Source organism: Sebastes fasciatus, chromosome 19, assembly GCF_043250625.1.
Source record: "Sebastes fasciatus isolate fSebFas1 chromosome 19, fSebFas1.pri, whole genome shotgun sequence".
In the NCBI taxonomy this organism is placed as follows: domain Eukaryota; kingdom Metazoa; phylum Chordata; class Actinopteri; order Perciformes; family Sebastidae; genus Sebastes; species Sebastes fasciatus.
In genome coordinates, this window is record NC_133813.1 from 13,111,394 (window position 1) to 13,250,558 (window position 139,165).

The 139,165-nt window shown below is 38.8% G+C and overlaps 13 protein-coding genes and 11 non-coding genes across 32 annotated transcripts; 19 read left to right on the top strand and 5 right to left on the bottom strand.

Moving 5' to 3' along the window:
* Positions 1–966: 966 nt before the first annotated feature.
* ptges (prostaglandin E synthase) lies at positions 967–4,560 on the bottom strand. The gene is made up of 3 exons (XM_074617898.1): positions 4,331–4,560; positions 4,099–4,181; positions 967–2,045 (listed from the first exon to the last, which is right to left on the bottom strand). The coding sequence occupies exons 1-3, from the start codon at positions 4,445–4,447 to the stop codon at positions 1,796–1,798; spliced, it is 450 nt and encodes a 149-aa protein (XP_074473999.1). The 5' UTR covers positions 4,448–4,560; the 3' UTR covers positions 967–1,795.
* A 13,060-nt stretch (positions 4,561–17,620) lies between these two features.
* Positions 17,621–30,905, bottom strand: usp20 (ubiquitin specific peptidase 20). Of its 4 annotated transcripts, none has more exons than XM_074617087.1 (25): positions 30,711–30,850; positions 30,322–30,419; positions 29,487–29,540; positions 29,058–29,120; positions 28,832–28,975; positions 28,615–28,717; positions 27,980–28,049; positions 27,746–27,859; positions 27,541–27,640; positions 26,248–26,755; positions 25,958–26,143; positions 25,215–25,327; positions 24,629–24,801; positions 22,590–22,684; positions 21,948–21,981; positions 21,764–21,809; positions 21,455–21,635; positions 21,198–21,324; positions 20,953–21,122; positions 19,942–20,023; positions 19,288–19,396; positions 19,100–19,202; positions 18,936–19,004; positions 18,688–18,856; positions 17,621–18,366 (listed from the first exon to the last, which is right to left on the bottom strand). In XM_074617087.1, the coding sequence occupies exons 2-24, from the start codon at positions 30,397–30,399 to the stop codon at positions 18,699–18,701; spliced, it is 2,880 nt and encodes a 959-aa protein (XP_074473188.1). In that variant the 5' UTR covers positions 30,400–30,419; positions 30,711–30,850; the 3' UTR covers positions 17,621–18,366; positions 18,688–18,698. The 4 variants fall into 4 exon arrangements, with proteins under 4 accessions (XP_074473188.1, XP_074473187.1, XP_074473189.1 ...); XM_074617086.1 differs by having other exon boundaries at positions 30,322–30,422; XM_074617088.1 differs by having other exon boundaries at positions 27,562–27,640; positions 30,322–30,905.
* On the top strand, positions 30,823–36,368 carry LOC141757837 (large ribosomal subunit protein eL8). Its single transcript, XM_074618693.1, has 8 exons — positions 30,823–30,942; positions 33,961–34,099; positions 34,285–34,434; positions 34,652–34,792; positions 35,123–35,202; positions 35,510–35,640; positions 36,050–36,119; positions 36,232–36,368. The coding sequence occupies exons 1-8, from the start codon at positions 30,823–30,825 to the stop codon at positions 36,334–36,336; spliced, it is 936 nt and encodes a 311-aa protein (XP_074474794.1). The 3' UTR covers positions 36,337–36,368.
* Positions 34,139–34,213, top strand: LOC141757935 (small nucleolar RNA SNORD24). Its single transcript, XR_012591786.1, has one exon. It is a non-coding gene; the product is annotated as a small nucleolar RNA SNORD24 (small nucleolar RNA).
* Positions 34,494–34,562, top strand: LOC141757939 (small nucleolar RNA SNORD24). Its single transcript, XR_012591790.1, has one exon. It is a non-coding gene; the product is annotated as a small nucleolar RNA SNORD24 (small nucleolar RNA).
* LOC141757950 (small nucleolar RNA SNORD36) lies at positions 34,976–35,047 on the top strand. Its single transcript, XR_012591800.1, has one exon. It is a non-coding gene; the product is annotated as a small nucleolar RNA SNORD36 (small nucleolar RNA).
* Positions 35,278–35,352, top strand: LOC141757944 (small nucleolar RNA SNORD36). The gene has a single exon (XR_012591795.1). It is a non-coding gene; the product is annotated as a small nucleolar RNA SNORD36 (small nucleolar RNA).
* A 3,101-nt stretch (positions 36,369–39,469) lies between the features above and the next one.
* On the top strand, positions 39,470–39,544 carry LOC141757937 (small nucleolar RNA SNORD24). Its single transcript, XR_012591788.1, has one exon. It is a non-coding gene; the product is annotated as a small nucleolar RNA SNORD24 (small nucleolar RNA).
* Positions 39,545–39,820: 276 nt separating this feature from the next.
* LOC141757334 (large ribosomal subunit protein eL8-like) lies at positions 39,821–42,369 on the top strand. Its single transcript, XM_074617761.1, has 7 exons — positions 39,821–39,839; positions 40,154–40,233; positions 40,542–40,789; positions 40,973–41,122; positions 41,335–41,475; positions 41,800–41,879; positions 42,184–42,369. The coding sequence occupies exons 2-7, from the start codon at positions 40,217–40,219 to the stop codon at positions 42,316–42,318; spliced, it is 771 nt and encodes a 256-aa protein (XP_074473862.1). The 5' UTR covers positions 39,821–39,839; positions 40,154–40,216; the 3' UTR covers positions 42,319–42,369.
* Positions 40,007–40,078, top strand: LOC141757934 (small nucleolar RNA SNORD36). Its single transcript, XR_012591785.1, has one exon. It is a non-coding gene; the product is annotated as a small nucleolar RNA SNORD36 (small nucleolar RNA).
* LOC141757948 (small nucleolar RNA SNORD36) lies at positions 40,309–40,383 on the top strand. Its single transcript, XR_012591798.1, has one exon. It is a non-coding gene; the product is annotated as a small nucleolar RNA SNORD36 (small nucleolar RNA).
* Positions 40,829–40,903, top strand: LOC141757936 (small nucleolar RNA SNORD24). The gene has a single exon (XR_012591787.1). It is a non-coding gene; the product is annotated as a small nucleolar RNA SNORD24 (small nucleolar RNA).
* On the top strand, positions 41,177–41,245 carry LOC141757938 (small nucleolar RNA SNORD24). Its single transcript, XR_012591789.1, has one exon. It is a non-coding gene; the product is annotated as a small nucleolar RNA SNORD24 (small nucleolar RNA).
* Positions 41,653–41,724, top strand: LOC141757933 (small nucleolar RNA SNORD36). Its single transcript, XR_012591784.1, has one exon. It is a non-coding gene; the product is annotated as a small nucleolar RNA SNORD36 (small nucleolar RNA).
* LOC141757949 (small nucleolar RNA SNORD36) lies at positions 41,955–42,029 on the top strand. The gene has a single exon (XR_012591799.1). It is a non-coding gene; the product is annotated as a small nucleolar RNA SNORD36 (small nucleolar RNA).
* A 1,113-nt stretch (positions 42,370–43,482) lies between the features above and the next one.
* surf1 (SURF1 cytochrome c oxidase assembly factor) lies at positions 43,483–47,589 on the bottom strand. The gene is made up of 9 exons (XM_074617760.1): positions 47,381–47,589; positions 47,211–47,280; positions 45,842–45,969; positions 45,671–45,753; positions 44,477–44,668; positions 44,311–44,383; positions 44,057–44,219; positions 43,818–43,899; positions 43,483–43,713 (listed from the first exon to the last, which is right to left on the bottom strand). The coding sequence occupies exons 1-9, from the start codon at positions 47,441–47,443 to the stop codon at positions 43,647–43,649; spliced, it is 921 nt and encodes a 306-aa protein (XP_074473861.1). The 5' UTR covers positions 47,444–47,589; the 3' UTR covers positions 43,483–43,646.
* Positions 47,590–47,609: 20 nt separating this feature from the next.
* surf6 (surfeit 6) lies at positions 47,610–50,638 on the top strand. Its single transcript, XM_074617755.1, has 4 exons — positions 47,610–47,750; positions 49,114–49,332; positions 49,421–49,503; positions 49,758–50,638. The coding sequence occupies exons 1-4, from the start codon at positions 47,660–47,662 to the stop codon at positions 50,445–50,447; spliced, it is 1,083 nt and encodes a 360-aa protein (XP_074473856.1). The 5' UTR covers positions 47,610–47,659; the 3' UTR covers positions 50,448–50,638.
* Positions 50,639–53,099: 2,461 nt separating this feature from the next.
* On the top strand, positions 53,100–60,220 carry LOC141757329 (kynurenine--oxoglutarate transaminase 1-like). Its single transcript, XM_074617753.1, has 13 exons — positions 53,100–53,270; positions 53,353–53,411; positions 56,337–56,484; positions 56,615–56,764; positions 56,903–56,989; positions 57,125–57,250; positions 57,351–57,471; positions 57,564–57,640; positions 57,725–57,814; positions 59,179–59,365; positions 59,483–59,559; positions 59,801–59,887; positions 59,980–60,220. The coding sequence occupies exons 2-13, from the start codon at positions 53,359–53,361 to the stop codon at positions 60,037–60,039; spliced, it is 1,263 nt and encodes a 420-aa protein (XP_074473854.1). The 5' UTR covers positions 53,100–53,270; positions 53,353–53,358; the 3' UTR covers positions 60,040–60,220.
* Positions 60,221–61,431: 1,211 nt separating this feature from the next.
* On the top strand, positions 61,432–67,429 carry LOC141757328 (kynurenine--oxoglutarate transaminase 1-like). Of its 3 annotated transcripts, XM_074617750.1 has the most exons (12): positions 61,439–61,599; positions 63,130–63,277; positions 63,479–63,628; positions 63,856–63,942; positions 64,036–64,161; positions 64,734–64,854; positions 64,947–65,023; positions 65,110–65,199; positions 66,346–66,532; positions 66,907–66,986; positions 67,080–67,166; positions 67,288–67,429. In XM_074617750.1, exons 1-12 carry the CDS (start codon positions 61,547–61,549, stop codon positions 67,351–67,353), a joined length of 1,272 nt encoding a protein of 423 aa, XP_074473851.1. In that variant the 5' UTR covers positions 61,439–61,546; the 3' UTR covers positions 67,354–67,429. The 3 variants fall into 3 exon arrangements, with proteins under 3 accessions (XP_074473852.1, XP_074473853.1, XP_074473851.1); XM_074617752.1 differs by lacking the exon at positions 66,907–66,986 and having other exon boundaries at positions 61,435–61,599; positions 67,288–67,427; XM_074617751.1 differs by lacking the exons at positions 66,907–66,986; positions 67,080–67,166; positions 67,288–67,429 and adding an exon at positions 66,767–66,894 and having other exon boundaries at positions 61,432–61,599.
* A 931-nt stretch (positions 67,430–68,360) lies between these two features.
* On the top strand, positions 68,361–72,784 carry spout1 (SPOUT domain containing methyltransferase 1). The gene is made up of 12 exons (XM_074617754.1): positions 68,361–68,494; positions 68,579–68,618; positions 69,851–69,964; positions 70,047–70,206; positions 70,297–70,386; positions 70,475–70,524; positions 70,664–70,794; positions 71,126–71,198; positions 71,326–71,424; positions 71,569–71,671; positions 72,153–72,300; positions 72,448–72,784. The coding sequence occupies exons 1-12, from the start codon at positions 68,399–68,401 to the stop codon at positions 72,532–72,534; spliced, it is 1,191 nt and encodes a 396-aa protein (XP_074473855.1). The 5' UTR covers positions 68,361–68,398; the 3' UTR covers positions 72,535–72,784.
* Positions 72,780–80,999, bottom strand: st6galnac6 (ST6 (alpha-N-acetyl-neuraminyl-2,3-beta-galactosyl-1,3)-N-acetylgalactosaminide alpha-2,6-sialyltransferase 6). 3 transcript variants are annotated; one of them, XM_074617756.1, is made up of 6 exons: positions 80,850–80,998; positions 80,337–80,415; positions 78,698–78,892; positions 75,947–76,359; positions 75,744–75,851; positions 72,780–74,227 (listed from the first exon to the last, which is right to left on the bottom strand). In XM_074617756.1, exons 2-6 carry the CDS (start codon positions 80,358–80,360, stop codon positions 74,035–74,037), a joined length of 933 nt encoding a protein of 310 aa, XP_074473857.1. In that variant the 5' UTR covers positions 80,361–80,415; positions 80,850–80,998; the 3' UTR covers positions 72,780–74,034. The 3 variants fall into 3 exon arrangements, with proteins under 3 accessions (XP_074473857.1, XP_074473858.1, XP_074473860.1); XM_074617757.1 differs by lacking the exon at positions 80,850–80,998 and adding an exon at positions 80,625–80,828; XM_074617759.1 differs by lacking the exon at positions 78,698–78,892 and having other exon boundaries at positions 80,850–80,999.
* Positions 81,000–82,803: 1,804 nt separating this feature from the next.
* Positions 82,804–88,141, bottom strand: st6galnac4 (ST6 (alpha-N-acetyl-neuraminyl-2,3-beta-galactosyl-1,3)-N-acetylgalactosaminide alpha-2,6-sialyltransferase 4). The gene is made up of 5 exons (XM_074618369.1): positions 87,833–88,141; positions 87,576–87,737; positions 86,226–86,635; positions 85,068–85,175; positions 82,804–84,863 (listed from the first exon to the last, which is right to left on the bottom strand). Exons 1-5 carry the CDS (start codon positions 87,842–87,844, stop codon positions 84,677–84,679), a joined length of 879 nt encoding a protein of 292 aa, XP_074474470.1. The 5' UTR covers positions 87,845–88,141; the 3' UTR covers positions 82,804–84,676.
* Positions 88,142–91,360: 3,219 nt separating this feature from the next.
* Positions 91,361–101,173, top strand: miga2 (mitoguardin 2). 2 transcript variants are annotated; one of them, XM_074618366.1, is made up of 16 exons: positions 91,361–91,435; positions 92,626–92,904; positions 93,049–93,259; positions 93,361–93,476; positions 93,589–93,709; positions 94,927–95,054; positions 95,279–95,396; positions 96,180–96,313; positions 96,480–96,592; positions 97,106–97,178; positions 97,888–97,974; positions 98,072–98,170; positions 99,343–99,477; positions 99,569–99,622; positions 99,719–99,835; positions 100,215–101,173. In XM_074618366.1, the coding sequence occupies exons 2-16, from the start codon at positions 92,809–92,811 to the stop codon at positions 100,413–100,415; spliced, it is 1,803 nt and encodes a 600-aa protein (XP_074474467.1). In that variant the 5' UTR covers positions 91,361–91,435; positions 92,626–92,808; the 3' UTR covers positions 100,416–101,173. The 2 variants fall into 2 exon arrangements, with proteins under 2 accessions (XP_074474467.1, XP_074474468.1); XM_074618367.1 differs by having other exon boundaries at positions 96,207–96,313.
* Positions 101,174–107,517: 6,344 nt separating this feature from the next.
* Positions 107,518–114,965, top strand: dolpp1 (dolichyldiphosphatase 1). Its single transcript, XM_074618370.1, has 8 exons — positions 107,518–107,669; positions 108,864–108,964; positions 109,110–109,194; positions 110,452–110,551; positions 110,957–111,055; positions 111,676–111,804; positions 111,941–112,030; positions 113,576–114,965. The coding sequence occupies exons 1-8, from the start codon at positions 107,594–107,596 to the stop codon at positions 113,610–113,612; spliced, it is 717 nt and encodes a 238-aa protein (XP_074474471.1). The 5' UTR covers positions 107,518–107,593; the 3' UTR covers positions 113,613–114,965.
* The last annotated feature ends 24,200 nt before the right edge of the window (positions 114,966–139,165 follow it).

Sequence of the window (139,165 nt, forward strand, 5' to 3'; positions counted from 1 at the left end):
TCTTTTGTTTGGAATAAAAACTCCATAATCACAAAACATTACACCTGTCATCACTGGAAATGGGATTCATGTTAGGGCTGGGAAAATTTAGTTTTGAGCCAAAGTCACGCGAGCCACACATTTCACTCATGATGCAACAGGTGCTTTGAGGACGTTGACATGCAGACCACACATGCTGTAATTATGTTCATTATGAGTGCACGACTAGGCGCTCTTGCTGTCTGTCAGTACATCTAAGGCCTCCTAGCACCCTCCCGGCCCCTCAGGATATGACAGTGAACACAGCACAGCCGACGGTCTTGCATAATAGGTGGAGGAATGCTGGAGCTTTGCCGCGCACGTCTAGATCATCTCACTCTCACACAACAACACACACAAAAAATGGGCCCAGTTCCCTTAACACTAGCACACACTACAGTCTCTGCACGACCAGGCCAAGTCAACCCAATGATCTCTCTATCAAAAGACAATTAAAGGAACAGTGTGTAACATTTTGGCCATCAGTTTTCTTTCTCTGCAGGTTGGTTGCAACCAACTGAGTACCCCTCCTCTCACTCTTCCCTTTTCAAGACTGCGGTAACGTGAGCTGCCGAGTGCAAAACCGTGGTAACGCCGTTCGCCTCGCTCAGAGGTCATCCATACCATAATAACACTACTTTAGGAGAAGTCAGACGGCGGCTGGCGGTACCGCGGTTTTGCGCTTTGTGGCTCACGTTATCGCAGTTTCACAAGCGTGTCGGAGAACTACGGTGGCCCGTAAAAACACGCAAAAGACAAATGACTCTCTAGGTCAGTGTTTGGTTTGTCCGTTCTGTACTGTAGAAACATGGAGGAGCAACATGACGGACTCCTTGAAGAGGACCCGCTCCCTATGTAGATATGAAGGGCTCAAAATGAAAACACAACTATTCTGGTGGTTATACACTGATAAAAACATCCCCTGAAAGAACACACATTCAAGTAAACTTGGTTGCATATGCAAATTGTTTTATTGTCAACAAAAATACATCTAGGGGTTAGAAAAAATAACTGTATACATTAAATTGAATAATAAATTATTAAGACAATAAAAAATAGCATTGAAATATGTTTTCACAGATAAAATTCTTTTGTCATTTTCTTTCTCTTCAGGTTGCGAGATTTATTCTCAGTCCAAACTCTTTTCTTCTTCCTTAAAATTGACTTAACTTGAGAGACAGTTTCGCTCAAACAGTAATCAAACTGTGTTTCACTGAGTGGTACTTTCAGTCACCATGTCAGGATCCATTATGCTTTTGCTGAACATAGTACGCAAAGAAATGTTAACTCAACAGATGGAATATCCACACAGGAAACAGATGAAGCCACGGTAGACACAACGCCACATGAATGGTGGTGTGTAAACACAAAAGGGGGGCAGGTAGGAACATAGAGTGATAGAAATTCTTCCAACGTGGCTTAACCTACATGTCTATAGCTGTCTGTCAGTGAGTTTTAAATTCCGACAGGTCGTTTTAACGACAATAATTAACTTCATTTGTATTTTAAATAGTACAGTACAGGATGTCAACTTCAAATAACTTTAAAGGCATTCTCACATTTCAACGTTGTAAATAAAATACTGACGAAAATCTCACAAAACCAGCTGTGGTGTCCCACACCTTATATTGCACTCTCACTGACATTCTTGTCTTGTTCTCCCTCCTTGGAGGCCTCTCTGGTCTCCTCCTCCTGCTGCTTTTTCTGACACAGGTCAAAGGTCGACATCTTTCCAGCCAGAACATCATCTCTAGTTCAGTTCCTCGTTTCTGGATATTTAGGCATACGCTGCGACTGCCATCAGGATCTGCACAGCCATAGAGATAGAAGGTATCTGTGCGACGATGTAGGCCACAGAGCGGGTCGGCGCTTGCAGGGCACACAGGTAGGCAACGCTGTGCAGCACACGACCCATGAAGAAGACCAGGAAGTGAAGGCGGGCCACAGCCAACGAGGGTCCAGTCATGGAGTAGATAGCACCCAGGAAGAGGAAGGGGAGGATGTTCTCAATGTCGTTAATATGAGCCCTGCAGCAGAGAAAAAGTGATTTAGTCACACGTGTTTCCTGTAATGTTGTGACTCAGCTACCGGTGACGTAGAGTGAAGTGATGATATAGTAGAAAGTACTGTGATTCAGTCAAATTGTGTATTACTTTGTGCTTTCTTCTGTAATTGGTAATCTGGATTGTGGAAAATCCTTGCTCATCACTGTGGGTCTGTAATGTCTCATTAAGGTGACGCTTCAGTCTGGACAAGACCATGCATCACAGCAGCAGACGTCTGTGACTTTCTCCTTCTGGCAGCCAAAGTCGGACCAGCTACTTATCAGCCACACTATTTCCCTGCTTCCCCTCCACCAACTGGGATCAACTTTTGAATAATATTATTCTAGGAAACCTGCCATGTTCACAGTTCTTGCAGAAACAACACGTAAAAAAAAGAAAAAGATGATGAGCTTCGCAGATTATTTGAAAGCATCAACTAAGCCAGATTTTGTCTGGTTTTCCCGTCACAAGTGCATGGGTGTTTCAGAGAAAACAGAAGGGAAAGCTTTTAGTAGTAGGAAAAAATGTGCTGCTCTCACTGCTGTCACGGTTCATTTTCTGACAAGTTAAAACAAAGTAGTAAAGCATGTCTCCTACAGGCTGCCAGCTCTTATTGAAAATGAAAGGAGGAAAAAAAAGCTTTTCTTAAAGGGCCAATGTGTAGGATTTTGGGGGATCTAATTAGCAGAAATGTAATATAGTATTCATAACTATGTTTCCATTAGTGTATAATCTCCTGAAACTAAGAATCACTGTGTTTTCGTTAGCTTAGAATGAGTCCTTCATATCTACATAGGGAGCGGGTCCTCTTCACGGAGTCCGCCATGTTTCTAAAGTAGCCCAGAGCAAAAGAAAAAAAACTCTGGCTCTAGAGAGAGCCTTTTGCGTTTTACGTTATCTGAAGACCACCGTAGTTCTCCAACACGCTTGTGAAACTGCAGTAACGTGAGCAGCAGAGTGTAAAACCGTGGTACCGCCTGCCGCCCTCTGACTTCCGTTGCTCCTAAAGTAGTGTTATTATGGTAAGGATGACCTCTGAGCGAGGTGAACGGCGTTACCACGGTTTTGCACTGGGCGGCTCACGTTATCGCAGTCTTGGAACGGGAGGAGTGAGCAGAGCAGTTGGTTGCAATTTGCAACCACACCACTAGATGCCACTAAATCCTACACACTGTCCCTTTAAATAATTATTGGAAAATTAACAAAATTTTGCATCTGATTATTTGGCGTATGCGGGTACACACAATGACTGAGTAACAATTATGCAACAGCCTCATGATGTTATCAGTTGAACACTTGTAGGTCATTTCCTGTGTTGGGTAGCTATACATTATAGTCTACATTTTGCTGACGCACTTATAATACCTTTTACTGGTAACACTTTACAATAAGGGTACATTAATTAACATTAGTTAATGCATTAATAAGCCTTAATTAACACTTAATTAACAGTAACTAAAGTGTCTAGTAAGCATTTACTAATGGTGTTCATGTTAACTAAGGTATTAATTTATACATTATTTAAAGTTTTAAAAGACGTTATTAACATCAGTTAATACAGTAATAAGAATTAACTAACAGCAGCTAAGCCATTTCATTGAGAGAAAACTGTTTTTATAAATGTTTATTTACAATAATGGTATATTAATTAACATGAATTAATCATAAATAAGCCTTAATTTTAACAGTTAATTAACAGTAACTAACGTGTATAATAAGCATTTACTAATGGTCATGGTAACCAAGGTATTAATGTATACATTATTTACTGTTTAAAAGGACATTATTAGCTTTAGTTAATACACTAGTAAGCATTAACTAATGTTAATTAATGTACCCTTATTGTAAAATGTTACCCTTTTACTTGTAATGGAGTATTTTTACATTGTGGTATTACTACTTTTCACTTAAGTAAAGGATGTGAATACTCCCTCCTGGATTCTACAATAATAATCTAGTCAAAAAAAAAGAACTTTAAAAGTAAACATTTCTACAATTTAAAAGCATGTCTTGGCCAAACATTGTGCTCTCTTACCTCCGGCATCTTTCCACATATAGATCCTCTCTGTGAAACTGTAAACCTCCATGTCTCAGCGAGTCCTCGGGGTTGGCAAAAGCCTTTTCAGAGAAGAAGAAGAAAAAAACACTTTGCATCAGTGAAAGTTTCCTGACATTATGTTGCTTTTTTGGAACTTTCATTCGTTCTAAATCATAGTCATGTTGCTTTTTTGGAACCTTATCGTTCTAAAAATCATATAGTCACTCACCTTTTTGCGCAGCCTCACTTGTCCCGTTATTATCGCTATAATGTACATTTTGATCACCAGAAGCACGCCGTAGAAAACAAAACAGGAGAAAACTTCATTTTTGATCATGACTGCCATGGTTTTTGTTTGAATTATCCAAACTGAGCTGTGGAAGAAGAAGAAGAAGAAGAAGAAGCTCTCTGAGGTCGGTGCGTCCGTGCGTAAAGCTGCTAGAAAGTGAGAGTGAGCCAGAAGGAGTGAGCAGCCTGTTTTGTACTTGAAGCCCCCACCCACTTACCAAAGTTATGATGCAAGTAACATGGAAGAAATGGAATGTTTCATTCATAATTCTGTGAATCCCAGAGTGAGTAAAATACACAAAGTGCGCTAAATTTGTTCCCTGAGGCTATACATATAAAAGTCACAGGGGCAGTAATGGAAGAAGTATTCAGATCGTGTACTTGGAAGTAGCCTAGCCCTACTACTATTGGGTGATAGTGGACAATATCCTTTTAATTGTAATCTGATTTTAGAGGGAAAATAGCCCATTTATGAGATTGTTTTAAGGGCTTTAATTTTGAAATTCTACATCAGAATGTCCTGATACTGTCTGAGTGATACTTTAAGGTGGTGTACTTTTATTCTGAAGTGAAATTAGTCTTTGATAGTGGACTGTTTCCTTTTTTCAATTCTATCTATCCTAAGTGAAATTAGGTACTTAGTAGAAACAGGGAGGTGCCGAGTGTGAGGTGGTATATACTGTAATTTAGAAGTTAGATCAGTCTTTGGAAATGTATTCTTTAATATTAAGTGTGACGAAGTATTTACACAATTGGAATAATATTTTTCTCTGAACTACATTTTGGAGGCGGTTGTTTTTCTTTTAAATTATCATTCATTTAATTTAGTATTTCATATGTATTGATTTTATATGTTTAATTATTCATTCACTGACCTCTTGAATGAATCTGAATGGCCCATCACGTTCATCAGAATGGTGCTTTTATTTTGAAGGCCTATCACGTTCATCAGAACCGTGCTTTTATTTTTAAGTCAGTTGTTTTGTTGTGTAGACCTAACGTTACTTAGTAGACTGTTTTTAAAAGTGGTACTTTTTCTGAAATCATTTTAGGGTTAATATGGTTAACATTATTGTGTAAAAAAAAAAAAAAGAAAAAAAAAAAAGGTTACATAGGCTATATGTTAATTGTTAATTAGCTAATTGTTAATTAGCGTTAATTAGCTAGTCGTTAATGAGCTAATCGTTGATTGTTGATTTGCACGCTCTGACATGCTAATTGCTAAATTGCTCTTCAGTGAGGTGTGTGACGTCTTTCTGACGTTTGTGGCTGTTTATATTGAACAGAGATGACCTTCAGACAGGTGAGTACAACAACAACAAACTCAGTCATTGTTGTAAAACAAGTGTGTCCACACTCGCCAGCTCTCTTTTTACTCCCTTAATGTGTGTGTGTTTGTGGCTACAGGCAGTCAACATGGAGTTAATATTGTTTAAATACATCTCTGTGCTGCCTGCTTTGATGATGTTTTAGCTGCTATGTGGCTTAATAATGCTTGTTCCATGGTGTCCATAGACTTTTTATTCATTGGCTGTCTTTGTGTGTAATTGTCTGCCTCTTTTCTGGTTAATTCTTGTGTAATTGATAATCAGTTATGTATCATATATAGAAAAAATATATATATTGTTGGTTTGGACACAAGGTCCTCTGTGATGTGTATACATAGGCCAGTGGTTCCTAAACCTTTTCCCATCAAGGACCCCTAAACTGACAAAAAGAGACCGTGGACTCACCCAGGGTATAAATTGAAAAGTAATATGGTAATATTGTAAATTATATTGAAAAAGTATTAAAGAGTAATGTTGCACATGACTTTCTGTCATTGTGTTACTTATGGATGGAATTATAGTGAAAATACATTCTTAACCTTTTTGCTGGGTACCCCCTCAATGACCCCTGGGGGTCCGAAAACCACCGATAGGCTACTTTTCTTTTTTCTTTACCCCCTTGAAGATTGAAATACAGAAGAAATGTACACTCTGAACTGTATTTTGAACAAATTTGAAACACTTTGAATACTTTAGGGTAGCTATTTCTTAATACATCATTTAAAAATTAAGTGTAAAATCTGAAAAGTAACTAGTAAATATAGCTGGCAAATAAATGTAGTGGAGTAAAAAGGTACAATATTTCCTGCTGAAATAGATAGAACCTGTCTGTCTGTCTGTCTGTCTTATTTTTGTATCCTAGCAGGAAATTTCACAGTCATAGTGGAGTTTAAGTATGAAGTAGCATAACATGCAAATACATAAGTAAAGCACAGGTATTTCCTGTAAAGGAGTGGAACTGCACAGTTGAGGATCAATTATGTTTCTTCAATAGAGAAACTGATCATGAACTGACTCATATGTCTGTGAGCCAGCATAGCCGTCATGTCTTTCCTTTGTATTGCTGTGGTAATGCTCAGAAAAAGATTTCATGTTGCAGCTGCTGGCTAAATATGGGTTGAGCGGTTGGTTGCAAAACAAGGAAAATTACAACTGTAATTTAGATTGCAGTGGATCCGGTATTTTGGTTGCGCAACGTCATAATATGTCATCATTTTACGTAGTACAGTATTACGAAAGTATTTTATTGATGACAGCAGTGGTGGAAAATAACTAAGTATATTTACTTAAGTACAATTTTGAGGTATTTGTCCTTGAGTATTTCTATTTTATGCTGCTTCTGTAGTTTAACTCCATTACATTTCAGAGAGAAATGTACTTTTTACTCAACATTTCAAACAATAGTAACCATGGAGATTAAGATTTTACATACAAAACACATAATCGTATAATCATACATGAAGTAATGTAATCATACATTAGATAAATAGATTCAGCATAAGAAGTACTTTTGATGCTTTGAGTAAATTCTGCTGATAAAACTTCAAGTAACATTTTTAAGTCGGGACTTTTACTTTTAATGGAGTATTTTTTAGACCATGGTATTTCTACTTTTACTTAAGGTACTTTAGGTACAGTGTGTAGGATTTAGTGGTATCTAGTGGTGAGTACCCCTACGCTCACTCCTCCCTTTCCAAGACTGTGGTAACGTGAGCCGCACAGTCCAAAACCATGGTAACGCCGTTTGCCTCGCTCAGAGGCCATCTTTACCATAATAACACTACTTTAAGAGCAACGGAAGTCAGACGGCGGCCGGCGGTACCACAGTTTTGCACTCTGCGGCTCACGTTACCGCAGTTTCACAAGCGCCTCGAAGACGGTGGCCTTCAGGTAACGTAAAAACACAAAAGGCTCTCTCTAGAGCCAGTGTTTGGTTTGTCCATTCTGGGCTACTGTAGAAACATGGGGGACTCCGTGAAGAGGACCCGCTCCCTATGTAGATATGAAGGACTCATTCTAAGGTAACGGAAACACCACAATTCTTAGTTTCAGGTGATTATACACTAATGAAAACATAGTTATGAAAATGATATTCCATTTCTGCTAATTAGATCCCCCAAAATGTTACCCACTGTTCCTTTAAGTAAAGGATCTGAGTACTTCTTCCACCACTGGATGACAGGATATCACGGTAATAAAATATGCAACAAAAATCATCGGAAAAATCAAAAAGATGAATCTAATATAGTGGATATTGTCAACAAACAACTCTCACATCCTATTCCTCTTCAAATCCAGTCATCACGTTTATTGCAAATACGCCACGTCCTGTGTATTTTCTCATGTTTGTTTACATCTCGGTTGTAGGTGGAGTGTCAGCCATCGGTGCCCTGTGTCTGCCAGTCCAAGGTGAGAGAGCTGCCTGAGCTGCTGTCATCACAGCAGTCCTCAGCGTCAGAGAAGGAGGACATGTAGTGGAGGCCCGTCACCCTGTGGTAGCCTCCCTGGAGCATCTGTGGGTAGGCGGTGAGCTCCATGGCCCTGCGGCTGGTCCTGCTCACCCTCACAGTCCACATGTCAACCAGCTGGGAACACATGGCACAGCCCATGGTGTGTGTGTGTGTGTGCAAACAGGTCAGGAGACAGATTATACAGGTATAAACAGTTCCTCTACACACAGGCGTCAGTATGCTTGCTCATCCTCACTACTTCACCAGCTTCTCTGATATATATTTTGCACGTGAGAAATACATTATTTATAATATATTTACATATACTGAGATACTAATATTTAACAATCCAGTGTATTTGCAATTAGGGGTGATGCGATATACCCCGTATTGGCGATAACCGTGACATCTAAAAAATGTAATATTGATATCATGTTAATAATACACATATGATAACATTGTGTAAATAATCCAGCCCCTCTTAAATCATTTTATATATATACAGTTATGGTTACAGACTTTCTCTCCACCTCTTAACACTTGTATTTTGAGTGTAATTCATGTGCCAAAAAAGACACAAAACCCACAATAAACAAAGTTAACGATGAATATAACTGATATTGTTATTATTATTTTAAAACTTTCTATAGATATTACGATAATATCCTTATCAATAATCAATAATATACCTGCAAATTACTGCAATATGGGTAAATTGTTAAAGTTTCAAACATTGTAAAAACATGACCACATATTTTCCATATATTTCTCAGATAAATATAAGAACAAGAGGACATGTATGATCATTATATTTTGCAAACATTCAGATAAATAGCAATATATTGGCATGTATAGCAAAATAGATGCGGGGTGCTTCCCTGGAATGTGTGTATCTGGATTTCTTTCCATAAAAGGCTTGCAGTGAAAAAAACATATAGACAAGCAGAGAATGGGAGGCGCAGCACAAAGTACCGCAAAACAAGAAGTGCAGGTACTGATCGAGTTCTCTCTTGTTGTCAGCAACCAGAAAAACTCAAGTTTCACATCCAGCCCTGCCTGCAGGGCCCGACAAGGGTTATGAGTTGTAAGGTCACAGAGTCATATCATCTCAGGGTGTTCTTCGTCTCTAAGAGCTGCCAGACACGGCATGTAAATATTTACAGCGGTCGCTTTTGCAGAAAACCACAGAGAGAGTTCCCAGAGAGAGGAGCTGAATCAGTGTGCTACAGTCTCCTCTCAGGATTTCTTTCCGGTGACTCGCTCCTCTGACGATACTGCAGCACTTTGATTTTTGCTTTAGCTGGGTGCAGGATCACCAAAGGGCCTGCTCATACCGGAGCTTTGATAAATGAATTGCTTCCTGTGTCGTGTTGGTTATCCTCTCTTCAGCTTGATGAAACATGACCGTCAAATGAGATGTAACATATACCTGCGGAAAGAAAAGGATGGATGGTTAGTTATCGACAGATTAATACAGACATTCCACTGTCACTTTTCATGCTTAGACTGTTGTCTGTTAAATAGGCGTTATCGGTCGCTATAAGCACCATAGATGTGGGTCAGTAGGGACCATAATAATTATGGCAGGAGCAGAAGCGGGTGATGTAGTATTACTAGTATAGACAGCACGAACCTCCATATTGGGTAGTTGTTTTTGTGTTCACAAGAGCTTTTGTTGCCTAAACCTACAGAGGCCTTTTTGTTTGTGTTCAAAACGTTAGAACATGTTGCTTTTAAGTTTCACTTTCACTTTTACAATGTATAAGGCCCCTAATAATCCACATCTGTGGTGCTTATGGCGACCTATAACAACTATTTAATGGCCATAACAGTCGAACTGGGAGCACTTTTCAAGGCAAGTTAAAGGACAAAATGTTGCCCCAATCTGATAATAAGACAGTACAAATGTAAACGGCATGCGCACAAGAAATAGAAAATGTAATAATAAAACCCCCAAAAAATTATTAAACTAGATTCACAAAGAATACAATAGATATAAGAAACATTTTATAATATGAATACAAAACAAATACATGATTAAACTATAAATAATGGTGATAGAATATTCTAATGAAAAGCCAGTGGGCAACCTCCAGGTCTGAAAAGTGAAGCCAATGTGGAAGTGCCTCTTAAACCTGCATTCTTTCTAATAGCCAGCAGGGGGCGACTCCTCTGGTTGCAAAAAGATGTCAGATTGTATAGAAGTCTATGAGAAAATGAGCCTACTTCTCACTTGATTTATTACCTCAGTAAACATTGTACAAATGAGTTAATGGTCTCAGTTGCTAGTTTCAAGTCTTCTTCAATACAGCATGATGTTCATTTAGTAAATTATGGTTCCATTTAGAGTCAAATAGACCATAAAGTAGGGGATGCTTTAGGGCGGGGCTACCTTGTGATTGACAGGTCGCTGTGTGGTCTGGTGTGTTTTCGTTTTAGAACTTTAACCTACGAACAGCAGTCCACAAACAAATGGGTGACATCGCGGTGACTACGTCCACTACATCTGTGTGAAAAGCAAGGCTCAAGACTTGGGTTGAAAGTTTAAGGATATCAACACGTTAAGCTGCTCTCAGATCCTCGGAGCAGAAAGCTGCCTCACTCAAAATGTCTGTCCTACACTTTGAAACAACCAAGTATAATGTGCACTCTCCTTCTAGTCCTAGTGAGCACTTATTCATGACTCTTGTAGCAAACATCCAGGAGTGCTGTGAGCACAGTAGGAGAGGGGTACCCAGTGCACACTCTGAGGTAAAATGGGGGAACCACTCAAGTGTTCATAATCTGGAATATTAAAAAAATGTATATACAATCCTGGCAGAATCCAGTTTGTTTTGACAGCTGCAGCAACAAACCAATCACTTCCACAAGAGCTATCTTAGCTACTAACATTACACATCGTGTATACTGTGTGTACTTCATACAATTAGGGAACATATTCAAAACAGTTCAAGATTCAAGATTCAAGATGTTTATTGTCACGCCGGTTGTACAGGTACAAACGTGTGAAATACTAGTTACACAGCTAGAGGGGAATTCATGCAGGCTCCCTTTCCATTTCACATCGGCACAGATATCTCCATGCATAATTGGTCATTATTCCACTTCATTAATGCAGATTTCAAACCTGCCCTCCTAAATCTATCATCTGACCTTCATCATGCACCAGACAGCCGTTAGCAAGTGTGTAAATGACATGAATGATGAGGATGGAAAGGAGAAGTGGTCTGCTGCTACTCGCCACACCCTTCCCGTCCTGGTGAATAGTCACAGCAGGGGCAACCCTCTTAAAGCCTCTGACTGTATTGTGATCTGCTGATGTAATATCTAATGGCCTGTACTACTCCTATGGGATGTTTAATTATTCATCAATATATCTGGTGTGTATCGAAATGCATCCCTTACAGCGTACAAGTTAGTATCCCATCACGCAGTGCAGGAAACATGCCAATGTTTAAGGGACTGTGATGTGTACGGATGCTGCAGATGCATTTGTGTCCTCTAAGCCAGTTTTTGTTTTTTTGTCTCTTACCTGAACAGCGTGTCAGCTCTGCTGTCTTCAAGAATGCTCTCAGTTTGTGATCATCATATCGTCTCATCAGCCCGGTGTGTTTTCCTCTCGGTCTGCCTCCGTCTGGGCTAGATACGGCTCAGCATGCCGTATGGGACTTGAGATGACATCACAGCTGCTCACTTGAGAGTCGCCCCCTCTTTCTCAAATCAAAACAGGTAAACCCTCCCATCCTGTCTCTTACACTAATATTCTGTCTGTAGACAACACAAGTTACATTAAAAGAAGCATTTTAACTCTAGATGAGTAGTGATGAAGCCAAAATGGACATAATCCAAGTCGTTTTGTCAAGGGAAGTACTGTAGTAATGCATTTAAATATGCATATGCTGATTTGTCTTGACATATTTATGTATTTCAAAGAGGTAGTATTGCACCTGTCAAAGAGTCGCATCAAGTTGGAGACAGATTTTTAGAACATTTGTCGAAATCTTTGCAGCAGAGGACGAGATATCCTGTAATTCCCTATAATGCAATCAATAGCGTCTTTTACATAGACCCGGCCTCCTTGCTAAGGTAAATGGCCATGTCTTTTTAAGGAATAGTTAAGATAATTTTGGGAAGTTCGCTTATTCACTTTCTTGCCAAGAGTTAGATGAGAAGATTGATGCCACACTCAATATATGAGAGTGGTATCGATCTTCTCATCTGACTCTCTGCAAGAAAGCGAATAAGCACATTTCCCAAAATGTCAAACTATTCCTCCAACTGAACCCCATGCCCCTGGGTTGTAATGCATGCTTTTAAAGAGTCTTAAAACCTGGAAACGAGTTAGCATTTTAGCACTTCCAGTCCCCTCATCTGGAGGTCAGTGGGTTTTTAGTAAGATGCCTGAAATAAGGTCTGTGGTTAACAAGCTGAAGAGAATTTAACGTTTTGTTCTACGAAATAAAATACATCAATAAATATCCCACACCTGAATTTTGAAGCTTTTACAAGTCTTAAAAAAGGGTGGTTTCTAAAGTGGCTAAATGAGACTGCTAAACGTCATCACGCCGACTCGTCCTCCTTTACAGCCTCATTGTGTATACTCTCGTTCATGCGACCGTGATGTAGTTCCTTTATAGCCTAACGCTAGCTTTTTACTTCTGGCGATCGCATTTACGCTTCAAATAATAAAAGTGGTGTTCGTTTATTATCTCGCTGGACAAGGCGTGAAAGTATCATAGAGATTTGTTTGCCACGTAGCTTATTTTATGCAATAATCCAAAATCCAATAGAAAAATCCAATTGGTTTTTAGTCGAGGGAACCAGGGCGATGCTAACTTTCAGGATGGCCTAAAAAATACGTCATCCCTGCAGCACTCTATAAATGTGCAATCTCTAAGCCAAGGTAACCCTAATGACATCACTATGACATCACCAGGGTAATGTTCTCAGGCTTCACGAAGCTCCTTCGAAAGCCACAAAAAGACCTTATACGTCAGTTTAGGCTGAGAAGTGAAGCATGAAAAGTAAACTTCTTACACGTATAAATCACCCGGATCGGTGTCCCATGCGTGCTCGCATATGCGATTATGCGCGAAGTGACTGGGCTCCGCAGCGAGAACCGTTATCGTCTCCGACCGGGTGCCGGTGTCTCCCTACGAACGCGGTCGGGAGGCTGAAGCAGGAAAAGCCAACACTAGGATCAGCAGTGATTCATGGAGAGACCTTCGTCTGGTCAGCTAACATTGTGTTAGTGTGTCGCCTCACTGTTTTGAGCGATGCTCGTTGTTATCTATTTAGAGCGAGCCCGACGCTGACTTTCGTTGACTTAACGGCCACAGGTGTCGCTGTTAACAAGCATTTCGGATTCTTACAAACAGTCCCTTTTAAAAACAAAAAAAAATATTGTTTCTGTTTTCTTCCATTTTCAGTGCTGCTCGTTTTTTTGTTTTTTTCATATCACAGCAAAGAAAAAACACAAATCAAATCAAAGACCAGGCAATTTTAATCATTTTACCAGTCATGAGTAATTACATCAGTTATACAGACATTAAGACATCCCATTGAATTGAGGTCAACCACTTAAGTCCCATTTTTATCAAAGCATCACCATTATCATGACCACAACAGCCACACACTGTGAAATGTAAGGGAAAACATGAGTCAGTGAAATCCCGTTGTGCTGCCTCCAGGCTGTCATGATATTACTGATGTCCAACCACAGCAATGCATGTATGTTCCTGTGAAATGTGAAAATGGAAATCTCACACGCATAGCTACAGCACATGCCGTAACACAAGCAAACAAACATGGGTGGGGATAATTAAATAATTACCACTCTACGTTTCTCAACACCGCAATATTATAAGCTGCACTGCCGTTACTGTCGGCTGTTCAACCTGCTCTGTGTTTAACTGTCCAGTGTCTCTTTGATGATAAGATTGCACAAAGATTCATCTTTTTTTTTCATTGCACTTACTCCCCCTAAAGTATGTAAACATAGCACGCACACACACACACACATCCCCATAGTATCAATATCATCTCTGGTAGACTGGACTGGTCATGTGTAAAAAAGAAAAACACGTTTCTTAAGACAAATGGACAAATCAGTGTCCTCTCTTATATTAAAATTGGTGAATTGCTCTTTGGGCAACATTAACGGACAAAACAGCAAGACATTACTTTAGGCCGTGGTCTGGAATAAAAAATAAATAGCTGACGTTTGATGTGTCATAGCGGGAAAATTTCAAGTGTTTAGTAGTTAATGGTTTGGGTCACAGGATATTCAGGAGGGTGACGGAGACTCCGAGCCTCTAACGCAGATTTAGGTTCGGCAAAATCTCCATGTATTGAATGTCCTCGTCTGAGAGGGAAGGTGAAACTATAAGAAGGTTCACTGCTTGCTGTGTTAACGTTAAATGACATACAGTGACGATTTCTAGGCTGTAACGCAACCTTTAGTTATTATATTATATTAGACTTCATCATTCATCAGGTGACCAGACACATGACTCCTAAGGAATGACAATATTGCTCCGTAACTTCTGAACGTGTAAATAAGCGACTGTTTGCTAACAAGTTCGCCACATCAATTTAAAATGTGATGATGTGTCAACTTGTTACGGATGCCCCCAAGTGGCCAAAAAAAACAGTTATTTCAGATTTGACTGAAAAAAACAAAAAAAATAGACACCAAAAACTGGCAGAATAAGAAACGTTGACATCATTAAAACACAAAAGTCGATTTGCAGTATTGTCAAAAAACGCTGCCACCCAATCGACGCGCACTCTGTCATCTTGAAACTCCCTGGCTGACTTCCATTTAGGTGCACCTGTACTTTTCCTGCTATCAAAGTAGTCAAAGTATTTGGGTTACTGTCTGCTTGCCTTGTTAGATATATTGCTCAAGGGAATGTTAAAGCTGCTCTTCTGATAATTATATCTGCTGAGCTTGTTGAACTTGTCGGAATTTATCAGATTAAGTATGTTTCACAAGTCTGTCTCGCTCGTCTTGGAATCTCAAAGTTTTCCTAATTATAGCAAACTAACATTGTAGGACAGCAACAAACTATGATTCTTCCTTTTTGAGGCTGAGCTTCTTTATGTTGACGACTTCTTTTACATCTTTAAAAGGACTAGTTTGACATTTTGGAAGAAATTCAATACCCCTCTAATAATGTCTGAAACTAATTATGAAGCTGGAAGCAGGAGAAAAAGCTAGCCACAACATGTTGCTTTTAAACTTCTGTTTTGTACAGATTAAACAAACAAGAACATTTAATTGGTGAGCCTTAGAGGTACTAGTAGGCAGATGTTTTAATACCTTTAGAGCCAGGGTGTTTCCCTGCTTCCAGTCTTCGGCCGTTTAGACTGGTAAGTAGCGTTTTTTATCGGAGTGGATCTCCGACTTCTGGAGGTTTTTCTGTGCATGTCTAATAAGTATTGGTATTGGTATGGTATTTTACCATCAAACAGTAAATGAAAATTCTGAATTTTTTGTTTAATACTATCTTGGAATTTTAAAAAACAGTTTAAATGAATTGTGCTATTTAAACATAAAAATTCAATTTAACAGAAAAATAAATAATTCAATTTGGTTATACTAATTCAAAATTTTTATTTATTAATAATATAACAGAACAGCACAGTTACAATCGACATTCTTCTTATCTTGTGTTTCCCGTGTGTTGCTCACGCTACCGCAATGAGGCTTTAACTGCTTAAAATGTGGAGGCTATCTTTGAGACTATGCATCTGTACAGTAAAAAAAAGGCAAGCATGTGATTTATCTACAATGAGATAGAGGAGGGCATGGTTTGCTCGGACTGACTCGCTGACATTTCTCATAGATTTTAATCTGGCATGTTAATCTTGCATTGGTTATGCTGTAAAGGAAAAATCTACACAATAATATGTAATGTTACTATTAATATTTCAGATCAATTATCAAATAAAAAATGCTCTGAGCAACTCTGCATGTTGGCTGCTTCAAATGGAAGCCAGAGGTTAATATTGGGAGCAGGTTGAACCGTCTCAAATGTTGTTGTTATATTGCACGACACTCTTGTTTACCGGTCTGATCATATAAATAAGATAAGAGAAGCACAAGATCTGAATCACTTCTTCTAAACACCGAGCCTTTTTTCATTTACCGCTTCCTGTGTGGGTGGAGGTGTTCAAACCTCACGGCAGAATAGAATTGGAGTAAACAAGCTATGGTGTCTCAATTAGTGAAGAAGTGTATATTTACATAATAATTTAAAATGCGTCTTCAACAAAAATGCAATTTGCAGATGCACAAATATTTTTACAAGCAAATGGCTCATAGTGTACAGAGGAAAGAACCTGCCAAAATAAATAAATAAATGTCATTAAATGTAGCAAAAATATTATTAAAAATAAATCTATCCATTAATTAATTGATCAAATGTGACAAAAAATTATATTTTTGTTTTAATTTGCTTATTTATTTATTTATATTTGTATTCATTCCCTTATGTATTGTTTTTTTAATTAATTTATTTATTTTTGCATTTATTTTTAAATGTATTTATTTATTTATGCATGATTTTCCCCTATAAAAAATGTATGCAAAAATAAATACATAAATTTAAAAATTTGTAAAAATAATACATAAATGAATAAAAGGGAAAATTTCACAGAAGTGTAAATAAATAAGGGAATTAATACAAAGATAAATAAATAAAGAAGTAAATTAAAATATCAATTTATGTCACATTTTATCGATTAATTAATGGCTACATTTATTTTTAATATTATATTTGCTACATTTAATGACATATTTATTTATTTTTGTCGGGGTTCCGTCCTCTATACTAGTGTGACATCCCTACCCCAGTGTGCAGCCTCCTTTTTCTGATGACGAAACATGCACAATTAAGATATTATGCAGAAATAAGAAAATATACTCGATCGATCAAATAGTAATCATAAATGACCGTACTGTTGTCTGGATTTGTGCATGTTGTGCTAATTATTTGTGATGTTGTCAGATAATTTCTTTCTTTCTGTATGACTACGTGGTAAAAATACAGCCCTCTCTTTGTTTAAACAGGTACTGCATTTATCTGTCTTTTTGGATTCATCTCTTCTGAAATGAGGTAATTCACACTGTTGTGTTTCAGAAGAATTAAAAACTTTCTTTGTAAGATATACCAGGGAAGCCAGTTGCACAAGATATTATTATTATTACCCCTTTGGCAAATTTACTGCTAATGCACCAAATATGTTCTCCTCTTCCTACTTAACTCCTGCACTCTTGCCATATATGATTTAAATTAGTTTGTCTTTTCATAAATTTGCTATTTCTCTACTCTGTTTAAAAATTATAGCCATATAACTATATGCCCCTTTTTATGGATAGTGCTGTACAGGAGCGACTCAATATTCCCATCATTTGGAGCACAGGAAAGATGTCATTGTTTTGTTTGAGCAATCAAACTCGACATCTCATCCCGTCAGTGAACCGTCCTCACAGGTCCCAATAAAGGAGCAGCAGTTACATGCAGCTTTGAAGCTTCTCACCCTGAAAATGGTCTTTTGGAACACATGCATGTTTTGTGGTTTGACACAAACCTGCTGTGGTATTTTTCTTGATCATTTCACTAGCTTAACCAGACAAAAGACTTCCATTCCTGAGGGCTCAGTTATACTGTGTATTTAAGGTTGTAAGGTGCAAGAGTATGATTTATGCAATATCTCTCACTTGATGTCTGAACTTGTTGCTATGTAACTAGTAAACAGGCAAACAACAGAAAGCTTGTCTCTTGGTTTGTCGCTTCCCATGAAGAAGAAAAGTCCTCAAACCAAACATCACACTGTAGTTCTGTTCTCCTCCTCAGCAGACCGGTTCACGACACCAGCAGCTGTCTGCCAGTTGAGCAGTATCTGACACCTAGTCACTACAGCAGCCACTGAAACACCATAGCTACCAAAAACAGCTCCAGAGATGTGACACAACGTCTTATTTTTTTTTTTTTACACCTTAACATCGAGGATCAGTTAGCCAATAAATAAACTACGTGATATTTTAAGTACCGTTTCACCCTCTTGCTACACGGCTTCAGAATAATGCGTTGCTACATTTACAAAGTGCTCGCGTCGAGGCTTCTTCGCCAAGGTGCAAATTCCTCAGCTTCCTGTGAAGGGCAGGAGTGAAAAGGGGGGAATCAGAAGATCTGTGGAAAATGAAAAACAAGTTGAGAACAAATCGACCCTTAACTCAAACCAGCTGTTTATTCTCTGGATTTTACTGCCTCCATTATTCTTGGCTCACATCTTACTCTCTCTGCTGACCAGAAGGAATTTATGAGCTCATGTGGTTGACGGTAAGCAAAGTGAGTGGACCAGCTCCATGACCAAAGCTTCCAGTAAAGTGTTACACAATACCCAAAAGTATATTTAAACACGTGATTGTATGGAAGTGTGTGTATATGTAGGGGAATGTGATGAGGGAATACAGTGATTTACAGTGTTTCCCAATAAGTAAACATTCCAACCTTTTTATATCTCAAAGTGCTCTGGTTTCTGCCTCGATCTTCCTCTCTCCATGAAGGCTGTCGGGGTCCGCCGGGGCCACGGTCTGCCTCACTGCAATCTCAGGGCCTCCGCCATAAATACCCAACAAGTACTGCCATGTCTCCTCTGAGATCTGACCATAGTCTGCGCCTGAGGGGACACATACATAAAACTGGTTTATTGCCTGTTTTTTCTCATTTCCACATTTACAACCAGTGCTGAGGTTTACCTTGCTTGAGTTGTATGTGCCCTCCTTTCATAACACCAATTTTACTGTTGTCGATGGGACCAGGTGGCTCTGAGAAAACAAATCATAAAAAAAATATTTTTGTAAAGACAGACAGATGAAGATCTTTAATGCACTACTGTGTTTGTCTTCCTGTTAGGACATACCGTTGTCTTTGCCCTTCACAAAGCCCTCCCACTCTCTGAACCACTGCATGCTGATGCACAGGATCACCGTCGGAGCCTCTTCAGCCTGGAACTCTTTGTTCAGCTACAAACAAGAGAAACCTGCTCGTTCAACAAGTTCAAAGAGATATTTACGCACAGGTAAACCCCTGCAGAATACAGGCTTTTACCTTGATGAAGGTGTCTATTTCCATTTTTCTGCGTTTAGCCAGAGCTTCAATCTCCACCTGACAGATGGCACACATATACAGGTGGTTCACTGCTGGGCCGCCTCCAAAACTGAGGACAGAAACACCAACATTTAGCAGAAAGGCATGTAAAAGATATATTGAGAGATTGACACAAAACAAATGTGAACATGTGCATCCAAACAGAGCTGCAACTAACTATTATTTTCATTGTCGATTTAAATCTGTCGATTATTTTCTCGATTAATTGATTTGTTGTTTGGTAATATATGTCAGTAAAGGGTGAAAAATGTCGATCTGTGTTTCCCAAAGCCCAAAATGACGTCCTCAAATGTCTTGTTTTGTCCACAACTCAAAGATATTCAGTTTACTGTCATAGAGGAGTAAAGAAACCAGAAAATATTCACATTTAAGAAGCTGGAATCTGAGAACTTTGACATTTTTCTAAAAAAAAATTACCTGAATTAGCTAAAAAACACTACAACTTTGTAGAGCTGCAGAGTTGGGGATAATTCTCTGTAGGTTTGTCACTACGAGTGACTCCTTTCACATTACATGTAGCCATTTGATCCATATAATATAGAAATATTGATTAAACACACACATTCAAAATTGAAATGTTGCATATTGACTTACCTGTTGTAAAGGTACTCCCACACATTCTGGGGAACAATCACAACCAGGTCATCTATGTACTGGTATTTATTAGGAGGGATCCCTGTGCAGAGATAAAATATGTTTAAGTTAAAGGAGAAATCTAGGACTTGTGTGGCCTGTGCTGGAGACCAGTGCAAACTATGGAGGAATTTTTCCTCCTCCTACACAAAATCCCCACCCTCATCCCTCTTGAACAATGATGGCCTGCAACTCACAAAAGCAGTAAAGTTACACGTTTTTCCAATTGAGACATGTAAACCAGCCAACTATCATAAAAATCTAAAAGAAACACCCAGTTTAACAAGAACAAGAATTATTTGTTTTAAGAGCTGAAATGACTCGAGGGGCCAGAATCCTCCTCACAGCGCCATCCTCTATTTAACAGCTGAATAATACAGCAGAATAAAACAACATGAACAACTTCCAACGGATAATATACTCACTTATTTTGCTATGAGGTTATTTGCTAGTGTCTATTTGTTTTTAAAGGGACAGTGTGTAGGATTTAGCGGCATCTAGTGGTGTGGTTGCAGATTGCAACCAACAGAGTACCCCCTCTGCTCACTCCTCTCTTTCCAAGACTGCGATAACGTGAGCCGCCAAGTGCAAAACCGTGGTAACAATGTTCACCTTGCTCAGACGCCATTCATACCATAATAACACTACTTTAGGAGAAACGGAAGTCAGACGGCTGCTGGCGGTACCACGGTTTTTGCACTTTGCGGATCACGTTACCAGAGTTTCACAAGCGTGTCGGAGAACTACGGTGGCTTTCACTTACATAACATTAGAGGACTCACAAGAAACTTTATTTTAAATAGTCAAAATTGAACCAGCAGAATCCTAAATCATGTGACTTTTAGTCCCTAATCTTAGTCAAACTTCAAAAACACTGGATCTACATTTCCCACAATGCAACTCAACAGCATTGCTTCATTTTTCTCAGAGTGATAAGGCAGGATTTTGGCGTCAACAGATTTTGGCACACACCTCCGTGCTGACAGAGAAATGTGTGGTTGCTGATGGGCCCCGGTTCGGCGAAGGTGTTGAACTTGTTCAGCCATTCTCTGGAGATGTAAAACTGCAGCAGGCTTGGCTCCTTCATATTGGCCAAAGCCACCACCTTCTGCCTCTCTCTCACCGACTCCTCGCTACTTTTCCTGCAGAAAAAAAAATAACATTTTGTAAAAAAATAGATTCAGTATGACATTACGATGCCTTCACATGCTGCTTACCTGTAGAACAACACATAGGCTTCTGCATTCTGCACCACCGTCTCATGGACCTCTGTGACATACTGGTCGTCAAACTCATACCACTGGCCATTGATCACATTCTGACAGTAAGCTATGTAGTGTCCACCTGCAGCACCAGACAAAGGGTAAGAGGATGAATAGATAACATAGATTAGATAGAACGTGCACCTTCGCTTATTCTCTGAAATATGTTAACCGTGTTGAAATAATCTCTAGTAGATTAAGTTATCTCATACTTCCTGCAGTGCCATGGTGACAAATGACTGACAGCAGATCATAAGTGGTGACTTGGGACGGACTCTCTTTGGCCAGGAAAGGCCGCATTTCGAGGCCCTCCAACGGGAAGGAAACGTGGCTGCCAATCTTGAACGAATACATGACCTCGTGCCGGAAGCGTTTCAGGTGAATGCACAGAATCTACACAAACGAACAAAAACACACGTTATGAAGCCAACCACAAGCAAAACTACACTGTTGTTTACTACTTGTTATTTGCAGCAAGAAGGAGCTCAGATTTATAAAAAAATTTTTTTAAAAATGTGTACCTCTGGAAGTTTAAGTACTTTGCAATATTTGACACCATTTCTCAACCTGTAGAAAACAAAAAAAAAAACTGTGTAAAAAATCTAAATATCCTTGTTTAAATTAATTATATGTTTTAAGCATTACAAATGAGCGTTTCTCCAGTTGTAATTAATGTCTCCACCTGGATTTACTATACATACTCACTTTTTACATCGCTCACAACTGTACATGTTGTCCCCTGTGAAAAGGATGACAGTAAATGTTAATTCTGACACGTTTTCTCATCTACATCCATCTAGGGTTATTATAGTAAATAAAACTGAAACAAAAACGAAAAAAAGCAGTGAAAAATATATTTAGCAAACTGAAAATAAATTAAAAATATATCCTTTGAGAAAAACTAAACTGAAACGATATTGCCTGGGTAAAAAGAAAAGAAAAAAAGAACTTAAATTCATTTCAGTTTTAGTTTTTTTAGCTATAATGTGTCACTACTGATAAAAGGAGACTGTATGAATTTCTGTCAGCTCTCGTGATGTTGAACCACAGAAACTGAAGGGACTTGACATTCCAGGAGATGGCACTGTGCCACAATTGCTTCAACAAAGCAGTGAAGATTAAACATTAAACAAACTAAAACTATAAAACTAAATATACAAAAACTAAAACTAAAATCTTCTGAAAAGCTGAAACTAAACTAAAGTAAAATTAAATTAAATCGAAAAGTCAAAACTAAAATAAAATAAAAACTAATTGAAAATTCAAAACTATTATAACTTTGATCTACACTTAAAAACTTAAAAACTAGAGTATTATACTAGAGTAGCACAGTGTGGTCTTGTTTACCTTTGAGTTCATCTGCAGCAAAGAAGGCAGCGAGGCAGTCCTCTAGGGTCACCATGGGCCCCCAGAACCAAGTGGGGATACACGAGACTACGAACCTGTTCAGAGGCATAACACAAAGAGACGTAATGATTACAGCCACAGAGCCTTTTAGTCCGTCCCCTCACCGTGATCATACTGACAAAAACTGACCTTCATGTGGGTCAGCAACTCATAATGATTAAATAACCCCAAAAGAAATGCTGTCTGGAGCGATATTAGCTCCTGAATATGGAGGACGGAACATGCCAAAAATTAATGAATAAATAAATGTGACTTGATAAATAAATGTCATTAAATGCAGCAAAAATAATATTAAAATAAATGTAGCCATTAATTAATCAATAAAATGTGACATGAATTGATATTTCTGTTTTCATTTGCTTCTTTATTTTATTTATCTTTGTATTAATTCCCTTATATATTTATGCCCTTATATATAATAAATGGCTACATTTATTTTTTTTATATTATTTTTGCTACATTTAATGACATATTTATTTATTTATTGAATCATTTATTTATTTATTTTTTATTTTGGCAGGTTCCGCCCTCCATACCTGAAAGGAATTGGAAGGGCAGCTTTAATGAACCTGATCTCACAGTCTCCTGAAAGGCTTGCACTTCCGGCCGTTGAGGCAGGAATTGTGTCTTCAACTTAAATCTGCTCAGCACCCTGGCTCTCTGACAGAACCGGGGAGCATGGAGAAGATATGTGTGGTCTTACAGGGAGGAAGCAGGATTTGCATGATGTGTTATTGTTGAGTTGGAACATGGATTTAACACCTCCAGAATACTCCATCTATATTTCCTCAGAAACCATTAGATTCACCAAACGACGTCACAATCACTGTAAAAACTGTTCTTTTGACATCTGGGAAATGCCGGTAGACGAGCAAATAGCATGCCAAGGCCTGTCTCTGCACCTCTGTGCCAATATGTAAGATGATAAATACAGGTAACATAGTCCAGGTACAGTATGTGCAAATGCCCCATGGCAAAGGAAGTGATTCTACTTTTATGTTGGAAAAAAAGCAGCATACAACCCTCCCTCTATCAGTAGAAAGCAGTTATCTTATTTCGAGTATCTCAGTCAACCCACTGCTTTGCTGACGTAGACAAGAACTACTCTTCCTACTACACCGTTAAAGCTGTAACAGTCAGTAACTTTGAGCAAAGAAGATGAGTTATTTTTTTATAAAACTGTCACTTTATCCTGACAGTATTGCATGAGACGGATAATTGTTTTCAGATACATATTGTAATGTACTGTTTAGCTGTAAGATGAGGAAGTTTGTGACCCGGTCGCCATGTTCGAAACAGTCGACACAACCAAAACAAAGCTCCGCCCACCCCGGCCAGAGCAAACTCTCTCATTTTACAGCTAAACAGTACACTACAAGATGTTTCTGAAAACATTTGAGGTGAGAAATAAGCATTACAGTACAGTAAGTAGAATATTAATTAATATATGATCACAACCGTCAAGATATAGTGAGCGTTTTTTAAAAAACTGCTCCAAGTTACGGACTCTAGCTTTAAAAACCCTCACCAGTCCGAAACAAGGACACAAACACTGCCATGACAGATGTAGAAACGTCCTGTGATGCCTACATAACCTCACCTTCGTCATCTGTAAACAGACTTCACTGGAACCAACACTTTTCTTTGAAGCCTCATTGTGATTCATTTCGATTTTGATTTTCAGAGATAATGTGGATTTGCATAAGGAATCAAATGACTAAAAAGAAAACAACTCATGATTCCACTTGCCTTCTTTCTCTTTGAGGAACTCGCTCAGTAAGTCATAGCGTGTTAAACTTATCTTGAATTTCATCTGAGCACAAAGTCAAAATGAAACCTCCAACCAAGAAACATGCGGCACTAAATCATTTCAATAACCTCAGCATATTAATGCATCGCTGCAGGAAGTTGTATTAGTGTGCAATCAGATAGATTAGATTCCACTGTATTCATGTGACAGTTAAACGTGGTCCACTGACCGGCGTATGGAGTCCATGATGAAGGTGATCCAGCCCTGTGAGTTGTAATTGTCGGGACACACGCCCGTCTTGACCGGAAGGTTCTGATGGATGGACGAGTGGAGCTTGGCCAAGTCCTCTTTACCAGGAATAGGGAGGGACAAGTCTTGGAAGGTTTCTACTGTAGTAGAGACCTGTAGCACAGCAGAGAGACATAGTTTACACAGCATGCCTCCATCACTGAGAGTAGAACTTACAATGTCAATAAATGCTTATCTAAACAAATCAGCGTGTGATGGATGAGAGATTTTAGATTAAAATGAATAATTTAACATCCATGTTTTAAAAAAAAAAAAATGCATATGTGAACGATAATGCTAATGTAAGTTTAAAAAGTGAATTGTTCAATTACAATTTTCACATTTTAATTTTTTTTAATTCTAATCATGCAAAAATATTCTTTATAATGAGGACATACTTCCATCTAAGTTTCACTTAAAACAAAAAAATATATAAAATATAATTAATTTTTTCAAGTAAATGTACTGTGGTTTCTGACTAAACATGTAGCTCCCCCTGGTGTTTAAACACGTGAAGCACAGCTCACCCTGTCACAAGTCAAACACTGGACCAGACTGAGGATGGAGCCGTCGAAGATGTCAGAGATCACGCTGCGATAGTGAGACTGTTTCTTCTTCCTGGCGCTGAGCAGCAGCTGAGCTGAAAGATTCACGACGGCGAGGAGGATATTAAAAGGACAAACTTATCACTGTTAATGTTGTTTGACCTGATCGACACTGTGAGCTGCATTAACACCAGAAAATAGAATCAAATTCACCCATATGTTGCTGGTGATTCTGAAAATGAAGAGAGAATTAGACTTTAACGCAGCGATGCTTTGCTAAATCTGAAGGAAACTCTAGAAACCCTTACTGGATTCATCAGATTCAAAATCAAAAGGCACCTCACTTTTGGTGCTTAGACTTCTTAATTCACGTGGCTCTAACAAGTCTCTCATGGCTCCCAATGTGACCATAAGGTACTGTATGTAAGTACAAGTATAAACATTTTTTAATCGTTCTTTATTGCCAGTGATGGGGTAGTGCAGGCAGAAGCGCGAGCAACAGGACGCTGACTGTAGTTAACTTAACGGCCACAGGTGTCACTGTTAACAAGCACATTTCTGATTCTTACAGAGTCCCTTTAACTACTCTTATATGACTGTGGTGCAAATGCACATGTCGGAGGCAGAGGTTTGAATAACTTGAACTTCCCAGGAGTCGGTAGAAATAATGAAGCGCCTTGAATGAGCAGATTTGAATCTGTTTGAACTCGGAGGCGTTTCCTTACCTTTTTTTAAGGAGTAGGCAGGTCCTGCAGAGCGGAGGGGGCTGGAGCGAGGTGGACTGGAGGACAGTTTGGGATGCAGCTCCTGAATGGTTCGCACAGGACTGCAGGGAGTGGACTGGGGCTGGGGCTGTGGCTGTGGCTGGGGCTGAGGCTGGGGCTGGGTCATTGACGCTTCATTGTCTGGCTCTAGAAAACGGCATGTTGGATGCACAGAATTGACAGTTTAGAGACAAATGATTCACATGCTGGAAGAAGAAGAATCCACTTTCATAATCCTGCTGGTCTAATACCTGAGGAGTTGCTGCTCTGGCTTTGCCCAGTATCAGATAGCTGGTTGTTCTCTTGGCTTTGGTCCTCAGTGTTTGGGGTTGCTGTTAACTCCTCTTCCTCTGCCCTCTCAGGAACGCCCTCCTCAGCTGCGGTATCCACATCGGCGTCCTCATCCATCTCTTGTGAGCCTCCACGGAGGGGTGAGCCAGACACCCTCCTTTCCTTCAGCCTCTCCTTCTCCGAGATCACCCCACCGGTGCCGACGCCCACTATCCCTCCTGCCGGCGACCTGACCCCGTCGCACTCATCCTGCAGGAGCAGCTCGCCGTCCCCCGCTCCTCCCCCCTCCCCCCGGTCACTGCTGGAGCCAGAGTCGCAGGATAGGAATTCATCCTCAGACGGAGAGCGCTCACCGTCTCTTATCTCCTCGCCATCACTTCCATCCCGGCTCATGCTGCACTCTGTCAGAGGCTCCTTCAGCTCTTCGTGTAGCTGGTCCATCAGACAGCGCAGGAACTCCTGAGTGTCCTGTAGCGAGAAAAGCACATTGCATTCACTCAAAAGGAGGACGCATGAGGGCGTCATACACAGAGAGACAGGGGGTTTTGCAGAGAAGTTGACTGACTATTTTCAAAACAAGAAGACGGACAGAGAAATGTGTGAGTCATGGTGTGTGTCTTGTTTGCAGCAAGAAAGCATTTTGTATATTGGTAAGAGAAGTGGTACAAGGAGAACCTAATCATCCCCGCTACAGACAGGCAAACTCATTATTTAGAAACACGTTTCCATGGCAATCACAATCCAACAAAACCAGACACTTCACGCAATCAAACATGCACTAAGCCTGAATCAAACATGAACACATTTTTTAAACTGGATTACATCGACAGTTTAGTGTCTTGCAAAGAATCAGAAAACGCAAAGGTTTGATTTGAGTTGTGTGTATTTCAAGAAAGCACAGATGCTTTTTTTAATGTTTCTTCATGCAGTTTGAAGGTATGTTGAGATATTTTAGTTTAGCCTCTTTATTTTTTTGTCAAATTTCGTTATTGGTTTTTGCACAGAAATTAATAACATACACAACTGGAAATAGTGTTACCAGTGTCCTGTGGTTAAGTTTAGCCTATTTTAATTACCCCCAAAAAAACTGAAGTAGAAGTAAACAACTCAAGTTAAGCCTTTGGGTTATTAATAACAAATGTAGTTGTCAATAGCGAGTCATTTTTAGGGAATGTGTGAGGAAAATACACAGGGGTTCACAGGTAAAAAACAAAGACTGTGTCAAGCTGTTGAGTGATGCCAGGTGTAGTTACCTGCTGGGTGCTTGCCCCTACCTGCTGAGCGTAACCACGAAACATGGGGTTTACTAGTTTGATGCCATGAGACAGACTGGTAGGCACGACATAGCTGGGCCTGGGAGGGTAGCCGCCATGAGAGTTAGTTTAATATACCATAAATGATTCATTAGTACATAATAGTCCCAAGTAGTTTTTATGTCACTTTTTATGTGTTATTTACCGTTTTTTATGCCAGAGTTCTGAGATGAGTTTCTGGTAGCTCTTACAGAGGGCAGGCTTCTTATCGGTCCGGACCAATCCACTGCAGTCCAGGAAGAACTGAGTGAGAGGAGGACTGGTGAGGAAAGGGAGGAAAAAACTGTTTAACTAAAAGATAAAATGAATTAACAAACATAGTAAAGGAGACACATTACCCCGGTAGTGGACCAAATGTAATGAGAGGAAGTGACCTCACCAGTTGGACAGAGCTTGAAGAGCTGCATTCATGTAGCAGGAGTTTCCAATATTTTTCATTCCTGTCAAGCCTACAAATAGGAAAAAACAAGAGCCATACAGATTTATGTATTCCCAGAGAATGCAAAAGTGTGCAAACTAAGCAATTTCGATGTATATTTTTAGGGCCGTCAGTCGATTCAAATATTTAATCGCGATTAATTGCAAATTAATCACACATTTTTTATCTGTTCAAAATGTACCTTAAAGGGAGATTTGTCAAGTATTTAATACTCTTAGCAACATGGGAGTGGACAAATATGCTGCTTTGTGCAAATGTATGTATATATTTATTATTGGAAATCAATTAACAACACAAAACAATGACAAATATTAATATATAAGGCCTTATTATTGCGTTAACTTTGGCAGCCCTAATATTTTTACAAAAGAACAAAGAGGACACCACCGAGGTAATTCTCAATGCTAGTCTGGATTAAAAGAAACAGGTCTAGTAACTATTCTTAGGACTCATAGCAATTCTATCTATTAAATATAGCAGCTATGACCTAATGCCATGAGCACTTAGAAAAATCCAACAATGTTCAACTGCACTGATGTTTGGGAGAAGAAATGTTGACAGTAAACTTGTTGTACCTCTGGGTTTAAGCTCGTCCTCCTCTGACTCTGAACCTTCTTCTTCTGCCACAGCAATTGGTACTGCTTTTAGTGGGTGACCTACTGGCTTAGGAGCTGCTTCCTAAGAAAAAGATGAATGGATACTATAAATAAGAAGGTGAGTAAGGAACAGCTTGTGTGGGTTTGAAATAGCATCAGTAGCATTTGTAGTTCTTCCATTTCAATCCAGTTGTACCTGCTCTGTGGCTTTACAGTGGTGGTGGGGAGCAGCGGGTAAAGGCACCAGCGCAGGCCTGTGCTCCAAAAACACTTCCCGCTCACATACATAACACCAGATCCGAAACGTCGTCAGGTTCACGGTCAGGTTGTGCTTCTTAGCCTGAAGGAAACACACTCGCAATCATTCACTCTGTTTTGCATGTTTCCTAACGAACTGTATCTTTAGTGTGAGAGGGTTTTACCTGTGCATGCAGGGTGCTGTGATCAGAGAAGGACTCTCCACAACCAACGTATGGGCAGTCACTCTACAGAGCGGAGACACTGTGTTACACAATCCTGTCTTCTATCTTGCAAAGACATTACATCACAATAACGTCCTGTCTATCCATCTGAATTGGCTTAATGTCAATCGAGTATAAAATAATAGCTGTCAATGCACGTGTTGTGTACTTGGCTCGCCTGCCTGAGTTTGAGAGCTACTGCATTTATAATTACATTTATGACCAACATCATCATTAATTATTAAGCATTCACTTGGCCGCCTTATCTGAAACGCAGCGGTAGTTGTGCTTGCAGTAGTTATTGTTTATGTGACAAGGTGCACAAGCTAAAGCAGCAATTACCCCTTGAAAAGACAAAGATTCAAAAAAAGGATTTTAAAGGGACTTTACCTGCAGACAGGCCCACAGGTTTGGGCCCCCTGCTCCACAAGACTGGCAAGTTCCCTGTAGCATGAATAGAAGAAAGGAACATCATACAATATTACAAACACATAGAGCATATATTCCAGCTCGTGTAGTTATTACAGTGGTAAAAGGCTGCTGCTACAACAACCTTAAGGGGACGTGCAGGTCATCACACACATCACATGACCTGGACTGGGCATCTTCTTTTTTTTTTTAACAGAGTTTATTTCTGAATTTTGTTAATACAACTCTGACAATCCACTGCACAAACATGTTTGGACTGATAGATGCTATGCCAATATGACAATGCCCTCGGGGTATTACTCAAAAAAAAACAAGTGTACAAAAATAAATGTAAATAAATAAATAAGTACACTCAAATATACAATTAAAATAAAATAATCATAGTAAAAAAAAAAAAAAAAAGATAGAAAAAATAGATAAAAAAATTAGATAAATAAATAAACATAAACAAAGATAAATTATTAGAGGTTGGACTGGGCATCTTTTTTCTTTTTTTTTTAAACAGAGTTTATTTCTGAATTTTGTTAATATAACTCTGACAATCCACTGCACAAACATGTTTGGACTGATAGATATCCCCCCCACCCATGACAATACCCCAAGGGCACTCAAAAAAAAATAAGTTTACAAAAATAAATATAAATAAATAAGTACACACAAATATACTATTAAAATAAAAATAATCATAGTAAAAACATTTTTTTTAAATAGATAAATAAATAAAATAAAAATAAATAAACATAAATTGTTAGAGGTTGAACTCTTTGACATTTCCAGTAAATGAATGAAAGCCCACCTTGGATTTCTGCAGGAGGTCCTCCTTGGTCACCTCTCCAATGGAGTCCAGGTGAGGACAAATGTCTTGTTCAGCCATAACTACTCACTGTCTTCAGTCTGCTAATTTGACAGGGCAGTAATAATAACAAAAGTGTAGTGATGCAGATGACAAGCTGTTGTTGCTATTTAGCTAGCTTTATCATCTCCACACCAAACAGCTAGAAATCACAGCTGGCCTCTGATATCACAGGTATCTATAGTGTTGTTTTTAAACCATCTTGTCACAATTAACCCACAGATTGTAACAAGTGAAAGGCCTTGTGTTTACCAAACGAGAGCTCAGAAATCATCTCTCCTCACTGCAGCTATGACAACAACAGCAGCATTGACTGAATGACTCGTATTTACCAACAGAAGCTGCTGCTGCCACGATGATAAGCGCTTATTTTGTCATTCTTCTTGTAAACTAATCCATACTGGATGCGGGCAGGCGACAGTTTGGTTTGTATGCTAGCAAGATATGGAGAAGCCGAGGCGAGAGACGCGATACCCCCGGCCCACCATCCCTAAACAACTCCCCCTCCTGCTCCCATCCACGGCACGACTCAGCGCTGGAGGAGGAGGAGGAGGACGCAACGTGGTGACGTCAAACCTTTGCGTTAAAAGGAGGACGCAACGTGGTGACGTCAAAACCTTTGCGTCTTCTTATTTGTATGAAGTTTGAATTTAATTGAATTGAATACATACAGGGTACATGATATTCGTAATAAATGCGTTTGAAGATTATTTTAAAACATTTAAATAAATCGTTTTTATAATATTGTTATTTATTTGAATAGGTGAAGGGAAATTGTATCACTGTATCATTGAGTATGACATACAAAGACTGTTTATTGTAACATTGATCCAGAGTCAGAGTCCTATTTAAGCTGTAGCAGGCCCCCAGATTTTATAAAATGGAAAAGTGTAATTCAAGAAGTAAAAGTTATGGAAAAGGGAACTCACAAAGTAAGGAATATGGAGGATGTTTTTGAGAAGAGATGGAGTCAAACAGAAGGAAAAATATAGCAACAATGGTTAACACGCATGCACATATACATATGCTTGGAGGTGACCTGACATGTGAAGGAGGATACATGTGTGTGCCCATGTAAATTATATTACTATATATTTGCGCTCCCCCTCACCCCCTTTTATTTTCTATTAACTTATTTGTTTATTTAATTTATTATTATTACTCTCTTATTTTTGTATTATTGAGGGTTTTTTTTGTTTATTATTAAATTTTTTCTTTTTATTATTATTATTATTATTATTATTATTATTTATTTTCTTAATTGTTGTTTTCTCTAGTGTACTCAATGAGTTTGTCTATAAGCTCAACTACTTAAAAAATGGTTTATAAACTATTGTAATTACGAACTGTAAATTGCATTATGAAAGCAACCTCGAAAAAAGTATAAAAAAACAAAAAAAGCTGTAGCAGGCAAGCAGCTGTTATATCTTTTTTTATTTTTATATTATTTTAAAATTACAGTTTACATAGTAACAGCAGAAAACATTAAAAACGTTTACATACAAAAGAAGCATAGCGAAAACATAAACAAAGAGCCGTGCCAAACATAAAAGGACAACAGAAATGAAACAAAACCAACATAAAATAATAAAAAAACACAATAAAAATAAAAAAATTAATTAATAATAATACAAAAAAGACCACGCTAGAGTATGACAATAATTTCACTTAAAAACTTCAAAGATATTGCATACATTCATTGTTTTCATTGCTTTTTTGTTTCGTGAGGAAGACATTGTTGACAGATATAGATCCATTTCTTTCATAAATACAAAGAAATTAGGCTTTTTTTTTGTAAATTTACACTTGTGAATGTGAAACTTTGCGAGAATTAAAATTATTAAGAAGAAATGCATTACTGTCTTTGTCACTGTAATCATAGACATCTATATTCAGTTTTAACAGTTTTCTTCATCTCCTTGTATTTTTATATCTGTTTTGTTTTTTTGTACTTTGCACTACTAACTAACTACTTGCACTAAGCCTTTTTACTAACATGTTTTGCACTATGGAACTGTGATGCTGGAAACTTGAATTTCCCTCGGGATCAATAAAGTTACTATCTATCTATCTATCTATCCATCCATCCATCCATCCATCCATCTGACTCCAGATCAGTGCGTAAGAATGACGTAACCACGTAACCACGGTGCAAGCCTCGCGGTATTTAGCCTACCCAGAATGCCTCGGTCTTCCTTTTTGCCTCAACCGACATGGTGGGTACATATCAGAATCTCCTGAGGAATCACTAACGCTCTTATTATCTGTCGACATCTCTTTATGTATGCCTATTCTTGTATTGAAAAATGTACCTATGACTTCTGTGAAGCCTTACCGTTCATATAATGTCGATATTACGCGTCGATATTTTGCTGTTTGGGGGTAAAACTTGGTTTTAAGTTGACTGTCCGTAGCCGGTACGAGTAGCCTGTCAGAAGCTAAAGCTAACGTGGGTGAACACGCTGGATTTCAGGAGCACTTTTGCTCCATTATTCTGCGTTTTCACGCTTAAATGAGAGCCGCCTAGTACTTGCGTTGTAATGTATGTGTCTATTGTGACTAATTGAAGTTTAACTTGACTTAATGTAGTGGGATATAAGTGTGTATCCGGGTGGTTTAACCGGTAGAGTTTATGGGCCCTTGCATGGCTTCTGTTTGCTTAAATGTTAATGTAACTGTTGGCAGCCATAGCTCAAATCTACTCCACGTTTTAGTGGCTTTGGTAGTTATCTAATGTGAGAATGTCTTACTTTGTGATTTATAATAAGTCGGTGTAGCAGCTGAGCTTGTAGCATCAGCTATAACTGGGTTTGTATGGCATACTAACAGGAGACTTGGCAACATGGGGACTTGGTTAGCTCCATTCACTGTGCTGCTACTCACATTTTTGACAACTACTGGTCTTCAATCTCTGTTAAAGTGTATTTTTGCCCAACTTGAATGCTGAGCAATAGATGCTAAAAGCCCATTGCATGCTGGTTAACTTTGAGCAGTTGAAGTAAGGTTTTATTTAGATGAAAACCCCAAGAACCTGATAAGTTTAGCTTATACCTGAGGATCTAAAGGATGTTTTGCTTTATAGGCATATCACAATTCGAAACAAGAACTAGGAGATGCAAGTGTAATATTTTTTGCCCAATGAGAAGCAAAATAAACAAGTGGAGTTGAGTGGCGATGACTAGTGAAAGGCCAGTGTTTTTATAGGAAGCTAATGAGCTTAAGATAATAAGCATGGCTTGGATTGAGGCTCAATTTCAGAAATGACAACCAAATATAAATGTACTCATTTTAATTGGAATGGATGGAAAAGATGCATGGACTACCTTCATTAGCACCTTCAAGACAAATGATGCCGCAGCAAACACCCTCTTAATTAGAAACAAACCACTTGTGCTCTGAAATATGAGATTTATACGCACAATCTTGACTTGAAATACTTTTAAAAAGCTTACTTGGGCGACACTTTAAATGCGTATTGGCTGTGCACTTTAACTTGAGTCACAGCTGTAGATAAACATTGATTAAGGCATTCAACTTTATTGTTACAAAGTAGTTTGTTTATAATGTGTATCCTCATTAACACGGTTTTCTTCTTTACAGCCTAAGGGAAAGAAGGCTAAGGGGAAGAAGGTGGCACCTGCCCCTTCTGTGGCCAAGAAACATGAGGCCAAAAAAGTAGTCAACCCTCTGTTCGAGAAGAGGCCAAAGAACTTCGGCATTGGTAAGTAGCCTCATTTGGGAGAACTATGGACCGTAACAGTGCAGATGATGTAAAGAATATTTGCTATCTTAACAACATTGAAGACAAACTTTCATCACCAAGATCGCTGATGCACTTAAGATTTAGAAATAAAAGACTTTTCCTCAGTTGATTTAAAATACTAAACATTCGGTCTTTTCCCACAGGACAGGATATCCAGCCCAAGCGTGATTTGACACGCTTTGTGAAATGGCCGCGTTACATCCGCCTGCAGAGGCAGCGCTCCATCCTCTACAAGCGTCTGAAGGTTCCCCCTGCAATCAACCAGTTCACCCAGGCTCTGGACCGCCAGACCGGTACGTTGCTCCTAAGTGAAGAAAGCTGTATTTCAAGGCTTTATGGGTCCTTGTGATTTTGCAAATGATGTGAAGAATATTTGCTAACTGAACAGCTGTGCTGACATCCCACCAAGATCACTGATGTGCTTATTTGAAATATATTGTCTACATCTCATGCTGTAGAACAAACCATGCATGTAGCCACTGTTTAAATGTGTCACATGTTCCTCCTCAGCCACACAGCTGTTCAAGCTGGCCCACAAGTACAGGCCAGAGACCAAGCAGGAGAAGAAGCAGAGGCTGCTGGCCCGTGCTGAGCAGAAGGCAGCTGGAAAGGGAGATACTCCTACCAAGAGGCCTCCCGTCCTCCGTGCAGGTGAGCTACACAAGACCAGAGTGTAGAAAGTCTAATTGATGGGTAACATTTTTAGTATAACTTTAGAACTAAAATGAATATGGATGTAAATAGGGAAAGCCTTGTTGGGCTGTGTTGAACATCCAATATTGACTTATTAGTTAGTGTGACCCCTCTGAGGAAGTCTTCTCTAACTTGGCCTTGATGCAATGATGACTCGAATTTCTTCAACTGAAACAAACCATGTTGCTTTTGAGCTTTTTAACCCTGAGCATTGGCCAAAATATTAAGATATTGTCAGGGAAGTGTTTTCTGAGTAGAACCTAATTTCCCTTTTCCATTTCTCTACAGGTGTGAACACTGTCACCTCTCTGGTGGAGAGCAAGAAGGCCCAGCTGGTCATCATTGCCCACGATGTGGATCCTATTGAGGTAAGCCTGTCGTGCGTTATTTCGGCAGCAGTGGAACTTGCCATATTTGAACTGTTGAGTCTAGGAAGTGGTCTCTGGCAATGATGAATGAATTTCTTCACCTGAATCCTTATGTGGATCAAACTTTTGAGCTTTTTAACCCTGAGCAGAGACCGCAAACAGAATACATAATTTGACTACAATATTTATTGTGGACTTTACTGTGTTTTTTTTTACCAGATTCAACATTGTTTTTGTCTCTAACATAAGTTAATAATTTGTTCCTGAAATACTAATATGTCCTCCGGTGGTTCCTCTGCTTTTCTAGCTCGTCGTCTTCCTGCCAGCTTTGTGCCGCAAGATGGGCGTTCCATACTGCATCGTCAAGGGCAAGGCTAGACTGGGCAGACTGGTGCACAGAAAGACATGCACTTCAGTTGCCTTCACAACGACTAACCCGTAAGTATGCGCACAAACTGAGCTGTGTTCAAGTGTGTCACAATATAAGATGTTGCCAGTTTAGTAACACGGCTGACTAAAACTGCGGCAGTTTAGTAACCTTTTAAATGTTAGTTCACAGCCTGAAGTTCTCTCGTCTTTTCAGGAAGGTTTATGGGGCATTTTCTGCAGCAGTAGTTCCCAATAATTATCCATCTGTTGTCTTTGTGTTGATTTACATACTAGACGTAGAGGGAAATTGTACTAAATTTTCAAAGACGGATTGTGGGTTTTGGGCTGTGTGGAAATGAGTATTGAAACCATTTCAAATATTCAGTATCAATACTTGTATACTATTATATACAATATCTTTCACAATGCTGCTCTAAATAGTTTCAGCACTGTATTAACTAGCTTTGTTCTTTCCTAGTGAGGATAAAGGTGCACTTGCCAAGCTTGTGGAAGCCATCAAGACCAACTACAATGACAGATATGAGGAGGTGAGCATTTATTTGAGTTAAACTATGACGCATCTCCACATGAGTAAAATTGGATGTTAATATGAAAGAGTAAAATACACCATTTTTAACTGTTTTCAAACTTGTTTTCCAGATCCGTCGTCACTGGGGAGGTGGTATCATGGGCCCCAAATCAACAGCCCGCATCACAAAGTTGGAGAAGGCAAAGGCCAAGGAACTGGCAACCAAGCTTGGTTAAATTGTTTGGAATAAAAAATGTATGTCCTGAAAGGAGACTTGTTTTGTTATTGTTACGAAATACATAGTATTTTGGAAGCAAAATGCAACTGTAGATTAATTTACAACACAGTAATGTCTGGGAAATGTTTGAATTTGGCAGTCCGATAAGCTCAATACAGTGTTAATTCTTCTGTAAGGTAAATATATTGCAGATGTGCTATGGGCTAAACCCTTGCGCTCACGGATAAACTTTTCTGCCTCACTGTAGATGGAGATGTCCTCCGTAGGCTTTACAAGTGAATAAACAAAAGCCTCACTTGTAAATATGCAAAAAACTTGATCTTTAGGGAGATAATATTTGTCTTGAAGCTGCTGAAAGGACATCAAGATGTATCCTTAAACATATTGATCAGATAAAACTGACAATATTTGAAATGTTGGCAGGGTAGAGTGCACGGTGATCAATTTCACAGAGAAGCAAAGGCAGTAACAACTTGACTGATGGGTTTAAAATGTTTATTTGTTAAGGACTACATGCACAAAACCTGGCAAGAATACTAGGACCTAAGTGACACAGGGAGACATCTGTGCAGTATTTAGACACATGTAGGAGCTGGTGGAATACGGAGCGGGAGCACAAGCGAAGAGATGGTCATTACCCGTCTGAAAATAGGACAAACGGGATTAAACCAAACACTCCATAGAAAAGGCAAGCAGCACCCAACTGGACTATGCAAAGCACTGTAATAAAGCAGAAACTGTCAAGCATGTTCTTATAGAGTGCAACAAATAGGACAAAAGAAGGGAATTGCTATCGGGAGTAGATGATGGAAATATTACAATGGGAAATCTGCTAGGAAAGACATCTAAGAAAGTACACAATCTTCTAAATAATTACTTAAGGGCAACAGGAATAATTGAGCGTTTAATTATTATTAATTTTAATTTTTTTGTTTATTTATTTTTTTCCTGCCAATATACTGCTCCACACTCCAGTCCAGCAGGTTGCGGTAATGCACCTATAAGATGGTTTGCCAACCTCCAATAAACACTGAAAAAGAAGGAGAAGGTGGTCGGTGCAGTGGAATGGAGTGATGATATTGATTTGACAGTTATAGCTTCAGCAAAACAGAAATGAAGAGCATTATTAAACAGACTGAGGGAAAGGTGGCAGAAGCAATGGGAGGAAGAGAGGAAAGGATGGTGGTTCTACAGAGTTCAGAGGAAAGTGGGAGAAGTGAGATGTGCAGGAAGGAACAGGAGAGATGAGACAATCATATTGAGACTTAGATTTGGACACACTGGACTAAACAGCACACTGTTTTAAAATAGGTAAACATGACACAGGTAGATGTAATTACTGTGGACAAGAGGAAACAGGTGGAGCATGTCATAATGCATTGTGAGAGATATGAGGAAGAAAGGAATTTGAGTCAATGCCTCAGAGATTCATTTAATTTCAAAATGTATTTCGAACATGTAAAATACAAAAAAATAAAATAAATAAAGATAATGATCATACCAACAAGTGGACAGTCAGAAACAAGTAGTATTTACATACAATGAAAAGCGTAAGAAAAACACATTTTCAACACTTGATGCCTTGATTTACTTATTCGAAAAAGGAGTGAGAAGAACTTATTTAATCCCACCCCTTCTCCATAAATCAATTATTAATTATTAACCAGCTTCCTTATTGAGCCATACATATATTCTAATTAAATTTTACTAAATTTGTATAACTATAATTATTATTATTTATAATTATTCTAACTATAAAGTATAAAGTTCACTTTGATTTAACAGATATTCTACAAAAGAAAATACTAAATGAGTGTTATAGAACATTATTTCAGTATTTTAGACAAATTAATATGATTGGAAAAATATGAGGTTGTTTGTTTTCTTTTTCTGTTTCTTTTTCTTTTATTAATTTTTTGGGGATATAGTAATTATTAGCCAGAATGATCCACACTCCACCAGCTGGTGGCGGTAATACACCTATAAAATGGTTTGCCAACCGACAATAAACAGCAAAGAAGAAGAAGGAGGAGGATGATGATGACTAAGATCCAGGGAGACACATGGCAAGCAAATCTGCACATTAACAGGTAAAATACAGTAGATTATATTGAGATTTTAAGGGGTATAAAAGGACAAGTTATTGAAGTGCATTTGATAAAGGAGAGAACACAAATCAATGCTGTTTACAGCTTCACTCCTGGAGAGGATTGAATCTCCTGAGGAATCACTCTCTCTGTTGTTATCTGCTGACATCTCTTTATGTATGCCTGTTTTTATATTGTGAAATGTACCAATGACTTCTGTGAAGCCTGTCCTATTATATAATGTCGATATTACGCGTTGATGTTTTGCTGTTTTGGGGTAAAACTTGGTTGAAGTTGACCGTTTTGTAGCCTGTCAGCAGCTAAAGCCAACGTGGGTGAACATGCTGGATTTCAGGAGCACTTTTCCTCCATTATTTGCTTTGTAGTTATAAAGTGTCAGTGTAGCAGCTAAACTACTAGTATCAGCTATAACAGTAACCTGATATTTTCAGGTGTAATTTAATTTCATTCTCACTGTGCAATATCATTTTCCACTTGTGCAATTTTGTTAATAGTCTGTTTACTGTCAATACTGTATATACTGCTCCTACTTTTATACTTCTATTTAAATGGTTCATATTTTGTTACACTTTGATGCATCTTGTTTTTTTGCACTATCCCCTTTGCTGCTGTACATTGCCAATTTCCCCACTGCGGGACTAATAAAGGAATATCTTACCTTAAATTTGAGCAGTTCAAGTAATGTTTTATTTAGATGAAAACACCAAGAGCCTCATAAGTCTAGCTTACTTGGGCGACACTTTAAATGTAGGCTGTGCACTTTTACCTGAGTCACAGCTGTAGATAAACATTGATTTAGGCATTAAACTGTTTATAGTGTGTATCTTCATTAATGCATCCTAACACGGTTTTCTTCTTTACAGCCTAAGGGAAAGAAGGCTAAGGGGAAGAAGGTGGCACCTGCCCCTTCTGTGGCCAAGAAACATGAGGCCAAAAAAGTAGTCAACCCTCTGTTTGAGAAGAGGCCAAAGAACTTCGGCATCGGTAAGTAGCCTCATTTGGGAGAACTATGGACCGTAACAGTGCAGATGATGTGAAGAATATTTGCTATCTTAACAACATTGAAGACAAACTTTCATCACCAAGATCGCTGATGCACTTAAGATTTAGAAATAAAAAAGACCTTTTCCTCAGTTGATTTAAAATACTAAACATTCTGTCTTTTCCCACAGGACAGGATATCCAGCCCAAGCGTGATTTGACACGCTTTGTGAAATGGCCTCGTTACATCCGCCTGCAGAGGCAGCGCTCCATCCTCTACAAGCGTCTGAAGGTTCCCCCTGCAATCAACCAGTTCACCCAGGCTCTGGACCGCCAGACCGGTATGTTGCTCCTGAGTGAGGATCTGGAAAGGGAGATATTCCTACCAAGAGGCCTCCTGTCCTCCGTGCAGGTGAGCTACACAAGACCAGAGTGTAGAAAGTCTAATTGATGGGTAACATTTTTAGTATAACTTTAAAATGAATATGGATGTAAATATGGAAAGCCTTGTTGGACATCCAATATTGACTTATTAGTTAGTGTGACCCCTCTGAGGAAGTCTTCTCTAACTTGGCTTTGATGCAATGATGACTCGAATTTCTTCAACTGAAACAAACCATGTTGCTTTTGAGCTTTTTAACCCTGAGCATTGGCCAAAATATTAAGATATTGTCAGGGAAGTGTTTTCTGAGTAGAACCTAATTTCCCTTTCCCATTTCTCTACAGGTGTGAACACTGTCACCTCTCTGGTGGGGAGCAAGAAGGCCCAGCTGGTCATCATTGCCCACGATGTGGATCCTATTGAGGTAAGCCTGTCGTGCGTTATTTGGGCAGCAGTGGAACTTGCCATATTTGAACTGTTGAGTCTAGGAAGTGGTCTCTGGCAATGATGAATGAATTTCTTCACCTGAATCCTTATGTGGATCAAACCTTTGAGCTTTTTAACCCTGAGCAGAGACCGCAAACAGAATACATAATTTGACTACAATATTTATTGTGGACTTTACTGTTTTTGTTTTTTACCAGATTCAACATTGTTTTTGTCTCTAACATAAGTTAATAATTTGTTCCTGAAATACTAATATGTCCTCCGGTGGTTCCTCTGCTTTTCTAGCTCGTCGTCTTCCTGCCAGCTCTGTGCCGCAAGATGGGCGTCCCATACTGCATCGTCAAGGGCAAGGCTAGACTGGGCAGACTGGTGCACAGAAAGACATGCACTTCAGTTGCCTTCACTTCAGTTGGCTAAGGGAAAGGAGGCTAAGGGGAAGAAGGTGGCACCTGCCCCTTCTGTGGCCAAGAAACATGAGGCCAAAAAAGTAGTCAACCCTCTGTTCGAGAAGAGGCCAAAGAACTTCGGCATTGGTAAGTAGCCTCATTTGGGAGAACTATGGACCGTAACAGTGCAGATGATGTAAAGAATATTTGCTATCTTAACAACATTGAAGACAAACTTTCATCACCAAGATCGCTGATGCACTTAAGATTTAGAAATAAAAGACTTCCTCAGTTGATTTAAAATACTAAACATTCGGTCTTTTCCCACAGGACAGGATATCCAGCCCAAGCGTGATTTGACACGCTTTGTGAAATGGCCTCGTTACATCCGCCTGCAGAGGCAGCGCTCCATCCTCTACAAGCGTCTGAAGGTTCCCCCTGCAATCAACCAGTTCACGCAGGCTCTGGACCGCCAGACCGGTATGTTGCGCCTAAGTGAAGAAAGCTGTATTTCAAGGCTTTATGGGTCCTTTTTGCAAATGATGTGAAGAATATTTGCTAACTGAACAGCTGTGCTGACATCCCACCAAGATCACTGATGCACTTATTTGAAATATATTGTCTACATCTCATGCTGTAGAACAAACCATGCATGTAGCCACTGTTTAAATGTGTCACATGTTCCTCCTCAGCCACACAGCTGTTCAAGCTGGCCCACAAGTACAGGCCAGAGACCAAGCAGGAGAAGAAGCAGAGGCTGCTGGCCCGCGCTGAGCAGAAGGCAGCTGGAAAGGGAGATACTCCTACCAAGAGGCCTCCCGTCCTCCGTGCAGGTGAGCTACACAAGACCAGAGTGTAGAAAGTCTAATTGATGGGTAACATTTTTAGTATAACTTTAAAATGAATATGGATGTAAATAGGGAAAGCCTTGTTGGGCTGTGTTGAACATCCAATATTGACTTATTAGTTAGTGTGACCCCTCTGAGGAAGTCTTCTCTAACTTGGCCTTGATGCAATGATGAATAGAATTTCTTCACCTGAAACAAACCATGTTGCTTTTGAGCTTTTTAACCCTGAGCATTGGCTGAAATATTAAGATATTGTCAGGGAAGTGTTTTCTGAGTAGAACCTAATTTCCCTTTCCCATTTCTCTACAGGTGTGAACACTGTCACCTCTCTGGTGGAGAGCAAGAAGGCCCAGCTGGTCATCATTGCCCACGATGTGGATCCTATTGAGGTAAGCATGTCGTGCGTTATTTCGGCAGTAGTGGAACTTGCCATATTTGAACTGTTGAGTCTAGGAAGTGGTCTCTGGCAATGATGAATGAATTTCTTCACCTGAATCCTTATGTGGATCAAACCTTTGAGCTTTTTAACCCTGAGCAGAGACCGCAAACAGAATACATAATTTAACTACAATATTTATTGTGGACTTTACTGTTTTTTTTACCAGATTCAACATTGTTTTTGTCTCTAACATAAGTTAATAATTTGTTCCTGAAATACTAATATGTCCTCCGGTGGTTCCTCTGCTTTTCTAGCTCGTCGTCTTCCTGCCAGCTCTGTGCCGCAAGATGGGCGTTCCATACTGCATCGTCAAGGGCAAGGCTAGACTGGGCAGACTGGTGCACAGAAAGACATGCACTTCAGTTGCCTTCACAACGACTAACCCGTAAGTATGCGCACAAACTGAGCTGTGTTCAAGTGTGACACAATATAAGACTGTGGTTACTAAACTGCTGCAGTTTAGTGCCTTTTCAACTTTAGTTCACAGCCTGAAATTCTCTCGTCTCTTCAGAAAGGTTTATAGAAAACTATGAAGCATCTCCACATGAGTAAAATTGGATGTTAATATGAAAGAGTAAAATACACCATTTTTAACTGTTTTCAAACTTGTTTTCCAGATCCGTCGTCACTGGGGAGGTGGTATCATGGGCCCCAAATCAACAGCCCGCATCACAAAGTTGGAGAAGGCAAAGGCCAAGGAACTGGCAACCAAGCTTGGTTAAATTGTTTGGAATAAAAAATGTATGTCCTAAAAGGAGACTTGTTTTATTATTGTTACGAAATACATAGTATTTTGGAAGCAAAATGCATCTTTGGATTCATTTACAACACAGTAATGTTTGAATTTGTCAGTCCGATGAGCTCAATACAGTGTTAATTCTTCTGTAAGGTAAATATATTGCAGATGTGCTATGGGCTAAACCCTTGTGCTCACGGATAAACTTTTCTGCCTCACTGTAGATGGAGACGTCCTCCGTAGGCTTTACAAGTGAATAAACAAACGACCTCACCTGTAAATATGAAAAAAAGTGATCTTTAGGGAGATTAAATTTGTCTTGAAGCTGCTGAAAGGACATCAAGATGTATCCTTAAACATATCGATCAGATAAAACTGACAATATTTGAAATGTTGGCAGGGTAGAGTGCACGGTGATCAATTTCACAGAGAAGCAACTCGGCAAAGGCAGTAACAACTTGACTGATGGGTTTAAAATGTTTATTCGAAAGGAAAACACTGTTTTTAATATTGTGAAATGTAAATCTATAAACCCTTTTCTGATGTCGTACATCTTAAATAGTTTTATTGAATTTGGGGCTTCCAGCTGTGTCATAAGTAATCTAATAATTAACGTCCCTGCAGCTCATCTCTCTTCTGTTCACTTTTAAAAAGAACTTGCTCAAATGTGTAAATTCACATTTAAATGCACAATACTGCAGAACATTTTAAGGAGTATTTTACCTTCAGTTTATGGAACACTAGTTGGCAACATGTCATGTATGTAAAAAAATACAGAAAGAATGCAAAAGCTCAATGAATTTCCATAATTTTATTCTCTCATACATGTTTCAGGAGAATAATAATCCACAACTATTTACATACTTTAGGTCTGTGACTCTATGCTGCAGGCTGGAGCTGATACAGCACACATCAAGTACATCAGAAGTTTACTTTGCAGTATTTCAAAGTAACACAATAAGTTCACTGCATTTAATCACGTCACAATTTAATCCTCTTGATGAACTTTGCATACCACATGTAGGAGGTTGCTGCACACAAGCCATACCTAAGAGGAGAAAGAGATGATTAGTAACAGGACAGCGTGTGGTTATTTACAGTAGAACAGCATCCAGGCAGCTCTAGAGATTAACTTTTTTCCCCACTACGTACCATGTTGTTATGTACTGCATGTGTTCGTTCCTCAGTGTGACTCTGGTCTGTCCACCTATTGGTCCACCAGGGATTGTGCTCCCTGCATTAAATACAAGACGCTTCCATTTAATTGTGCAACATAATTAACATCTTTTATTTATGCAAGCAGGTCGAACCGTTCTTTTCTGCACACTTGTAGTCATATTTATTCTGATATAGCTCAGTCAAAGAGCATCATGGACTTTGTGAGATCTTACCAAAGTCTGCATCAATGAAGATGGGCTCAGCTCCAGTGACACCGCCCATGGCCTCCAGGTCCCGGAAATGCCAGCGGTTTCTCTCCACATCGTTGTTCGGTATGAAGGGTTTGCGGATCTCTGTGAGCCTAACGACCCCAACCAGCTCCACTTCACCCTCCACCTGCACAGCAGCATTATTACAGTTGAGTTATTAGGATCCCCATCATCTTAATAAAAAGGCACCGACGTGTCACATCATCTGAAATACTGACCTGTCCCTTCACCCTCGTCTCTGGTCTTATCCTCTGCCTCGGGACGTATCCTCTGTTCACCAGGATGGTGATGCTGCAGGAGAACGTAGCAAAGATCAGAGAGTGTCGTGATGTAAAAAACGACTATGCAGTTTTAACTACACACGTGTTTTATCTGTCGGCTTACCCGAGGTCAGTGCAGCGGAATGGAGTGATGACGTTTGCGCCGGTCTCCCCGCTTGAGGACAGCCTGCCGGCCTCTCTGGCCTCTTTCTCTGGGTCGACCGGCGAGCGGGGCAGGATGTACAGCTCCTGCGAGTGGTCGTACTGTCCACGCACTTTCACCCTCCTGTACTCGAGGCTGTTCAGCTCATGAGGACTAAGATCCAGGGAGACAAATGGCAAGCAAATCTGAACATTAACAGATGAAATACAGTAGATTATATAAGAGATTTTAGGGGTATAAGGATTATTGAAGTGCATTCGATAACGGAAAGAACACAAATCAATGCTGTTTACAGCTTCACAACTGGAGAGGATTGTTTTCATTGTTTTTGCTAATTGCAACGGTTAAAATGAGAAAAAATTGTATCATTTGCTCCAGTTAAGCTGGGCAATACTGTAGGTCATTTGATATCTCGATAACAATATATATCATGATATAACATGTTTTCTGGTAATCCAATAAATAAATATTTTGTTTATAATTTTGTATACTCCTGTGTGAATTACAGAGTATTTCTTCATTTTAAGAACTTGAGTGCACGTTGAACAAAACAGTTTTAAGTGATGTCATCGAGAAAGAAGAAATATAGGCCTAGCCTACGTACATTGTGATAGAAACGATATAGAAAAATATAGACGCTAGACATTTTTATATCGTTTTGACGATATTTATCGTCATATTGCCCAGCCCTAGCTCCAGTGTGCTTTAATATTACCATTGTATTGATTGTTATTTTCTAAAGTCAAGTCTATTTTACACACCTAGGTGCCATTTTTAATTAGTATATGAACTATTGTGCTCTCTTTCTAAAGCCCCTTACATATTGCTCTTAACAAAGTTAATGTCAAAAATCCTTATTTATATACTTTTACAGTCTGAGTGGTTTATTTTTCTGACTTTTAAAGGGTATTTGTCATAGTTATTTGCAGTTTACAGACAAAAAAAAAAAGATTTTAAAACAAATTGTTGTCTTCAGCCTTGCTTCTGGATTTCTCATAAAGCAACTAAAATCCTCTGCTTTTTAGGCAGGAGGAGATATAGCTGCATTTAGTGGACTGCTATGAACAACCTGTCTTTGTGTGACCTGCTGTTCAATCATAAGTGTGTGTGTAGTAGTAATAGTAATAATAGTAGATGTATCTGACATGTACTTACTCAAGAGGAAGAGGAATGGGTTCTGCAGTAGTGAGTCTTGTCAGCTCATTGATCAGCTGCAACTTCCACTCACGTCGTTTCACCTTCACACAAACAAAAGCGTCTTGAGTCCATCCAACAAGAACTTTTTTTTTTTTTTAAATGTGATAATACAAAGTAAATCAGCTTTACCTGCCATGTACCAAGGCCAAAGGTGGTGGCAGGGATGAGCAGCAGGAGCCATTTGAGGAAGGAGTCTTCTCCTCTCTCCGCTCCGGCTGCTGTGGAGCTCGACTGTCGCCCGAAGGTGACGAACCTGCCTGGAAATTCACAATACACAAGACAGGAAGTGAAGACATCACGGAGGACGTGTAAAACATTTACACTGGAAGAAAATACGGATGTTACCCAATAAATGTTTGATCATGAATATGATTAAAGAAGTACCACGTAAAATTATTCACAAATGTTATTCAGCCGTCCGAACCAATTGCGAGCCGAGCACGTTCGCAGCTTGTCAGCAAGAGACTCAGCTGTCAATCATGACGTCTCACCCCCTTTTTATAGCATCGAGTATCTAATTTAAACCAAACTTATCAGAAAAAGTAACACTTGAACATACATCAGCGTGATAAGAACTACCTAAAATAACAGAAACATTCTTTGGGAAAAATGTATTTGACGTGTTCTTTGACTTTTTAGTTTGGCCCATGTCCCATCCGCTAACATAGAGGGGGCGGGTTTTATGATATATACTGCAGCCAGCCACCAGGGGGCGATCCAGATGTTTTTGATTCACTTTTGGGGAACTGTCATGTCGTCCATCTTTATATACAGTCTATGGTTCAGTCTCAGTCTGAAACAGTGTGACATTTATAAAACTGTATATATGTGCTGTTTTTTCCCATTATCTGTACAAATCTAAAGATAATTTGACCTTGGAAAAACTAATTAAATTGTTAGTCAAATACCAAATGAACATATTACGAACCTTTAATTTCTGCTTTATGAAAGGAATTTATTTATTATAATTTTTTTTGTGTTCCGTCTTATTATTATTTTTTTATACTTTATTTTTTCCCCTTTTTTCGAGTTTTTTTTCATATATGCAATTTACAGTTCGTAATTACAATAGTTTATAAACCAATTTTTAAGTAATTGAGCTTAGAAAACAAACAATAAGTACACAAGAGAAAACAACATCGGCATTAAAATATATATATACATATATATATATAATTATTATTATTATTATTAATAATAATAATAACAATAATAACAACAATAATAATAATAATACAAAGCGAAAAAAAGAAAATAATAATAATAATAATAAAAATAAATAAGTTAATTAAAAAAAAGGAATTTAAAACTTAATTTGTGTAACTAATAATACATTCTTTTATTTGTCTAAATCAACAATTGTTGTTTAAGTAGTATAATAAATTGCTATGGACTATTATTTAATATATACTTTCTGTGCAGTTTTGAGCCAATAAAAAAATCAAAAGTACAACAGTAAGTGTAAACTGGAGTCCAGCATCCTCATAATGTTATTTACCTTCTGCACGTTTGAAGAAGGGAGTCAGTCTGGTCAGGAGGAGAGTCCTCTTGATGTAGATGACATGAGTCTGCAACAACAACAGAAAACCAGCTCAGAAACAGCTGCAACCATCTGAAAAGTGACATTGACATGTATGTAAAAACACATACATGAAACACATAACTAACCTGTCTTTTTAGTGTCGTTAGCACCCTGGTGGAATAAGCCAGCGCTGATTTCAATGATGCCATGGTCAGTCACAACATGAGATACATAACCGACTGCATAACAGCTGAACAACTGATCAGCGGGGGGACTTCTTTTGGTGTTACTCCTTCCAGGTTTCGGTGTTACTACGTCCGGTTTGGTATCGTTATGTTACCCACGTGTGTACTAGAAATGTGTTGATATTTCCTCTCAGTAAACTCCTGTCTTTCTTTTAACGTGTCCGGTTCTTTTCTGTCGACATGGATCTCGTCTCCCGGGACTCGTACATCCAGAAGTTCGCCAGTAAAGTGTTAACTCAACGAGACCAGGAGCCCAAGAAGAGACCGTTTGGTAATGATAGCTTCACTGTTTTAAGCTTATTATTTACACCCTGTTTTTCTGTGCTGCTGTAGCTGTAAAACACTGTGTACTTTTTTCAATATTATATTTATAATTTTTTTGTTGGAGAATAATTTAGTGCATTCATTCAGCTGTGCAATCATCTGGTTTACTCCGGCATTAACACTGCATGTATTTTACAGAACATTTAAAACTAATATTCTTATTTTACACTATTCTTGCATTTTTTTTTAATTAATGCATGCATTTATGTTATTTGCATATATCGTTATATATATTTCTTATATATATTTTCTTATGATTTCTCTATTTTTATATAGATTTTATATAGATCCCCCCTGGGATCAATAAAGTATTTATTTTTTTCAATATTATATTTATTGTATTTTTGTTCATTTTGAAACAACAGAACAAAACATTCACAAACGTCCCCAATAATAACATTCTCGGTACAAAGAAGCATAACAAACCTAATATTAATATAAAATAAGCCAGTATAGATAGAGGAAAAAAACACATTATATATAAAAAAAAAATAGATGTATAAGTAAAAAATATATACACAAGTAAAAAGAAAAGAAAATTAAATAAAATTTCAAACAGTAAAATAACATCTATTTATATATATATATATATATATATATATATATATATATACTGTATAGTATACATATATACATACATACACATATACGCACACACAGTAAATACAGAAACTATGTGTACTTTTATAGTTTATATGTTAGTGGTTGTAGTAAATCTGTAAAATTCAATAGGTACTGCTGTTAACCAAAAGGAGGCGCTGCAATGTTTAGTGATGCAGAGTGTCCTCAAGCTGTTTAGATTCACATTTCAACAGCAGGTAAAGGTCAATACTGTAGTACACAGAAACAGGATATGTACATTTGGGTTTAAACTGTTTGTAAGAATCAGAAATGTTTGTTAACAGAGACACCTGTGGCCGTTAAGTCAACGAAAGTCAGCGTCGCTCTTCATAGACATGAACGAGCATCGCTCAAAACAGTGAGGCGACACACGCTCGCCGTCCGCGATGAGAAAGAAAAAGGCGGCCGAGGTCGATAACATTACTCGCTGCCATCCCTGCAGCTCTCTCTCTCTTACTTCACCACTCTACTCACTGGCCCTGCTCCAAATGACCTGCACTTTACAACTACTGGCTCTGGAGAGAGCCATTGGCGTTAGTTCTTCTAGATACCGCCAGATCCTACACGCTGCTCCTTTTAAATTCTTAGTCCTTTAACTGTAATAACAATTACAGAACCATAGCAGTTTAATTGACATTAAAATGTTGACTATATGTGATCGTTAACACATGTGTGTTATCCGTGTGTAGCTTATTTCAAGGGTAAAAGTGACGCTGGTCCTCCAAAGAAGAAGAAAAAGTGTAAAAAGAAACATTTTAAAGAAAAGGAAACCGATGAGAAGACGCCTACTCCTAAATCCCAACAGAAGCCTTCACCCTCTGCTGCAGCACAGAAAGGCCCGGCCACAGCAAAACTGAATGGGTCCAAAACTCCGAGCCCAAGTGCATCTACAACACCGGCACCTAAAGGTACAGCAAATGTATCCATTACTCTGTCTGTTATTAAAAATTGTTAGTGTTTCCTACTATAACATTTTATTATTTTTTTTTCTTAAAGGAGGAAAAGTAGAGTCCAACTTCTCCACAGTAGATGTACTACGCAAGAGACTTCATGAAAAGATTGAAGAGTCCAGAGGGCAGGTATGCATTACATATTTATATATATATACTGTATATATATGCACTACTGTTACGCCATGTAAACAAACAGGTAGGTATGTACATTGTTACAGTTGAATATTCGATTCGAACAATGAAACAAACTCGACAGAGCCAGACTTTCTTTCAACACGACATTAAAAACTCGGACATGTTCCTGTTTTTGTTTATTTCTTCCGTAGTTTATATTTGACAATACGAAGACGACTAACATGTTACATTAATCTTTTTCTCAGGGAGCCCCAAAGAATGCAGCATCAGAGGCAGTCCAGGCAAAGCGAGCAAAAAGAAAGCTAGAAAGGGAGCGAAAGAAGAGGAAGCGGAAAGAGTTTCGATTGAAGAAACTGGCCGAAGAAAGTGGCCAAGAACAACAGCCGGAGGTAAAACAGGAAGCGAAACCTGCCCCGGTCGTGAGCAAAAGAAACGAAACCGCCATCGTCTTCAACAAGGTGGAGATGGTGGAAGAGGGATATGTAGACAAAATGCAGAAAAAGAAGAACAAGAAGCAGAGTATGAAGGGCCAGTTAACTCCACTGACGGGGAGGAACTACAAGCAGCTGCTCGGTCGCGTGGAGGCTCGCAAGGCAAAGCTGGAAGAGCTGAGGGAGAAAGACGAGGGCAAGGCCCGCGAGATGGAGGAGAAGATGAAGTGGACCAACGTGCTCTATAAGGCAGAGGGCATCAAAATCAAAGACGACGAGAACATGCTGCGCTCGTCGTTGAACAAGAAGGAGAAGAGGCGCACTCAGAGGAAGACGCAGTGGAACACGCGTAGCGAGAACACCGTCGAGAAGATGCAGCATCGTCAGGACAAGAGACGAAAGAACCTCCAGAAACGCAAGCAAGCCAACGCGGAGCACAAGAAGGATAAGGCACGGAAGAGAGGCAGAGTGCTGCCTGAGGACTTGAAAAGAGCATCAGTTTAGAGGAAGTGACGAGGAAACATAAGCAATGTTTTAATAAGTAAATCTGTCTCTTTTTTTTATGGCAGTATTATTTACATGATATGAAAATGCTACTGCTGTTGCATGTATTATACCATGACTTCTATCAAGGAGTAATATGATGTGTGTGTTATGGTCAATAAAATGTGATCCTTCATTATGATGAACATAAATGACTACTATTGTAGAGTTTATTTTACCAGACATTATGTCATATTGTGTCTTTTAATGGAATAGCTCGACATGGGAAATGCATTTATTTTCAGTTAGATGACAAGATTAATACGCATGTTCTCACTCTAAATATTAAGCAAACATACAGCAAGCTGCTGTAACAATGGCGTACTTTCTTGGCCAGGGTTGCGTCCGTAATTCCACACTAACGTGCTATTTAGTACGCTAAAACAGTACGCAAGTTTTTTTTAGTATGTTCGAAACCTTAGTATGAAACCAGTAGTACGCGAATTGCACACTTTTTCCGGTGAAGGCTTCGTCCGAAATCGCATACTATGCACTACATACTCAATATGTGTACCATCGTTCAACATACTTTTCTGTGAATAAACAGTAGTATGCATCTTTTTGGTCGCACTTAGCTGTCATTTTTTGAAGCAACGTGTAACCATGGTAACCCGTGCCAACCTCATGTGACGAAAACGACAGTTTGTGAGAATCAAAGTCTGAATTAATTTAAAATATATATTACGCCTAGTTAAGTGGAATCTTACACTTACAGTTAAATTGTAGTGTTATTGATGTTACAGAGCTGTGTGTCAACGTCCGTTATTTACATTGTCGTTACTGCCGCATTGCATATTGCTAGCACCTCATCATGGCTCCGTTTTCAGGCTTTAAAAAATCTAGCCCTGTTTCATGTACTACTGTCCCGCTATAGCGACCGTTTTATAAAAATAACTTTTTTTAAATCATATTTGCTACAATCTCACATAATTCAGCTTTAAACCTGCTTTTTAATAATAAAAAAAATACATAAAAATCTCACTATTTACAATATGGGTCCTTTAAGTTTATCAGAATTTATTTATTTTTTTTTTTTTCACAAAGCTGTCAGACAAATAGTGAAAAGTACAATACTAATGCGTTGAGATGTAAATCAAGCGCCTACGCCAAAGATGCTCTATAACAAAGATGACGTATTAGAAGCTCCGCCAATGGTTTGAAATGGTGTACACTTCCTGTCTCCTAAGTGGACGTGGTCATGACGTGTTCGTGTGTCTTCACTCCCCCACCGCTAAGCTTTCACATTAGTAAAGTTGTTCTGTATCCGAGTACACTTCATCATCATCATCATCCACGTGTATTTGTTTATGTGGAGATCTGCTGTTCTAGCAGCGGAGCATCGTAAAACACTTCATTCAAATTCGAAAGAAACAAAATTAAATTCCCCAAAACCGTTGTTGTTAGTCTTCACAACAATCACCAACAGTATTGCAATAAATCAGCTGTGCAATAATCTGGTTTACTCTAGCATTAACAACAGCATTAAAATATTCATATTTTACACTATTCTTGCATTTTTATAAATGCATGCATTTATATTATTTGCATAGATCCTATTTTTACAGCATTATTATTTGCACTGTTATTATATATTTCTTATTTATATTTTCTTATGATTTCTCTATTTTTATATATTTATATTATAGAACGGGAGCAAAACTCAATTTTCCCTCCGGGGATCAATAAAGTATTTCTGATTCTGATATTTATTTCCTTGCCGGAGAGAGAGAAGTATTGATACCCTCCACCTCCAAGATTGGCATTGGGCCTGTGACTACAAACGGAGTGGAATGGCATTGGGCCTGTGACTACAAACGGAGTGGAATGGCATTGGGCCTGTGACTACAAACGGAAGTGGCTTATAAAACCCTCCAACAGCGAGCCTGCACCGATGCCGACTTAACCAGCCGCCCTTACTGACGACGTGCAACGCCGTTTTGTGTTCGTCATGGAATATAAGTAATATATACATATATATAATATACACAAGTAAAAAACAAACAAAAAAAAACAACTCAAAATTTAAAACAATAAAATAAAATAAAATCTATTTATATATATATATATATATATATATATATATATATAATAACATTCTCGGTACAAAGAAACTTAAAAAAAACTTATATTAATTTAAAACAATAAAATAAAATAAAATCTATTTATATATAAATAAAGTACTTCTGATACAAAGAAACTTAACAAACCTAATATTAATATAAAATAAGCCAGTATAGATACAGGAAAAACATATTATATACAAAAAATAGATATATAAGTAAAAAAGAATATACACAAGTAAAAAAAAATTAAAAAAAATAAATGAAATTTAAAACAATAAAATAAAATAAAATCTATTCATATATATAAATAAAGTATTTCTGGTTCTGATATTTATTTCAGATATTAGGAGCTTCGTTGAGCTGTGAGTGTGACTACAAACAGAGTGGGAGGGTGGTGGAGGAGCTGGAGTGGAATTGGGCCAGCCTCATAGAACTGGAGTTACATCCTGGTAACTCAGTATCTTGTTTACGTCTCGCTCCGCCTATGTGCCGTAAACACACATGTGACAGCAGAAGGAGCCTGAAGGGGAAGTAAGAGCTTTTATTTAACTGTTGACAGGTAAGTAAACTTCCTTTCACTTCACAAATAAACAGCCACAGAGAGAGAAACATTTAGAAACATAGTGTAGAGTATCAGCTATATACGACGATCGACGGTAATAATAATAATAATAATAATAAGAATAATAATCAGGAGGCTTCCTCAGAGTTCATTCATAAAGTGAGTATCAGCTGATTCCCCTTATGAAGCGACATATGCAATATATATTATAGTACTTAACAAATGTGCTTTTTATTTTCAGACAATCATGTCACGACGAATTAATGCACGCAGAACTGAGGGGGTGGAAAAGAACATTTGGTAAGTGATGCGCATGTTGACACAACAAGTTTAGCCTTTAATGTTGTTTATATAATCATGGTGGTGGTACACAGCCTGGGACAGTACTATTAATATACCTTTTTAAAAATGATTAACACATTTATGCTTCAATGCATTATCAGATTAGAGAAAATGAGAATCCATTATAGGTCTAAATATAGTAACAAGTAATCATATTATATCATGTAATGTAAATTGTTATTATGTCATATCATATAGATTTTTTTTATTTTGATTTATTTTGATTTATTTAACCAGGTTAGTCCCATTGAGATTAAGAACCTCTTTTCCAAGGGAGACCTGGCCAAGACGGTCAGCAGCAAGAACACAAAGTTGCAGACACAGACACAAATAGAGATAAAATACAATTCACAAAAGCACTCAAATTTGCATTAAAAGAGAACTATCTAAAGACAAATTTGGGGGACAAAAAGGAACTTTTCTGTGAGTCAGCTGTACAACAAGGGGGCTAAAAACATGATACCAGCTGCTTGATATTTAGGTCATTTTGGAGCAAATTCCAGGCTGAAGGTGCACAATATGCAAAAGCCCTTTCCCCAATTTTTGTCCAAGCTTTTGGGACATTTTTTTGCGTGATAAAAACACTTATATATTGTGGGAACAGACCCAGAATCACCTTATATATATAAGGATGTACCAATGGGAGAGCCTACGGGTTGAGAGTACAACTCACAGTGGTGAGTCAGAGCTTTACAGAGCTTAGATATTCTTTTAACTGCTCTTTTTTTGTCACTTCCACCAACATATTGTGTAATGTAACACTGACAAACCAGTCAGAACAAAGTTAAATATTCTATAATATAATAATTCAATATAAAAAAACGAGAAGCAATGACTTTCTTTTGATGTTTTATAAAAAGTATCATATATTATATCACATATTGCTCAATATTTGAGTGTTAAAAAAACATACAGGGCAGTTTCAGAAGTCAGAGATGGATATAGCTCAAAACCAAGTGAAGCCAAAGCTATCTGCAAGTCTAGATAGATATGTCTAGATTTGTTTTTGTTATATACAGACGTAGGCAAAGTTGTTGGTAACGTTCCGTTAAAGAGAGAAAAACCCACAATGGTCACTGAAATAACTTGAAACTGACAAAAGTAATAATAAATAAAAATTCACTGAAAATTAACTAATGAAAATCAGATATTGTTTTTGAATTATGCTTCAGCAGAATCATTTAAAAAAACAAACTAATGAAACTGGCCTAGACAAAAATGATGGTAACATTAACTTAATATTTTGTTGCACAACCTTTTGAGGCAATCACTGCAATCAAGTGATTTCTGTAACTCTCAATGAGACTTCTGCACCTGTCGACAGGTATGTTGGCCCACTCCTCGTGAGCAAACTGCTCCAGCTGTCTCAGGTTTGAAGGGTGCCTTCTCCAGACTGCATGTTTCAGCTCCTTCCACAGATGTTCAATAGGATTTAGATCAGGGCTCATAGAAGGCCACTTCAGAATAGTCCAATGTTTTGTTCTTAGCCATTCTTGGGTGTTTTTAGCTGTGTTTTGGGTCATTATCCTGTTTGAGGACCCATGACCTGCAACTGAGACCAAGCTTTCTGACACTGGGCAGCACATTTCGCTCCAGAATGCCTTGATAGTCTTGAGATTTCATTGCACCCTGCACAGATTCAAGACACCCTGTGCCAGATGCAACAAAGCAGCCCCATAACATAACCGAGCCTCCTCCATGTTTCACATTAGGTACAGTGTTCTTTTCTTTGGATGCTTCATCTCTTCGTCTGTGAACATAGAGCTGATGTGACTTGCCAAAAAGCTCCAGTTTTGTCTCATCTGTCCAAAGGACATTCTCCCAGAAGCTTTGTGGCTTGTCAATATGCATTTTGGAAAATTCCAGTCTCGCTTTTTTATGATTTGGTGTCCTCCTCAGTCGTCTTCCATTAAGTCCACTTTGGCTCAAACAGTGACGGATGGTGCGATCTGACACTGATGTACCTTGACCTTGGAGTTCACCTCTAATCTCTTTGGAAGTTGTTCTGGGCTCTTTGGTTACCATTCGTATTATCCGTCTCTTCAATATGTCATCAATTTTCCCCTTGCGGCCACGTCCAGGGAGGTTGGCTACAGTCCCATGGACCTTAAACTTCTGAATAATATGTGCAGCTGTAGTCACAGGAACGTCAAGCTGCTTGGAGATGGTCTTATAGCCTTTACCTTTAACATGAAGGTCTATAATGTTCTTTCTGATCTCCTGAGACAACTCTCTCCTTAGCTTTCTGTGGTCCATGTTCAGTGTGGTACACACCATGATACCAAACAGCACAGTGACTACTTTTCACCCTTTAAATAGGCAGACTGACTGATTACAAGTTTGAAGACACCTGTGATGCTAATTACAGGACACACCTTAGTTTAATATGTCCCTATGGTCACATTATTTTACATCTTTTCTAGGGGTACCATCATTTTTGTCCTGGCCAGTTTCATTAGTTTGTTTTTTAAAATGATTCTGTTGAACCATAATTCAAAAACAATATCTGATTTTCATTAGTTCATTTTCAGTAAATTTTTATTTATTATTACTTTTGTCAGTTTCAAGTTATTTCAGTGACCATTGTGGGTTTTTCTCTCTTTAACGGAACGTTACCAACAACTTTGCCTACGTCTGTATATATATATATTATTTAATTTTTTTTCGTAATTTGGGTGCCATAATTTGAAGTCAGGTTATAAAAGTTTTGCACTCAAATTGTACAAATCTAAAATAATGTAATCTGATAATTAGTTATTTATTTCCTTACTCACTCAACATAATATGACTCAGGACATGATTTGTGGTCATATACAGGTTTAATTCTAACTGATCATTTTTTTGCAACAGCACTGCAGTTTCTGACCTGTTTTGCACCAACAGGGTTGAATCTGCGAAACTGGCAGCAGAATACAAGGCAGTGAACCTTGGACAAGGATTTCCTGACTTCTCCCCTCCCAAATTTCTCCAGGAGGCTTTTTGTGAAGCTGTGAATGGAGGACCCCAGATGCACCAGTATACTCGAGCTTTTGTAAGTGGAAATACACACTTACAAATAACACGTTTTAATCTTCCTGTGAACGTCAGATGCTTAAGATTTAGAATGTTTACATTCATGGATAAGTAGGAACCTTGTGTTTACATGTCGTTTACATCCTCAGGGCCATCCTCCGCTTGTAAAAAGTCTGGCTAAATTCTTCGGTAGGATTATGGGACATGAGATCGATGCTTTTGAAGACATCCTGGTCACAGTTGGAGCTTATCAGGCTCTCTTCTGTGCATTTCAGGCTCTGATTGATGAAGGGGATGAGGTACAAAAAATCAACCCATGTCACATCAAGTCAAAATGTTTTACAGTGCAGCAATAATTGGCAAAACATAAAAGCAAAAAAACAGAAAACATGAAAAATGTACATTCGTTGTGGTTAATACAGAAAATTGTCTTTCAGGTCATAATTATCGAGCCGTTCTTTGACTGCTACCTACCGATGGTGAACTTTATTCGAGGAAAGGCAGTTTATGTATCTCTGAGGCCGGTGAGTGTTTGACAAGTTTTTTTTTTACAAAATAGTTACAGAGCGTCGTTCAATAATTTCACCTTTGCCTTTGTGTACATGATTTTTAAAAAAGTATATAAATCAGACCTCTATTTTTCTTTCGTTGAATTTAAGAAAGTTGAGGGAAGCTCCGTCCTGTCAAGTGGAGACTGGGTTCTTTCTGCCGAGGAGCTGGCCAGTAAATTCACTCCACGCACAAAAGCCATCGTAATGAACACTCCCAACAACCCACTGGGCAAGGTAACTGGACCTTCACCACTGTAGTGTGTCTTTTTAAAGCCAGCTGAATAAAATGTGTCCTTGGACATAAACACCTGTCACACATCTATGTCCGTTACAGGTTTACACGACCGAAGAGCTCCAAATGATTGCGGATCTGTGCATCAAACATGATGTGGTGTGCATCAGTGATGAGGTGTACGAGTGGCTGACTTATGATGGAAACAAGCATGTAAAGATAGGTGAGATACAGCCAGAGTTCAACAGAATGCACACAAAGTATACATAAAGCTGCATTATTAATATATTAATAAGTATGTTAATGTATTGGCAGCCACCCTACCCGGCATGTGGGAACGAACCATCACCATTAGCAGCGGTGGAAAGACCTTCAGTGCTACTGGCTGGAAGGTAATGCTCAGATGTTCAGAGTATTTAAGTAACGTATTCTTCTTTACTACACGTTGTTGTGATTATCTGTTTTTTTCTTTTCAGGTTGGCTGGGCCATCGGCTCTGGGCATATCATGAAACACTTGAAAACCATCCATCAGAACTGCGTTTACCACTGTCCTACAGCCGCTCAGGTAAACATATAATACCGTGAGTATGTTAGATAGGTTTTTAGAAAATAAAACATGGCTTCTTTAGCATCTCTCAGATGGTTGTGGTTAGAAGGTAACAGGCAAATTGCAAAACTCTCGCAAGATGGTATTGACATTGAATGGTTGAGGTTAGGCGTTGACCTCGAATGGTTAAGGTTAGGCGTTGTCCTCGAATGGTTAAGGTTAGGTGTTGTCCTCGAATGGTTAAGGTTAGGCGTTGACCTTGAATGGTTAAGGTTAGGCGTTGACCTCGAATGGTTAAGGTTAGGCGTTGTCCTCGAATGGTTAAGGTTAGGTGTTGTCCTCGAATGGTTAAGGTTAGGCGTTGACCTTGAATGGTTAAGGTTAGGCGTTGACCTCGAATGGTTAAGGTTAGGCGTTGACCTCGAATGGTTGTGGTTAGGCATTGACCTCGAATGGTTAAGGTTAGGCGTTGACCTCGAATGGTTGTGGTTAGGCGTTGACCTCGAATGGTTAAGGTTAGGCGTTGACCTCGAATGGTTAAGGTTAGGCATTGACCTCGAATAGTTGTGGTTAGGCGTTGACCTCGAATGGTTAAGGTTAGGCGTTGACCTCGAATGGTTAAGGTTAGGCGTTGACCTCGAATGGTTAAGGTTAGGCGTTGACCTCGAATGGTTGTGGTTAGGCGTTGACCTCGAATGGTTGTGGTTAGGCGTTGACCTCGAATGGTTGTGGTTAGGCATTGACCTCGAATGGTTGTGGTTAGGCGTTGACCTCGAATGGTTAAGGTTAGGCGTTGACCTCGAATGGTTGTGGTTAGGCTAGGTCGTCAGGCAGCGAGTCTCCCAAGAAGTTTTGCAAGTTTTTGCGCACTTTGCAGGTTCTCGACACGACCCTCTCCAAAGAGGCCCCACGTACAGTACTTTAATAAATTTGGCTCCTCCTCTTGGATTTTTTAGCAGTGCTGCGCAGTTATGGCCATAGTCCAGGAACTTTTATTTTGAAATTTAGCCTCAATATTAAAGCTTACAAAAATACCAAATACCTAATAATCTAGAACATTTCCATTTAATTTTGTGGTGCGGCCATTGTCTCTGAAATTGTTATTAAGTAAGATGTGTTTTTTTCCACCTTTTGAAACTACCCGAGTAAAACTTTAAGGGGGAAATCAGGGTTTAAACGATTAATCTGAAAAATAAATAAGATCTCAACTGTTTAATTTAACTGATTTTGGAGCAAACTCGACCAACAACTGCCACATGGAAATGTTTAGAAAATGTTTCTTTTGCTGTATCAAATCGACATAGGTCACAGTTGTCAATTCAACCCCTGAAACTTATCTTATATCCCATTTTGGTCTTTTCATTCATTCCTGCCTTCTACAGGAGGCATTAGCTCATGGATTTGAGAGAGAATACGAGCTGTTTGGGACTCCAGAGAGCTACTTCCAGCAGCTGCCTGCGATGCTGCACCAGAAGAGGAATAGGATGGCCTTGTGTCTGGAGAGTGTAGGTTTGCAGCCCACCATGCCGGAGGGAGGATATTATATGATCGCAGACATCTCCTCTGTCAGTGAGTGAAGAACAAACACCTGCATCCATCATTGCTTGAAATAAAATAACATAAAAAGAATATTTTTTTCTTTGATTAGCGCTGTCTAATGTTTACCTCGGCTTTCTATTTTGATAGAGAATGACTTCAATGGCCAGAACACGGAGGATGAACACAATGACGCCAGATTTTCGAAGTGGCTAACTAAAGAGAAGGTAAATATTAAGCATTCAATTAATACTGAAGATGGATAAATTAAATCCTTTTAAAGCAGTAGCACAAGTGTTGTAGTTTGTTTTGAAGAAAATAAATTTTGGTGTATAGTAATGTATTTAGAATAATAAATTCAACTTATAAAGCGCTTTTCAAGGAATCAAAGACGCTTTAAAATTTTAGAATATTATGCTTCTGATTTTTCTGATTTTTTTATTATATAATTTGGCTTTTTTTCTACAGGGTTTAGCAACAATCCCCGTCACTGCCTTCTTCAGTCCAGAGCACGCTAAGGACTTTGACAAATACATCCGAATCTGTTTCGTCAAGGTAAATTCAACCTAATTTACTGAAATGAATTCGATCCAAGCCTTGGCCTGCCTCACTCTTTTGATTCACACTCACTCTCTTTTGTCTAACAGACGGACTCCACCCTGGATGCAGCAGAGGACATCTTGAGAAAGTGGAGTCAGGAACAGTAACATCGCCCCACAATAAGAAGCATTATCAGTCCATCCAGATTCCACCAGGCTGCGTAAAGCGGTTTGGGTTAACCCCTCAGTTAAAATGAGCCATAATTGTTTTTTCTGTGTTTAACTCAAATTAAGGCACTTAAAGACAAAGTCCGTATAATGCATTTTGTCCCCTCCTAATGTATGTCACATATTTTGTCATTTAATGAAATAAACGCTTTTAATGATAATAAATCCACACGTTCTCTGTTTCTGTTGTTGCCTAAACCTGACCAAGTTGATCTTTTCCTAAACGTAACTAAGCAGTTTTATTGTCTAAACCTGACCAAGTTGATCTTTTCCTAAGTCTTACTAATTCGTTTTGTTGTCTAATCCTAACCAAGTAAATTTTTTCCTAAGCCCTAACTAAGTAGTTTTGTTGCCTAAACCTAAGGAAGTTGTTTCCTGTGAAGAGGAAGTTTATTTTGAAATGACTGTATGCATGTAACGAGCGTACATTGACACGTGTTGCCGGACATTCGTAGGAAAATGAACAAAAAAGGAGGAATAACTTTTTGGTAAGATATCATACGAACCGTTTCATGAGAATACGTTGCATGGGGAGGAGATAGAAATGCTCTCAATTTTGCATTTAGTGCCTTTAATGTGTTAATCACAATAAATGAATCCCATCATATTATACTGACTAATAAGATGAGTGATTGTAAAGGGGTTTGACTCCCAAGTATGTCTGCTTTGACTGCAAATACAATTCTTTCTTACACATAATTTAATATGTGAGTTGGTGGCGAACCTGGGCAGAGAGTATGTGTCACTCATTTATGGTATTATCTTTGTAGAAATTAAAATGACAATCATCTTATACAGAGATGAAAACAAGAGGGCACGTTGAAGGAAAGTCACCAACATTAAAGCCTCTGTTTTTTTCTATTTCCATGAGTAGTGACATCATTAGATAAGATAAGATATTCCTTTATTAGTCCCACAGCGGGGACATTTGCAGTGTACAGCAGCAAAGGGGATAGTGCAAAAAACAAGAAGCATCGGTAAAAAAGCTAAATACAACACGGTGCAAAAAGTAAAACAAAAGTGAAAGAAAATATGAACAACTTAAATAGAAGGAAGTATAAAAATAGGAACAATATATACAGTTTTGACTATTACCGGACTTCATCTGATCCAATAAGAAATAACAACTACTGTGAATGAGTATATTGCTATAATTGTACTGTCTGTAGCACATTGTGTGTGTCACTGTGGGATTATTTAAAAGATCTCAGGACTCTAAAGTACAAGGAGTTATTGAAGGGAAAAAGTGCTGTCACATAAAGGTACAAAAGGTTGAAAGGTTGAAAGGGGGAAGGAAGGGTGGATTACTGAATGTTACAGCAAATTCCACTGAAGTTGTTCAACTGGAAACCATCAGCAGGTGAGTACAGCAGCAGCACCGAAGACACATTTATAATAACTGTAGCTTTTGGCAAACTTGAAATATGCTTTTATTTTTCAGTCAATCATGTCAGGACGACTTCATGCACACAGAACGGAGAGTGTGGACAAAAACGTGTGGTAAGTGATAATGACACAGGTGTACTTTTGACACATGAGACAAAGTGTTTACTGGTTTATAGACACCAGTGAAGTTCAATCAGCATGTCAGCAAGCTGCTCCCTGCAGCGGAGAATAAACTGCTTTTAATCATTCAGAATGAGAGAAGAGTTTCTCTCCCAGAGGAACAACTTTGGTGTTGGGGCTTGTTAGGATATTGGTAACCTATAAGTTGAGCCTGTCAGATGGTTGTTTACTTGATTGAGTCTAAAATCCAAATCCATATATCCTAAACGATGCCCTGCGACACGAGCAACATGATCCCGTCATTTTCTATTACTTTATTTTTTTGTTTATTAATTTATTCAAATTATATAATCAACCTTTACACTTTCATTCAAATACAGCTTTAGTAACTGTGCACAAACAAAAAAAAGCATCAGATCTCATATGATCGGACTCTGGAGGACTGTTTTTGCGTCAAATTATTGATTTCTTAAGTAAGTAGCCGTGTAATAAGCAGAATAATGTACAGCTAGCGGGTCATTGTAAAATAATAAACCCCTTCAGGGCTTCGCGTCTGTGAGCCGTATCAACTTGTTGGGGTTTATTTCATAACAATGACCGGCTCGCTGTACATTATCCCTTACTTACAGTGTTTTACTTTTTGTTTATTATATTAATTATTTAGATTTATCACATGGCTTTGTTGAATACTCGATTCTGATTGGTCAATCACGGCATTCTACGGTCTGTTATATCTTTATAACAGACCATTGCTATGGATGCAGACCTCAGACTCTGCCGGACCATTTTTGTGTCAAATTATTGATTTCTAAAGTAAGTAGCCATGTAATTAGCGGGATAATGTACAGCTGGCGGGTCATTGTTGTGAAATAAACCACTTCAGGGGCTTCGCGTCGGGGTCTACCAGCCCGTTCTCATTCCCAGGGCGTCAAATAGCGGGGCTTTGTCACAAGCGGCGGTATGAAACGCACCGGGTGTTCCATTAATTATAATATAAACCCATCCACGGCAACAGTAAACGCTCCGATAAAATACGCCGGGAGTGTGGTACGTAGTTTAAAGAGTGAAAAGACACCAGGTGGGCAGCAGGAGGGGTGGATTGGTTCAACAAATACAAGTCTTTCATCCAGGAGACCGCTGTTTGTGTCCAGTGCATCAATCAGCTGTTCGTTCGTGTCCGTGTTCACAATGTTCAGTCTCATTTTCCCTGTTCAAACGTAGTAGTTTTAAGCTCAACCATGTAGTTCTTTCCTAAACCTGACTATAGGGGTTTTGATGCCTAATCCTAAAGTGACGCCAAGGGACGTGACAAAGCGGCGGTATGAGAATGTGTTGGGTTGACAGGCCGCATCACCCTGTCGGGATTTATTTCACAACAATGACCGGCTCGCTGTACATTACTGACGGATATGATTTTTGTTGAATGTGCTTGTTGTTCTTTAAATTTATACTTCTCTTATACTGTTAACCTTTTAGAGACATTTGTGATAATGTCATGCTTGACAAGCAATTTTGTACCATCAGGGTTGAATTCACACAACTGGCAGCAGACTACAAGGCAGTGAACCTCGGACAAGGATTTCCTGACTTCTCCCCTCCCAAATTTGTCCGGGAGGCTTTTTGTGAAGCTGTGAGCGGAGGACACCAGATGCACCAGTATACTCGAGCTTTTGTAAGAGGAAATACACGTTTGGTCACCTTTTTCATCTTTCTATGAATGTCAGAGAAGCACTAAGAGAAACCATGCTGCTGCTGCTTTTTTTCTTTCCCATATTCCATGCTTCATTTTAAGTTTGATTTCAGTTATTTTCAGCAAGTTTTGATGGGACAAATGGTTGCAGACCAAACAGTGTGTCATATTTTCTTTCCTCAGGGGCATCTTCCTCTTGTAACAAGTCTGGCTAAATTCTTCAGTAGGATTGTGGGACATGAGATTGATCCTCTTGAAGATGTCCTGGTCACAGTTGGAGCTTATCAGGCTCTCTATTGTGCATTTCAGGCTCTCATTGATGAAGGGGATGAGGTACGAAAATCAACCCAAAACAGTCATGTCGAATTGGGTTGTCACCTAATATATATTTTTTTATTTGTGTGTGGTTTACTCTTCCAGTTCCAAATGGGAAATAGGGAATTTTACTCATCTTAAATTCTCCTAATTTTACTTTTCTACATGATAAAACTAACAGAAATTATACCAAACACGGGTCAAAGTATATATGCTAAGAAACATTTTAAACATTTGCTTTTCAGGTCATAATTATCGAGCCGTTCTTCGACTGCTACCAGCCAATGGTGAAGATGGCTGGAGGAAAGGCAGTGTATGTACCTCTGAGGCCGGTGAGTTATAAAGCACCTTTTGGCAGCCTTTGTCACCTTTGTTTAAAATGTACACATCAACAATGTTTTTTGTTTTCTTTTGTTAAATTTAAGAAAGTTGACGGAAGCTCCGTCCTGTCAAGCGGAGACTGGCTTCTTTCTGCCGAGGAACTGGCCAGTAAATTCACTCCACGCACAAAAGCCGTCGTTATCAACACTCCCAACAACCCACTGGGCAAGGTAACTGGACATTTACCAGTCCAGTGTCTGTTTTTTACAGTTTTTCTCAATCACTTTGGCTTACTTTTTTAAACAGTCTTGTCAAAACATTCCATTCATGCTTCAAAACCCAGTTATTGTGACAGTAAATTGGCCAATGCCACTAAAATGAAAAGTTGTTTTCCACCATGGCAGTCAACCTTGGAAATCTCTGTTCTGTTCTACTTTTTTGTTGACACTGAAAGCTTACTTCACAAGACTGTCAGTTTTGTCTAGCTGCAGGGTATTAGATTAATATAATACTATGCAGAATAAGTGTATGCACAGCTGAGCTTAAAGCAAATACACATAATGACAAAACAACTTTTCATTTCGGTGACGTTGGACACAATAACTGGTTTAGAAGCATGAATGAAGTGTTTTGGGTGAGTAACTACCTTTTCCAAATATGCAATAGATACTCATCAGTTTTGATCAGCAAGACGTGCAAGTGGTTATTGTGCAAATTGTAGACAATTGTAAACAATTAAAGCCAGCTGAATAAAATGTGTCCTTGGACATAAACACCTGTCACACATCTATGTCCGTTACAGGTTTACAAGACCGAAGAGCTCCAAATGATTGCGGATCTGTGCATCAAACATGATGTGGTGTGCATCAGTGACGAGGTGTACGAGTGGCTGGTTTATGATGGAAACAAGCATGTAAAGATAGGTGAGATACAGCCAGAGTTCAACAGAATGCACACAAAGTATACATAAAGCTGCATTATTAATATATTAATAAGTATGTTGTTGTATTGGCAGCCAGCCTTCTTGGCATGTGGGAACGAACCATCACCATTGGCAGTGCAGGAAAGACCTTCAGTGCTACTGGCTGGAAGGTAATGCACAGATGTTCAGAGTAAGAAAATCACATCATTCGGTTCACTACAACACGTTATGATGACGTGTATTTATTTTTTTTCAGGTTGGCTGGGCTATTAGCTCTGAGGAAATCATCAAACGTCTGAAATCCATGCATCAGATGTCCGTTTTTGATTGTGCAACCGCTGCTCAGGTAAACACATAATTCCTTGAACATTAGAAATATTGTTGTTGCAATAAAGTATGACCTCATCGTCTCTAAACTGCTTCAGCTTTTAGTCTTGATTCTTGAAACCAAATTATCTTCCTGTTGTTTCGACTATCTGCAAAGTCTTTTAAGTTCTTGAATCCTGACTTATATTAATCTTTTCAACCCAACCACATTGAGTGGCCCGATGTTACCAACACACACATTGCACAGACAAACATAAATTCATAATCAAAGTTAAAATTTTTCTTTTAACTTCTCGCCAAAATCCATAATTTGCAAAAAAAAAGAATACGCTAAACTGTATGAAAATGGAAATTTTGCACAAATCTCCGATAGCATTTCCATTTCCTAACCCTGACCCTTCCCTACGTGAACCCACGCGGTGCAAATATGCTGACGCCGCGCTGTTATGAATCTCCCAGAGAACCTGATATGGAGAGGGCAGAGGAGAGTACCGGCAGCTTGTGAGAAGCTCCGGTACGCATGAAAAAGTCACGGTATGCAAAGGAGTAAAAGGTAGAAGTACCGTTACTGTGTACACTGCGTACCGCTGCGTACCGCTGCGTACCGCTGCGTACCGCTGCGTACCGCTGCGTACCACTTTGGGAAGAATGTATTTGATGTGCACGCCCCACTAACATATATGGGGCGGGATTTATGATCTATACTGCAGCCAGCCACCAGGGGGCGATCCAGATGTTTTGGCTTCACTTTTGGGGAGCCGTCATGTCGTCCATTTTTATTTCCAATCTATGATTGTGACCAAGATACTGAGCTGGACATTTTACAGCTGAAAAATCAACCTGTCAGCGCACTTTGGTGGACAAACTATGTCATGGTGAAACTGTTTCTAAATGACCTTGTTTGGCATTTCTGTACTGAAATGTTAAATGCTACTTATCAGCCAACACATATATGTAATAAGCTAATATAATCGTGAATCTAATTAAAGCATGGCATCTTGTGTTTGAATATCTTAACCCAGTATAAGCATGATATTGTTTTAGTTAAATGTTGGAAGAAGCAGATAATGTATACTGATAGTTTAGAATATAAACTGCGTATAATGTACAGCTTCAGTCTTGTTTTCATCATTTTGCTCTTTTCATTCATTCCTGCCTTCAACAGGAGGCAGTAGCTCGTGGATTTGAGAGAGAATACGAGCTGTTTGGGACTCCAGAGAGCTACTTCCAGCAGCTGCCTGCGATGCTGCACCAGAAGAGGAAGAAGTTGGCCTCGTGTCTGGAGAGTGTAGGTCTGAAGCCCATCATGCCGGAGGGAGGATATTTTATGATCGCGGACGTCTCCTCTGTCAGTGAGTGTCACTAGTATGGATCTGTGTCCGGTGGTATTAACAGATCAAAATATCATCAATTCAAAACTTTTAATTTCTCTCAGGTTAATTCAAAGACTATAGGAGAAAATCATTTTTCTATTCTTGTGCTGCCTCCTGCCTGCTACATTAAACAAAGTTAACATGGCAGGCAACAGTACAATAAAACTATGTAAAAATAAGTGAATAAAAACATATTTTTTTTTTTTTTTGTAGCTGCAGACATTTACACATCAGAGCCTTTTGCAACACAAAAAAATGGTCAGAATATGGTGACGAAATAAAACAAGATACTTTATGTTTATTAGTGTATGTTGTGTATCTATAACCAACGTTACATTTCTTTTTTTTAACAGAGGTGGACGTCAATGACTCGATGACCACTGAGGATGAGCCTTATGACTTCAGATTTGTGAAATGGCTAACTAAAGAGAAGGTAAAATTTGTAGTATGATGTATTTAAATGATCTTGTTTTTGTTTATTCTCAACTTCTTTCAATATGATTTTTTATTTTTTTTTTATCTGCAGGGTTTAGCAACAATCCCCGTCTCAGCTTTCTACAGCCCAGAGCACAGAAAGGACTTTGACAAATACATCCGATTCTGTTTCGTCAAGGTAAACAAAATGCATTTTATTCCATTGAATTCAATCTTAATTTGATTCAAGTCTTCTCCTATTTCATTGCTCTTTGTCAGTCCTTCAAAGTCACTCAAATTCACTCTTTTCTGTCTAAAAGGAGGACTCCACTCTGGATGCAGCTGAGGACATCTTGAGAAAATTTAGTAAAATTGAAAGACAGTAAAATTTTCCACAGTGTGGAGCACACAGTCACGCATTACTCGTCCATCTGTGCAATTATTTTTATTAAGCAAAAAAAACTGTACAACATATTTCTCAGTAACTGCAGAGACATTTGCCTTGTATCCAACAGGTTGAATAAAGCTTTGAATAAATCAACATCTTCTCTGTCCCATAGCCTTATTGGCACAGCATTTTTATCTCATAAACGAATGTGAATGGCACAGCTTTCTGCTGTCCATATTTAGTGTACATTTTATATTACAACCAAAAAAAGAAACGTTTACATTTACAGACAAGAAATTCATTCACTCTTTGAAAAAATTGATTCAGACTGAAGCAGAAATTTCCATTGCTTGTTTTTTTTTTTAACTTTTGGCATATTTTTTGTTTTCTATAATAACAAATAATAAAAAAAGACATATATATCCCCCTCTAATGGAAATTAAAGCTTCCTACATTTCAGTTGAAACTCATATAATCTAGTCTTAATTGAAGTAAAGAAGACATAAATATATATATATATAAGCCAATACCTTTATGAAGTCCCAGCCATGTATTAAGAAATCACAATTCAAACCTTCAGCTTTTTATCAGCTAGTGTCAAAAGACTTTTATACTCCATAGAATAGGCAAGCACCCAACTGGACTATGCACGCACTGTAATAAGCCGGAAACTGTCAAGCATGTTCTTATAGAGTGCAACAAATATGACAAAGAAAGAAGGGAATTGCTATCAGGAGTAGATTATGGAAATATTACAATGGGGAATCTGCTAGGAAATACATCTAATAAAGTACACAAGCTTCTAATTAATGACTTAAGGGCAACAGGAAAAATGGAGATAATTTAATAATTATTTATTTTATTTATTTTATTTATTTTATTTATTTATTTATTTATTTATTTATTTATTTTTTCCTGCCAATCTACTGATCCACACTCTAATCCAGTAGGTGGCGGTAATGTGCCTATACACTGGTTTGCCAACCACCAATAAACACCAAAGAAGATGAAGAAGAAGAACAGACTTTTATTTTGAAACGCAGATGGCGACCCCGGAAGTAAATAAACTCCACATGTTGGTGCGTCTAAAAATGTCTACCGGCTTTGCAGCGAAAAGAGCCAACATTGTGGCCTCTCAGGTACTCTAACGTTATGTTTTCACATCAAAATGACATTGTACGTTTCTTTTATATCACCTATAATGTGTTTGTTGATGTGAACAGGCTGAGGAGAGGGTGGACTGGAAGAAAAGGAAAGCAGAAAGTGAGTAAACAGCTAACTAACTGAGCTACATTTAGCATGTGTGTGTGCATACATGTGTGGATTTAGTTTGTTTTTACATAATGTTACTGTTAAATAATATATCAGCATTTCACATGATGTTTTAGCATGTATTTATGTAGAATTTATGGTAATTTATACTTCCAAGATGGTAGTTTCATGTAATATGTATTGAAGAGACTCAAGTGTCAAAGTTGGACTTTATTTATTATTTATTATTCAAGTCAAGTTTAATAGTATAGCCCCAAATCTAAAATGTGCACATGTCAATTATGTACATAATGCTATAATATTTAACACAATAAATGTAGAGAAATATAAATGAATAGTAAAAATAAGAAATGTGTACAAATATGTGCATCAGACGGATACAATATATTTATATAGTATATATTTCATCTTTGTATGGTGTCCTTTGGTTTCCTGAAAGGTGCCACCAAATAAAATGTATTATTATTATTATTATTATTATTATTTATTTATTTATTTTTATTATATACATACCACAGTTTAAATAAGTAAAATGTTGAGAAGGGGGATCGATTAAGTGTGTTAAATATAAATGCAAGAATGGTATAAATAAAGATTAAATAAGAATATTTATTGAAATGTACAGTATAAATGGCAGATTATTGCACAGTGAAATTATTGTACAGTTTAATCTGTATTGAACAGAATAATTCTTAGACCAGTGGTTCCCATGCTGGGTGTCAGGATCCCCCATGGGATCCCTAGATAGATAAACATAAGGAGTCACAAGATGATTAAAGGAATATCTGTTACATAAAAATCAGATTTTTATATTTTTAAAGTCATATTTGCTTTTTTCCTGTATCTACTGGATACACTCAGCGACGCAGTCCTCCCCAAGTCCTTTCAGAGCTGCAACTCATGATTATTTTCATCATCAATTAATCTGCAAATTTTTTTCTTGATGATTAATCAAGAAATAAAATTAAGAAAAATAAACTAGATTAAAGGTTTAGTCTGTGAAGTGTCAGAGAATGTTGAAAAAGGTAAAGCCCAAGGGTCATGTCCTCCCAATGCTTGTTTTCCTCGGCCAACAGTTTAAAACCCAAAGATATTCAGTTTACCATCACTTCAGTTAAAGTAAAGCAGCAAATTCACACAACCGAGAAGCTGGAACTAGTTCATGTTTGATCATTTCTACTAATAAAATGACTCAAGGATTAATAGATTGACTTTGATAACAGTAAAGGAGACTAAGAAGCAAACGAAAGAGGCCAAGCTGATCAAACAGTTGGACAAGCAGAAAGAGAAAGAGTCCGCAGAGAAAGCAAATCATGAAGAAAGCCAAACTAAAAAAGGTAACCTTATTATCATTTCATAGATTATTATACCTGTGAATGGCGTGCTGTAATGTGTGATCTGTCCACGTATCTCTCTCAGGTCGGGCTTACACAGTGAGCGTGGCTCTGCCAGGTTCTGTCCTGGATAACGCTCAGTCCACCGAACTCCGTACGTACCTGGCCGGACAGATCGCCCGAGCCTGTGTCGTGTTCTGTGTCGATGAGATCGTTGTGTTTGATGAATACGGGGAAGATGTCAAGTAAGTTAACTTAAAAAGGTACAATTTATTGTTAAACACTCCCTAAACCACCAGAAAGCTAACAGAAGAGCTTTTTTCTTTGTCCCACAGGAGCGTTGAAGGAGAGTTTACAGGTGTTGGGAAGAAAGGACATGCTTGTATTCAGCTCGCCAGAATACTTCAGTACCTGGAATGTCCACAGTAAGTACAGTAGGATTGTATTATAATCTGATCACCAGTATAAACCTATTTCATCACATTGTGATAACAGCTGTTTTTTCTCCACCAGGTATCTGCGCAAGTGGTTTTTCCCAAAGCATCAAGATTTACAGTATGCAGGTAAAAGTCCAAATTTCCTTACATTGCTGCATGTCTTCCCCTCTCTCTCTCTGCCCCTTTCACAACTATCATTATCTCTGTCAAATAAAATAAAAACAGGCTCTTAAATGAAGTTATTGGTTGTTTTTTTTCCTGCCAGGTTTGCTCAACCCTTTAGACAGTCCTCACCACATGAGGATAGACGACGAATCAGAGTACCGGGAAGGAATAGTCCTCGACAGGCCCATCAAACCAGGAAAAGGCTCACTGGTCAACTGTGGAATGAGAAAGGTGAGCATGTCTTTATAGAGGTCACTGTCATCATCTGATGTGGACACTATGATCAAAGGTACTGTTGGCATTTACAAGGGAATACAGTAGAGGTCGACCGACGGTGGATTTTTTAAAGGACGATATAATAAGGATAGTTTAGAGCAGGAAAAAGCCGATTAATTGGCTGATGTCTTCTTTACTTCAGCACCAGCCTAGCATATTCAATTCACTATCATAGAAAATCTGAAAATGTTGCCATTTGTGCTTAAAGAAATGACCCAAACATTTAATTAATAATTAAAAGCCTATTATTTTCATAGACTGAACTCTTGTCCATCTGCTCCCACAGGATGTTCGGATCGATAAACAGCTGCAGGCTGGACTTCGAGTCACAGTAAAGCTCAACACATCACAGAATCAAGGTAATAAGACCTTTTTTAATTAATGTTTTTAATATATACTTTCTCTGAGAAAAAGCTCTCATTGCGTTCACAATTCTGCACATCAGTTCAGTGTGTTTATGTCCGTCTATCTGTCCATCATCCTCAGAGAGCAAAATATGTAAAGGTGCGGTGGTGGCTCCTCACCTGCCCAGGACTGAAGGAGGTCTCTACTGGGGTTACAGTGTCCGCCTGGCATCTTGTCTCAGTACGTTTCCTATACTTTTGATACACTCTTAACATTACGCTCTAGATTAATTTGCAACATCTTGGATTTTTCATGCACACAAACTTCTAAATAAGAGCCTGCTGTGACTGCTTCCTCCTTGTTGCTGTCGTTTTGTTAACGCAGGTGCAGTTTTCACTGAAAGTACATATGAAGAAGGATACGATCAGACTATTGGCACATCAGAGAGAGGCAGCGACATGGACCAAACAACACTGTCACCATTCAAGTAGGTCCAGATCCAATAAGATGAGAAGAGAGACATCTCTTGAGAAGTTTTTAGTAGCTACGCTAGCTAATGTTGGTCTGTCGTCCGGTCCACTTTGGTCCAGACTGAAATATCTCAACGACTATCAGATGGATTGTCATGAGATTTGGTACAAACATTCATGTCCCCTTCATAGACGGCAGATGGGCGGCAGACTCCAGATCAGCTCTGATTGGTTGTTTTCCTCTGGTCTTTTTTTATCATTTTGTTTCATTCATTTAAACGGGACATATGACAAAAAAAAGAGACAGGCACTAAAACGGAGCGTTTCAGACAGAAGGTGAATACAGTTATATTCAGGCAGACAGGATGAGAAAAATAATGTGTTGTTTTGAACATTAAAGCATGTAAATATGTTCTAGTAGAAACCCAAAATTCAAGTATGAACCTGAAAATGAGCATGATATGTCCCCTTTAAACTTGACTTTTCCTCACTTTTTAGGCATCTTTTGGTCGTTTTCGGAGGTCTTCAGGGACTGGAGGCCAGTGTAGATACTGACCAAAACCTGGATGTGAATGATCCCAGCGTTTTATTTGACCTTTACCTCAACACATGCCCCGGTCAGGGCAGCAGGACCATTCGCACAGAGGTGAGGGTTTATTATACGACACATTTACTGAATCACTGAACTTTGTGTGACAAGATAAATACACACTCTTTGTATAATTTGATGCCTCACAGTCTGTTTGCTTGTAAACTTGCTTGTTGTGCTCACCAGTGTGTTCATTTTCAACAGGAGGCCATCCTAGTTTCCATGGCGGGGCTCAGACAGAAGATCACAGCTGCCTTTTCAGATGTTTCCAATGGCTCATTAAAGAATTAGTGATGGTGGAAAGTAAACAAAGATGTTTTATCATCTAGCGTTCACCATGAAGTTGTTAATTTTCCATAATTAGACCTCTGTAGCATTGCTTACTGTTAAATCAACTGTTATTTCAAACATCACATCAGAACCTCACATTTCTCCTTGTGTTGTAATTTACTCTCCGTTCTGTATGTGTGTGTGTGTGTGTTTGTAAATGGCTCAACAAATTGTACATATTTTAAATACAAAAACCATCCACAGGCTTGGACTTGCTTGTATTGTATTTTTTCAAAGCATACGTTTTTCAATAAACAGTACAGAACTTTTCATGAAAAACCACGCTGAGATCGGCACAACATGGACAAAACAAATGGCACTGAATATTTTCATCGATAAACACCAGACTCTGCTTCAGGTTTTCTGAGCGAGTAGGTCAAACGCATGCCTCCCTTAAGAGAAAGTGGCCCCAAGAATACAGTCCTTTACAGCTCTCAGATTTTGTTGCGATCACTTTCCAGTTGCCATGCATGCTGCATGCATCTGCCCCTTTTTTATATTAGCATTTCATTCTCCCTCATCCAGACAAGAAAGCCAGGGACAGATTTAATTTGAATGGCAGGTTTATATGGCGCCTGCAGTATTATTCTGCGTTATTTATGGGATGATTATGCTTTTGTGGATGGGCTTGATGTACACTCGTTTGCCCGATTATTAGGTACACCTAGCGAAAACTAATTCGCTAAACTAACACTAAAGGATAGGGAGAAAGCTATAAAGCGTAATAGATCCCCTTTAAACTGTTTTAGAGAGGTGTTGATTCAACATTGTGTTTGTAGTTTGTGGTGCTGTTAAATTATTTTATTTTAAATGTCACTTTGGCATTTGTCAATTTAAGACTTCTATATAGTTGTTTTTAAATTAAAATGTATGTAGAAATGTTAATATTATTTATGATAGGATAATGACAGAATATGGTTTTGATATCGGTTTCTGTACCCAGCCACATTGCTCTGCATCAGACGGCGCCAATGTACATTAGATCGAATTAGCGGTCTGCTGAATCTGATTGCAATAACTGTATAAAGAGTATAATCTCTGTACGATGGAACGGCTAATGGAGCGCTAATAGTGTTTTGTAGGGCCACTTAGTCATATCTAATGTGAATGCCTGCTGATATAATTCCCCCTCAACATGGGAAACAGAATTGCATTTTCAATACATAACAAAAATATTATAAACATTGTAAAAATTACTTTTTCTATTTACAAAAAACACCTGTCTGATAGCCAGCGCATGTCGCACGTGTATCGTATTTCCTCTCCAAAACTGAAATCTTGCACTCTTCTCCTCAGTCATTTGGTTCAATAATAGTTTTGTCCAAAAGCTGTTTCGTCCTCGTGGCGTTCCTGAAAATAGCGGTTATTCATCAAGTGGCTTTTCGAAGACTCATTTGGGGAAGTCGGCTCATCGTCGGCCTCTGTGAGTGCAGATATAGATCTTCTGCTTTTCACAAAAGTCTAAAACCATTTGGGATGCGTGAAGGTGATGTTGTACTGCTTTGCCCAGCGTGAAAACACTTGTTTCTCTGTGATAAAGCGATGGTGGTTCCCTCGTCGGCCGCCCTCGTTCTGTAGGTATGTCACACATTCATCAGGCCCCCTGGGCTTGTAGTAGTGGTACGGCATCTTCTTGGTTACAGTTTTGGATTTTCTAGAAAAAGAAGGGTTTTAATATTATTCATTAGTTTAACAATCATGATTTGTTATAATAAGGCAACTAATGAGTTTATACTTTTTTAAAGGAACAGTGTGTAACACTTCGGGGGATCTATTAGTAGAAATGGAATATAACATTCATAACTATGTTTTCATTACTGTATAATCACCTCAAACTAAGAACCGTTGTTTTCTTTAGCTTAGAATGTGCCCTTCAAATCCAACATGTTTTCTACAGTAGCCCAGAAAGGGCAAACTAAACACTGGCTCTAGAGAGAGCTTTCCATCAGACAGGCTGACGTCGGGCCCGACCGCTATTTGATCTTTCGGAGGTTGTAGGCTCAGAGTGAAGATACGGGCATCATTTGAAACTAGAAAACCTCAGGAATCCATTGTTTCCAACCATTTTCATACTATCTTGTCGCGTAGGAGGATAAAGAACACTCAAAACTTTTTGGTAAGGAAAAACTGTCATGGCCATTTTCAAAGGGGTCCCTTGACCTCTGACCTCCAGATATGTGAATGAAAATGGGTTCTATGGGTACCCACTAGTCTCCCCTTTACAGACATGCCCACTTTATGATATCCCATGCAGTTTGGGGCAAGTTATAGTCAAGTCAGCACACTGACACACTGACAGCTGTTGTTGCCTGTTGGGCTGCAGTTTTTTTATGCTAAATGCAGTACCTGTGAGGGTTTCTGCACAATATTTGTAATTTTTTTGTGTTAATTGATTTCAAATAATAAATATATACATACATTTGCATAAAGAAGCATATTTGTCAACTGCCATGTTGATAAAAGTATTAAATACATGACAAATCTCCCTTTAAGGTACATTTTGAACAGATAGTACGCGATTAACTATGGACAATAATGCGATTAATCGTAATTAAATATTTTAATCGATTGACAACCCTAGTTTTTACATTACCTGAAGACCACCGTAGTTCTCCGACACGCTTGAGAAACTGCAGTAACGTGAGCTGCAGAGTGCAAAATTGTGGTACCACAAGCCGACGTCTGACTTCCGTTGCTCCTAAAGTAGTCAGGGTCTGGTGGAGCTGCAGCATTTATTTCTGCACAAACGTCCACTCATTCATTAGATATTCTCAGAGCTAAACTAACTCTTCTGCAGTGTGGAGTGTGTGCGCATGCACGTGTAGAGGTGGAGCGAGTGAGCACGAGCGCGGTTTGTGAGTGAAGGCAAGCAGGCAGGCAGAGGAGCAGAGCAGCATTGTCTCCGGCCCTGGAGACCATACTACGGTCCCCACCGTGTCTTCTGGCTGCAGTCGGGGAGCTGGAGCAGGATTAGTTGACACTCTTTTGCAAGACGGGCTTCACTAGATATAACTTTGCGGTTTTGGTGCTTCCGTGTAGTTTGTGTTGGAACAGCGTAGCCACACGCAAACGCGCATGGTACACCGACCCGATTTATACGTGTAAGAAGTTACAAACAGTCCCTTTTAAAGAGTCTACAAAAGGTTGATTTATGCCGTCGTTATACTCACCCACAGTGATTGGGTGGAACCATCCCGTAAACTTTGATATTATCACATATCTCAATGGCTATGACCATGGTGAACCAGCCTGTGCTCAACCATGAATGAGATTGTTGTCTGAGCAGAGAAAGACAACAAAGCAAAACAGAGTTTGTGAAAGTGACATTTACCCAACAAAATGTGATTCACTCGCTCTGTAAATAAATGCTCACCTATCTCGTCCCGTCTCCCTGTGAAACAGACTGTCAAATCTGCGCATCTTGTTGGCTGTGATACTGAAACAAGACAGGTTGCTGTATGTCATGCTGACTCTCTGGATCAACCTGTACAAGGTTCCTTTGGCCTCCTTCCCCATCTTGTTTGGGGGTCCCCAGAAGATGATCACAGGGTGGCTGTCTGGCCTCTGTAGGAACTCACTAGGCTTCCGGACCACCCTGAACACGCTGGAGTGGGCTACGACCCTCAGAGAGGTCTTGTTCCCTACGTCAGTCTCGTACCCCAACGTGGGGGCGTCGTTCATACGAATCACACACTGCGCTCGGTCGATCTCTTCTCCTGCTCGACTACCCAGGACGTGGCTGGAGCTCGTCACCAGCGCACAGCTTTGACAGCGTAGGTTCAAACTCTGAAATGAAAAGGAATAAAGTCCATCACTAGTGTGGTTGAGGAGATCACCTGCCCTCATTTGTTTTATGAAAGCAAAATGTTGATGTAATGTTTACATCGCTGAATTAAGAAGCTGAGTTAACAGAGCTTGCTAAAGCCAGTCAACACTTCTGGAAATAGTAAGCAATGTTTAGATGGCTAGTTTAAGCGTCTTTTCAATGTGTTTTATACCATAGACTGTATAAAATATGGACGCAGTCTCCGTGACATCACCCAGAGGTTTCTGAAGAGCTGTTGTGAAGCTCAAAGTGGGTGGCTCTGGAAGTTGCTGCTTGTTGTAGGTTCATCATTAGTTACCGTTATTCATTTTAAGCCACGCTAGCAGTCTGGATGGCTCTAGAGATGGCAATGTTGGTCCAACACTTTGGTCCAGACTGAAATATCAACTATTGGACGGATTCAGATGAAATTCCGTACTTATTCATGTTCCCTAGAGAATGAATCCTACTGACTTCCCCTGACCTTTTGTCTGGTATCACCAGGAAGTTGACATGTTTGTTTAATCACATGTCTCCTAAACTATTGGATGGATTGCCATGAAAATGTGTACAGATATTCCTTAGAGGATGAATCCTAATGACTATTGCAACGCTGTCCTCTCTGGCATTCCCATCAAACTACTCAACAGACTCCAAATCATTCAGAACTCTGCCGCCCGGATCATCACCCGCACCAAATCCTCCGATCACATCACCCCCATCCTCATCCAGCTGCACTGGCTCCCTGTTAAATCCCGGATTGACTACAAAAACCTCCTGCTCACCTACAAAGCCCTCCATAACCTCGCCCCCACCTACCTCACAGACATCCTCCAGGAGTACGCCCCCTCCCGTTCCCTCCGCTCATCATCAGCCGGACTTCTGACTACCCCCACCTCACGCCTCAGCACCATGGGAGCCAGGGCATTCAGCTGCTCTGCTCCCAGGCTCTGGAACTCACTCCCCCAACACATCCGGCAGTCTGAAGATATCACATCATTCAAATCCCTCCTCAAAACCCACCTGTTTAAACTGGCATACTCTCTCTAGCACTCATCATCACCCATCCTATGTGTCTGTACAAATATGTCTCTGTCATGTCCTGTTGTTTTTATATTGTTTTATCTGTATATGTTTTAATTAATTCTTGTAAGGTGTCCTTGGGTGTCCAGAAAGGCGCCACCAAATAAAATGTATTATTATTATTATTATTATTAATGACGTCACTGATTTTTTTTATCCAGCGCCACCAGCAGGTCAAAGTTTTTACTAATCTGCTGAAATATCTCCTTGTGAACTGGATGGATTGTCACAACATTTGGTACAGATATTCATGGTTCTCAGACGATGACTCCTACTAGTGATACCCCCTGACTTTTCCTCTAGTGTCACGCTGCCATGAGGTTTACATATTTGTTTTTTAGTGACTGTTGGCTGGGTTGCCATGACATTTGGTACACACACATTCGTGCTCCCCTCAGGGTGATTTGTAACTTGTGGTTAATGATTTAATACTATTGGTGCAACGGTTCAACAGGCCCACGCTCCCGTTTGTATTGCGCTTTTTGGGTCACGGTTTTGGTTTGGCTTGTTTTGCACGTTAAGTAGTTGAGTTAACAGAGCTTGCAAACAACAATACACTCATGTCAACAACACACTATGTGAATAGTGAGTTGTGTTTAGATGGCTGCCTTCAGCTTTAAATTTCTATTTACAAGTGTTTAGGGCTCATCGTTAATTGCAATCATTTATCTTTTCAGTTTAAGCTCATGTATAACGATGGATATGATGAAAACAAGCAGATACTGCAGAGATGAAACAGATAACACATTGAGAAACATAACTGGAAGGTGCTATCTGGCTCATTCGGAGAGAAATCTCACGAAACAGTTCCCCTACATCTTCACACGGTTTGCTCTTGAGTGACTCATCTCTTACAGTTTAATCTTCATTTAAATAATCGCCTAATAATGTCTTACATAAGCTGCAGCTGCCTACTGTTGTAATGTGGAGGTCCATGCATATTGCCTTTCACTGATAACAATAAGCATATATATTTTCTAATGATGTACCACGTCCTCTTGGTCCACAGTGTTGTGTGACATCCTGTACACATTTACTCAGTGCAGCAGTCGAATTTCACTTCCGCTGCATCCTTCACAGATGTTTATCGTAGCAAATCAAATTAAATGTAAGCTAGTATTCAAACCAGTCCGTGAGTGACAGAAACACTTTGTCCCACTCACAATGACATAAACGTATGTGGAATTCCACATCATAAAAACACATTTCTGTGTTTGTGTACAAGCTATGAAGTACCTTGTTCCCATGAAATGGCACATAGCCTTCTTTCCCAGACCACTTTTTCAGATTTGTGGTCTTGACAGCATAATTCGAGCTCAAATGGAAGGGAGCATAAAGGGCGTCGTTGACATTGTTGGAGCCATACAGGATGAGGAGTGTCATCAGGACGAAGATGGCTGCGAAGATCACCAGCCTGTGGCTCTGTTGTCCCTGCAGCGTAAACAACAGTGGTGAACTAAGCACATTTACTCAAGTACATGTACTTAAGTATTACAATTTTGTGCTACTTTCTACTTCTGCTCCTCTGCATTTCAGAGGGAATTATTGTAGTTTTAACAGCTGTACTTACTTTAAAAATTTCGATTTTACTTCCAAAACTAGGAGGATCTTATAAAATATGATGGATTTTCATAGATTAAACCACTACAATTTAAGCTTTTCATGCAAAAATGTCAAGCACTTGAATTCAGCTTCTTGCTTTCAGCATTTTCTTGTCATAAATTATCCATCCATGCATTAATCCACTTAGCCACCCTTCGTGCTGATGCAACAGTGCCAACCACTGCACCACCGTGTCGTCCTTTGCCATAAATTATAGTACACTTAATGATTTTGAGGTTTGGACTGTTGGTTGGACAAAACAGGCAATATGAAGAAGTCACTTTGGTCTCTGGGTAATTGTCATGGGCATTTGTCACTGCTTTCTGACATTTTACAAACCAAACAATTGAGAAAATAATCAGCGGATTAATCAATAATGAAAATAAACATTGGTTGCAGCTCTATATAAAATATTACAAAAGCTCCACCTTAACTAAACACAACAGTAAAATGCTGCTTACACATTAAGGCATAAATACTAATAATCTAATATGATGTTAATTACTTTTACTTAAAGGTACAGTGTGTAGGATTAGGCAGCATCTAGCGGCGGTGTGGTTGCAGATTGCAACCAACTGAGTACCCCCCCCCCCTGCTCAACCCTCCCTTTCCAAGACTGTGGTAACGTGAGCTGCCGAGTGCAAAACCGTGGTAACGCCGTTCAACTCGCTCAGAGGCCATCTTTAACAAAATAACACTAATTTAGGAGCAACGGAAAATCATAAGGTGGCTGGCAGGACCACGGTTTTGCACTCTCTGGCTCAAGTTACTGCAGTTTTACAGGCGTGTTTGAGAACTATTGTGGCCTACGGGTAACGTAAAAACGTGAAAGGCTCTCTCTAGAGAGCCAGCATTTGGTTTGTCCATTCTGGGCTACTGTAGAGAAGGTAGCAAGTAAAGGATCTAAATACTTCCTCGGCCACTTGTAAACAATAATGGCAATGATAATACCTGCATAGATGTAATAAGATAAGATAAGATATTCCTTTATTAGTCCCGCAGTGGGGAAATTTGCGGTGTACAGCAGCAAAGGGGATAATGCAAAAAACAAGATGCATCAGCTAACACAGTAAAAAAGAAGAGCTAAACAAAGTGTAACAAATATATGAACTATTTAAATAGAAGGAAGTATAAAAATAGGAGCAGTATATACAGTATTGACAATAAACAGACTATTAACAAAATTGCACAAGTGGAAAAAGATAATACTCTTCACCCTAATAATACTAATAATGATAATAATGAGGTGCCACTCCCTCCTTGTTGTTCTTACCTTGCCACTGAGCTTGAGCCCCATGCTGTCTGATCAGGCTGTGGACCAACACACCGCCTGCCACTGTCTGTCATCATATCTGACCGGAAGACACAAACATACATTAATATCCCGTCTTCTTACTAATATTATATCAAATATTGTGTTCAAATATTGGTACATTATTTTAATGAATTTTAACTAAGCAATGCTTCAACAAAAACGTCAAGTACGTAGTTATTTACTTGATATATAGAAGGGATAACTGCATTGTCATGGCAACATAGCTATATGTGAGCTCATATTTACCTAGATAGCTAACCGCCGTTAACATAGTAACCGTTATTAACCGTTAACATAGTAACCGTTATTAACCGTTAACCGTTATGAGTGTACGCAGCCGTTCTCCGTCCGTTGTTTACGAACTTAAATTTTTCAAAAACAATATCCCAGTGTTCTTTAAGATGTTAGCTAACATGAGAGATCAAAACATCATAATTGTCACCGGTGGTACGGTGGTAGTCCCGTGTTTACCGTTTCATGGCCGTTGCAGTCTGTTGGTGTCTGATGTCTATTTCTCTCTCGCTCCCCATCTTCCTCTGCGCCACTCGGTGATGTCATCACCACGTCACGTCTCTCTTATTTACTGCAGCAGCAGCAGCAGCAGCAGCACAGTGGTGTGTGTGTGTGTGTGTTGAAGTTCCCTTCAAAAAATGTATTGTTTTTAATAAAATTAGAAAAAACATAAAGGAGTTTTTGGTGTGTGGGAGCCAGAGATCAAAGAGATGAAAAAAAAAAAAAAAAAAAAGACGAATTATTTGCATTGACATGGCTTATTTCTCCTAAATTAAAGGGACTGTTTGTAAGAATCAGAAATGCTTGTTAACAGCGACACCTGTGTCCGTTAAAGGGACTGTTTATAACTTTTTATAACATCGGTTTCCCATGCGTGCTCGCATATGCGCGCTCGTGTGTGGCTACGCTGTTCAGACTCCCTGTGGACACGTACCATCAGACTCCGACACAAACTACACGGAAGCACCAAAACTGCAAAGTTAAATCTAGTGAAGCCCGTCTTGCAAAACAGTGTTGGCCGTGGTCGTAGTACGCGGAGGAGACCGTAGCTTTGGTCTCCAGGGCCGGAGTCTCTGCTGTACTCTGCTCCTCTGCTTGCCTTCACTCACAGCTCGCTCCACCTCAAGTTCATGCGCGCACACTACACACTGCAGAAGATATCGTAGCTCTGAGAATATCTAGTGAATGTACAGTGGACATTTGTGCAGAAATAAATGCTGCAGCTCCTCCAGACCGTCAGAGGTTTTCTATGTCTTCTGAAGTGACGGGGCTCCGCAGAGAGAAACGTTATAGTCTCCGACCGGGTGCTGGTGTCTCCCTGCGGGCGCGGTCGGGAGGCTGAAGCAGGAAAGATAAGATATTCCTTTATTAGTCCCGCAGTGAGGAAATTTGCAAACACTAGGATCAGCATTGATTCATGGAGAGACCTTCGTCTGGTCAGCTAACATTACTGCCAAGCAGCTGAGATATAGAGTGATATTGTGGTTTTAGCTGACGTGTGTCGCCTCACTGTTTTGAGCGATGCTCGTTCATGTCTATTTAGAGCGAGCAAGCGCGAGCCCGACGCTGACTTTTGTTGACTTAACGGCCACAGGTGTCGCTGTTAACAAATATTTCTGAATCTTACAAACAGTCCCGTTAAGTCAACGAAAGTCAGCGTCGGGCTCGCGCTCGTGCTCGCTCTACATAGACATGAACGAGCATCGCTCAAAACAGTGAGGCAACACACGTCAGCTAACACTGGAGAGAGCCTTCGACGTTTTTACGTTACCTGAAGGCCACCGCAGTTCTCCAAACCGCGTGGGCGAGTGTAAAACCGTGGTACCGCCAGCCGCTGTTGCTTCTAAAGTCGTGTTATTATGGTGAGGGTGGCCTCATAGTTACCACAGCTTTGCACTCGGCGGCTCACGTTACCGCAGTCTCTTGGTTGCGATCTGCAACCACACCACTAGATGTCACCAAATCCTACACACTGTACCTTTTAACACATTCATTTGAAATATTTAACAAACTTTAATTACCAATTTAAGTTGTTATTAAGATTACAATTTTTTGTTTACATTGGGAATCTGGATCAGGTCCAAATCAATGAAATTATTCTTATTCAGTAATAGGTTTACCCCCAGATTTAAGGCCAATGGATCAATTAATGGTTTACAAAATTAGGGGAGGTTTCTTCCTTACATATTCAGTCAGGCTGCAAATTCGGGGGTTCACACTAAATCTGGGTTTATTTGTATATGAAGAGGTTAAATATGAGTAAGGGAAACCCCTCTATAATCTACAATACATGTGTTGTGCACACCCACACTGTCCTTCCTTCAAAGAAGTCTAATCAGTGAAAACATCTGTGTAGGTGTTTAGAACCTTTGATTTGTCTACAGAGTCATACAAAGTCAAACACGCACACACAGACTGTCAGCAGATTTATTCATGTTGACACTCATCCGCAGTAACCACTGGTCACGTTCACATTCAAGTTTGTACTCAGCACAGTTCACAACATAAGTCTACTAAATAATATGTTTTAATTCAAACAAATCCTGTCTGAAATGTTCAGATACTTTGACACAGCAGTTTGCTCAGTAGTGCAAATACAGTCTTTGGAATTAGTCACAAAGTAAACATTATGCGACTTAAAAGGCAGCACTATGTTTTCCATTGTAAACAAGCAGCAAAATATAAAGGGCAAGCAACTCTTTTTGTGTTTATGGCATCGGAGCAATTACATTCAAAGTTAAAGAAAGACACTAAACTCCTATTCAACTTTCTGCAGATTTATCAGAGGTTTACGAGGCGCCTTCCAAGAGATCCGGTGGGTCGCCATACAAGTCCCCACGAACACAGGTAATACACACTAACCACAAAGATCTGATCTCGTATCATGTTCATTGTTTTTAACACTGTGTTTGTTGACCATTGATCAGCATCAAAGCGGCATTCTGTCTATGAGAGGACTGCGGTCTGTAGACCTCTCTGCAATTACATTTCAATACTGTCCGAATGCACCTTAAAGGGAGATTTGTCAAGTGTTTAATACTCTTATTAACATGGGAGAATGTAGATATATATTTATTATTTGAAATCAATTAATAACACAAAACAATGACAAATATTGTCCATAAACCCTCACAGGTACTGCATTTAGCATTTAAAATATGCTCAAATCATAACATGGCAAACTGCAGCCCAACAGGCAACAACAGCTGTCAGTGTGTCAGTGTGCTGACTTGACTATGACTTGCCCCGAACGGCATGTGATTATCATAAAGTGGGCATGTCTGTAAAGGGGAGACTCGTGGGTACCCATAGAACCCATTTTCACTCACATATCTTGAGGTCAGAGGTCAAGAGACCCCTTTGAAAATGGCCATGTCAGTTTTTCCTCGCCCAAATTGTGCGTAACTTTGGAGCGTTATTTAGCCTCCTCAGCCTCCAGCTAGCATGACATGGTTGGTAACAATGGATTCCTTATGTTTTCTAGCTACAACCACAACAACCTCCGAAAGATCGGTTGCGTTAATGCGTTAAAGAATTTGTGTGAGAAACACAAATTTGTGTTAACGCGTTAACTTTGACTTTGTAAATTGAATAACTTTGGGTTTTGGAGCAATGGTTGAACAAAACAAGTAATTTAAACACATCAATTTGAGTTCTGGGAAACTGTGATGGGCATTGTTTTTACTACTTTCTGACAATTTGTAGACCAAACGATTAATCGATTATTAAGAAAAGAAATTCCAGAATAATTATTATTTGCAGCCCTAAACAATACACTTACAAGCCTAATTGCAGCAGCATAAAATAAAACATTGTGCGGAATAAAACTGAGAGTCAAGGCACAGGTATAAAGTAAATTAAAAATGATAAACTTTGGTATAAACTGGTTTCAGTGTCTAGTTTAGTGGCTTAATGCGTTTTCAGTATCTATACTGATATATGGCTATACATAACGGTAAGTATTCAGTAATACTGAGAGTGGTACTCTACCACCTGTTACCAGTTGAATGCTGGTATATCTAAAGCATTGTTTCATATGTATGGCTGCAAATCATTTAATCCACGATGAGCCAGTATCAAATGAAACGCTTTTCTACTTAAAAACTGTAAAAAAGTAAAATTCCAAATGAAAGCTGGAGTCCAGCAGTAACAATGCCGTGTACTTGATAAAGTTTCGGCTCAGGCATCGCTAAAAATCTTCAGCAAAGACGATCAAAATCCAGCAAAAGTGAATACCACCGTACGGCCGATTGAGGAGCATCTTCTGTGTTTTAATGTCTCCTTCTTTAGAGGCTCCATGACGGGTGTTTAAACTCCATTTTGTGCCGCGTTGCCCATCTGGCATAGATGGCCTTCTCAGTGATGAAGCGATGACCCCCACGTTGTATGTGCTCGTGGACCCGGTACATCCTGCACTCATCGACTCGGTTGCTCTCGTAGTAATGGTAAGGTACAGCACTGTGATTGGCTCGACTGTCAGGAGGAGTATAGATAGATAGATAGATAGATAGATAGATAGATAGATAGATAGATAGATAGTAACTTTATTAATCCCGAGGGAAATTCAATTTTCCAACATCACAGTTCCATAGTGCAAAGTACCAGAGTTGGGTAAATTATTAAAGATGGAGCTAGAGTTTGGATTATAAAATGTGTTCATTATGTTAAACATCTCACCTGCAGTAGTTATCATCGATCATTCCATAAACATGGATGCTGTCACACATATCTATAGCCAGAATCATTGTGAAGAATCCAGTGCTGAGAAACGCCCCCGTCTTCATTCTGAGTGAGAGACACCAAACATCTGCTCTTATTTAAAACTCTGACATGACCAAAATAAAAGCCTACAACTGGGACCAGTCATTAACTGCACATTGCATCATTACTTTACAGTATGTTCATTATAAAATACTTTTTTTAAATATCTAAAATGTGTAAATATTGTAAGTGTATTTTGTTCCATGGCTTTTATTTTGTTATTTCCTGAGAGAGATAATTAAGAAAGAAATCTGTTCAGCTCTTAGCAGTGGTAGGATGTAAAAAGTACATTTACTCAAGTACTGTACTTAAGTACTTGTACTTTAGTTGAGTAATATACAAGTACAGCTGAAACTAATTAGCGGATTGACAGAAAATTAATTGGCAACTATTTTGATAATCTTTTTTGTCATTTCTCATGCAAAAAAATAAAAAATAGAATTCATGGTTGCAGCTTCACAAATGTGATGATTTGCTTCTTTTGATTTTAATTATTTTAATAATTTAAGTTTATTTTTTATAATTTTTTTAAAAACACAAGCATTGTGAAGGTGTCACTTTGGGCTCTGAGTAATTGTGACAGCAGTTCTCACTATTTTCAGATTTTTACAAATCAAACAATCAATCAATGAATCGAGAAAACAATCAGCAGATTAATCCATAATGAAAAAAAGCATTATTGAAACTAATAATCATTTTCATTATGGCTTAATCTGCTCATATACAAAAAAAGTAAAAAAATTAGCCGCACCTCAGCCAACTACAACAGTAAAATTCTGCTTTTATATTAATGCATTAGTAATAATGATCTAATATATAATAGTATAACAGTCACAGGGGACATTTTTCTGCATTGGGTATGTTTGCTTTTGATACTTTAAGTACATTTAAGTATACTTTTACTTGAGCATTTTCAATGCAGGACTTTTAAATGTATTTTACATTATGGTATTACTACGTTTACTTAAGGATCTGAATTCTTCCTCCACAACTGGCTCTTACTTTGGTTTGATAAAATGCACAGAAAACAAACTCAAGACTTCCATTTACTTAGACTGGGACGCTGAACTGTACCTGTTTTTTCCAGTTTCATTCTGAAACACACCATCACAGTACTGAACCTTCTCTCTGGTCACAGCGTAGATTCGGACGTTTGGATACCTCTCTGCTATTTTCAGGAGAGTATTGAAGGTGCGTCCTTTCCCGTCTTGCCTCATGTTCCTCTCAGGACCCCAGAACACATACGTGGTTTCTGCTGATTGCTGGAAATAGTAGCGCTCGTTTTTTACCAACAGGGGAACGCTGGTGTGAGACACAACCCGAATACTGGTGCGGCTCCCTACGTCTTTCTCATAGCCCTGTGTGGGTGCATTGTTCATCCGGATCACGCATCCGACTTTTTCTATCTCTTCTCCGACGCCAGCTCCGAGCATCTGGCCTGAGCTGGACACCAAGGCACACTGGTTGCAGTGCATGTGCAGGAACTGTTGAGAGAGAGAGAGGACGGGATAAGAAAGTTGTTTTAGGGTTCATACATTCATTGTTATAACTCAGTTAGTCATGCTGCCAGAATACATCTCTATTAATATGTCTGACTGTGAAGCCCGACCTGTTACATACAGAGGAGCAGAGTACAGCAGAGACTCCGGCCCTGGAGACCAAAGCTACGGTCTCCCCCCCGCGTCCTCCGACTGCGTCCAACACTGTTTTGCAAGACGGGTTTCACTAGATATTACTTTGCGGTTTTGGTGCTTTCCATGTAGTTTGTGTTGGAGTCTTGTCTGAACAGCGAAGCCACACGCGAGCACGCATGGGACACCGACCCGGATTGATTTATACGTGTAAGAAGTTACAAACAGTCCCTTTAATTGATTTCCAATAATAAATATATACATACATTTGCATAAAGCAGCATATTTGTCCACTCCCATGTTGATACGCTGACTTTCGTTGACTTAACGGCCACAGGTGTCGCTGTTAACAAGCATTTCTGATTCTTACAAACAGTCCCTTTAAGGTACATTTTGAACAGATAAAAAATGTGCGATTAATTTGAGATTAATCACCATTACGGTAAATCATTTTAATCGATTGACAGCCCTAGAAATGACTTATATCGTGATAGAGATAAGGATTTTGGCCAAATCGCCCAGCCCTATACGAGTGGACAATATATATGAAAGTAAAACATATTTTTATATGTAAAATATAAAGGCAGATTCATAATGAAAATAATCATAATTTGGACCCCTATTCCTGACCAGTATCTGCCAACAGGACAATATTGGGTCAGCAAAATATATAGGCTAGACCCAAAATAATTTTCATTCTCACCATTTTAGCTAATGAGCTATATGACTTGGACCCTATAACATCTGGAAGCTGTATTTTGTGTAACCCCCCCAGCCCTGCTGCCTCTCTCACCTGGTCCATCCTGCCGGTGGTGATCCTCATGTAGCCCTGGAGCCCGCTGCTCTGCAGAGCCAGAGACGAACCGTACCGTGTGATCACATATCCGTATATATACCAGAACAACACGGGGAAGCTGAGCACGCTCAGGCTGAGCAGGCACAGCCAGCGGAACATCTGGATTGGGACGGAAAAAGAGCAGTTAGGGTTGAGGGTTGTTCATCCAATATGAGTAGACACACATTATTACACATTAAATAATCAGCTCATACCTGATATTTCATATCAAGGCCCTTGGGAAAGCCCTGCTCCAGAGAGCCCGACAGCACTCAGCCATGGAGGAGTCATCATCATCAAAGGGATTCATATTTACACATGTTTAATAGCTATTTAGTCCTCTCTAATCCAGGATCTTCTTATTCTTTCACCTGGCAGACTAACTATTCTTCCAATATTCTTCCATAATCGACGGCATGTTTGAATTAAATATTATAAACTGTATCTGAAATACTGTTATCTCACTCGGTGTATTGACATATCTCTAGGCCCTTCTTAATATACCTCACTGTGTTCCTCTATCCAGGATACGGCTTCCGATCCGAGTTTTTCAGAATAAAAGCGTTATCTTATCGTAGAGGTCAATTTTAGATAAGATTTAGGTCAGGGGGCTGCAACCTGCGGCTCTGGAGCATGTGATTTCGAGAATAAAGTCATAATATTAGGAGAATAAAGTCATAGTTTTACGAGAAGAAAGGCGTAATATTATGATAATAAAGTCATAATATTATAAAGTAGTAATTTTACATGTTATTTTCTTTTATTCTCGTAAAGTTATGACTTTATTCCCACTAATATTAAATTTTTTTATCTCGTAAAGTTATGACTTTATTCTCATAATATTAAAAAAAAATCTTGTAAAGTGATGACTTTATTCTCGTAATATTCTGACTTTATTCTGGAAATCTCAGATGTTTTTTCCCTCAATGTGGCCCTAATACTCCATAGTACATTTGTATCTTGGCCCTCACGGCATTAGACTTACAGTATATACTATATACTTAGATTATAAACTGTGTGTAAGCTGTATAATGTTTTGCAGCTCCAGACATTTTTTATTTTTTTTATAGTAAAGGTCGCTGACCCCTGATTTGGGGGAACCAAATTATGGAGTAGCTTTTCACATCTATCAATATACTGTTCATCTGTCAAATGTTTCAAAAGTTGCTTAAAGGGTCATTTAATTGCTGTTTTGTAATTGCTTTTCCCCCATGTTTGTCCATATATCTGTTTTTATGTTTTATTTTTTTTCCCACTCACAATGTTGTTTGGTTACGATTACCCAGAAGTCATTATAGATATTTAAATCAATATCCTCTTCACAAACACTAACCATACACTTCCACGCAACACACACACACGCACGCACGCACGCACGCACGCACGCACGCACGCACGCACGCACGCACGCACGCACGCACGCACACACACACACACACACACACACACACACACACACTTATCTTTTTTGATATATTTACTGTATTGTTATTGTTGTTATTATATATATCTTGTCCTAATTGTTTTGTTATCACTATTATGTAGTCATATTAATCTTGTCTCTAGGTGGAGGCTTCAGATAAGCCCAATGGGTGTTTTGCCTCTTCCTGCACTGTATATTATTCATTTATTTTTTTGTTATGTTGTATCGTCTTAAATTGTGCAAAACAAATCAACAAATAAACAAATCTGAACACAAACAACACAAAATAAAAAAAGCAGATATACATTTACGCAAAAACCTTTTCAAATCATAGCGTACAGTACGTTACAATAGGATTTGAGAACTACTGAGAGATATGTCAACATACTTCTTTTCTTATAAGCCCATTATGTGCTTTTCGCGCTTTTATTCTGAAGGGTAGATGACCAAAACCGGAACTCACCTTTGGCAACTGTGTAATGCTGCCTTCAGGTCCACTCGGAAATTCTACCTTTCCACACTTAAAAACTAATAAACTAATAAAAACCGTTATTTCGCGATACTTAACGAAGGCTGAGCTTAAGCGCCTTTGTTTGCTTTGCATATACAAACATTATTATAGCAAAAGTGAGTCTCTGTGCCAGACACATTTGTATTAATATTAGCTAAATACTGGTCAAAATGTTATTTCCCAGCCAACATAGTTATGTGGACCCCACATGGGTTATGCTGGGGGTACCTGGGTACCAAGTGGGTATGGGGCCCAAAATGGGCATCTTATCTGGGGCCCACTTGGATCAACTAAGTAGGTCCCACATGGGCTCCCCATTTGGGCTACCCATGTGGGTTCTAGGTGGGTCACTACTGGGAAATTAGTGCATGTGCTCAGAATGGGCAACACAAATGGCGCCCACTTGGGTCAACTAAGTTGGTCCCACATGGGCTCCCCATGCGGGCTACCCGTGTGGGTCCTATTTGGGTCACAACTGGGAAATTAGTGCTTGGGGCTAACATGGGACAAACTGTGGACAAACCCACTTACAACCTATATTTCAGGCCATGTAGTCCCCATGTAGTTCCCACATAGAACTTAAACCTGGGGCTGAGATGGGTTTTGGTTTATGTTGCCCAGATTGGGCCCATATAACACCCAGTGTACTCCTGCATGAAACCCACAAGGGCAATTGGCATGGGGCCATTATGGAACCCATGGATAATCCGATATAGGGCCCATTTTTCAGCCCATTTACTACCCACATGGGCCCCACATACAAATGTTGGCTGGTTGCCAAAAGTAAGTAAAGGAAAAGACAGCAAATTGTACCTCCTCACAGTATGTAACACCACATCATAGATATTTATGTTATATATGTGTATGTCTGACAGATATTGATAATTGAATGGATCATTTTTTGCATGTGACGGCTCAGGCGATGAAAGAATGTTTAGAAGTTGTGACGAGGACGACGATTTCACTGAGAGACAACTCATCAGTTTTAGATAGATACATTGACTTTATTGATCCCCAAAGGGGAAATTGTGGTCTTAAAGCAGCAATTTACATAGATCACAAAAAATGTACATCATTTTTCAGCCCATTTACTACCCACATGGGCCCCACACACAAATGTTGGCTGAGAATTTATGTCCAGGAGCAAAAGTACCTAGAAAAGAACCTGCCTTAATTTGTTAGGCTCTTAGGCATGTAATTACAATTTATCAGTTTTATATGTTATATGTCTATCATGTTATTTTAATGACATTAAACAGCAGAGACTCCGGCCTTGGAGACCAAAGCCACGGTCTCCGCCGCGTCCTCCGACCGCAGCCAACACTGTTTAACAGACGGGCTTCACTAGATAAAACTTTGTGGTTTTGGTGCTTCCGTGTAGTTTGTGTTGGAATCTGAGTCTGAACAGCGTAGCCACACGCGAACGCGCATGGGACACCGACCCGGATTGATTTATTCGTGTAAGAAGTTACAAACAGTCCCTTTAATTGATTTCCAATAATAAATATATACATCAATTGCATAAAGCAGCATATTTGTCCACTCCCATGTTGATAAGAGTATGAAATACTTGTCAAATCTTTAAGGTTTCACTTTTCACCTTTCACAAATAAAAAACTTCCAAAAAAAGTTTTTACCTTTCAGATTTTTTCTACATTCACGAATGATGCTCTTTGATCTACGACCTGATTGGATAGTAAAATAATTAGCCCCTCCCACACTCCCATCCGATTGGTCAAGACAAAAATCCAACCTCTGTACTCCTCGTTCTCATTGGCTGGATGGTCTTGCTTTCTCTAAAGCCCCGCCCCTTTAGCACAAAGCTAGTGTGAGTCTCTCACTGTGACACAGGAATGTCCTTCTCTGGCTGCTCGGATGCTCACGGTAACGTACCTACGAGAGGGATTATCTTATTAGTTGTGCAGCTGGGACTCTCTAGAGAGCTGAAGAGCTCTGAGGTGTCAGTTCAAAGCCCCTACAGCTGGTGTCTTCTTAACCGGATGATGCTTTGATGTGTAAAGTGACAGATGAGGCTGAGCTAGGCTAGCTAAGCTAACATTAGCATGCTTGCTTGTGAGAGCTGTTACCTGCTTGCTTGTGCTGATTTTTGGCCTTTCATTAACAATGTTTATTAAAGCAAAGCTCAGACTTGCTGTGTATTTTATTTAAACATTTAAAAAGAAAGTGGCTGCAGTGTTTATTCCTGGTCTCAGCTGCTGACTGCATAGCTTGCTATTCACCTCATAAAGTCTCTTTCAAGCTAGCAACATCTCCATTATGAATCATTTGTCCTGTCTGGACATGATTGTTTACTTTGTGTATCCATGGTTTATTGTATTGTCCAAAGAGAGAGAGAGAGCGAAGGGGTAGCCAGTCCCTCATGTGTAAGCCTGGTGTCTGGTGTTTGTCATGTACAGTATGTGTGGGGAAGGCTGGTCAACTGGCTGCATACCAGACAGTGTAGATAGGTAAGTAGCAGGCAGAAGGATTCAAGATTCAAGATTCAAGATGCAAGATGCAAGATGTTTATTGTCACATCGGTTATACAGGTACAAACGTGTGAAATACTTTTTGCTGGGAAACTCCATTAAAATAATAAGTTATATTACATTTACATTACAATTATAAAAGGAAATAGTTTGTACAAGGGCATATTAAGAACATATACATTAAGAACATATGCAGTATAAGATATATTTTTGTGTGACAAGGTGTCGTATGAATTACCTATTTAAAAGTCTGATGGCCTGGGGGGAAAAACTGTTCCTCAGTCTGCTGGTGAGAGTTCTGAGGGTCCTGTATCTTCTACCAGAGGGCAGGAGGGAGAACAGACTGTTGTGGGGGTGTGTGTTGTTGCTCTGCTGCTGAACAGTTAATGCAAGCTTGATTTCCCCCAGCTTAAACCATGGACCCTTTGCAAGTTCATTCTGTGTCTCGGGAGTTTTGTGCCAACAGCACTGTTGCAGTGATACAGTAACTGTGTCTATGATTGCCATGAGCCTGTGCAACGTAATGTAGCTCTAAAGAAGGAGGCTGCCACACTCAGATCATTTCTCATGTCTTATCTATTATAGGGTAATACATCCACAATCAGACATTTGGACAACTGTGGACTACAAGCTCAGGAGTGGATGACGACATTCGGTTCATCGGCAAGCCCTGAGCTGGCTGATCTCAGAGCAGAGACGAGACCTCGTTCAGGGCGAATGTGAAGGAGCCTTGGAGAGCTGCGGCCTGAAGGCATTTCAATTTCTGAGATGTCACTCAAACGAGCAGACGGGATGTCCCTCGCCCAGGCTCTGGCCATGACTGTAGCAGAGATACCAGTGTTTCTCTATTCCACATTTGGGCAGGTAAGTCGCTTTGCATATACAGTTAAGTTTTGCATCTATAAACACAAGCACTATTCACTATCCTTGTTCAATAAAAAAAAGAATGGCTAAATGAATGTTTAGTAGTGCCCATTATGTTGACAGCTTTTCCTCTCCTGCTTTCAGTCCATATTTTCGCAGCTAAAGCTTACCCCAAGCTTGAAGAAGGTGCTGTTTGCCACAGCACTGGGCAGTGTAGCTCTGGCTCTCACTGCCCATCAGCTGAAAAGGCGGGGGAGAAAAAGGAAGCAGGTGACACAAGGGAAGGAGGGCCAGAAGACAGTGGGAATACCTGAGGCACTGATGAAGACGGGAAGACCCTCGTCATTAAAGAGAGGTGTGCATTGGAGGAGAAGTCACATTGGAAATTTTGAAATGATCATTTTACTTTGTGGTTGCTGGTTTATCAACGTCTAAAGAATGTTTTTCTCTCCACAGGCCAGTTTCCTGGCCGACAGATGATGAGTCCCAGCACTCGGAGCAATGACACCCTGAGTGGAATTTCTTCCCTGGCCCCCAGTAAACACTCGAGTTCCTCACACAGCCTGGCATCTGTTAGTTTTACAATTTATAAACTGCTTCAATGTCATTTTTGCCTACCATTTTCTTTATTCCATATTCCCTAATGTGTCGTTATGTGTGTGTGTGTGTGTGTTTCTGGCATAGATGCGGGTCCCAAGCTCTCCAAATCAGTCCGCCAATCCATCCACCCCCTGGGAAGCAGAGCCTGTGGTGGAAGAGTCAGGGGCAATAGAAGATGCAAATGCAGAGAATCTCTATATAATGGGTACTATTACTACTAATGCACAAGCTGTATGTCAAATGTGGTGACATTTTTTTGTTGTGTTACCTGAGATATAGTGTGAGGGACAGAGAGATAACCTCCTCCTTAGTATTTGTTAAATACTTTTCAGGAGAAGTAGATCGATTAATCGGTTTGCAAGATTAATCTGCGCCGGTGGGACATTTTACAAACTATCTTTATCGGTGGAACTAAGCTCCGATTGTGACCTCCACCAGTCACGTGGGGATGTACATCACAGTTTTGCATGGAGGCTTCAGACACAAAGTCATGGTACAGGGGGAGATAAAACATTATCTCTTGAATATACAATGTAACACAAGCAGCTCTTTGTCCCAGATACAAGACAGGCAGACAGGGAGGAAAATGAATCATTCACTGTCACTTTAACTTACTTACCAATTTGGTGTTCTCTCTTCCAAATAATCCAGCCAAGGATCCTCCTTACCCCGGGAATATGTACAAACATTAATGAGTTAATAGTAAGAGTGGCGTTTAACAATGTAACAGGACGCTAAACACAAGTTAACCTGGCCAGTCATAAACCACAGAACAGCGCATCTGCCATTGTAAATAAATAGAACATATTCCAACGATGTAATCCATCAAATCACACTTCAGGACGTTCTCTTGCTAATGATTCAATTCAGAGTGACAAAAAAAATCTAATTTATTAAAACAGGGCATGCAAAAGTAGCCGACTAGGCTGCTGCAAGAGTAAAGAAGATATCGGCCGATTAATCGGCTATCAGCTTTTTCCTGCTCCAAACTATCGTTATTATATCGGCCTCTACTTTTTAGTCAGTAATAACAGTTGAATGTGAAACAAAATCATCTGTTTGGTGACTTCTGTAAAAAACAAATGCTGCATTGGCAGAATGAGAAAATCTAGGATATAATCAGCTAAATGTTGGACTCTTGGACCCAGAGTGCTGTTTGGTATTTGGATTACCCTGCATGTACTATTTGAATTCTCTGGTTTTATGTTCTTAATTTTAGAACTGTGCAGACTAAATCCAATTAAACCTGCTTTTAGAAATATCTTTGATAAAGAAGGAATTGTCCCAGGGCTGAAACCAGTAAGATAATAACGACAAACTCTGCAGCTCGGTGCCACTTGTAGTCCCTTTTAGCGCAAAGTTTTGATTTTGCAGCCCACAATTAAACAGTTATGTGACGTCTTATCGCTCTTTTCCTGCTAGGGATGGAGCTGTTTGAGGAAGCTCTACGAAAGTGGGAACAGGCCCTGAACATTCGCCATCACCCCAGCTCGACCTCCAGCAACAACAGCCTCGCTCTGCAGGGGGCAGCGTGCGGAGACTTTCCTTTGGTAACCATCAAACAATAACTACTAATACAGACTGCATGAAAATCTTGTACATGGTTGGATTACTTTCCAGTTTGGTACGATATTATATTTTATGGTGCAGTTTGGATTTCACCTACTGTACTTGTGATGTTGTAGTTCCATCGATCCTGGACAAAAGCTTTTTATTATATACTGAAAAAGTAAATTTGGACCTGTTTTATGCTTTTTTTTCCTCTTCATTACAGGGTGAAACCCGTAATCAAGTGTTTGCTGAGAAGTTGGAGACACTACTGCATAGGGCGTACCACCTACAAGAGGACTTTGGCAGCAGTATCCCGACAGACAGCGTGCTGGCAGATTTTGGTGAGAGTCATGATGAGCTTATGTTTGACCTTAAAAGACAGCAGGAATGTTATTAATCAAGGAGAACACATCTGGATTACAGACTCGAGTTTGAAGAAGAACGAGAGTGCTGCGCTGCCAAAAATAATTTAGGGTTCATTATTGACGTAGGATTGATACTGTCTTGGTGTGTATCGGTAGTAGTAATACAGTTTCAGTTTTTTTACAGTGGGGGCACAGCTTTTATATTTTTGTTAAAGCTGCAGTCGGTAACTTTGAGCAAATATGATATAAAGTTGTTTTTTATAAAACTGTCACTATATTCTGACAGTAATGCGTGAGACAGGTAATCTGTGAAAAAATCATGTTCCTCTGTTTCCTCCTGTGCTGCTAATGGCATTTTCAAGATTTCAGCATGCGAGGAGTCTCTAAATCAGCTGTCAATCACTGCTTGCAAAACGCGCGAACTCCGCTCAAACACTCAAACTAGGCGACGCTAATCAAATATGAATCACCATTTGATCAGAGTTTGCAAGTTTCGCAAGCAGTGATTGACAGCTGCCTTAGAGACTGCTCGGCTCTGATTGGTTGTTTTCCTTCGGGCACGGTGAAATCATGCAAATACCATTAGGAGCACTGGAGGACACAGAGGCACATGATTTTTTTTTATTTTTATATAACAGATTATCAGTCTCATGTACTACTGTCAGGATATAGTGACCGTTATATAGAAAAATACTTATTGGCTCAAAGTTACCAATTGCATCTTTAAGTACATTTGTGTTTTGATTCTTGCCCTGTCAGTCAGAGTTTGTGGTGTTCCTTTGGCAGAGAGTGAAGGAACTCTTATCTTGCCTCAAGTGGAGAGTTACCACAGACTGCAAGATGATGATGCGACTACTGTTACCTCCGACGACTCCTTCTTCTCGGCTGCAGAGGTTCGTTCCCTTCCTCTGCTCTCTAAAGACTGAAGAATACATTATGGCAGTCACTGATTTACCCAATTATTTGTATCAAGTACACATACTAGAACACTTCACATGCTTTTTCTATATAAAACATACGTGGACTGAACACTGAGGTTTGTGTGTTTTATCCGTGCAGCTGTTTGATGCCATGTCTCTAGAAGACGGATACCAGCCGCTTAAGCCAGCAGCTCTCTATGAAGAAGCCTTGGCTCTGGTCCGGGAGGGCAAAGTGTCCTATAGGTCCCTGAGGTAAGAGTGAAGTGTAACATCTGCACTAATTCATATTTCTATACTAACAGTGGATTAAATAATTATTTGTAATGTCAAAGGAGTCGTTCGTAGTGGCGAACCAAGACTCTGCAATTACCCTCAGCTCTATGGAGCGTTTTGGTTCCCCCCTCACTGCTCTCATCAGCGCCATTCCCAGACATAGCAGGCAGCTGTTTTCAACAAAAAAAGCTCTGGTAAACCTACTGTACACTACTTTACCCAGCACCAAACAGCAGACAGACACAGTTAGCATCCAACTGGTGAACATAGTGGAGCATTGAGCAGCTAAAGAGTGAGGTATCTTTCTCAAGGGAGAGTGAATATTGGACTTAGATTCATCAAGTGGCCAGAAACATGACTCCAAATGAATGCTAATGTTGCTCTGTGTCTGTTGGACGTGTAAATACATAATTGTTTGCTTATATGTTCACCATATCAGATATTATGTCAGTGTTTCGTGGAGCTTCATACCCATCTCTCTGTTTTTACCAGGACTGAATTACTTGAATGTTATGGTGACCAGGACTTCCTTGCCAAGCTTCAATGTGTGAGAACAGCATTCCAGGTCTGTTTCAGCTCTTAAGACTTACCCATGTTACATGGATCATTCTCTTTGTTTGGATGACTGCAATTAATGTGATAATTCCCCCCTTTGTTAAGCCATTTCTTAATGTTCTGAAACCTGCAGAACCTCATCAAAATACTGCTTTGTAGCACTGGTAGTGGTCAAAAGCTCTGCAAGGTAGCTTGTAATGGTAATCATCTTGGTTGTAAAGTAGCAGCATGAGTTAGGTTTAGTCTTAGCAGTCTTTGTAGTTCCTGTAAACATCTTAAGTAGGCTGTGAACACGTGGGAAGGACTTGAGCTAAACTCAACTCTGAAAGCACTCGTAGACCTCACAGTTTTTTCGTGCTTTGTTTGCCGATGACACTTTCAGCAAGGAGGATTAAAAGGGGAGATGTCACGGCTTCATATCACGTCATATCATTGGGGTACAACACAGTCAAATCTGGTCTGTACTTGCCAAAAGGCTCACTAGCTGGCGCACAATCATAGAACCTGACTGTGATTGATTCGTTTCACTGAGGCGTCTGCATGGAGGCTGTCAGTAGCAGCCTACTTTATGTGTGAGAATTACAATTCTGCAATTATTGAAAAGATGTTTACTAAAAGACTATAAACAAATGCTTTCTATTTTAGAAACAAAATTAAAAACAAATTATTATAGACATTACCACAGAAAATAGACCGCTAATGCTTCCCCCCCCCCCCAGCTCCTGTTGCAAGATGAAACTCACCGCACGTTCTTCATGGAGACTGGGAAGCAAATGATTGCAGGGTTAATGGTGAAGGCAAACAAGGTAAAAAAACAAACAATACTCATTTGGATCTTCACTTATCAACTTGTTCTATTTGAACAAGGACATATTTACATTTTGTTTTTTTGCTTTAACGCAGAGTCCCAAAGGCTTTCTGGAGAGCTACGAGGACATGCTGCTTTACACTAAGAGAGAGGAAACGTGGCCCGTCACTAAGATGGAGCTGGAGGGCCGAGGGGTGAGTAATCCTCTCAGCTGTCATGTCGAATTTTCACTTTCTCTTTGCTAACAAACAATACTGCTCTACCTGCAAGCAATTTGTTTATTCAAGGGAAACAGGTTTAGTCACAGCGTGTGTCTCAAGTTGATGTAAACTGGCTAACCAGAATACACTTTAACTGAAGTACAGCCGACAGTCTGGTTACCCTGAACTTTACTCTACTGTGTAAAGCTCATTTTAGAGTCATCCTGTTGGTGGTTGTGTAGCTGGCTCACGATCCGCCTCCATATATATATGTGGCACATCTGGTTACAGTCAGATGCTTTGCAATATGCCTCACATAGGAAATGCAAATAATATGCATTAGATATCATAGGTAAATAAGTTAAAGACGCAAAGTTGTGTGTGTACTTGAGGCCTTGTGAACGTGTCCAATGCATGCTCTTGTGCACGCTAAAATGCTAAGTCATTTCTGGGTTTTAGGACTCATTCCTGTAGCACGCTATTAAACTATAAAAAAAATTTTTTATATAGGCTGGCATTTTTATAAGTTTTGAATTCTTTGATTTTGGTTTTATTTGTCTTTTAATTCTGTTTTGTTATATTGTTTTTATTGTTGAATATCTGCTTCCATTTATACTTTGTATGTTTTCATTCTGTGTACTATTATGCATTTTAATTATTAACTGAAGCACTTTGGAACTGCTGTTTATAAAAATACTATATAGATAAAGGTTATTCTTATAAATATATAACTATATATATAGTAGGGCTGTCCCCAATAAAAAATTTTTTTGGGCTTTGAAGCTTCGGTGAGAAATATTCGAAGGTATTTGAAGCTTTGCGGCGCAGCGCAGCAGCCTGACGTGTTCTTCTGTCTCCATCTGCCCCGTTTCAGTGCTACCGCCACACTACTGTACACACACTCACCTCTACACTCAACAAACAGCGATATCCGTCTGAGAATAACTAACAATAATTAAATGGGATTTATATGTTATTGTTACATACTTGTATAACAAAAAAAACAAAGCATTCGAATACTGATTAGGAGGTCGATTACCATGGCAATAGTCAAAGCTTCGAAGCCTTCGGGTCAGCTCTATTATATAGTATAACTGTTTTTAGAGAAAATGCAAATCACTGTTGTATTCAGCACAGTGGGGGTCCTCATGTCATGATCTCTGCAGGTGGTGTGTATGAACTTTTTCGACATTGTGTTGGACTTCATCCTGATGGACGCGTTTGAAGACCTGGAGGGCCCTCCCTCCTCTGTGGTAGCTGTGTTGAGGAACCGCTGGCTCTCTGACAGCTTTAAAGAGACGGTATACATAAATATATATATATATATGTAATTATGCCATCGATAGGTTAGGTACAAGTTACTCTAATAACAGAGTTGTGTTTTTCTGTTAGGCTCTGGCAACTGCTTGCTGGTCTGTCCTAAAAGCGAAAAGGCGTCTTCTTATGGTGAGTTTAAGCTCATTTAAAGATTGAGAACTTTTTATTGCATCCTTGTTTCTTTGATTTTGATAGCTGACGTTCTCTTACTACTACTCTCCACAGGTTCCTGATGGTTTCATCTCCCACTTCTATGCCATATCAGAGCATGTGAGCCCAGTTTTAGCTTTTGGGTTTCTGGGACCCAGGCAGCACTTAAGTGAAGTGTGCACTATTTTCAAGGTGAGAGCATTCACGACTAAGAAGCTGAGATTTTGACACAATTTTGGAAAGGGAGTTGCTGTTCGTATGGTGGCGTGTAACACTCGTCATGAGGAGGACGATACAGCCTCCAAAACAGTTGTATGATGTCAACGATGATAACCATGATGATGTCATCAGGGTTATCTCTATTTTGGTTTGAGACTTCGAGGACAGAAAGCCTACATTACAAACGGGTGGAGTTTGAAAGGTGTGGGTGTTTATGAGGCAGGAAGCTTCTAATGAAAGATGCTATCCAGTCGTATTATGTGAAGTGTAGGATCTAGAGCTGGAGCAGTGGAGTGTCTCTTTAAAGTTTATGTACAGTATATGTCCTTCATTTCTCTCCTTTCCTCTGCAGCAACAAATCGTGCAGTACCTGAAGGATATGTTCGACCATGACAAGGTCCGCTTCACCTCTGCTCAGTGCTTGGCTGAGGACATCCTGAACCTTTCCCACCGCCGGAGTGAGATTTTACTGGGGTATCTGGGAATTAATAACCTTCTGGAGCTCAACGGTGCCCTGCCCAGAGACACAGAGGGCTCGTCAGGGCCCAACTGAGACGACTAGGGTCACTGAGGGCTTCACTGGGCTTGTACTGTACAGGCCGATGGCTGCGGGCTGACCGGTAGGGATCGGCAAGGACTCGCAGCTCAACACTAATCATGTAACTACATTAAGACGGGGATTGAATCATGCTCCTGTGAACCAGCATCATTCATTCATATGTGTTCATCAAACACAACTTAATTTGAGAGAGGATACATTTTCACCTGATCTACGGTTGGATAATATGATTCCATCTCTCCCTTGTTATCAGCTGCTGTGTTGCGTATCAAGAATGCCTACTGTAGTCATGTAATCTCAGACGTGCGAGGACTCGTCTCTGCCTTGTCTGGTGACATGGATACAATGAAGACCGAGCCTTCTACACTTTACATTACGCCACATGGGTCGAGTCTCTTCCGAGAATCAGTGGTTGCGTTGTGTAACCTTCCATTCATCTGACTTGTGACGATCATAGTCTTCATTATTATGTGAAAAGAAAGTCTGTCGACCTATGTGCGGTTTGTATGTTTTATATTAAAGGGGGAAGGATATTTGTTTAAAAAATTCCTGACAGGCTTGTGATGAAGGGCGTAATGGATTCGTCTCCTCACCGATTGTTCTTGAATCTATTTGATATTTATGATATCTAATCCAATTTGGTTTAATTGAGCAGGCTAAGATGTCACATATCCAAGAGACTGTGTTAAATGCAAAAATGACATCATGTCAAATTAGTGAAGGGTGTTAACATGTTCCTCATATAAGTAGAAGTTGAATTATTCCAAAGCGTTATTTTGACCCACAGTCAAAGTGGACATAGCGGTGATCCAGCTAAGATGCAAATCGTTGTAAAGTTTTACTTTCTCTAAGTCAGTGGTTCCCAACCTGTGGTCCGGGCCCCCCTCAGTGGTGCGCCAGGATTTGTCAGCGCTGATGTTTTCAAAACTAGATTTGCTCATGTAAAACTAAAATCATTGTAACACACTTACTGGGTAATTTATACAAACGTCTGTATATAAAACTACTTAGTAGTCCACATTCTATTTAAACTCCAGATATGTGTACAGTTGCAGATAAAGATCAGGCCAATATTATTAGTATTATACTTGTAGATTCCAGTGGTGGCTGCATAGAATTGTTTCCAATTTGTGTGATCCAAACATTTCCAATAACTCCAATAATAGTGTTGTTAAGTCCAAAAGTCAAAATGAATTGAAAAAAAAAGATGGATGTTATCATTTCCAAAATTCACAACATGTCAAAATATTCTGGTTCAATCAATATTTGTTGGCATTTAGCCTTTCAAAAACAAAAATTTTCACTGCAGTCTAAAAACGATTTGCTCCATTGCTTGCACCATAAATTACATTTATTTAACCACAATAACAAAACATCTATTTTGGCTCTAACACTATTATAGTAAATTAATTAAGTTAAAAAAGTAGGGGGGCTTTAAGGAAAATAGGTTGGGAACCACTGCTCTAAGTCACAATGAGCCCTCCGATTTGATCTGGCAATGCATAACATGAATATTATCAGTTTTAAGTGCCACAAAAAGAAACTTCCCACTACAATAATAGCACAATACCAGGTGTGAAAACATCTGTTTGAATACCATCACACAGACGAGTATCGCCAGAAAGCAAATATCTCGAACAGTGTAATACACCAGTAATCTCAGGGAGTCATAAGCAACATTATGACTTGAAATCAATATTAGGAAATGTATCATTTTGTGTCTAACAAGCTCTGGATTTTTGTTCACAATTAATGTATGTATTAATTGGTGGAGCCACTTGAATTACTTCCAAATATGTGGACCTAAATTGTACAATTTGCTAAGCTTTAATTCCCTGAATGAAAAAATTGTGCCATTTTTTTGGGGGGAAAAGTATCCAAACACAAGTTATATGAAGATATAAATCAATGTTTCCAATGTAAAATTTGGAACAATAGTACTTCCTGATTATGGTTGTTCTCATCTTAAGGTTATTGGATGTAAATGAGTTTAGGGTAAGTGGATATGAGAAAAATCTGCTGTTCTCAGTCTTTTTTTTTTTTTCCACAGAAGACATTTTGACTTGTCAAAGTAGGAAAAATGTGTAACATTTTGGGGGATTTATTGGCAGAAGTGATATATATTAATAAGTATGTTTTCTTTAGTGCAGTGGTTCCCAATCTGGGGTCCCGGGTGCCAAAGATCAGAGGGGGTGCTCCAGGATTTGTCTGCTCTGAGGTTGTCAAAATTAGATGTGCTTATGTATAACTAAAATCATAATGACACACTTACTGGATAATTTATACAAAAGTCTGTAAATAAAACTATTTAAAACTATTTTTTGCTACTTAGTAGCAAAATCTAACGAAATATTCTGCTTCAATCCATATTTGTTGCCGTAAAGCCTTTCAAAAATAACATTTCCACCGCGGTTAAAAACGATTTGCTCTCCCGCTTGGTGCACACAAAGGGAGGCTCGAACCTGTTTTAAAGGGACGATCTAGCAGCAATCTAACAACACCATAAATTACATTAGTTTAACCACAGTAACAAAAATCTATTTTGGCTCTTACGTTATTATAGTAATTTAATTAAGTTGTTACCAAAAAAAAGATCATATGTATCTGCATTCGCTTGGTGAATCAGTCAAGACGTCATCACTTCATTTATGTTGAGTTATACTTATTAAAGACAGTTGATTTAATTAAAAACCAAACTCATTAAATACACTGAATGACTTTATTCAAATTGACGATTTTGTATGGTGATGACGTCGGTGCGGCTCAGCTTTTCTTAGATACAAGTAGGGGGGGCTTCAAAGAAAATAGGTTGGAACCACTGCTTTAGTGTACAATCACCTGAAAATAACAAATTCTGTGTTTTCGTTACCTTACAATGAGCCGTTTATGTCTACAGTACATACAGTACAGGTCCTCTTCACGGAGCCGGCCGCTATGTTTCTACAGTAGCTCAGAACAGACAAACCAAACACTGGCTCTAGATAGAGACATTTGCATTTTCGTTGTTTCAGTTGGTTGCGATCTGTAACCTCACCGTCAGATGGTGCTAGATTCTACACACTGTACCTTTTTAAAACAGCAACTATTGTATGTCCCAGAAGCAGCTAAATGGAATTCAGCCATCATTCATGTTATTATTTACACCTGTGCTTTTCCTACTGTGACCTGTCAAAATGTCTTCCATGATAAAAGCCTACTGGTGTGTTCACTTCAGGGTACAAAAACACAGTCTCAGTGTTATTGATTAGAAAACACACGTGGATATTTTCCAATCGCTGCACATTTTTAAAATTGACACAACCTCTAAATCAAACAGTGCCATCTACTAGACTTAGTAGGGATGTTGTTTAGTTACTTGAAGACGTGTGATGAAGAAGCGGGCATTGTACAGTCGGACTGGAGTCTACATAAGTGCACTGATGATAACCCCTCTGACTTCTCTTTGTTTTCCCAATACTGTGAACTTGTTGGAGCATAGAGACACTAAAGGGGCACTAAGATGCCAAGTTAAACTGCTTCTGCTGATAAAAGCAGATACGTGTTACGCAGACTGTAGTTTGTGTCTGTCAAAGAAACTGTCAAATCCGAAATTATCTTAATGAAATGTGATGAAAAGATTATTTATTATGAACGGCAGTAGAAGCACAGTTTGTATGCTTACGGTTGCCTGCGTGAATGAGAAAAGGGAAGACATTTCTGTCGAATCATTTTTGGGTTCTTTCAATAGTTTAATCATACAAATTAGTTTGTTTTCCATAATCATATACACGTGTGTGTTTTGTGGTCTTGATAATCCAAATCCTGCTCTTGTTGTTGTTGCAACATGTCTCTGAAATTCAGAGCTCAGAAATGTTACATGTCGCAATACAATGTACCGTTGTGTTCTCCTTAAAAGAGTCAGCCTTGTGGGATTATTTCTGTTTTTTCTGTCTAGCATTTAACTTCCGACTGTAAATAGAGCTTTTACAGAAAAATAATTTCGTTTTGCAAATGTGCAGCTTTGTTTTTAAGCATTTTGCACTTTATCAGAAAAGCAGAAAGATGCAGGAATGTCCAACAACCCTTTGACTGTACAAACATATTGAATTATTTATTGCATCATAGAACTGACATATTATTGATAAAATAGAGCGTAAATGCTGTACAGTAAAGAAACTATCTTTCCCAGAAAACTATATTATTGAAATGGTTTATTCTGGTTACTTTCCAAAGTTTTTGGTTTAGTTTCTCCTTCTTTGAAATTCTCCAATTTTAATTTTTGACTGTGTGGTCCGATCCATTCCCATGTTTCAGTCCTGTTATTGTCGACTATCAAGTATATTTGCAACAGTATAAATCATGCAGGTAAATGCAGTTATGGAAAAGTGCTAATGTTTATTCTTGTGTTCACATAATGGTCTGCTTTTGTCCTGAGAGTAGGTGATCAGAGATGAATCCCTCTGCATGTTAACAGTGTCTGAAATGCATCAATCAGTGTAATCCTGCAACATTTAGACCCAGGCTCGGCCCTATAGGTGTTAGTTTTGAAAATCAAAATTAAAAATATGCTAAAGAAACTAACTTATAATGATTTGAAAGTCAAAATTCAGGCATGGACTCTCCTATTTAGCGTATATTCAATAGATTAGAGAGTTTTTTTGACGATTTCAGATGGCCAAAATGTAGAAAGAATGTTTTTTTTCTTTTTGAAAGTCACTGCTGTACATTACAAGTGTCCTATTCATGCCTTTTGTCTTTTCTATTGTTAAATCACAATGCCAGCACAAACTGTAAATTGATTTTGATTCTCCATATTAAATGTTATTTTTTGTTATTAAACAATATGTTTATTATGCCTTTTCCCAGCTGATGGCGGCTTGTTGTGTTTCGTGTTTTGCCAGGAATCAAACTTTCCTAAAAGTAGGGATCCAATTCTTTCATTCTCGATAACGATAGCGATAGCGATGGTGATACCTGGGCTTTGGGTATCGGCCGATACCGAGTACCGATCCGATACCAGTGTTTAATCAATAAGCTGTATGCCTCACTGTGAGAAAGTGATGTGTAAGACAACATAAAACTTGACTTGAACATTACTTTCCTAACTTTGTAAAACAAAACGTATCAAAATATACAAATTTACTGAATTGTCTTAAAATAATAAATCGTACACCAGCAACTTAGTGAAAAGTCTTCAAAATTACAAGGAATTACAATTAAAGTGTAAACCTTTTTAACGCAGCAACAAATTGGTTGAAACTTAAACAGGAATTAAGATGCCAGTATACAGTATAATGTATATATATAATCATAGAATTGAATTTAATAGATCCAATGCCTCTATTTGAGTCAGTATCAGCCCGATATCCGATCCGGTATGCGTATAGGTGCAACTCTACCTAAAACACAAGATTATTTTGTTATTATTTTGTTACTGTTGTAGGTATTTAAAAAAAATACTAAGAAGCATGCTTAATTAAAAAGATCAAAGTATGAATAAGTGAGAGAAACGGATGGCCTTTTGATGGCTGAATTATTACTGTAAATATCAGAAGGTAGAGCATCAGCATCTTGCATCGCCCTAAAGGGGTTTATTCCAAAACAATGACCGGCTAGCTGTACATTATCACATTTATTACACAGCTACTTACTTAAGAAATCAATAATTTAACACAAAAATGGTCTGCCAGAGTCCGACATCAGATCTGCACCCAAAGCAACAGTCTGCTTTACATAGCAAAGGTGTGCAATAAAGAAATAACAGACCGTAGAACGCAGTGATTGACCAATCAGAATCGAGTATTCAACAAAGCCGTATAATAAATAGAATGATGATTGATACAAAGATCCCAGTTCCCTATACTGTGGGGATTAACAACAATGTTATTCTGAGTATACAAATCTGTCTTCAAACAAAGAGGAGAAATGTGGCCACTTGTGTTTTTCTGTTGCAAACTTTACGTTGGCTGCAACGGTATATGAAGCGTGACGTTTGATGCAGGATTTTCATTAATTATTGTGCTTTTTAAACTTATTTAGGCCTTGGTAAAGTAAGTAAAGTCAGCTGGAGAGATGCAAGAGAGAAAGCTCTCTGTGATTCATTATCAGGCCAGTGGAGGGTGCACAACTCTTTACTGTGATTGTGCTGAACAACTTTAGAAACCTTGTTATGTCTTCTTATCTCAGTCTTAGCTACAGTAGTCTACATCACAGGCTTTTCCTCTACTTTATTCATAGACGTTTTTATTTTATTCTTGTTTTGTAGTTGGTCACTAGTGCTTTATATATATATATATATACAAAAATATATATACACCTATTTTTCTACTAAATGTGTACATAAAAGGCCTGTCTATTCTAGGAAAGGCTATTTACTTGTTTTGAGATATTGACGGTTGCACAATATTTGTTTTAGGGTGGCTTTTCCCAACATGAAAAGACACCTAACATAGGGTATGATTAGTGTTGTTTGCTTTGCAGGTGAAGTACACCTTGCTAAAACAAATAACAACTTTTTGTTATTTAACCAATCCTCATTGATATAAATGGTGTAAACTAAATAAAAGAAACACAGGTCAATTTATAAAAAGTTGGTCAAAACAGGCATTTTGAATTTAATAAAAAAAAATAAAAAGGATGTTTTTTTTAAATAAATTTTATAAATATAAATAATTATAAATTTAAATGATTCATCGTTTAGTCTAAACAAAAATTGGAAGACAGATAATGAAATTTTTTTTTATTATTATTATTTATATTATTATTATTAAATTGTAAACACTTTATAAAGGGTGACTTATTAAAAAAGTGGTAGAAAATAAATTTTTAAACATTTGATAATCTTCCCCTATAAATTCAGATTTAAAATATCTAGGCAAATACCCAATCAATATATATGACAAGTAGACTAATAAGTAATTTATAGCCTAATCATGAAAAATCCCTATTTTATTTTCTTGTATTTTCTGAATGAGGACAGATTGCTGCTTTAACATGCAGTACTGGACTTTTGTGTGTGTTTTTTGTTCATTCAATAATTCTTCTCTATGGGCTAAATATCTCATCTCCGCTGCTCGGCTGTGATTGGTCGGCTTGCTCCACCGCGTCATCACAGAGCTCGGCTCACTATTTGCTAGACGCGTGTCTGGTGGGCGTTTCACTCACCGGGACTATCCCGGTTGTGTCCGGGTAAGATGGCGGTGGAAGAACAGTGCTCGGCACCACCTCGATGGCGGTCCATATCTCTGACACACGTAGAGTTCCCGGAGGGTACGTATAAAATATTGAAAATGTTAACCAACCAACCAGCCCGCTTTTATTAATTTTCCCGAAGACTGCGTTGTTTTGGTCATACTGCCAAATAGTGAGACGCTGTGGCCGATTTTTAGTGATACATGCCAAATAGTGAGACGCCTGTAAAAGCGGTCGAGCACAGAGCGGGGGAATGTAAAAAAAAACAACGCGGGACTGCCAAATTGTGAGACACAGCGGCGCATGCGCAGTTTGGTGCTAACGTCCACAATGAATGCTAACAAGCTAAGCTAGGCTAACTAGCACGTTAGCTGCCTTAATATCGGCTCTGATGTTTTCTTTCTTGGTTTAGCGAATATGCCACAACTTGTATGAACTATTCGACTAAATTAAGCTTCATTAACAACAAAATAGTATGTATTATTATTGTTATTTCACCTTATATAGCATTGTAGCCACGGCTAACGCAGCTAGCTCCTTGGCCTGATACTGGTAAGTATAAGTAGCTAGAATAAACCACATGGAGATGTCTTAAATAACAAAACAACATAGTCTGGTGTGTTAGTTTGTGGTTTAGCTACTCCACCACATTCCTACCTGTACACACACATAGTTAAATAACCCATCTGGGTTCACTGAGGACCTCAAAGTGTCACTCCCTCTGCTGCTGCTTTACAAAGCACTACATGCTTTAGGGCCAAAACACATTTCTGATCTTCTGCTGTGTTATGAAGCATCCAGACCTCTCAGGTTCATCTGGATCAGGTCTGCTTAGTGTCCCCAGAGTCAGAACTAAACATGCAGAAGTTCAGTTTTTATGCACCAAATACCTAGAAAACCCAGAAACCTGCAGGACCAGCTCCAACTCTTTTAGATCAAAGCTTAAAACTTTACTGTTTGCTGCTGATGCCTTTTATTAAACCAGATAATGATCTTATACTGCACTAGAGATTTTTACTCTTGTGTGTTATACTCTATTTTAGCTTCTATCCTAGCTTTTAGTTTAAGCTTGTTTTTATTTTCTAACCTTTAATGTTTGTATAACTGTTTTAATTATGTCTTAATGTTCTTTTGCACTTTGTCGCAATGTTCTTGAATGTTTATGTAAAGCACTTTGAATTTCCCTGTTGCTGAAATGTGCTATACAGATAAAGCTGCCTTGCCTTGCCTTGGTACTGGTCTTAACATCAGTACTGTGTCTCCATGTTTCAGGTGATCTGACTGGACAGGTGCTGGCCTACATCAGCCTCCTACCCATAGCAATCCTTGTGGGTTTTGTTACACTCATAGTGTTTAAACGGGAGCTGCACACGGTGAGTAAGAGCATCACCTTTTAAAGTCAGTTTGTTGTGCTGTAAAGTTGTCCCACAGGAGGTCTGAACATTTGTGTGTCAGACACAGGGGCCAGAAGTTTGTAAGCAGTCATGTGTTGATTATGCTTTTTGTAAAAAAATACAGATTTCCTTCTTCGGTGGAGTCATCCTGAATGAAGCGGTGAACTGGCTGCTGAAGCACATTCTCAGAGAGCCGCGCCCATGTGCAGGTGAGTGAGGGAACTAACTTTGAGTGTAGTTGTGCAACATTTTGCAAAAGCATCACAGTAGCCAGGAAATCTTCTTCTGATATCAATCACAATATCTGTTCAGGTAACAGGACATTGCTAGCATTCCTTTGTACTACACATTAGGGATGTCACAATACCTGGAATCTAGGAGTCGATACCAATACCAGTGAATTTCCACGATTCTCGATACCAATTCGATACCACGGTAAAAAAAACAACAACAATAAATCCCATGTAATTCAACACACACTCTTTTATTAAAAATATTTGAACATTACAAAAAACAGGCATGTAGCCTTTAAGTAATAAATAAAAAGAATTGACCCATTTTGTTAATTTTGGCGTATTAGCAGCATGTTATCAATCGATAGTCAGACGACGAACACTACATACTGACCGTGAATGCATCTGGTCCGTCAGCTCAGAGTAGTAGGAGCAGGAGACGGAGGATTTATTGTCGAAGCGAAAAGCAAACGCACCTATTTGGCGATATTTTACATTTAATCCCAATGATATAAGGGAACTATAACGTTAATGAGGTAATCGCTGCGAGGTGGATGGAACCGTCACAGCCGGTGTGCACGGAGAAGCGGTGCCGGGTAGACCCCCGCAGCGAAGCCCTGCAGCAAAAGTGCTACAGGAGTGGCCAGACACACCGCCACCCGACAGTAAAGATCAGAGTCAGCGCTCTGCACATATTGACCGTAATCTTTCTTGTAAAATGTCCGTTGTAATCGGTAAACACCGGTGTTGTCACAAGTTTATTAACCGGTGGGAAAATTTTCCTCACTGTCACATCCCTACCAATGACCATTACAGGCATCGTTCAGTAGTAGATATTAAAGGCATGACATCATTATAAACGGTACGGTGAATTTTAGCTAATCAAAACGTAGTTTCAAGGTTTTCAACAGAGAGAAAAAAACATACATTATAAAAGCATAGACAAACACACGGTTTACATACAAAATAGAGAAGTTTGTTCTGAGTTATAGAAAACAATTACAAGTCGCATTCAAAACAATTAAAATTGAAATAAATATGCAAATGTTCTTCAAATGGATTGTATTGTGTTATCGTCCAACCCCACCCAGATATTTATGTAATAGTTGAGTCACGAGAGCCGCTCACTTTAGTTTTAAACTTTGGTGATTATCTTGACCAAAATAATTGGTCCTACGTTTCTATGAAGATTGTAAATGTATATTAATATCAGGTTCTGTTGTCTTTCTGCAGGAGCTCATTCAACCGTCCACACAGAGTATGGGATGCCCTCCAGTCATTCCCAGCTTATGTGGTTCTTTGTTGTTTACTTCTTTCTTTTCCTTTATTTAAGGTGAGCTTGTTTTTTCTTAGTGTTTGGAGAGGATTAAGGGTGGAAGCCCGTAGCTGTGAAATTCTCAGAAGTGCAAAAACGAGCTAAAGTTTAATGTCCTCAAATTAATCAAATACAGTTTTTGTTAATTTCTACAATTGAACATTTTCATTGAAGTTGAATATTTAGGAAAAAAATAGATCTAAATAATATGTTGAATAATTGTGTCATGCATACATGTATAGTATTACGTCATATTCATGTCAAACAAGCATGTTATATATAGTGGTATCTGTGATTTGCTGGTTTGTTCCAGGGCATGTATTTCATTATCACATTTTTGTTTATCACTCATTAGCTGCTTTCACTCCACCTTTCCATGAGGCAGATGTCATAGTGTGAACTCATGCTGATCTCTCTTTTCAGAATGCATCAAACGAACAATGCTCGATGTGTGGACCTGCTGTGGAGACACATACTGTCCATCATCCTGTTGGGCATGGCCTTATCAGTCTCATACAGCAGGTAAGGCTGCAACTAACCATTATTTTCATTATTATATTTGTCCATTCCCATGGTGATAAGAGTATTAAATACTTGACAAATCTCCCTTTTAAGGTACATTTTGAACAGATAAAAAAAATGTACAGTTAATTTACGATTAATCACGATTAACTATGTACAATCATGCGATTAATTGCGATCAAATATTTTAATCGATTGTTAGCCCTAATATAAAGTTTGTAGTTTTAACCATTAGTGATGGTTATATATCATCATTTATTACACGTCTGTGTTGAATACTTGATTCTGATTGGTTAATCACGGCGGTCTGTAATTTCTCTATAACAGACCGTTGCTATGGGTGCAGTTCTTTAATGTGAAGCTCTTTAAATCATGGACTTGCTGACCATTTGTGTGCTCAGAGCAGGTGGACAAGAACATTTAGAATATTGTTTGGCTGACTAGTCTGTTCACACTGTGACCAAAAAGCCAAATTGTGCTATTTCCTGTCTAACACCTTTTTGTCTGTTCGTACACCACAAGTTTAATACTATTTCTAGTGCATGTTGCTGGATTTAGTTTAGTTTAGAAATCCAGGCACAATTCTTGAACGTTGTTTTGTCTCTCTCTCTCATTCTCAGGGTCTACCTGTTGTATCACACCTGGAGCCAGGTTTTCTATGGCGGAGTGGCCGGTAGTACGATTGGCATAATCTGGTTCTTTTTCACACAAGAGGTGCTGACACCATTATTCCCCAAAATAGCAGCGTGGTAAGTAGTGCTCTCATTTCTCTGCCTCCTCCTCCTTGTGTCACAGGGGAAGACGATTCGTCCTCAGCCTGAATAAGTGGATAAAACTAGTCTTTGACGGCTACTCTAATCATTTGTTCTTTCAATGTTTTCATAGGCCAATATCAGAGTACTTCCTGGTGCGAGACACAAGCCTGATCCCCAACATCTTATGGTTTGAGTATACAGTGACCAGATCAGAGGCAAGGTAAGCTGCTGTCTTGGACATATATCACCCACTATTTTTATTTCATGCCCATCTCATGCCATGTGCCCACACATAAGTCTGCATACAATCCAGATAATGAAAAAATAAGAAATGCGTTACAAGAGGTCAAGAAGCCACGGGCCTCCCCTCAACTTCAGGAGAAAAAACAACAATAACAAAAAAGGAAAAGAGAAAAAAAAAAGAAGAAATCTAAGTTAACATAATTTAAAAAAAATAATGAAAACAAGCACACAAAATGAGCAGATAAACTAACCAATCAGTAGACAACAATCCAACAAAAACAAAGAAATACATAAACAATACAAGAAAAATACAAGAGAATAAAAAAAAAATAAAAAAAAAAATATATATATATATATATATATATATATATATATATATAAAAAAAATAAATAAAATAAACGTCAATAAATAATTTTACGTCATGAACACTACATCTATCACCGTTAAGGCCCGGTCACACCAGAAAGTAGCACACTGGCGTTTATCTACGTGTCCTGGTGATGTGTGCTAGGTGTCATTTAGGGCTTTTCCATTGGCACCTTTGGCCGCGCTGAGTCAAACCATGCCGCGTTTCCTTTACCGGTTTAATCGCGCCGAGTTGTGCCGAGCCACGGCAGAGATGGACCATCTCTGGAGTCTGGCCAAAGCGCGCCTGACTTGCCTCCAAGCGGATTGCGGTGAAGTCTCGTCGGCCGTGGCCAACCTTGAGCCCCCTTCTCCCCCTCAAACAAGCATATGTTGCGAGATTCAACTCATGTCTGTGCAGCAGACGAGAGAGAAAGTAGTGTGTTCAGTGTGATCAGCTCTCAGTGCTTCTGTAGCTTCTGACCGAATCTCTGTGGTTTGAAGTTCAGTTTGCCTGGCCAGTGTGACCTTATTTATGTTTCCTTTAATTTTGTTGTTGGTAGGATCTATTATTATTTATTACTTATTAATTCATTTTAATTTGTGATAATTTATGACATACTCATTTCTTGCCTACTTCTTGTATTGTTTCTATTCGTATTGTACCACTTGAATTGAGAATGACAAACAGAAAAAATCTTTTAGATAACACTAAGCTACGCTTTCTGTACTCCAACACAACAAACTGACCGGCTGCCTCTCACGTTTCCACCATGGATGTATTCCACTACTCCACCGCTGTCTTTCCGGCACCATTTCACCTCGCCAAATTTCAGAACGAGACTTCTCCTTGAGCGAGACTCTTTCCATAATGTCAGACACCTATAATAACAATCATGATGGCAAAAAACAGCACTTTTAGTGGACGTAAATGACAGTGCCAGCTTGCCCCAATAGGATTACATTGCAGCCTGTGAGCAGCTGCCATCTACAGTGTTCTCCCTCAATATTGAACCAATTTCAGAAATTGTTGTTGTCACTTAGACACAAAACATGGTGTCCAGGTTGAAATATATGAAAGTTACCCTTTAAATGCTGGTGTGACCGAGCCTTTACCATCTTTGAGACTTTTGCATTCGGTGCATGACTCGATTCTTTCTGTATTTTCTTCTTTAGGAACAGACAACGAAAGCTTGGAACAAAACTTCAGTGATCTGCACAGTTCTCCTGTGAAGCTGAGTTTAGGACCACACACATGCACACACTCATGTACGTACACACACACACACACACACACACACAAACAAAATGCGACAAAAACACACTGGAGAACCATCTTTTGGACTGACGTGGTTGCAAGGAGAAAAGGGCAAAAACCGTTTACAGGTGGCGACAGAGTGCCTGGACCTGGCCCGGAGCCTACAGCCTGAGCAAGTCCGTCCACACGCCTCTCCTCCTTGTACAGCTTGCCTCCAAATGCTCTTCAACGCATGCAAGACTGTGCAAGAGGCATACTATTTAATGATAGATTAATATATATATTTTAACTATAAACGCACGCTGACAGTAACAGTGTACTGTAAGAGATTCAAAGAGCCTAAAAAAAAGGTGGTTTCAAACAAATTGGTGGGCGTCATTGCAGCATGTATTTAGTGATTCCTTTTTTTAAATATTCTGATGGATAGCTGGTGGGAACGGGTGGGGAGGGGGGCTGGTTATGGCTAGGTTGGGGGTATGTGGAATTAACCATTTTTCATTGTTATATAATAGAAAAATGAACAATTTCTAAAATTGGTTATGATGTAATATAAATGAAAATTTGCACTTTGTGAAATTTACAAAAAAAACAACAAAAAAAAACGACTAACACTAGTTAGATGTTAAGACCCTTCCCCTCTTTTCCCTCATCAGTCTTTGCTTTGTGTCTATGACTGTCAGTCCTAATATATTAGACTCCAAAGGCGATCTGCAAGCAGTGTAAATGAATCTATACTAAAGAGGTTGTGCTTTCTGTTCATGTCCACGTTTGAGGATTATGAGACTGAATCACAGCAGCAGGTTTCAGTTGTTTTTCGTTTGTCGAACACACTTTGGACTGAGGTGGTGTTTTCTTAATGCCTCACACACAGTAGCAGCCTGGGAACAGGATTCTGGGAATCAGTTTCATTTTTTTTTATTCATTCAGTTTTCTTATCTCGTTTTCTGCTGTTGCAGATTTTACTTTTTACCTGCTTTTTCCAAGATAACATTCCATATCATTTAGTGAGAAAACGTACATAAAGACTGCCGAGGGGATATGTTTTCTTTTTGTATTATTTTTGAAGAAAGGAGAAAAAAAAAAAAAAAAAAAAAAAAGCCTCAGGTCAGTCGTAGCATGTGATTATGCTTAATTCCTCACAGCCCACGGCAGCTAATGTTGACAGCTGTCATGTGGGGATCTGAAGCTGAGTTAAAACTGTCATATCATTAGCTCCACAAAGGGAAGTAGTTCTCTTAGAATTTGATTTGTTTTTTGTTCCATGTGTAACCTATATCAGGCTGAATAAAAATGTGTTTATGTACAGGAGATGGTTCAAGTGTGGTGCTTTGAAACACAGTGGCATGTTTCTGAATTCAAAAGGCTATTTTAATTTGTAACGTGTTTCCTGTTTCCTGTAAATGTGGCACTTTATAGTCTGATTTACTGATCGCCTACTCGCTCCATTTTCCCCTGATGTGCATCAGTCAGTGCAGTGTCTGTTTGATGGCAGCTAGGCTGTTATATCCCCTCACTGTTTATTTGTCCGACTGCATCACAGACTCAAAAAGTGATGAGGGAGATAAAATGTAGTGATAGAAATACTGATGAAAAGACCTGCATGAGGCACTTGTCATGATGACATAGTAGTAGATGTTTTATTCATTAGGAATATTGCAGTGATGCCATGCTAACATACTGATATGAAGGACAGAACCTGCCAAAATCAATAAATAAATTAATATTACTTGATAAATGAAAATGCCATTAAATGTTCCAAAAATAAGATTAAAAATAAATGTAGGCATTAATTATTTGATAAAATGTGACATAAATGGTTATTTCTGGTTTATTTAATTTGCTTCTTTATTTACCTTTTTATTAATTCCCCTATTTACCTACTCTTCTATTTAATTTTCCCTTTTATTTATATATTTATTTTTATTAAATTAATTGGTTTTGCATTTATTTTTTATTCATTTAAAATTGATTTTAAAATATATGTATTCATTATTAAATTTATTTATATATTTAATTATTTACAACTCCAAAAGTGAGGAGGGAGATAAAATGTAGTGATAGAAGATGCGTAGAAATCACAGCCCCTTAGGAATATTGCAGTGATGCCATGCTAGCATACTGATATGGAGGACAGAACTTGCCAAAAATAAAAAAATTAACATATTAATAAATTACTCAAATTAATATGCCATTAAATGTACCAAAAATAATATTAAAAATAAATGAAGGCATTAAAAATAAATTGATATTTATTTACCTTTGTATTAATTCCCCTATTTATCTACTCTTTAATTCTTTAATTTTCCCTTTTATTTATTTATTTATTTTGATTAGCTTAAATTGATTTATTTAATTTTACATTTATTTTTTATTCATTTAAAATGTATGTTTCATTATTAAATGTATTTTTTAACTATGTATGCATTATTTTCAAATATTTATTTCTGTCACGTTTGATCAGTGAATTAATGCCTACATTTATTCGTAATATTATTTTTGGTACATTTAATGGCATATAAACGTATTTGTTGAGTAATTTATTCATTTGAGATTTTCGTAGGTTCCGTAGGATGCCTGAACCAAATTTCCTGGTAATCCATCCAATAATAGTTGTGGTGGGGGACTTGCACTGCTAGCATGGCTAAAACCATGTTGCTGATGTGATCCGAGGTAGCCAACAATCATACTTTGGCCAACAATGAGTTTGCACAACCCCTTTCTCTCCAAAGACTCAAATTGTTGTAGAAAATGTGCAACAAAGAATTAGAAATGTTGCCCTATTTGCCAGAGACAGGAGCATTTGAGTATATATTTGGAGACTATATGGGCTAGTGCAGGTGACAAATGAAAAATAGCCCTCTGTTCAGTTCAAACAATGAACAAGCTCCTTGTCTTGTGAAGGGAGCGTCATGCTTTTCTCTTTCCTGCTCTCTATCCCCCGACGTGACTGCTGAACACTGCTGGTGAAAATACATCAGGCCTTTCCTAAAGAAACATCTGCCCTATTTAAACGACCCATTCCATTTTTGACTCACTTTTCTGGTCTAACCTCAGGCTATCCCCAAACACCCGTCGGGAACGGGCATAGCCTAGATAAAAATGATGAAGACCTCAACCTATTTCTGTTTCTCTAAGCTATATTTTCTCTGACCTGCACTGTTTGGATGAGCAGCGAGCTTTTATTAGAAGTGATGGTTCAGAGCTGGTCGTCACCTCCCTCCACAGATGTGTCTTTACTGAACAGATGTTTAATTCTTGTCTGTCATACTTATGAAAGGTTAAGGCCAAACAGACATTATACATGTAGATATATTACACACTTCATTCCCAACAGAGGTGCCAAGCTGTCTCGTATTGGGACACTAAGTCCACTGAAATTTAAAAGATAGCAGGACTGACATCCACTGGATGAAGATTGTTATTACAATGTTAAACTCAGTGTAAGGCAGCAAATGGAAGTCATAAAATAAGCTAAAAATATCTTTATCAGGAGATTATTTTTATATTTTGAACCAAATTATACTTTTTACTGTTAGTACATACTGCAGCTGCCCTTGTAGCTGTAGCTGCCAATGTACACACTGTTGCAAGCAGTATGCATACAGTTGGGACATACTACTTTGTGCCTTGAACTTTGACTGTCTTGCTCATATATCTGCAGAGGATTGGCTTGCATACTGCAAAATGCGACCGGATATATGAGGGACATCCTGGTATTTTTGGTATACTGCATTTGACAAATATTTAATCGTGATTAATCGCATGATTGTCCATGATTAATCACGATAATCGCAAATTAATCAGACGTTTTTATTATTGTAAATCAATTAACATCACAAAACAAATATTGTCCAGAAACCCTCACAGGTACTGCATTTAGCATACAAAAATATGCTCAAATCATAACATGGCAAACTGCAGCCCAACAGGCAACAACAGCTGTCAGTGTGTCAGTGTGCTGACTTGACTATGACTTGCCCCAAACTGCATGTGATTATCATAAAGTGGGCATGTCTGTAAAGGGGAGACTCGTGGGTACCCATAGAACCCCAAAATTTAGCACAAGTTCGGCGTGTTATTTAACCTCCTTTAACGTTTCTTAAAAATAATTTGCGTTAACACATTATTATCGCGTTAACTTTGATCGCCCTAATTACATATCCTTGATATCAGACGTCAGTTTCCTCCACTAGTTCGGTCTTTGTCAGCACTAGTTGGACATTTGATCGCACAAGTTCGTCATTTTGTCTTACTAGTTGAACAAAAAACTCTTACTAGTCACTGTTTTTCAGCAACTAGTCGCACTTTTGTCCAACTAATTCCAACAGAAGCCTTACTAGCTAACTAGTGACCTATAATGTTCTGCACTAGTTAACTAGTGAGGTGAATATGTGCTTTACTAGTTAACATGTCAGAGCTTTTGCAGCTTACTAGTTAACTAGTAAGGCTCTCAGCTTTACTAGTTCGGTCCAGAGGTCCACTACTGCGTCAAAAAGCTGACTAGTTGGGACTTTGGTCCTACTAGTGTGGTGCACAGTCTCACTGAAAATGGGACTTTCCCATTGTCTTTTTGTCGAGGGAACCAGGGCGATGCTAACAAAAGTACGTCATCCCTGGAGCTCTCTATAGGACGGGGACATCAGTTCCATCAATACAAAATGACACCAGCCTTATTCTTCAAAATTGTGAAGAATTTTTTTTATTTGAGATTAACATTTTTCACCTACCGGATGATAATCACAAATCAAACATCAGCCCCAGTTTGACTAACTAGCTGATCTCTAGTTATCCTGTAACATGTTACTCGCTTGACAGTTGGCTAACATATAGAAATGTAACAAACCTGCTGGACACTTTAAGCTTTGCATTTCAGCATGTTCGCTTTGGATTAGTTTTGTAATGACAATAATGACAGCCGTGTGTTATGCTAATCTTTAAATGAATAGTGGTAAGAAATGGTGACATGTTAAATGCTGTAGTGGTATCTGAACATGAATCAGTGGATTTGAATCAAAGGGGTTTAACAGGCATTTTGGATGAAAAGTACACGCATCAAGTAAAAGATCTTGAGGGGATTTATTTAATGAAGTAAACAACTTGTTATTTGTATCTGTTGAGTCCCCTGGTTTGGTTTGGTTCTGCTCTCCTGTAAAGCTCAGCCAAACCGGCTTCAAATCCTGGATTCCAGTCCTCCAAAATGTATTTTTTGAGGATAACATTTATTACAACAAACACTGCAGTTGTCTGTCTAATTTAGAATTTTTTGTCAAAGTCTCTTTTCTGCCAGCAGACTTTGGCAAGACATCCAGAGTGTAATCTCACAGGAGAGATCGGCAGCAGCTTTGAGTGTGTTCACGCTTAGAAATGGGAAGCTGTTCAACGTCTCTGCTCAAATCCAAATTTATTGAGTGAGGCTTTAAAACCACTGTTATACAGTACAAACACGTGCAGAATCATACTGTTAATAGTGCACTGTTCTTAGATTTACAGGTGGTCAAATTGTCTCGAGGATTTTATGAAGAAAGAATTTGAACATTTTCTGCAGTAAAGTAATATTTGACTCTTTTCACCTGTAGTTGTTCTAACTGCATTAATAACACTTAATAACTTAAAGGATAAAGGTAATTAAATCCCATTGCATCTTTACCCTAAGATGCTCAGTGTCAAATATACAAATCAAGTCAAACTGGCCAAATACTCCACTGTATTAGTGTCTCTACTGTTGCATCAGTACCACTAGATGGCACCCATCGTACATCTACAGGAGGGACTGTAGCAAGACAAGCTCAGATTTGTTTGGTACATATCACACATTATTACAGTGCAGGCTTACTGTAACGCACACAACTAAACACAACATAACATCAACATGCATGTGGCCCCCTGTGAGCTTCATTAAACTGCTTTTAAGTTGCAATATCTTATTTAAAATGATGTAGTACTTAACCTGATTGAGCCATTTGTCCGAATCAGAATCCCAAACAAGTCTGATGAATTTGTAGCATTTTCTTTAAAAACATGCTCAACCAATCGGCTGAAATGTCCATCCATGTTAAAAGTAGTTAGTAAGTTATACAACGTTTTCTGATCGGAAACTGTCGTCAATATGATAAAAAAAACAATGTTGCTCTTGCCCATAAAAAGAGAGTCTTTAATTTCACTTCAACAGGAAAAAAATAATGCTGATTTTTGAAAGTGCAGTTTTACTGTAAAAGGAAACCTCAACTGTTTGGCAGAGAATCTAATTTAAAAACTGTTTGGTCAGTTGAAAAAAAAAAGTAGTTTGTTGTAAGTGACCAAAGGAACTTAGAAAAGAAATAGATAGATAGATAGATAGATAGACAGACAGATAGACAGACAGACAGATAGACAGACAGACAGACAGACAGACAGACAGACAGATAGATAGATCTTTGAATTTTACTGGATTTTGTTGATATGTATTCTACTCACTGATATATTCAGCCAATCAATGTTCCCTTTTATGGGACAGGGGGACAGTAGGGACAGGACCTTTTTACTATAGTATAGTATACTATAGTAGCCTATAGTATAGTATAGTATAGTAGTAGTTATACTGTTTTTAGTTATGCCACATACAAATATTGCTGCAATTGCTATAATTCCTACAATTGCTATAGTTCCTACCTTGTTACAAATCAACAACAAGCAGACAACAACAAAACACAGACTTTTTGTTGCTGAATAAGACCCACTGTGTGATTGTTTACTCAAGCGGCAGTCAGTCAGAAACCCTTTTTTGCCAAACACATAACTCAGTAATTTATGAAAATATAATAATTTTTACAAAGTTTGTGTATGTGTGACAAAGTGACATTGCAAATATTATGTGTTAAAATTTAGAGTGCTGTTTTTTAATTTTAAATAATATATTGTTAGCCCAGAACAAGGTTTCCCAACTGACCTGGGGAAGTACATTTAACAAAATTGTGCCTTTCACGTTTGGATCTGACTTTAAAAAACGTGATAAACTGTTAGCAGACGCCCGTATCTGTTCAGGGATCAATTTATTTTCATTACTGTTTAAGTAGTCTGTGAGTAATGGAAAGTGATTTGGTTTTGATACAAAAGTGTCTCAACTGACCCCGCTCTCCCCCAAAGAATCATTGAATTACCCATGAAAGAATTATAAATCATTATGAATTATTGTCAGGAAGGTGAACTGGCCACAAGACAGGATTTTAAGAAGCAATATTAGTGTCGACGTACAAGATAATTAAAAATATATATTTCAAGTGTGTTAAAAACTTAAAGAGGATGCCCGACACAACCAGCAAAATAATAATACAAAAATAGGCCGCCTACTTTCTCCAGTTTAACCTCAATTTAATGATTCTTCAAAACGTATGTTAGTGCATATCGGAAAGTCAGTATGAGGAGTTGCATGGTTGGGTCTTATGTCTCCTTTAAAGGTTTCACAGACTAGTTGACAGATCTAGAGCTGACAATATGAGTTTAGAAATAAAAAAAAAGAAACATTAAATAAATCAAAAGGTAAAATAAATAGATCCACCCATTAGGATACAAATAAATGCCAAAAAGAATCAGTTTTATATTAACTGTGCCAACTTCTGTTGAAACAGCAAAGAGTCTGTTATAATTAGTGTGTGACAGAGCCACCATCTCCTCCACGGAAACATGCAAACAGCGTGTTTGTACAGCTATTGTTACAACAAACGTATGAGCGGTGGCATGAGGCGCGCACAAACTGCCGCCCTCACATTTCTTTTTCTGTCTCTTGGATAGAACATAAAGCACGACAAGCAACCTGCCCGTTCTTTAATTTTAACTAACAAACGTTTGAGGAATGGCAGCACATTTATTCACCTCCATGTGCTGATTTCTTCTTCTTTTTTTTTCTTTTTTTTTGGCTTCATGGACATATTTCTAATCTTTTGGGAGTAAAATGGGTTGTTCATGAGCCAAATGATTGTCTTAATCCGATCCAAAATCCTGAAGCAGCTCACCGAGCCTGTTGCTTCACTGATATTCATGAGAAAATGTGAAACATTTCACATTTCTTTCGCCCCTACTTTGATTTAATTTGTCTGTAGCTAAGAAAGTCAACTCATCAGGTGTCCTGGCAGGAGACGTCTTTTATTTCCAGTCGATGGACCTCTACTCAGACGTCTGTGAGTTGTACTTTTTGAAGAAAAGTTTTCTGCACATGAGCAGTTTCCTGCTGAACTCAACAGATTCAGAAGCTGCAGGCAGCAACAAGAAAACAGGAAGAAACAAACACACTAAAACTAAACGGTCCTGTTCATCTGAAATCAAATGATACTACGTTGGTCTGTTGGTCGGTCCACTTTGGTCCAGACTGAAATATCTCAACAACTATTGGATGGATTACCATGAATGTTTGTACAGTATTTGCACAGAAAACAGGCTGCAACACTTTTACTGCACTGGTGGATTTCTTTACATGTATTGAGAAAATGCAGTTTTAGGACCATTACAGACAAAAAGGCCTTGACAAGAATTATTTGCATTTTTTAAAATGCATCTTATTTTGGTTTTGTATGATAAATATTAATGAACTAACTAGTAATTAAAGGGACTATTTGTAAGATTCAGAAATGCTGCTTAACAGCGACACCTGTGGCCTTGAAATCAACGAAATCAGCGTCGAGCTCGCGCTACATAGACATGAACGAGCATCGCTCAAAACAGTGAGGCGACAGACGTCAACTAAAAGCACAATATCACTCTATATCTCAGCTGCTTGGCAGTAATGTTAGCTGACCAGACAAAGGTCTCTCCATGAATCAATGCTGATCCTAGTGTTGGCTTTTCCTGCTCAGCGCAGGCTTCAGCACCGGGGCTCCTCAACGAGTTACGTTATCGCCTCCCGACCGCAGCCGGCAGCCGAAGACACCGGCACCCGGTCGGTAACGAGACGATAACGTAACTCGTTTAGGAGCCCCATCACTTCACAAGACACGGAAAACCTCTGTTGGTCTGGAGGAGCTGCAGCAGTTATTTCTGCACAAACGTCCACTCTACATTCACTAGATATTCTCAGAGCTAAACTAACTCTTCTGCAGTGTGTAGTGAGCGCGCGTTCACGTCTAGAGCTGGAGCGAGACAGCGAGGACGCGCGCGCTGTCTGAGTGAAGGAGAGCAGGCAGCGGAGACGAGGCTCCGGCCACACGCGAGCGCGCATATGCGAACGCGCATGTGTGCCGACCCACTACATTTATACACTTAAAAAGTTACGAACAGTCCCTTTAAGACTCTTAGATAAATGTAAAAAGAACAGTATTCCCTTATATAAAGTAGCACAAAATGGAAATACTCAGGTGAAGTACAACCTAAAAAAATCATATAAGTATAGTACTTGAGTAAATGTATATGTAAGGGCTGCCCCCACTCAGTCGATTAGCCGACTAATCGGTTGTTTTGGTCTAGTAGTCGACTTTAGTTGATTAGTAATTTTTCATGCTTTTTTTCATGCTGAATGACTTATTTCCAAGAAAAGTATGAGCACATCTCTGGTAAACACCAGATTTAAAGAGGTACTTTTGTGTGATTCTTTCCGGAGAAACTGAGTTTTTACAGATCTGTCGATTAAATCAAGTAATGAGTGTTAGTTTAACATCATTTTCAGGTAAATGTTTGAAGCCTTTACTGCCTGTACTTCACTGTTTGTCTGTCTGTCTGTGTGTTTCCACAGTCTCTCCACTTGGGGGCAACACACACTGACCTGAAGTCAGTTTTATAGGGGGTAGAAGTGTGTTGTGACATGGGTTGGTTCAAGGACAAAACAGATATTTAGAGGACAAACATTACTGGGAGTCAGATTGTGGTAATATTTCTGTTTGTATCAATCTATTGTGTACTATTAGCCAGTTAAAGTCACTGAGTATGTTTCCTTATAGCTGACATCCTTTAAGGGCTGGTTTAAGTTAGTAAGAACATCTGTCCATAGATACCTCTAATTCATTTAGTTACAGTCTAGGAATGATAAACTCTATATCAGGTAAACAGCTGCTAGATGTTGAATAAAATTGCAAGATGTTTTAAAAGCTTTGATTGCTGAGATTTTTTTTTAGTTCTGGCCTCTCACCTCCAGTAGTTTTAGTCTTTATTTAGACTCTGAGAGAAGCTTCTCTGTTAGGTCCTGATCCTAGGCCAGCTGGTGAACACGTGCTGCTATTTTTACACAATATTGAGCTTATGTTGCAATAATTTTGATATTGCAGAGGATAAAACAAACAAACACAACACACAAACAGCTCTCAAGCTGCGGCCCGGCACTGTTCATATCATATAATATATAATATTGTACCCATGAACCACAACATCCGCTTCTGTACACCTGCTTTTCTAAAATCCCTCGCTGTCTCGTTCGGCTTTCCGAGAGGATCTAATTGCCACAAGTTGTACTCTAATTTATGAATCACTCTTTAACATCCCAGAGAAAGACCAGTCGGACTCTTGTGCTGCAGTATAAATAGTTTACAACACACTACATAATGTAGTTGTGAGCAGATATAACAACAACTATAACTCCTCCTGGGGACACCCAGGAGTAGAGACTGCTGTATAAACTGACAATGAATACCAATATAGTACAACTTCATTGGAAAAGTTACAAATACTGTACATTAATAAACATTAAAATGTCCTTATAGCTGCATACAACTACATTAATAATGCGTTTGTATAGAACTATAAATTCTAAATAGCATTAAAATATTTATAACCAGGTGGTTTGAGTTGCCTTTTTTCAAAAATCTCCAGTACACCAGGCCACCAATTGAATAACTATTATTTACTTCCATAAGAGCCTCAACTTTCCATCCACTCCCTTATTAAAATATCAAACTAAAGTTAAAGTTATACTCTTTAAGATTTCAGTCATGGTTGGTTTGGTGACACCAGTGATTACTTGTCTCTGCTCATCAGCAGCTACTCTGTCAGACATATAACAGCAGAGTGACTGGTGTGTGTTTACAGTGCAGCCAAACAGTCTCATGTTGTTTTAATGCAACACGTTCTCACTCCCAATCAGGACCCCTTGGAGTCACTTTTTAATGCACTCGGTACACCTTTAGCGTAATTTTTCAACTTGCAGCGTAGTCCGATAGACTTCAACACGTGGTTAATGTTCTGAATTCAAACAATACTGCTTGGTAGGTTTAGGGAAAGATCATGGTTTGGGTTAAGATAAGTATGTTTGTTACGTAAGTTAAGTACTTTTGGTTTCACACGGGAGACGAACAGCAAGGTCTCTGCGACACATTCTCACTCCCGACTCGTCAAATATCGCCGCTAGGTCAGCGCCCCTCGGCATCGGAGACCGACACACGGGGTGTCACTATTTGTCCTTTTCAAAATACACTTCCTTTTCACAAGAAAGTTAGGTTTAGGCAACACAACCACTTATTTTGGTTTAGGAAATAATCGTGGTTGACCTTAGCTTGACTGACAAACGACTCATGTTTCTACCGACACTGCTTAACGACTCACATGACTAGCAACTCACGGGATTAATGACACTAACAAGTCAGGTGAATAACGTTTAAAATAATTCAACGGTTACTTTTACTTTCACACGGGCCGAAGAACAGCGGTCTCCTGTGTGAAAGTCCTGTGTTTGTTTTGAACCCATCCATCCACCCCCAACCTCCTCCTTATGTGGACTTTGTCGCTCTTTATACTACGTCACCTGACTTCCTCCTTTACTCCCGTCATAACTACTACGGCCACTAGAGGCAGCCCTGCACGTGCGAAACTGATGCTAGAGGAGTACCTAGAGCGCCATAGTGTGACGCGGATAGGGCCACTGACCAAGCTGGCATATTTTAACGAGTTGGGTGTGCGAACAAGTTGTTTAATGATAATTGCAAACAAAATCAGATTACTTGCTGCACACGACACAAGTAGTTTGGCTTGTATAATTGAATCTAGTGTGGAAATGCGGAAAACTGCAATATAAAGAAATAATTACTGAACGTAAATGTATTGCCGAAAAAAATGCACACCATAAATTATATAAAAAACAGGGTTTGATTTCATTTCCTGTAACAATTATGACATTAATGTAAGAGAGGTTGCTATAATGTCACAGTGAACGGTGATTTATATTTAATCTGTGGATAATTCTCTGATATTTGAGCCTGGTTGTTGTACCTACCCCGTCTTTTACTGGTACTCCCTCCATCTCATGTACTTTTTAAGTTTTTTTTACCTTCTTGTTCTCTCTCTGTCCTCCCCCCCTTTTCCAATTCTTTTCTCCGACCACACACTTACCTCCCAGCAGCCCCGGGCCGTCACTTTCTTTCACCGCCTAACCAGTTATTTCTCCACTGTCTCTCAGCTTTCTCTCTCCTCTTTTCATTGATGCCTTTTCCACATCACACGGTGATGCCCAGTTTCTTGTAAAGAAATCCTATTTTTTTTTGCCACGGGGCAGAAATACGGTGTTAAAAGAGCCAGATAACGAAAATGTCTGGACTGAAATGTTATATCATCTCCCTTAAAAAAGCAGAGTAGGATAGTTTGCACCTTAAAGAATAGCATATTAATAACTCAATACATTCACTTGTGCTTTTGCTTCCTCTGATCATATTCATAAGTGAAAAGATGATAACACCCGCATTCCCAAAATAATATAAATCCCTCAATAAATATAAATACAGACGTAAGACCTTTTGGATGAACAAAGCTGAATGAACACATACAAACACGTGTTTTTAGCCAGGATATTGTGTCGGTCTGTCAATAGGTCTACCACTTTGGCTCAGACTGAAATATCTCAACAACTATTGGATGGATTGACGTGAAAGTTTGTACAGACATTCACAGTCCCCAGAGGATGAATGCTAAAGACTTTGGTTATCCCCTGACCTCCAACACCCCTGGCATGTTGACATTCCTGATTTTTAGACAAATGTCTCAACAACAATTGGATGTATTTGCCATTAAAGAGGACCTATCGTGCTCATTTTCAGGTGCATACTTGTATTTTGGGTTTTTACTAGAACATGTTTACATGCTTTAATGTTCAAAAAACACTTTACTTTTTTCACACCGGCTGTGCTGCAGCACCTCTTTTCTTCTAAAACAAATGTGTTACTTGGTGACATCACCACGTTACATAAGAAAAGGCAGGACTTCAATCAAGGTGTTTCAGGTAGTTCAGGAGCAGTGTTTCTGTGGGGGAGAGTAACTCACTTAGGCGTGGACTTTGGGCTTTTGCAGAACTTTTACATACAAAAAAACTATATAACACACTAAAGGAAAGGGAAAAAGAACAAAAGCATAAAAGGTCCTCTTTAAATTTGGTACAGAAATCCCTCTGATAGAAATAAGTATAATAACTTTGGTGATCCCTCACAGTAACGTTTCGTCTAGTGCCATTATCAGGTCGAAATATTGTTCAGTTTGGTTTATGACCAACTACTTGAAAAACTAATGACTACTGATTACTCTCTTATTTTTGTATTATTATTGTTTTTTTTGTTGTTGTTTTGTGGGTGTTTTTTGTGTGTGTTTTTTTAACTCTATTCTTTCTTTTTATCATTATTATTATCATTATTATTATCATTATTATTATTATTATTATTATTATTATTATTATTATTATTATTATTATTTCTTTTCTTAATTTTATTTAAATTTTGAATGTTGAAGTTGTTTTCTCTAGTGTACTTAATGAGTTTGTCTATAAGCTCAACTACTTAAAAATGAGTTTATAAACTATTGTAATTACGAACTGTAAATTGCATATATGAAAACAACCTCGAAAAAATAAAGTATTAAAAAAAAAAGACAAACTAATGACAGTCCCATCAGCCTCAGCTTTACTAGGTATTTGGTGCTAATCAGCAAATGTTACCATGGTAACACGCTAATGGTGAACATGGTAAACATTATATCTGTAAAATATCATCAAGTCTTTTCATGCTTTTTTATGCTTTTATTCTCTACTGAGTTGTTTTTGTACGTTTTCCTCGTGTTACTGACTAAACTCAACTCAAGTCTCCTGCACCAGGAGGAGATGAGGCTCAGAGCCAGGAGCTGCAGGTGTTCCTGGGCCTCCCTTATCTTTATAATCCTCACAGTCTGAATGAAAAGCTTGTGATCCTCCTTAATGTTCTTGTGTGTTGTCATCTGTTTATACTTCTGCTCCGTCTTAATGGGGATGCTGATGTCTCCCCTTATATAGCTTCTTATTAACGTGCTGGTTTTGTAAGGACTGAACAGGATGCTGTCTGACACTATAATGCTTCACTTGGGGTGTGATGCTGATTCCTGTTTTTACACTAAAAATATCAGTTTGCTAGAAGTTTTCGGTTAATCAGACCACAGTCTTTTGCGTCATGCACTTAGAATCTTTCATTGCCTTTTTGCAAACTCCAGGCTGCTGTCTTCTGCCATCTGGCCACTCTCCCACACAGTCCAGCTTTGTGAAGTGATGCACTGACTCTTGTCTTTCCAGAAAAATCTCTTGTAGCCGCCAAGGAACGCTGTAGTTTAGTTAGACAGGTTCTTGGATCTTAGTCACCTCCAAAACCGGGGATCATTGTTGCCTGTCGCTGGATTTGAGGCTGGACTTCCAGCTCCGGGAAGGAAGGAAGCTTTACTTTGGCCACTTCGAATAGGGCTGTCAATCGATTCAAATATTTAATCACAATTAATTGCATTATTGTCCACAGTTAATTGCGATTAATTGCAACTTAATCACACCTTTTTATCTGTTGAAAATACCTGAAAGGGATATTTGTCATGTATTTAATGCTCTTATCAACATGAGCGTGGACAAATATGCTGCTTTGTGCAAATGTATGTATATTTTTTTTATTATTGGAAATCAATTAACAACACAAAACTATGACAAATATTGTCCAGAAACCCTCACAGGTGCTGTATTTAGCATAAAAAAATATGCTCAAATCATAGCATAACTTTAAACAAATTTGCTTTAACGCATTAATATCGCGTTAACTTTGACAGCTCTAGTAAATGCACAATACAGACATAGTATGTGTCTTGTGCAGTTGGGTTTTCTCTCATTGTATGCAGTGCTTCTGAATGCTGCACTGAGTTAAACAGAAAGTTATTCATGCGGAGCTTCTTGTCATGCTTTGTGTTTAACTGATGGAACGTGTCATCAAGTGTGCACTGATGGACAGCAGGGATCCATTGGAGCGCTGCGGGGAGCTGAGGCCACATGCCTTTCTGATTTCCTCAACATTCTGACAGCATCATGAATATTTGCTCATACTGACATCCTTCGCTGCTGCGACATGTTTTTTTTTTCATTTTGAATGTTTCCTGACTCTCATTAAATTCTAAAAAGCCCCACAGGGTGTGGAGCTTTCAAGCAAGATATTTAAGCAACAGTAGGCCAGCTATTAATATGTTCCTATAATAATCAAAGCAGCATTTAATCCTCATGGTCTCATCTTTGTTAAACATCTGTCATATAAAAAAAAGATTTTCTCAATCATATTTTTCTATAACTGTACAGCCCAGATGTCCACTTACTCCATCATCTCAAATTATACATCTTAAAAAACTTTATATAAAACATAACAAAAGCTGGAAAATACACATTTGTTGTAATAACAGACCTTTCACACAGCAGCAGGTTTAACAAACAGCATTAGGGATGGCTCTGTTCCATTAAGGTGTGTCAGTAAGCAGTAAGAACTGGCACAGCTCAATGAAATATAGCCATTATGATTAGTTACACCTGTCACCTCACAAGTGCTATTTATTCACACTGTAGAGCCCCATAAGGTTGTTGTCTGTATATTTTATTGTTTATTAGGGCTGTCAGTCGATTAAAATATTTACTCGTGATTAATCGCGTGATTGTCCACAGTTAATCACGATTAAACACAAATTAATCACACATTTTTTATCCGTTCAAACTGTGACTTGCCCTAAACTGCATGTGATTATCATAAAGTGGACATGTCTGTAAAGGGGAGACTCGAGGGTACCCAAAGAACCCATTTTCATTCACATATCTTGAGGTCAGAGGTCAAGGGACCCCTTTGAAAATGGACATGACCGTTTTTCCTTGCCAAAATTTAGCATAAATTTGGAGCGTTATTTAGCCTCCATCGTGACAAGCTAGTATGACACGGTTGGTACTAATGGATTCCTTAGGTTTTCTAGTTTCACATGATACCAGTATCTTCACTATCTAGCTTTAAAACTGAGCCCGCTACAACCTAAAAATCGCAAGTTGTGTTAACGCGTTAAAGAAATTAGTGGCGTTACAAAAATAATTTGCGTTTTTATCATGTTAACTTTAACAGCCCTAATGTTTATCCATTATATTTGTCCTTAAGTCATTTATTTACTTCACATTTATCTTTCGTATTATAGTGTATATTAGCACATTATCAGTTTTTATACTGTTATTTTCAAAGTTATTGACCTTAATGAGTTATTAATCTTTTCTTGCCTTATAGCCAGCATATGTGTGAGTCAGTTTCACTACATGTTTACATACATTTTGAAATGTTCATGTCTTATTAGTGATTCTCATGGGAGTCATATGACTCAGGTCACATGACCTCTTGATGAGTTTTAACATTTGAACACCTGTCCTCATTACCGTTCACACCCTTGTTGAGCCGAAATGTGTTGGTGGTTATCGGATGTTTTCCAGACTGCCATCTAACACCAAGGACTTCCTTTAAAAGTAAACTGGACAGTCATTGTTCTTCTGATTTTAGCTCCACCTGTGTCTGACAAGTCAATGTGTCCACATCGGTCCACATAAACAAACCTATACAGTTCTAAAGTAAGTGCCTTTTTCTATGTCTTCTTTTTTTGTTTTTGTGCTTTTAAAATATTTATTTAACCTTTTCATTAATGACACAGATTATTGGTGGAAATGGTCATTTTTACTGTTAATATACAGTATATGTGTCTTGCATTTTGCACACTGCATTGCAGATCTAATAACATTTGGCAGAGCTTCAGCTCTCCAGTCCTTTGGGAACCTCCTGGCACCGCCTCATCAATACCACGGCGTGGTGGCAGGCTAAAAAAAACAACGTGTACTGTACTGTATGTTGTATACTGTGACTTGATACTGCATGTTTCTTTTATGTGTTTTAAATGTTTTAAATGTTTGCGTATATCTTGTCTGAAACACTCGATTGCTGCTGACGTGGTCAGGTCTCTCTTGAAAAAGAGATTTTCTAATCTCAATGAGACTTACCTGGTTAAATAAAGGTTTACTAAAAAATAAACATAAACAGCAACAGAAGAGATATGTACAGGGAGTGGTACACATTATTCAGCATAGAAAATTCAGTATGCTGTTGTATTCCATCTTATATCACTGTCAAGGTCAAAGGTTCAGCCTCAGTGTCATTATACAGCACAATATAGGATTTGCACAATAGAATGCAGTTGTAGACCCCTTTCACACTACAATGCAGGTCAAAACAGGTCAAATATTTTGTATTAGAATATAATAAAACAATATAAAGAAATAGAACAAAGTAGAATAAAAAAGTAGCACTGAAGGAAGAAACAAAAAATGAAAAAATATATAAACAATATGTACACTTTGGTCAACAGGTGTAAATTTATCTTTTTGCAGTGTGATTTAATTACTCGTTTTGTTACCTTTGTCAGATTAAGAAGAAGATTTAAAAGCTCCGCTATGCGTCCTGCACATGCTGACACTTTTATTAATCATTAATCATAAAACCATAGTTTCAAGCTTTACATGTAGGTAAAATCCTAACCAATGTTTTACTATAAAATTGCATTTCATACAGAGAAAAATTCACAGATTATCTACAGATGATCACACTGCAAGATTAGAGGATGCATCACATCAGAACATATTAAAGGGATACTCCTTTACAATTTGGGAAATACACTTGTCTGCTGTCTTAAACAGATTTACACGAGAAGATCAATACTAATTTCATCTCCGCACATCCCGTACAGAGAAGTGTTTTGTCTGGCTCTGCTTTGCACAAAAGCTGTTAGCAGACAGGATAATATGTTAGCTTTGCTCTGTCAAAAGCTGTTTTTTTGTGTGGTAAATAACACATTTTCATTATAATTATGATTTCAGAACGATGTCAACAAAAACCAACAAAGACCTCCGCTTCCTGTTGGCTCCTCTCTGCTGCTGCCTGGCAGCGAAAGCAGAAGTCATGTGCTCCAGCGCGGCCTCATCATCGTCGGTGGCAGTGGTACCGGGTATGATGGCATGGCAGACCCGGTCACAGATGGTACACTTAGGCGCCCCAGAGGCTGCCTGCTGACAGGACACACACATTACACAAGAAACACTGTTATCCTCCGCTTCCGCTTCAGACACTCTGACCAAACACCTCCGTCAGGTCTTCCTCTGTACAAATATGACTGATACACTCTTTAGGTATCTGGCACACTTCTCCATATACCTGAATAGTCTTTTTTTTTTATGCCTCACACCGGCGATAGTTAACAGGAATATATTAATATTACTTAATATCTAGAAGATCAACAATTCTAACCTAAATGTTTGAACTATGTCCATTTTCTGAGGAGTTAGTGGTAATATAGAAAATCTAAATTTGGTCAAAGATGCCCGTAACCTTTTGTGCAGCAGATAATTGCAGTGTGGCGTTAGTTCTGAGTTTCTGTTCCCGGGTCTGCAGGGAGATTCTGAACAGGCTCACTTTCTTGCTCTTTCTAAATTGACCTTATTGACTCCATCTCCGTCTCTTTCTTGTGATAAAGTGCTTTTGGCAGATCTCATTAAAGCTAGACGTTACATCTAAAAGAGGCTCATAGCTGATCTCCCCAAGGCCTCGCATCTCTTTAGCAACATCGAAAAGTTCTTGAATCAATCAGAAATTTGAAAGCCCCCGCCGTTCCTTGTCCCGCCAGTCTTTAGACGTCTTTGGTGGTGGCGGTTGGAGAGTATAATGAGGATATGACCTCCGGCAAAGCCAAATATTAAACTGTAAAAGTAAATACAAGTGAGTAGTGTGTTAACTCATTAGTATATTGTACTAAAAAAAAAAGCATAGCTTGCTCAGTTTAATTTTTAATCTACATTAGGGGCGCGGCTATATGGATGGCAATGTCGGTTGGTCCACCACTTTGGTCCAGACCATAGACTGTATACAAGAAGTGGATGTAGTCACCGTGACGTCACCCATTGGTTTGTGGACTACGGACAAAATGGTCATTCATGGTGCCCAGAGGATGAATCCTAATGATTTGGTGATCTTCTGATGTGTTTATTTATCTTATCAATCCCATTTTCCTGCTCATGACTGTGGGCTCTATAATTCTACCTTTAATGTCTAATTTCAATGGCAAGCTGCAGGTTTCACTGCACAGACGTAAGGGTTTTGAAAACTGACAACCTTTGGGGGAAAGTAGCCTGCTATTGTTTCCATACTTCAGAAAATTGTTTCTTTTTTCCATCAGTATACAGTAAATACATAACTGAAGCCTTCAGTTGAACGCTCAGACGTGTGACAGCAGCTGACACAGTGCTCTGTCATCCATGAAGGAAATGCAGGAATGGGATAGCTGTGGAGAGGAGTGTTTGGGAAAGGCACACAAGAACAGAGGACACAGAAGAGGTGGAAATATACTTCATAACAGAGTGTACAAAAGGAGAGCGACCCGGGGAGGCTTTTAGAAAACTAAAAAATAAAGACAATCCCCAGAATTTCTATATCACAAAGGGGGGAAAGTTGAATCTTTTCTGGGAGAAATGGTGCTGCAGAGCTACTAAATATAATACCAAATAAATAATTATAAATAATATAAAATTAGCGAGTACACATAGAAGTCAATCATGATATTTTAGTTGCTATATCCTCTTGCTTATAACAAGGTTGCTGATACTGTTAAAGGAATACTTCACCCACAAAATGACCATTTGTATATCAATTACTCACCCCGTGTTACCTTGAAACGTTGTTTTTCTCTCATGCCTCCACGTTGATTGAAGAATCAAAAAACGGAGAAAAGTCTCGATAAATTGAAGTATATGAAAGCTGCGTTTAACAACAGCAAAACTATACTCTAACACAACTCATGCAGAATAATCCAAATCTCATTTATCCAGTCCTATGTTCAGTACTCCCAAACACATGCATCTTCACTAAAACCTTACTATTTAAAGTAGGGCTGTCAATCGAAAATATTTAATCGCGATAAATTGCATAAGGCTTTATAATTAATCACGATTAATCGCAAATGAATCGCTAATGAATCACACATTTTTTTATCTGTTCTAAATGTACCTTAAAGGGAGATTTGTCAAGTATTTAATCCTCTTATCAACATGGGAGTGGACAAATATGCTGCCTTATGCAAACGTCTGTATATATTTATTATTGAAAAATCAGTTAACAACACAAAACAATGACAAATATTGTCCAGAAACTCAAGGGTACTGCATTTAGCATAAAATATACGTTCAAATCATAACATGGCAAACTGCAGCCCAACAGGCAACAACAGCTGTCAGTGTGTCAGTGTGCTGACTTGACTATGACTTGACCCAAACTGCATGTGATTATCATAAAGTGGGCATGTCTGTAAAGGGGAGACTCGTGGGTACCCATAGAACCCATTTTCATTCACATATCTTGAGGTCAGAGGTCAAGGGACCCCTTTGAAAATGGCCATGACAATTTGAGACAAACTAGTATGACATGGTTGGTACCAATGGATTCCTTAGGTTTTCTAGTTTCATATGATACCAGTATCTGCACTCTAGCTTTAAACCTGAGCCCGCTACAACCTAAAAATCGCAAGTTGCGTTAATGCGTTAAAGAAATTAGTGGCGTTAAAACCAATTTGTGTGAACACGTTAACTTTGACAGCCCTAATTAAAACACTTCAGACTCACACGGACAAGTAGCACGCCTGCACAAGCGTGAGACTGTTTATGTGGAAGTGTTTTAAATAGTAAGGCTTTAGTGAAGATGCATGTGTTTGGAAAGTATTGAGCATATATGACTGGATAAATGAGACTTGGATTATACTCTCAGATTTGTTTGAAAGTTTGTAAACGGATGTTTTGATATAGTTTTAGTTCTAGTTTTTAATTTATGTTTATCACTGTATACAAAAAGCATGCAGCCCACTGCCTTTTACTGCCTTTTTTGTATCACTTCCTCAAAAAGACGACAGTTTGTTGTGTCAGTTTCTTTTGAAAAGCATGTTGAGACTGAAGCTGTGCCGTCTTCTAAGCAAACCTCTCCGTTTCCAGTAACTTAAACTACAGGTATGTCACTGCTGGAGACGGTGTTTACTCTGCAGAGTCATACACTTCTTAAATGTCAGTGCGTCTTTTGTTGATGAACCCAGCTTCCTTCCTTCCCGTGTGTCACTTACGTTGCCAAGTGTTCTTTTGTGTCTGATTTTTTATTTTTTTTTTCTCTTGCTCCAATTTCTGTTGACCTCCGTATTGCTGAGTGGTGCGTTTCTCTCAGATCTCATTTTTAATCAGCTCAGTTGGACAGGCTGAAATCAGAGAAGTGGGTTTGTGAATTCCCTCCTGCTGCTTGAATTGAATAACTGTCACTGTGTTTACCCAAATTCCTGTCATTACGGTGCCATGTATTTGGGACAGTTTCATACAAAGGACAGAATATTCACCGCTGAGGTGGTTCTTTAAAAAACTTCAGTTGCCTCTCCTCCTCTTCTTCATGTGTTTTCTTTCAGTCTGTCTTTGTGACAGGTACTACTTTACACCCAAATTAGTTTTTAGACGAAGCCATCTGGAGGTGCTGTTTCCTATGACTGTGAGGAATGACGGTCAGGTCCCCGGTGTCCTTTAATGGCTAAAGTTTCTGAATAAAAGTGTCCAAACCTGCAGATGAATGCTCCGGTGTCACCTGTGGTTTTGGCATATCGTTGCCAAAAAAACACACCAGATGTATCAATGATGAGCATGCAAAAATATGCAACTTTCCACACAAAGACTGATATTTATACATGCAATTTGGAGGATTTATTTTGGTATCACACTGTAGAGTTTCAAACAACATCCTTTCCCAGCAGAATTTTGCATGCATTGTACATTTTCATTTGCCTAGCACCAAAACAATGAAAATAAACACTTCTTTAATTAACTTTTGAATTACTATATAAATAGTTCATAATGCAGTCGCAAAATAAAGGCAAAGGAGTGTTACATTAGAAGGAAATAACGTGATAGGTGGTGAATGGAGTCTATGGGAGATTATACCTGCTTGCTTGCTGTCTCTGCGTTTACCAACCATGTGCCACTGAGAGGTGAACTCTTTGATGTTTGAGTCCTCGAGGCTAATGAAGAGGAGCTTTGACAATATCTTAACTGGGAGTCTGAGCCTCCAGTCACTGAAGCCCCGCTGGCACCATGCAGTTGAAAGTAGCAGAACGAGGATGTGCTCACACACACACACACACACACACTCACACAGCTGGAAGTTGTATGCCTCCTGGAAGTGTTACTGCTACAAAATAAAACTATAACAACAGGCAGCGAGTGAGCTAGATGTCTGAATGTCACTCAATCTGTTTGATGCCCTGGTGGTCCTGGAGGGTCCAGAGGAGGCCAATGCCATTTGTGACCCGACCAAAAAATGCAGTGGTAAGCCTGGACACCCTCACTGATTTGATTTTATTCTTATATAAACTAACAAACTTCTCCAATTACCCAAAAATTTGCCCAAAAAAGAAGAATAAAAGAAAAAAAATTGAAGCATCACAGGATAAAAACAGTAAAAATTAATATATTGTGGTCCTGGCCTGCCCCAAAACACAATAACAAAGGCTGCTATTGTACATAAAAAGTGTAAATACCACATTATACAAATACTCCAGCACAAGTAAAAGTCCCATATTCAAAACTTGACTTAAGTAAAAGCACTGTATTAGCAACAAAGTGTAATTCAAAGTATGAAAAGTAAAACTACTCTAAATGCAGAATGGTGTCAGTGGATCATTGTTATTGATGTACCAATATTTAATCTGTATTTCAATGTTGTAGTTGGTCGAGGTGGATATTAATTTAAAATTTAATATAACGTATGTGTCAACTTACAAACTGATCCTATTTTTTGTATGTAAAATACCAATATGAAAAGTAGCTGTTAATGTTGTGGAGTAGAAAGAACAATAGCAGCCTACCACAAAATTATACTTAAGTAATGTAATTGAGTATTAGTTACTTTCCTCCACCAGACTCTGCATACATACATCTACATGTCACAACTGAAGTGAAAGTTGTGATATGCAGATTTAATTATTGCAGCTACAGTAGGCCTATAAGCCTACTCTTTATACAAATAAACTTGGAAAAACCTGGCTGACCTGCAACAAATCCTGGTTGAGGAATGGAACGCCATCCCGCAGCAACGTTTGACCAGGTTGGTGACCAGCATGAGGAGGAGGTGCCAGGCCGTTGTGGCTGCATATGGATCTTCCACCGCTACTGAGGCTCCTGACGGTGTATTAAATGAATAAAGTGTAAAATTGTCAATATGTCTTGTTTGTTCCTTGTTACTGATAGAGAGTTCAATCATGTTGAGGACACCGCCATGCTCTCTGAAGAGAAACTGAAGTAAATTGTGAAGCGAATTGTACTCTCTAGCCTCACAAGAAACAATAGAAAACTATGGTTTAAGCAAAACAATCGCCTTGTTTGTGGTTGTTATGGAGGTGAAACTGTACCTTGCTTGTTCGGACACTGAAGCTGTTGTGTTATTGCTGCTGTCCACATGTTCAGTAGGGGCAGAGCCTGCAGAGGCTTTGACTATACTGTAGTTTGGACATTTCCTCTTTTTTTTGCAGCTATTTGTTGCTCATTCGTCTGTTGATTGGTTGTGATTAGTGGTTGTTTTTGGCCTGTGCAGGAAGTCTGGTTTTGTTTTGAAGCTGTGCTGCATAATGAGTCAATAGTCAGGATATACTGAAGGCTTTCAGTATGCTGCAGATATACTGCAGATTAGACTGTGTAAGTCATGTATTTGATACATGCATTGATGCTTTTTAATGTGAACATAAACATATTACTTTGTGAATGCTTTTTGTGTTCTTTTTACTGTTTTTTTTTTGTATTATTCAATACTGATCTGTACTTGTATAAGAGTATACATTTTGTAGTATATTTGTCTGAAAAGAAAAAATAATTGCAGCCCTTCGAGATTTGGAAAAATCCTGTGTGGGAGTATTGCAGCTTAACAGCTGTACAGTGTTTTTTCAACTGATAACTGTTTCTTAAACTGGACTTCCTGCATCATATGTCATGACTTAACCTGTACCTGATGCAATATGCCTCCACCAACGCAGCCCCCTTGCATTGTTTTAACACAGAGCTGTTCGGTATAAGGAACCAGCACAGGCCACGTTTTTATATCTCAAACAAATCACCAAAAGGTGGACATAAAAAAAACGCACACACAACTTTAGGATACTGAGTCAGAATCATATGAAGCATGAGCTACACAAATGTTCCAACCTGGATTCATATTTTTTATTAATCTGGTTAGTTTTCAAATCTCAGTAAAGATTTTTGACATCATTTTCTTTTTTCATAAATGTGCATCTTTGTATCTTAATAGCAGTGGTGCATCACAGATCCTCTCCACAATTTATATGCATATTAGATCTGTGTTCGCTTGTAATGAACCAGTTCTATATGCAGTTTCTATATGTCTAAAGGCAAAAGCCTGCCATCATAGAGAGGAATTATGAATCCTACAAAATGGGAACAACGGCGCAGTCTCTGTCGTAGGCATTAAAAGTGACACAAGTAGTTTAGTGAAGAGTAAAAACAGAGAGCTTCACACCTGTCCAAACACTGCGTGAAGTGGACGTGGATGCTGGATTGTCAAATTCGGAAAAGCTTCAAAATAGTCAGACACCTGCCGACGTCAGGAAGGCGTGGGGGGTTTCAGATGCTTTTAGACAAATTGTCAAACACACTGATACCTGTAGAGCGTGATACTTATCCACTACTCTATTCTGTATGTGTCTGCTGAAACTCATTTGATAAAAGTTTGATCAGGGCCAGCTGACAAACCACTGTGTTTTTGAGTCCTGTCAAATGACTGTGGAAAAGACCCCCCCCAAAAAAGCATTTAATGGTGCGTATACTCTGCTGTCGTATTTAAATGCAAAAACGCAATAATGTCTGATATAGGATAGGGATATTGTCTTCATGTCTACTCTGTTTACAGCTTGGTCTGCTGAAATTCTCAGACAGATTAGATGGCAGAGGTTCAACTCGGAAACAAACTTAATTTGCCAGCTGAAAGCACGCTGACATCCTTAAAAGCGCCGCGGAATTTACAAAAACATCAAGTACGATTGGAAAAACATCCTCCTCACGGCACACAAACTCTGTCTGTGACAGCAGTCTTTAAAAATGCAAACAAATCTGACTGTGACACTATCAAAGCGTGTAACAGAAATCATTGCAGATGTTTCGACCAACAAATGTTTAAACGTCGTTACAAGTCGGATTCATGAGCTCCAACTGATAGACATCT

Excerpts from the sequence above, each read along its gene's own strand:
- ptges (XM_074617898.1), bottom strand. The coding sequence starts at position 4,447 with ATGGCAGTCATGATCAAAAATGAAGTTTTCTCCTGTTTTGTTTTCTAC. Across the intron at positions 4,182-4,330 it reads AAGTGAGGCTGCGCAAAAAG|GCTTTTGCCAACCCCGAGGA; the intron begins GTGAGTGACTAT and ends TTCTCTGAAAAG. Across the intron at positions 2,046-4,098 it reads TATGTGGAAAGATGCCGGAG|GGCTCATATTAACGACATTG; the intron begins GTAAGAGAGCAC and ends TCTCTGCTGCAG.
- usp20 (XM_074617085.1), bottom strand. The coding sequence starts at position 30,399 with ATGGCTGAACAAGACATTTGTCCTCACCTGGACTCCATTGGAGAGGTG. Across the intron at positions 29,541-30,321 it reads ACCTCCTGCAGAAATCCAAG|GGAACTTGCCAGTCTTGTGG; the intron begins GTGGGCTTTCAT and ends TTCATGCTACAG. Across the intron at positions 21,982-22,589 it reads TGCTGCAGATGAACTCAAAG|GGGACAACATGTACAGTTGT; the intron begins GTAAACAAGACC and ends TCCTTTTCACAG.
- LOC141757837 (XM_074618693.1), top strand. The coding sequence starts at position 30,823 with ATGGAGAAGCCGAGGCGAGAGACGCGATACCCCCGGCCCACCATCCCT. Across the intron at positions 30,943-33,960 it reads GAGGAGGAGGACGCAACGTG|CGGTTTTCTTCTTTACAGCC; the intron begins GTGACGTCAAAC and ends TCCTCATTAACA. Across the intron at positions 34,435-34,651 it reads GGCTCTGGACCGCCAGACCG|CCACACAGCTGTTCAAGCTG; the intron begins GTACGTTGCTCC and ends GTTCCTCCTCAG.
- LOC141757334 (XM_074617761.1), top strand. Across the intron at positions 40,790-40,972 it reads GCCAAAGAACTTCGGCATTG|GACAGGATATCCAGCCCAAG; the intron begins GTAAGTAGCCTC and ends CTTTTCCCACAG. Across the intron at positions 41,123-41,334 it reads GGCTCTGGACCGCCAGACCG|CCACACAGCTGTTCAAGCTG; the intron begins GTATGTTGCGCC and ends GTTCCTCCTCAG.
- surf1 (XM_074617760.1), bottom strand. The coding sequence starts at position 47,443 with ATGGCATCATTGAAATCAGCGCTGGCTTATTCCACCAGGGTGCTAACG. Across the intron at positions 44,669-45,670 it reads CCCATTCCTCTTCCTCTTGA|TCCTCATGAGCTGAACAGCC; the intron begins GTAAGTACATGT and ends CCTGGATCTTAG. Across the intron at positions 44,220-44,310 it reads AGACGAGGGTGAAGGGACAG|GTGGAGGGTGAAGTGGAGCT; the intron begins GTCAGTATTTCA and ends GCTGCTGTGCAG.
- surf6 (XM_074617755.1), top strand. The coding sequence starts at position 47,660 with ATGGATCTCGTCTCCCGGGACTCGTACATCCAGAAGTTCGCCAGTAAA. Across the intron at positions 47,751-49,113 it reads GCCCAAGAAGAGACCGTTTG|CTTATTTCAAGGGTAAAAGT; the intron begins GTAATGATAGCT and ends ATCCGTGTGTAG. Across the intron at positions 49,504-49,757 it reads TTGAAGAGTCCAGAGGGCAG|GGAGCCCCAAAGAATGCAGC; the intron begins GTATGCATTACA and ends TCTTTTTCTCAG.
- LOC141757329 (XM_074617753.1), top strand. The coding sequence starts at position 53,359 with ATGTCACGACGAATTAATGCACGCAGAACTGAGGGGGTGGAAAAGAAC. Across the intron at positions 56,485-56,614 it reads ACCAGTATACTCGAGCTTTT|GGCCATCCTCCGCTTGTAAA; the intron begins GTAAGTGGAAAT and ends TTACATCCTCAG. Across the intron at positions 57,815-59,178 it reads ACTGTCCTACAGCCGCTCAG|GAGGCATTAGCTCATGGATT; the intron begins GTAAACATATAA and ends TGCCTTCTACAG.
- LOC141757328 (XM_074617750.1), top strand. The coding sequence starts at position 61,547 with ATGTCAGGACGACTTCATGCACACAGAACGGAGAGTGTGGACAAAAAC. Across the intron at positions 63,278-63,478 it reads ACCAGTATACTCGAGCTTTT|GGGCATCTTCCTCTTGTAAC; the intron begins GTAAGAGGAAAT and ends TTCTTTCCTCAG. Across the intron at positions 64,855-64,946 it reads AAACAAGCATGTAAAGATAG|CCAGCCTTCTTGGCATGTGG; the intron begins GTGAGATACAGC and ends TTGTATTGGCAG.
- spout1 (XM_074617754.1), top strand. The coding sequence starts at position 68,399 with ATGGCGACCCCGGAAGTAAATAAACTCCACATGTTGGTGCGTCTAAAA. Across the intron at positions 68,619-69,850 it reads GAAGAAAAGGAAAGCAGAAA|TAAAGGAGACTAAGAAGCAA; the intron begins GTGAGTAAACAG and ends CTTTGATAACAG. Across the intron at positions 70,387-70,474 it reads CAGTACCTGGAATGTCCACA|GTATCTGCGCAAGTGGTTTT; the intron begins GTAAGTACAGTA and ends TTTCTCCACCAG.
- st6galnac6 (XM_074617756.1), bottom strand. The coding sequence starts at position 80,360 with ATGGGGCTCAAGCTCAGTGGCAAG. Across the intron at positions 75,852-75,946 it reads AGGGAGACGGGACGAGATAG|ACAACAATCTCATTCATGGT; the intron begins GTGAGCATTTAT and ends TTCTCTGCTCAG. Across the intron at positions 74,228-75,743 it reads GTTCCACCCAATCACTGTGG|AAAATCCAAAACTGTAACCA; the intron begins GTGAGTATAACG and ends TTCTTTTTCTAG.
- st6galnac4 (XM_074618369.1), bottom strand. Across the intron at positions 86,636-87,575 it reads CCACCGGCAGGATGGACCAG|TTCCTGCACATGCACTGCAA; the intron begins GTGAGAGAGGCA and ends CTCTCTCAACAG. Across the intron at positions 85,176-86,225 it reads AATGAAACTGGAAAAAACAG|AATGAAGACGGGGGCGTTTC; the intron begins GTACAGTTCAGC and ends TCTCTCACTCAG.
- miga2 (XM_074618366.1), top strand. The coding sequence starts at position 92,809 with ATGTCACTCAAACGAGCAGACGGGATGTCCCTCGCCCAGGCTCTGGCC. Across the intron at positions 92,905-93,048 it reads TCTATTCCACATTTGGGCAG|TCCATATTTTCGCAGCTAAA; the intron begins GTAAGTCGCTTT and ends TCCTGCTTTCAG. Across the intron at positions 96,593-97,105 it reads GTGTCCTATAGGTCCCTGAG|GACTGAATTACTTGAATGTT; the intron begins GTAAGAGTGAAG and ends TGTTTTTACCAG.
- dolpp1 (XM_074618370.1), top strand. The coding sequence starts at position 107,594 with ATGGCGGTGGAAGAACAGTGCTCGGCACCACCTCGATGGCGGTCCATA. Across the intron at positions 108,965-109,109 it reads TTAAACGGGAGCTGCACACG|ATTTCCTTCTTCGGTGGAGT; the intron begins GTGAGTAAGAGC and ends AAAAAAATACAG. Across the intron at positions 111,056-111,675 it reads TTATCAGTCTCATACAGCAG|GGTCTACCTGTTGTATCACA; the intron begins GTAAGGCTGCAA and ends TCTCATTCTCAG.